Source organism: Mytilus californianus, unplaced genomic scaffold (genome assembly GCF_021869535.1).
Source record: "Mytilus californianus isolate M0D057914Y unplaced genomic scaffold, xbMytCali1.0.p SCAF_10, whole genome shotgun sequence".
NCBI classification, from domain to species: Eukaryota; Metazoa; Mollusca; class Bivalvia; order Mytilida; family Mytilidae; genus Mytilus; species Mytilus californianus.
In genome coordinates, this window is record NW_026262582.1 from 66,644,412 (window position 1) to 66,788,590 (window position 144,179).

At 32.8% G+C, this 144,179-nt stretch overlaps 2 protein-coding genes and 3 long non-coding RNA genes across 5 annotated transcripts; all 5 read right to left on the reverse strand.

The window, feature by feature from the left end:
• Positions 1-29,392: 29,392 nt before the first annotated feature.
• LOC127719026 (uncharacterized) lies at positions 29,393-69,714 on the reverse strand. The gene is made up of 3 exons (XR_007990110.1): positions 69,691-69,714; positions 69,323-69,350; positions 29,393-29,727 (listed from the first exon to the last, which is right to left on the reverse strand). It is a non-coding gene; the product is annotated as an uncharacterized LOC127719026 (long non-coding RNA).
• A 185-nt stretch (positions 69,715-69,899) lies between these two features.
• On the reverse strand, positions 69,900-71,311 carry LOC127719022 (uncharacterized). Its single transcript, XR_007990106.1, has 3 exons — positions 71,178-71,311; positions 70,429-70,459; positions 69,900-69,958 (listed from the first exon to the last, which is right to left on the reverse strand). It is a non-coding gene; the product is annotated as an uncharacterized LOC127719022 (long non-coding RNA).
• A 76-nt stretch (positions 71,312-71,387) lies between these two features.
• Positions 71,388-72,792, reverse strand: LOC127719142 (uncharacterized). Its single transcript, XM_052225165.1, has 2 exons — positions 72,705-72,792; positions 71,388-72,422 (listed from the first exon to the last, which is right to left on the reverse strand). The coding sequence occupies exons 1-2, from the start codon at positions 72,738-72,740 to the stop codon at positions 71,388-71,390; spliced, it is 1,071 nt and encodes a 356-aa protein (XP_052081125.1). The 5' UTR covers positions 72,741-72,792.
• Positions 72,793-79,878: 7,086 nt separating this feature from the next.
• On the reverse strand, positions 79,879-81,320 carry LOC127718986 (uncharacterized). The gene has a single exon (XM_052225066.1). It carries the CDS (start codon positions 81,069-81,071, stop codon positions 79,935-79,937), a length of 1,137 nt encoding a protein of 378 aa, XP_052081026.1. The 5' UTR covers positions 81,072-81,320; the 3' UTR covers positions 79,879-79,934.
• A 2-nt stretch (positions 81,321-81,322) lies between these two features.
• On the reverse strand, positions 81,323-83,236 carry LOC127719023 (uncharacterized). The gene is made up of 3 exons (XR_007990107.1): positions 83,092-83,236; positions 82,697-82,778; positions 81,323-82,055 (listed from the first exon to the last, which is right to left on the reverse strand). It is a non-coding gene; the product is annotated as an uncharacterized LOC127719023 (long non-coding RNA).
• Positions 83,237-144,179: the final 60,943 nt, after the last annotated feature.

Sequence of the window (144,179 nt, forward strand, 5' to 3'; positions counted from 1 at the left end):
AAAAAAATATGAGAAAAACATAACCCGTGTCGTGTCATGCCAACAACTGGTTTTAGAATAAATATGTTTAATTCCGATGCAAAGACCCTATAAGTGAATCAATATTAAAGCCAAAATATGCAATCTTTAATGACCTGACAACAGTATCGTAACTGTATCCCTTCTTAATAAGTCTGTTTAAAGGTTTTGTTAGCTTTTGAGATGAATACTGACATTTTTGTGCTTTGTAAAGAATATTACCGTAAAAGATTGGATGTGAAATACCCGAACGTATAAGATGTCTGCATGTTGAGTTATATTTACAAATGATGTCCTTATACCGATGATAAAATTTAGTAAATGTTTTGACTAGTTTATGATATCGAAAACCCTGGTGTAATAATTTTTCAGTAATACATAAATTTCTTTCGCTAAAATCTAATACGTTGTTACATACACGAGCGAATCGTACAAGTTGAGATATATAAACGCTATAAGATGGTGACAAGGGAACGTCACCATCTAAAAATGGATAATTAACGATAGGAAATAAAAAATCATCTCTTTTATCATAAATTTTTGTATTAAGCTTCCCGTTAATGATATAGATATCAAGAACGAGGAAAGGACAGTGGTCATTGTTAGTATTAGCTTTATTTAAAGTATGTTCAACAGGATACATTTCTTTAGTATGCATACTGATTTCGTCATTATTGAGAGCCAATATATCATCCAAATATCTAAAAGTATTGTTAAATTTTTGTATCAGATGTTGTTTCGATGGGTCTTTGCTGATTTTAGTCATAAATTGTAACTCATAACAATACAAAAACAGGTCCACAATAAGTGGTGCACAGTTAGTCCCCATTGAAATTCCGACAACTTGACGATATACGGAATCTCCAAAGCGAACAAAAATGTTATCAAGTAAAAAATTCAAGGGCAGATATAGTATCAAAGCATGTCCTATTGACATAGCTCTTTTGTTTGTTGCTACTGAAAAATGATCTAAAAGGGTTTGAACATATGTATTCGCATTCCGACTTTTTAAATGCCCATTTAATTAGGTGTGTGAATTTTTTCTTAATAAGAATATGAGGCAAAGTGGTATATAATTTATTATCAGGTTTTTGATTGTACCAAGTGTACTAGTAAGTAGAATAGACAATTTAGTAGTGGAACAATGACTTGAAGACGAAATAAATCTATATTTGTAAGGTGATTCGTGTAGCTTCGGAAGCCAGTATTTCTGAAAATGAAGTCAGTTGGAATGTTGGTGAATTCGTGATTTCCTTTACATAAACTAAATGTTCATGCGTATTGAAATTTTTTGGTTATTTAAAAATACGAAAATTGGTATGAACACTCCACAAAACACCAATGACGTAGAAGTTAGCAACAATACTTCACCGTACGGCCTTCAAGAATGAGCAACACAAATACCGCATAGCAGGCTATAACAGGCCCAGAAATGACAAATGTAATTCAATTCAAACGAGAAAACTAACGCCATGATTTATGCACAAAACAATAAACGAAAAACAATTAGTATGATGTGCAGCATACGACAACCGCCACATGAATTACAGGCATTTTTGGTAAGCACATCTAATATCCAAAACTTTCTCCTATATAGTCTATATTAAATATATGAATATATATAACTGTTTTACCTACTTGATATTATAGACTGCCAGGAGGTACGACACAGGCCAATATTTTTTTTGTTTGCCCTACATGATATAATTTACTGTTAGGAGGTACGACACAGGCCAATATTTTTTGTTTGGCCTACATGATATTAAATACTGGCAGGAGGTACGAAACAGGCCAATATTTTTTTTTGTTTGGCCTATATGATATTATTTACTGACAGGAGGAACGAAACAGACCAATACTTTTGTGCTTGGCCTATATGATATTATATACTGCCAGAGGGTACGAAACAGGCCAATATTTTTTGGTGTGACTACAAGATATCATTTACAGGCAGGAGGTACGAATCAGGCCAATATTATTTTGTTTGGCCTATATGGTATTATATACTGTCAAGAGGTACGAAACAAGCCAATATTTTTTTTGTTTGGCCTATATGATAATTTAATCTTATTTCGGTTGTTCAAAAAGAATATCGTCGTAGATGGTTTGGTCAGAATATTGCGTTGATGGAAGGAATTGTTGCATTGGCAGTCATACTCCATATCCTTATTTTTTATTTAAAAAGTTTTCAGACTTTGAGATGTTAAGGTCATCCGTCCGTATAGCGCGCACATCAAACAGAAAAGACTTATCGTATTGTTATATTCGAACTGTTACAAAACATTTGCGAAATTCTAAAAAGAAGAACAAATATGATATTAGATATGGCTTTTTATTGTAACACAAATGACATTTATGAAATTAGGGAAAGTCTTAAAACAAACCATGAACAGAAGTATTACAAACTGCCCCCCCCCCCCCACCCCCCAACCACCACCACCACCACCACCACCACCACCACCACCACCACCACCACCACCACCAAATATGTAAAACAACAAAAATATCGAACTCCAAGGAAAATTGAAAACGGGAAGTCCCCTATCAAATGGCAAAATCAAAAGCTCAAACATACCAAACGAATGGAAAACAACTGTCATATTCCTGACTTGGTACAGGCGTTACCGTATGTAGAAAATAATGGATTAAATCTGGTTTCATAGCTAGGTGAACCTCTGATTGAATTTATTCCAAGACATAATAAAATAAGAGGATGTGGTATATAAATGATTGTCCGTGAGACAACTCTCCACCAGAGAACAAAATGAAGTAGAGGTTAATAGATCCCAAAACGGCATTCAACAATGAGTAAAACCCATACTGCATGTCAATTTTTTGAAAAGTCTTATATATTTTTATAAATTTCTGATGATGTAACAAATTTGTAACAAACCGTAGCCACAGGCCGAGTAATTGTGGAATGGCCTGTTGACAATTGTAGGGCCTATTGTACTCTCGTCAGGAATATGCTGCATTTTGGGTTTTCTAACTCCGAAGACGAATGGATCCCAGGCAATACACTCATTATCATCCATTGTTGAGTTGTAAAATGCAATTTATAACGAATATAATATTGACTTACATATACAAATATACACAATTGCAGACGCCTTAGTAATCATCATATTCGGGATGTTTTAGGTCCCTCAGTGTGTTGGGGGATAACTGCCGCTACGTTTACTTTTCCTTAAAATATTTCATCTTATTATGGATTTAAGTATATTGACCTGCTTGGCTATTCTTGGTCTGGTAATGATCAAATTGAATAAAATATGGCAAATTTTGTTAAGCTTACTAGTCAGCAGTTAGACTTGAGCTAACTAGTTATCTGCCATTTCATTGAGCAGAGCCTTATACTTTTTGGAGATTCCTGAAATCCAATAAAATTAAGGGATCTAGCCTTGGATCCTTGAGGGCCAATGAGAACCCTGTAAGGACTGACAGGAAAATGTCGGACAAAATAGGAACCTGTCAAGAAAAATGGCACATTTCGAAATAAATATAAAATGGACATTAAAATTCCTGTCAATTAAATATCTTAACTTCTCCTTTATTAAACTTTATAGATAGAAGCTTGAAACTTTATAACTAGACTTGTTCCAAAGTTCTTGCAGTAACTAGTACTAGCAGACGACGGGAGTACTTATATTAAATTCCGGCAGTGAACTGGTTAACAATATAGTTCCTATTGACTATTCTTTTCTAGGTATAAACATTTAAGCTTTAATAAAATTAGTAACACGATGACTTATATCTTACTCTTAAAGACTACTTTAGACATTTAAAATATTTATTTGCAACGACAAAAATATTTCCTACTGAGGTTACATGATCAGTTCACAGAGAAACGAGAAACATGGTTTTGACCAATAGAAAAATCTTAAATATTTCCTTACTTAAACTTCAGGTATAAGAATATTAATGCCAGACACCTTACGGTTTATGAAAAATGTGTTATCAAGTTTGGTAAACATGTAGAAGGGGGCAATTGCTAAACAAAAATAATAGAAAAAGTTAAAAGATACAAATGTTACAATATTTGCAGTTCCAATTAATGTTCATAGAGTCAATAACTTTCTTTCTGCAGTTGAATTGGTAAATTCCAGGTTGTTAGATTAAATAAATGTCAGTTATTCTAAGTATTACAATATTTTGAATGGTAGATTTCGGCATCAGTAAAAATTACACAGAGGACAATCAAAACCAAAACCAAAATTTATTTTAAACCAAAATTTATTCAAAATTATGATTTGTCTTTTAGATACAAATTGTTTAATAATGGTCAATATCCTTAAACGTTAATCTTTGTTTTTAAATATATCAAAATTATCTAGTAAGGGACTTGTTTTCACTTATGGTTAGAAACCGTCTGGGGTTAATTTTTTTATTTATCAAAAGCTTTGTCAAACTTTCATAAAAATTTATGCATCTTGAACGGAAGCTTCGTAATGATCAAGGGATAGCTAGGGTCGGATCCAGGATTTTTGGAAAGGGGGTTGTAATTTCATAAAATTGATTGGATACCGAATAATAATATAAAAAAATGGACAATTTTATGCTAAAACATCATAAATCGTGAAAACCATGACTTAATACTTTTTTTGACGAACAAATGGGAAAAAGGGATTGGATCCGCCCTGTACGTTCCCTGAATTCGCCACTGGTAGTATCTGGAGCAATACTCATTTTATTTTTTCATTATTCTTACTGACGACTATTTTGCAGTTAAAAAATAGATTGAGCCTGGAAAAAAAAAGTTTTTTTTAGACATCAATGAATTGTAGGAACCGGCTTCATGTCATTTCACAAATGGCGGATATGTTCTTATGTATAAAAGCATAGCACAGACCAGGTAAGCACTCAAACTAAATGATAAGCACATGCATAGCAGAAGAAATTAAGTTTTATTTATAATCAAGAAGTACATGTAGCACCAAAAGAAACATATTTTTTTAACATCTTTTTCTGTATTTTACAGACAGACGGAAAGTGAGCATTCGACCTTTACACTTTCACACTAACAGCAGCAGTCGCAGGCCAGACGCAGTGTTTCGCGGAACTAAATTTTTTTTTGTTAAAATAAATTTATGGATTTTTACACAAAAATTGAACCTACTAACACTATAATTATACAGCCTTCAAATTAAATCTCACAAATATGTCGCAACTTATTTTTTTTAATTTATTCAGACTTAGTAGGATGTGCGGTTAAGGATGTAAGATATTTTGTAAATATAGGAAACATCAATAATTAGTTTTACATCCTTGTTTTGTTGGATTAATTATTTCACATCGTTTACAACTCATGTCACAACTGACTCCGCTCAATTAACCTTACAACTACTAGTTAACATCAATACATAGATAGATATCTTCCATTTAATAAAATTAAATATCTAGATAATAAACATGTAACAGATCAATAGTGACGTACTAAGGTAAATAAGATTTATTTTGTTTGGATTTTTCTTTACAATAGATCGAGTGTCGTGTCTAGACATGGCAAGCATTCTCAGACCGTATTTATACAAAGTATGTTCAATATCTGGTCAGCATTTTAGACCGTATGCATACACAGTCTGTTCGAAATCTGGCCAGTATTCTCAGACCGTACGTATACACACAATCTGTTCGAAATCTGCCCAGTATTCTCAGACTGTACTATATACACAGTCTGTTCAAAATTTGGCCAATACTCTCAGACCGTACATATACGCTGTCTGTTAGAAATCTGACCAGTATTCTCAAACCATACTTATACACAGTATGTTCATAGTCTGGCCAGTATTCTCAGACCATACGTATACACAGTCTTTTAGAAAGCTAGCCAGTAGTCTCAGACCATACGTATACACACAGTCTGTTCGAAATCTGGCCAGTATTTTCAGACCGTACGTATACAAAGTATGTTCATAACCTGGCCAGTATTCTCAGACCATACGTATACACAGTCTCTTACAAGTCTAGCCAGTATTTTCAGACCGTACGTATACAAGAAATCTGGCCAGTATTTTTAGACCGTACGTATAAAAGAAATCTGGCCAGTATTTTCCGACCGTATGTTTACACAGTCTGTTCGAAATCTGGCCAGTATTCTCAGACCGTACGTATGTACGTATACACAGTATGTTCGAAATCTGGCCAGTATTCTCAGACCGTACGTATGCACATTCTTTTAGAAATCTAACCAGTATTTTCAGACCGTACGTATACACAGTTTTTTTTTAGAAATCTGGCCTGTATTTTCAGACTGTTTGTTCACACAGTATGTTCATAATCTGGCAGATACTCTTAGACCTTACGTATACGCTGTCTGTTCGAAATCTGGCCATTATTCTCAGACCGTACGTATACACAGTCCTTTAGAAATCTAGCCAGTATTTTCAGACCGTACGTATACACTGTCTTTAGAAATCTAGCCAGTATTTTTAGACCGTACGTATACACAGTCTTTCAGAAATCTAGCCAGTATTTTCAGACCGTACGTATAAACAGTTTTTTTTAGAAATTTGGCTAGTAGTTTCAGACCTTTTGTATACACAGTCTGTTCTAAATCTGGCCAACATTCTCAGACCGTATGTATACACAGTCTGTTCGAAACCTGGCCAGTATTCTCAGACCATACGTATACACACAGTCTGTTCGAAATCTGGCCAGTATTTTCAGACCGTACGTATACAAAGTATGTTCATAACCTGGCCAGTATTCTCAGACCATACGTACACACAGTCTTTTACAAGTCTAGCCAGTATTTTCAGACCGTACGTATACAAGAAATCTGGCCAGTATTTTTAGACCGTACGTATAAAAGAAATCTGGCCAGTATTTTCCGACCGTATGTTTACACAGTCTGTTCGAAATCTGGCCAGTATTCCCAGACCGTACGTATGTACGTATACACAGTATGTTCGAAATCTGGCCAGTATTCTCAGACCGTACGTATGCACATTCTTTTAGAAATCTAACCAGTATTTTCAGACCGTACGTATACACAGTTTTTTTTTAGAAATCTGGCCTGTATTTTCAGACTGTTTGTTCACACAGTATGTTCGAAATCTGGCCAGTATTCTAAGACCGTACTCATACACATTATGTTCATAATCTGGCCGATACTCTTAGACCTTACGTATACGCTGTCTGTTCGAAATCTGGCCATTATTCTCAGACCGTACGTATACACAGTCCTTTAGAAATCTAGCCAGTATTTTCAGACCGTACGTATACACTGTCTTTAGAAATCTAGCCAGTATTTTTAGACCGTACGTATACACAGTCTTTCAGAAATCTAGCCAGTATTTTCAGACCGTACGTATAAACAGTTTTTTTTAGAAATTTGGCTAGTAGTTTCAGACCTTTTGTATACACAGTCTGTTCTAAATCTGGCCAATATTCTCAGACCGTATGTATACACAGTCTGTTCGAAAACTGGTCAGTATTTTCAGACCGTATGTATACACAGTATGCTCGAAATCTGGCCAGTATTCTCAAACCGTGCTTATATACAGTCTGTTCGAAATCGTGCCAGTCAGTTTTCTCAGACCGTGTTTAAAAATATAAGTCGTGAATATTACAAATTGCTGTAATCCTTTCCCCCTTTTTGTCTTTCCCTCCCATACTCTCTCTTTCATTTACATATTTGTATTTAACTGGGTTTTTCTCTCTTTATATAACATTCTGTCAATACACACGGCATGATTTTTGTAGTTTAATATCCTTAGCAGATTTACCAAAGTCTTAAAGACTATTAAATGTTTATTCCGGGTTCACGAACTATGGGCTTGTAACACTTCTCATGGGTTCGTAGATGGACTTTTGCAAGACACATTGTCTGTCCCTTTCCATCATAACAATGTACACTCATTTTTACAGTGACAGTTTTATCATTCGATATTTTCATAAATCTTTAAATGTAAATGTAAAAAAAAATCAAAGGCTTTGTATAAACAAAATCTTATAATTACTTTACATGGTTTCGCACATGTATCTACAAGGATTTTTGTATATGTATTTATTCCTACAAAGAAAAGAAGATATGGTTTGGTTGTCAATGATACAACAAAGACGAAATGACGTAGATTTAAGGAACCATGGATTACCGGATATATATATATATATATATATATATTATATTATAAGTACGTCTGAACCAGTGACAACTTTACGACAGATTTGATCCATCGGATCACCAGTGATTGTGATACAAGGCTGAAAGCACATTCTGTATATAATTCGTCTACATTATATGGTCTAAAGAACAGCCCAACAATGTTAGATCTGTAAATTCCCTTGCCGGGATTCGAACTCATGCTACTGAAATATCGTGGCACCAAATCGCCTTGCCCTATGCCCGGCGCGCTAGACCACTCGACCACCTAGGCCCTACTAAACTAATAAATAATAATAATAAAATTCTTTATTTAACGAAGGTAACACATTTAACAATTACATGTTAATCTTCCATGAGGCCTTCAAAAACTATTAATACAAATAGAAAAGAAAAAGAAAAAAAAAAAAAAATACAAACAAAATAAAATACATAATGCTGTTATACATAGCAGCTTAAATATTGAATAAGTACATATGCATTCAATAGAAGAAGAAAAAATACATTAGAATCAAGCATCTTCATTCTATACAGTTAGAAAATAGTTTGAACATTTGATCTTAAATGTATCTAAATTATTTATTTCTTTAATATTATTTGGTAAATTATTCCAGGTAATAAGACCAGAATATTTAAATGTTCTTTTTAAAAATTCAGAATTAGGTCTTGGTACATGAAGAAGTCTTGATGTTGTCGACCTGAGACAATAATTATAAAGATCAGTACAAGCAGTTAATTTAATAGATAGATAATCAGGTGCTAGACCATTCATACATTTAAACATTAACACAGCTTGAAAATATTGTATTCTTGTAAATATAGTCATCCATGCAAGCTTTTTAAACATTAATGTTGATGGAAAATCAAAAGAAACGGATAAAACTAATCTTGCAGCACGTTTGCTGCAAATCAAGCTTTCAGTGGCCAAGTGTTGCTATTCCTCATCAATTTTTTATCTAGCGTCGTATATATAATATATATATATATCACCTTCAACAATAAGCAAAACCAATTCCTTAATTTGAGTATAATCTATAAAATGCTTTAGCATGACTAAATGTTAAAAAATAAAACGAGAAAACCAATTGATAGAAAAGAGAATGAAAACGGGGGAACGTGTCAAAGAGACAAAAACCCGACCAAGAACAGAACCGCAAAAGTACTTTTGTAAGAATCACAAATATAAAACTGGATTTTAATTCATTGATGCCCTAGATTTATAGCTAGAAATGTATTACATCTCGCATGTTTTATTACATAAACAGATATAGATATCATATTTCATGACATTTTTTTCAATATAAAAAAAAGATTTGAACAATGAACAAGAGGCTCCATAAACTGGATTATGGATGAAAAAAGACAACACGTCTGGCGTTAATGAAATGGGGGTTTGATGGGGATGGGTGGTGGTGGTGGGGGTTACACACCTCATAAGTATAGACCGCTCACACTATTACCATTTAAAGTCTAAAAACCAACAGTCTTCGATTGATTTATTTTTTGTTAAAGATGTTCGTCAATCTTTTGTAAATAAATCATCATGACAGAGTCACGTGACATATGTTGACGTCTTGATCATCTGTTACAGTGACATCAATTAATGTTCCGCCATCATCTGTAGTATTCATGAATAAATACGTGTATAATTCGATTATGAAATGTGAGTAATTTTAAATTTCTTTTTTTCTTTAATTAAGGCACCGACCAACCATCTATCTCTTGGTTTTTTTTTATATTTTGGTCTTGTCCGTTATTGAAAAGTTTTTTTTTTTAATTTAAAGTTGATATCATTTGTTTTGTCCCGAGACAATATCTCATGTTTTCCCCCTCCACACCCCACAACAAATGAATGGTCGATGCATCTTAAGCGTCTGGACGAATGGGGACGTTAAAAAAACGGGTTGACTTCCAGGCTTATTCCGGAAGAGCACTGCCTTTAGTACGAGGGCTCGGATGGGGATGTCTAACTGGTTAAAACACGGAAGTTCTTCGTTGGTTTTTTTCGGTAAGAGCGCTATTTTCAGACCGAGGATTCGGATCTGGTCGGTACTATCCATGTATTTCACAATGAAACGATGCCACATGGAAGGAGAGCTCTCCTCTCTCGGCACGTGAACATATTCCATTGCAACAAATTTTGAAGGTCTTAAGGTCCCTAGCTTTTTTAAGGCAAATTTTCTTCCGTCCCACCCTGCTTCCAACATGCATGAACCTTCATTTTTCAGTGGCAGTCCACATTTCCCAACCTTTATCTCTGTCTCTGTGCAACCTTACTTATGTAATGACTGTTAAGTTATTGTGTTCTTGTCCTATAATGTATGTAATAATGTAATATTTGCTACTTGACGTTAAGCAACAATCAATCTTTTAAACACTCTACCTAAAGTCATATCAACGTATTCAGTTACTATGTCGAACCCCGAACCTCGTGGGTGGGACATTACCATAATATACATGGTGATCATGACGTGCCGCTGGAATAGGTCACATTTCCAGCTTGAAAATAGGTGAATATGTAGATAAAACTATCACAAATATATGACAATATCTGATTAGGTGTGTAACATTATTTGAAAAATATGAAAAGGTTAATAACGTTCCCACTACTTGTTATATGAAAAGTCCTGTATTTTTTTCACAGTCGAACGTATCGCCGTAAGCAAACATTACATAAAGAATCTGAGTCTCAGATCAGAGCTCCTTGCAAAGGTGATATTTCTCGATTATGCCGGAATATGATTCTCGTCCGCTCTTTGAAACCCAACAAAAATATGGTCCGGTATATGAAAAAATATGAAAAAAAAGTGTGGGGTAACAGAACTCCGGCGGCACCCCAATCACTTTTAACAGTATTAAAGTTGTCCCCCGAGCCCCGAACTGACCAGTCTACGTTCTTCCTCTTAAACGTTGTGTGTTTAGCAGAGAAGCAAAATATACTAGTTTTAAAGTATATACGTACATAGCTGCGGGGAATTCTGCAGTCTGCATAGGCATCTATACCACATCTTCTTATTTTTATACTGATATATGTTTAAGTGTTTGAATTTGATTCGTTTCGTTATCTTATTCAGTATAGAAAATAAGAAGATGTAGTATACTTGCTAAAGAGACAACTCTCCACAAGACACAAAATAACACAGAAATTAGAGGGTGTATCGCAAACAAAGCAGAAAACCCAGTAATGAAGCAGGGGCATGATCAAAAACTGTGTTCAACTTAGTCACCATTTTGCAAGCATCGTTTCTGTTCCCCTACTATCAAACTAATTGGAGTTTGGTAATAACACTTGACATGGTTATTTACCAATACTACACATTGTATCACATACACGGAAAACAACATACAATGACGGTAAAGGTCAAAACTCGATTCAACTAAAAAAGAGGGACGAAAGATACCAGAGGGACAGTCAAACTCATAGATCGAAAACAAACTGACAACGCCATGGCCAAAAATAAAAAGAAAAACAGACAAATAATAGTACAGATGACACAACATAGAAAACTAAAGACTAAGCAACACGAACCCCACTAAGTCACTACTGTGTATAAGCAAATAAATCGTTTCAGCTCTCTCACATTCAAACCCCATTGTTTTTATATAAAGTAACTTAGCTTGATTATTCACGACTTCTCAAAAGGTTTATCGTTTTCAGGGAAAATACACATACATTGAAAGTCATGGTCAATTTCAAGTTTAACTTATTACAATAATTAATCCTGTGCATAAATCGTTTCCGCTCCTAACATCCAAACCTCTTGGATTAAGTGGGGCTCGTGTAACTCATTCTTTAATGTCCTATGTAGGGATTAGGCGGGGTTCGTGTTACTCATTCTTTAGTGTCCTATGTAGGGATTAGGTGGGGATTTGTGTAACTGATTCTTTAATGTCCTATGTAGGGATTAGCTGGGGCTCGTGTAACCCATTCTTTAGTGTCCTATATGTAGGGATTAGGTGGGGCTCGTGTAACTCATTCTTTAGTGTCCTATGTAGGGATTAGGTGGGGCTCTTGTAACTCATTCTTTAGTGTCCTATGTAGGGATTAGGTGGGGTTCGTGTAACTCATTCTTTAGTGTCCTATGTAGGGATTAGGTGGGGCTCGTGTAACTCATCCTTTAATGTCCTATGTAGGGATTAGGTGGGGTTCGTGTAACTCATTCTTCAGTGTCCTATGTAGGGATTAGGTTGGGTTCGTGTAACTCATTCTTTAGTTTCCTATGTAGGGATTAGGTGGGGCTCGTGTAACTCATTCTTTAATGTCCTATGTAGGGATTAGGTGGGGTTCGTGTAACTCATTCTTTAGTGTCCTATGTAGGGATTAGGTGGGGCTCGTTTAACTCATTCTTTAATGTCCTATGCAAGGATGAGTTGGGGTCCGTGTAACTCATTCTTTAGTGTCCTATGTAGGGATTAGGTGGGGCTCGTGTAACTCATTATTTAGTGTCCTATATAGGGATTCGGTGGGGTCCGTGTAACTCATTCTTTAGTGTCCTATTGTCCTATGTAGGGATTAGGTGGGATCCGTGTAACTCATTCTTTAGTGTCCTATGTAGGAATTATGTGGGGTTCGTGTAACTCATTTTTTAGTGTCTTATGTAGGGATTAGGTGGGGTTCGTGTAACTCATTCTTTAGTGTCCTATGTAGGGATTAGGTGGGGCTCGTGTAACTCAGTCTTTAGTGTCCTATGTAGGGATTATGGGGGGTTCGTGTAACTCATTCTTTAGTGTCCTATGTAGGGATAAGTTGGGGTTCGTGTAACTCATTTTTTAGTGTCCTATGTAGGGATTAGGTGGGGTCCGTGTAACTCATTATTTAGTGTCCTATGTAGGGATTAGGTGGGGCTCGTGTAACTCATTAATTAGTGTCCTATGTAGGGATTAGGTGGGGCTCGTGTAATTAATTCTTTAGTGTCCTATGTAGGAATTAGGTGGGGCTCGTGTAACTCATTCTTTAGTGTCCTATGTAGGGATTAGGTGGGGCTCATGTAACTCATTCTTTAGTGTCCTATGTAGGGATTAGGTGGGGTTCGTGTAACTCATTCTTTAGTGTCCTATGTAGGGATTAGGTGGGGCTCGTGTAACTCATTCTTTAGTGTCCTATGTAGGGATTAGGTGGGGCTCGTGTAACTCATTCTTTAATGTCCTATGCAGGGATTAGGTGGGGTTCGTGTAACGCATCCTTTAGTGTCCTATGTAGGGATTAGGTGGGGCTCGTGTAACTCATTCTTTAGTGTCCTATGTAGGGATTAGGTGGGGTTCGTGTAACTCATTCTTTAGTGTCCTATGTAGGGATTAGGTGGGCTCGTTTAACTCATTCTGTAATGTCCTATGCAGGGATTAGGTGGGGTCCGTGTAACTCATTCTTTAGTGTCCTATGTAGGGATTAGGTGGGGTTCGTGTAACTCATTCTTCAGTGTCCTATGTAGGTTTTAGGTGGGGTCCGTGTAACTCATTCTTTAGTGTCCTATTGTCCTATGTAGGGATTAGGTGGGATCCGTGTAACTCATTCTTTAGTGTCCTATGTAGGGATTATGTGGGGCTCGTGTAACTCATTCTTTAGTGTCCTATGTAGGGATTAGGTGGGGTTCGTGTAACTCATTCTTTAGTGTCCTATGTAGGGATTAGGTGGGGTTCGTGTAACTGATTCTTTAGTGGCCTATGTAGAGATTAGGTGGGGCTCGTGTAACTCATTCTTTAGTGTCCTATGTAGGAATAAGGTGGGGTTTGTATTACTCATTCTTTAGTGTCCTATGTAGGGATTAGGTGGGGTTCGTGTAAATCATTCTTTAGTGTCCTATGTAGGGATTAGATGGGGTCCGTGTAACTCATTCTTTAGTGTCCTATGTAGGGATTAGGTGGGGCTCGTGTAACTTATTAATTAGTGTCCTATGTAGGGATTAAGTGGGGCTCGTGTAACTAATTCTTTAGTGTCCTATGTAGGGATTAGGTTGGGCTCGTGTAACTCATTCTTTAGTGTCCTATGTAGGGATTAGTTGGGGTTCGTGTAACTCAGTCTTTAGTTTCCTATGTAGGGATTAGGTGGGGTTCGTGTAACTCAGTCTTTAGTTTCCTATGTAGGGATTAGGTGGGGTTCGTGTAACTCATTCTTTAGTTTCCTATGTAGGGATTAGGTGGGGTTCGTGTAGCTCAATCTTTAGTGTCCTATATAGGGATTCGGTGGGGTTCGTGTAACTCATTCTTTAGTGTCCTATGTAGGAATTAGGTGGGGTTCGTGTAACTCATTCTTTAGTGTCCTGTGTAGGGATTATGTGGGGCTCGTGTAACTCATTCTGTAGTGTCCTATGTAGGGATTAGGTGGGGTTCGTGTAACTCATTCTTTAGTGTCCTATGTAGGGATTAGGTGGGGCTCGTTTAACTCATTCCTTAATGTCCTATGCAGGGATTAGGTGGGGTCTGTGTAACTCATTATTTAGTGTCCTATGTAGGGATTAGGTGGGGCTCGTGTAACTCATTCTTTAGTGTCCTATATAGGGATTTGGTGGGGTCCGTGTAACTCATTCTTTAGTGTCCTATTGTCCTATGTAGGGATAAGGTGGGATCCGTGTAACTCATTCTTTAGTGTCCTATGTAGGGATTATGTGGGGTTCGTGTAACTCATTTTTTAGTGTCTTATGTAGGGATTAGGTGGGGTTCGTGTAACTCATTCTTTAGTGTCCTATGTAGGGATTAGGTGGGGTTCGTGTAACTCATTCTTTAGTGTCCTATGTAGGGATTAGGTGGGGCTCCTGTAACTCAGTCTTTAGTGTCCTATGTAGGGATTAGGTGGGGTTCGTGTAACTCATTCTTTAGTGTCCTATGTAGGGATTAGGTGGGGTTCGTGTAACTCATTTTTTAGTGTCTTATGTAGGGATTAGATGGGGTCCGTGTAACTCATTATTTAGTGTCCTATGTAGGGATTAGGTGGGGCTCGTGTAACTCATTAATTAGTGTCCTATGTAGGGATTAGGTGGGGTTCGTGTAATTAATTCTTTAGTGTCCTATATAGGAATTAGGTGGGGCGCGTGTAAGTCATCCTTTAATGTCCTATGTAGGGATTAGGTGGGGTTCGTGTAACTCATTCTTTAGTGTCCTATGTAGGGATTAGGTGGGGCTCGTGTAACTCATTCTTTAGTGTCCTATGTAGGGATTAGGTGGGGTTCGTGTAACTCATTCTTTAGTGTCCTATGTAGGGATTAGGTGGGGCTCGTGTAACTCATTCTTTAGTGTCCTATGTAGGGATTAGTTGGGGTTCGTGTAACTCAGTCTTTAGTTTCGTTTGTAGGGATTAGGTGGGGTTCGTGTAACTCAGTCTTTAGTTTCCTATGTAGGGATTAGATGGGGTTCGTGTAACTCATTCTTTAGTTTCCTATGTAGGGATTAGGTGGGGTTCGTGTAGCTCATTCTTTAGTGTCCTATATAGGGATTCGGTGGGGTTCGTGTAACTCATTCTTTAGTGTCCTATGTAGGAATTAGGTGGGGTTCGTGTAACTCATTCTTTAGTGTCCTGTGTAGTGATTATGTGGGGCTCGTTTTTGTTTTTTTCGCCGTCCGTCGTTTTTTTTTTGCCAAGGCTTTGTTATTTTCTCTTCGGCATATACGTTTTTGCCGATGCATTAAAAGGGGTAGTTTTCCAAATTAATGAATTCATATTGTTTTTAATTATTTTTCAGGATTTTAGAACCGAGATTGAAACAACTTGCAATAGTTGGACTAATTCTTGGGAGTTTATTTGTACAATGGAACGGTACTAAATGTTTGATAGAAGGAGAGGAACTGTTTGGAGACAAATGGATCATAAAAAGTTTACTGGCATCAGCAGTCATTGAACTGGTGTTCATTCTAGTAGCATTCAAAACGGAGGAGTTCCGACTTATTGTTGACAATTCCGAAGCGATAACAATTTTCTTTTTCCTCCATGTTCTATCAAGTGCTTTGTTGAAATATTACAACATTGTTCCTCCTGGAGACAGAGGGACGGACATATATCCATCTCTTATACCAATCATTGTACTGATCTGTCTAGTTATTTGTACAGGATCTCGATTACAACATATCACCATGGTAACCACTGATCTGCTGTCATTAGGCGCATTGTTTGTAATGCTCGGTGTAAATAAAGATTTCACTATGAACAGAATAGATTACTTATCGTTTTCCTCTGTATTTGCAACTGTGTTAAAGCTGATTTGCCTGAAACATTTTAAAGATCAAAATATCAAGGTCACACTACGTTTGAGAACTATTGGTATATTTGTTGCCGGAACTATTGTGATTGTGCCGATTCTAGAATTCACGAATCATTCTAACTTGGGAACTTTTACGCTAGTGTCATCTATGTCTGGTTTAGCTTCTGTGACAGTGTTATTCTTATTATACAATCACGTGATATGTACAAACACAGTTTTAGAGACATCCGGGTATCTCATGATGGGATACCTATTGCATCAAATATTAGAAAGTGAATCTATAAACATTCTTCCAGTTTTATTTGGTACTTGTGTTTTGATTGCGACATATATCTGGCACGTGCAACAGCAACTAGACGATTCAAAAGCACCTTTTAAAGGTAAGAACTGGCACTTGTCCTGCCAAGATACAGAAATCGGAAATTATTTCTATTTAAATCAAAAGTCCATGAAGTCGCTGGCCGACGTCTATAATATAAGAAAATACCAAATTATTGAAGTTACAGAATTTCCAGAAAACAATGCAAATGGTGTATGCTTGTTAGTGTGTTGTTTGTTTGTTTGTTTGTTTGCTTGTTTAGTTTTTTTATCAAAATTTTTTTGTTATTTTCGGTTACACCCAATAAACAAAACAAATCATTATAAAGCATAGTACGCAAAACTTTAAAAAATGTAATTGAGTTTTATCACCGTGGATTAAAGCACATGATCAACGCATTTACTTAACAATTAGGTTTTTAAAAAATTTCAATTCTTATAATTACAGTTATCTTATATCAACGAAATTGTGACTTAAATCAAGCTTTGTGTTTGTGTTTTTCTATGTATTGTTATAATGTTATCATAGAGAGCACATGCAGTCATATTTATCTTGATTTTATTAGCAAATAAAACATAATTTTTGAATAATTCGTGAGTGTTCAGTATTGTTTGGTATTCAAAATATATAATTGACACTTTTTTCACTGTTTTTGTTCCATTTCCAGATATATCGTCCACGAGCCATGATAACACTATAAATTATCCCCAAAATGTATACTAGTATACACTTTGGGTGCATATCATAAATACATTTTGTTATAATTTCAGATACATCGTATCTGTAGAACCTATCCATGAGTAAAACATTGAAAACAACACGTTTAATAATTTCATGCGTCCGAAGCGCTTTTCTGGATTTACCTTCATCAGGAACGCTCAAAGCCAAACATTTGAAATCCGAGGGATGTATAAGTACCGAAACAGTTGAAGAGCTATATGACAAAAATACCTAAAACAAATAGCCAAATTCATCTAAGGTCAACTTTGCCTGGGGGAGTTGAAACCTTAGTTTTTTTTATAATTTCAAAATTTGTAAACGGACAATTTTAGAAAAGTTTGTCATAAATCATGTCAGTTCCGAAGTACTGACTACTGAGCTGATGATACCCTCGGGGACTGCTAGTCCACCAGCAGAGGTATCGACCCAGTGATGTTAAAAATTGAAAACAACACGTTTAATAATTTCATGCGTCCGAAGCGCTTTTCTGGATTTACCTTCATCAGGAACGCTCAAAGCCAAACATTTGAAATCCGAGGGATGTATAAGTACCGAAACAGTTGAAGAGCTATATGACAAAAATACCTAAAACAAATAGCCAAATTCATCTAAGGTCATGCGTCTGAAGCGCTTTTCTGTCTAGAAATTAGGTGGAAGCTGTATCAGTGATTTCTTTAATCTGTAGTTCAGGAGGATATGTTAATCGGACCCAATCAGAAAAGTTTGGATTGTAAATGGAAAAAAAACATCATCAATATACCTGTAACTGAAGTAAAATGATATAAATTCTCTGATCGTCTTGTTTTTAAAAGTGTCTAAAGAAACTCCGAAGACTTATGGAAATAGAAAATAATGACTAGGAGAGGCCCACAGTTGGTTCTCATAGGAATGCCGACAACCTGCAGAAAAAATCAACCTCCAACTTCATCAAATATGTTGTCAATGAGAAACTCAGCGTACTGATCATTTGTTCTTTGATGTAGCATGTTTAATTTGTATGCTCTTTAAAAAAAAACATGCACAATTATATATCCCACAACAATACATTTATAGCGTATGGTACCCTTTTGTATGTAGGAAAGAATTGTGGATCATTTTGTTAAGACGGGTTTTTAACTTTTCATGTGGTATTGTTGTGTAAAGGATGATAAATTCTATTTCAGAAAATGACAGATATTTAAAAAAAAATGTTCAGAAGATCTTTTTGGTTCTTAGGAATCCACATATTGTTAATGCCACTACGCGAGTAAACAGTGTCACAGTAATTCTGTAATCCCTTTTTCACTGCGGACATAATTTTGTGTTAAGGTGTAATACCACCATTGATTTTCCCCTATTAGTCTTTGTTAAACTTGCCAAAAAAAATGTGCTGAATTTATCTTTGTTTCAAATAAAGAAATACTTGGCATCAGTAAAGTTTTATCCTGTCCAGTACTATAGACAAAATTTCACATACCATTTCATTGCATATAAGGAAATAACCATCACTGGAAGTTAACCAATCAAATTTTCACCCCTTTTTTTCCTGTGTACAAGCTTTAGTAACCATAAACGTCAAGTTTCCAAAATATTCTATAGAAACACCAAATAAAAAAGTAAGGGTGCTTTGAGACACCCAATATATATGTTTATGACTCAGATATTTTTTACTGCAATGAAATGTATGATTAATTTTCTACAACTGTCAAATTCAAGGGAATATTTTTTTTACCCTTTTTCGTATGCAAACGGATGTGATGTACTATGATTTGGCGGTTTTACACCTTAATCTAACGGACAATTCCTTGGCGGAACATGTTGATGAGCCGGCAATGTACCGGTGTCTGTACGGAGCTTTGTGAAGTTACCAATATGTAAAACTTACATCGCAAGGTAATTTCTTATTCACAAAACAAGATTGTCCTGGTATTGTGCTTGTGATTGGAAAATGTGCCCTGATTCTTTGCATTTATGTCCCGATTCTGTGCTCTTTGATTCTCTGCAGTAAAGAGGCTAATATTCAAAATCAATGATGCTGAAAATTTGCGTCATTGATAGAAAAGACACCAAGCATTCATTTATTGGATGAAATAGTTCAGATGAGAGAAAAATAACAGCTTGATTTATGTACAATACAATAAACAAATAAATTAATATGATAGACAGCAACCAATGGCAATCACGAAATTAATGGTTTCTAACTTGCAACGGGCAAAAACAGAATACATGTGTTTGGTAATGGGAGTTAACATGTTTGAATGTTAAGAAGCGCTAAACTCTTTCCTTACCTGGAATAGAAATCTAAGAGCCCAACAAAAAAAACTGCAAAAATCGGCTGACAAGGGCTATGCCATGTTTTCATTAATAATAGCAAAGAATCGAAAGGGTCTGATTATCAGAAAAAACTTGAATTCATTTCTTTTTATCTCTGACTTAACCACATCTTATATGTTAATTACGGAAGCGTAGTAGGGCCATCCTTTTTTATTTTTTTTTTCAAATTGTAGACTTTTAATTGGAATTATCAACTTTGATCTTAGAATTATCAACTTTAATCTTGGAATTATCAACATAAATCTTGGAATTATCAACTTTAATCTTGGAATTATTAAACATTAATCTTGGAATTATCATCTTTAATCTTGGAATTATCAACATTACTCTTGGAAGTATCAACTTTAATCTTTAATCAGAACATGTATACTATCTTCCGCACATTCACGGTACTACAATCTGTTGATACATACATTTTTGCCTTGCACAAAGGTCGTGTTTTTCTGTGACTGTTAATGACTTTTTTACACTAAGTTTTACATGTTTCAGGACCTGCGAGTTCTTTCAAATCTATACTTTGTTTCTTTTTTGTTTTTGTGGATGTATACATACCTGCCATGTCCGGTCTATGCTTTTGTTAGATATATTTCTGCTTTGTATCGATCTGATGAGTTAAGCCTTTTTCAACTGATTTTTAAAGTTTGTTCTTATGTTGTACTGTTACACCACTGTCCCAGGTTATGGGGAGGGTTGGTGCCTTCAAACTAACTTAACCCCGCCAAATTCTGTATGTGTCTGTTCCGAGCCTGTAGTTCAGTGGTTGTCGTTCATATTTGTCTGTCACATTTGTTCTTCGTAAAATTGTTTTGTTATAAAAGAGGGGCGAAAGATACCAGAGGGACATTCAAACTAATAAATCGAAAATAAACTGGCAACGCCATGGCTGAAAAAGAAAAAGACAAACAGACAAACAATAGTACACAAAACACAACATAAAAAACTAAAGACTAAGCAACACAAACGTCATGAAAAAATGGGGGTGATCTCAGGTGCTCCGGGAGGGTAAGTAGATCCAGCTCCACTTGAGGCACTCGTCGTGTTGCTCATATTAGTACAAACCCGGTAACAAGTCTAATTCGGTAGGTTACATTAGTGAAAAGTGGACGGGATTGTAGTTACGACATTAGGAACATATCTGCTATCATCTGTGAAACGGATATTCCATAACGGTCAACAAATTCGTGATTCCGTTCGTAAAATTTATGAAGGGATGATTTCAACTTAACCATTTTGAACTCTTGGTTTAATAGTTTTGTTGTGTGCAGCAGGGGAGATATAGACTCCGTATTCAGGCGCTGCTGGAATGTTGCTACATAGAAATGGAAAGTTCACAATTGGGAAGCTGAAATCATCTCTTTTGCCGTAAAGTTTTGTTTTCAACCGACCCTCATTGTCAATTTCTAGATGTAAGTCGAGATATGAGGCAGACTTAACTGTATCTGCAGTATCCTTTATCTCAAGTTCGATGGGATAGATGCGTTCAACATAGTCACCAAATTTTGAATTATTTAGTGTCAGAACATTATCTTTATAGCGAAAAGTTAAGTTAAAGGGTACTGCTAACTTCTTTTCTTTCTTCCTAAGAAGTTTCTGTATGAAGCCAGCCTCATAGAATAAAGGAACAAGTCGGCAAGAAGAGGGGCACAGTTGGTTCCCATGGGAATGCCGATTGTGTGTTGAAAACGTAACAAATATGTTGTCAATCAAGAAATCAAGCATCTTGATAATGTTAGTTTCAGACGATTCTTTGTTAGAATCAGAGTGATTTTTTACAAAGTAGGATTTATCCCTCCATAAGACAAGATACTTGTATCTACGTTGGCCAATCTTTTTTTATGAAACAAAGCAATACCAACTCTTTCAATTTGTCTTTTAGTTTGGAATGGGGAATACTTGTGTAGAGTGTAGAAAAGTCAAATGTTTTAATACTATTGCAAGACGAAAGAGTCTTAGATTGTATTTACTCTAAAAGATCTTTGGAATTTTTTAGTATCAACTTTTGATTCACGCCACCTCTAGAATGGGCAGTTTCACAATAACTTTGAAGCCCGGCTTTGATTGCTGATAAAATTGATGTTAATAATTTAAGAAGAGATTTCGTATAGCAGCAACATATCGTTGTTTGTAAGGACACTTATGTAGTTTAGGTATCCCATACAGTGATGAAAGATCCAGTTCTTCATCTATGGTTGAAATTCCAAAGGAACCTAGAACAGACCTATGATTATCCAGGATTTCCTCTTTAGTAAGTGTCGTGGGGGTATATGTTGAGTTTCCAAGGGAATTTTCAATACCTAATTCATTTATAAAGCAGTTGATGTAATGTGATTTACACACAAAAACGTTGTTGTTTAGGGCTTTATCTGCGGGGACAACAACATATCTGTCATGGAGGTAGGACAAGTGTTTTGCAACATTTGGGTCTTTATTGATGTAGCATGGGTATTTATAGACTCATTCATTTTCTTAATTCTGATTTGTACCAACGACCTCGCAGCCTTGATTCATTCTGAAATAGTGTCTACGTTTTCTTTCTCGCGTTTAATTCATTGCCTGGCATAATCCTCGACTGAATCCATGAGTATTTTGAAGTTGTGTTTCCAATTGATGGATTTAGGCTCACGACATTTCGGACCTTTGGATAACACATTTCGCAGGGAAGTGTTATTGAAAATGTTGAGGTCACCGGTAACAACGTGGCCAGACGGATTATATATGAATGGGGAACTAGCACAGGTGCAATCAGGAGGTTTAGACTTGAAGTCGTCAATATTGAGATCCTGCAACACGTGTTTGTAATTGCAGATTTTAGTTGCAATTGGTTTGGTATTGGTATAACAAATGATTGGTACAGACTGGTCTTTAAAATACGGAGATATTTTCGACTGAACTGATTTATAATGAAGGATATTACCCAAGTTGACGGTACCGCGACCTTTGTTGGCAAAGGAAAGTTTAAGAAAGGATCTTTTCTCTTTTTCATCTTTTCCAATGCGAACTGGTTTGAAAAGTCTGTGATTTGCAATATTCGAAATGATAGCTTTAAGTTGGTATTGGTTTGAATGAGGGTTTGTAACAGTGGTTTCCAAACATCAGTTGTACAGAGAATGAAGTTTTGAAAAGGGTAATGAGTAAAGCCTCGTGTGAATGTGATGAATACCTAACGGCTTTTGTATAAATGGCAGCAGGTCATTAATAGAGACATCATGGAGAGTTGGTGATGTATAATGACGATGACCATGACTGCGTCTACGTCGAGGAGTAGAGTTTAAAATATTCATCACATTCACCGAGCTACAGGAAGGACTAGATATAATACCTATACCATCAATTTTGTCATTGCAACAATATGGTGTCACAGTTCCCAATTGCCGAGTCCAGTAGTCGTCTTTTTGTCTACGGACAGGCGTTGCAAGATGAGGATTGTTACTCCTGTGGTATATATTTTTTGGATGATGCGAACTTGCATAGAAAGGATTGAATGATCAGGCTGCCTGGTTAAAATGCTGGTAAAGAATGTCGCTTGCATTGCGGTTAATGTCTGATCTATGGCCGCACATACGTTTGTTTAGCCTTCCTTTCGTTTCACCGACGTATACCAATCCACAAAGGTAACACTCTAATCCGTAAACGACATTTATAGATTTACAATTTAGATCATGGTAACTTCTGGTAAAATAAGAATGTTTAGTTAAATTGCTAGTGAATTAAGCATCTGTTATTAACATTCTACATGTTCTGCAGCCACTGGCTTCACATTTCGAAATGAGACAGTGTTGTTCAGAGTCATCAAAATCCAAAATGTCTTTTAGAAGAACTGAACTTGGCTGTGTATGTAGACTATTGATATTGTAATGAGTATGATGATCTGAATGTGTCATATTTGAGATAGTTATCATGTCTGGTGATGAGGGGACACCTGCCATATCAGACGACACCGTGTCCATGTTGACGTCTGTTTCGGATCTTTTCACACTGGCCGACGTCCGAGCCAGTATTCTGTTTGATCGTCGTAAATTCATGCAATATTGCTACTGGGCGGATGATGTCCTCGGAGACAAAATTTCCACCAGCAGAGACATCGACCCAGTGGTTATAAAAGAGGGGCGAAAGATACAAGAAGGACATTCAAACTCATACATCGAAAATAAACTGACAACGCCATAGCTAAAAAGAAAAGACAAATAGACAAACAATAGTACACAAAACACAACATAGAAAACTAAAGACTAAGCAATACGAACCCCATCAAATACTGGGGTGATCTTAGGTGCTCCGGAAGGGTAAGCAGATCCTGCTCCACATGAGAAACCCGTCGTGTTGCTCATGTTAGTACAAACCCGGTAACAAGTCTAGTTCGGTAGGTTACATTAGTGAAAAGGGGACGGGATTGTAGTAACGACATTAGAACATATCTGCTATCATTTGTGAAACGGATATTCCATAACGGTCAACCAACTCGTGATGGCGTCCGTAAAATTTACGAAGGGATGATTTCAACTTCACCATTTGGTACTCTTGGTTTAATAGCTTCTTTGTGAGCAGCAACCCTTTATCAAGGAAATCATGATAGGAGATACAAGACCGGGAATATCGTATCAATTGGGAGATATAGACTCCTTATGCAGGCGCTGCTGGAATGTTGCTACATATAAATGGAAAGTTCACAATTGGGAAGCTGAAATCATCTCTTTTGTCGTAAAGTTTTGTTTTCAACCGACCCTCATTGTCAATTTCTAGCTGTAAGTCAAGACATGAGGCAGACTTAACTGTATCTGTTGTATTCTTTATCTCAAGTTCGATGGGATAGATGCGTTTAACATAGTCACCAAATTTTGAATTATTTAGCGAGAGAAAATCATCTACATAGCGGAAAGTAAAGTTAAAGGATACTGCTAACTTCTTTTCTTTCTTCCTAAGAAGTTTCTGTATGAAGTCAGTATCATAAGAATAAAGGAACAAGTCGGCAAGAAGACTTGTGAATTAGGCCGTTAGTTTTCTCACTTGCAATGCATTATATTCTTTTATGTCGGGGACGTTTATAGCCGACTATACGGTATATGTCTTTCTCGTTGTTGAATTCACTTTGCCTATAATTGCTTACACCCACTTTATTTGAACTTTAGTTGATATTCGTTTGTCTCATTGGCAATCATACCACATTACTTTATTTTTATATGGCTCTAGTAAAGTATTTCAAATCCAAGTTGACTTTGGAGCAAAACAAAATTATGCATGACTTGTTTCAAATATTATAGGACAATCAATATTTTTTCTTTATCAGGTTGAACAAGTTTTTCCTTAATTTGCGCAGGTTACCACCAAACAAATAAAAGACGTTATGTGAGAAGTCAGTACATGCTCAGGACCATACAGGAGTAGATGAAACTTTGCAGAAAGTGTGACGCACATTACTGATAGTGGACAGGATTGTGGTGTAATGTTGAATTACTTTAGCAGTAGGGATGTTTATGTGAATCTTAGCGATGAATAAGATACAAGAAGTTTCATCAAGGTTATACGATGTTATATGTCAATAAGAGGGTTCCGAAATAAATGATTTCATACGAAGTTCGCTAATCGAAATTTGAATCTGGTTGCAAGGAACTGCAAGCATCGATGCAAAACTGGAAATAGGTTTGGAAAGAACTATGTCATGTAATGGGAATTCACGTAAACATTTATCTAATCGGTCCGGAAGAGCTAAATGATCACTATTATTTAGTCAATAATGGCATGTTCTGATATATACAAACGGGGTACCAAACATTTTGAATGAGCGGCCAATATGAACCGCAACATGTGATTTAGACGAAGGAACTCACTGAATGATCGCAATTTTGGAAGGTATCTCTTAATGTGTGGAAAAGAGTAAAAATACAAATGTTGATGAAGACTATTGTAAATATTTGTGTGATATCAATAAGCAATGCCAAAAGTCACGGATTAAAACATTTGAAGTAGGTCGATAAAGACCCTAATTCAAATTGTCAATGAAGACTCTTGTGTATATCTTTTGTGTAAATCATACCTAATTGTCCAATGACAATCTTGTTTCAGTATTATGTTCACGAAATTAAAAATACAAACACATATATAGCAAATTACGGTGGGTCAGCTTGTCTTCTATGTTGTTAATTAAAATAATAATTGTTTGAAGGTTGCTGTATGATATGATGTACATCACTACGAGAACATCCAACATACATAAAATCAAGACACATCCAGGTATGAACATAACATCATCAAACATAACTAATTTGATTTACATTGTTCATATTTTACTTTGGACATTGACTTGTGCGTTCTGTTTTTCTTCTTCCTTCTATTTTGGTCAATGCACATTTAATGCAATTACATGAAAAGCAACACAAGAAGAAAATGAATAAAACCATTTTTTATTTTATAAGCTTGTTAATATATGGCATGTATAGTCATAATTAAAGCTATGTTGATTAACACATCCAAAAGCTACAATTCTGTGTATAATAAAAGTTGCAAGAGTTGCTGATATTGCAACAAAATAAGAAAAAGCTATTTCTAAGAATTATAACAATGTGGTATAGTAAAAAGAACCCAAAGATTGTACTTTTGAGGAATAGGATACGACCCCCTTTGATAACCATTTAGCGCAAAGTTCAATTAAAAAAGATTTGAGAGAATACAGAAAATATAACGCAAATAAATTATTTAAAATTAATTCAACGCCATCATGATTTCGTTGAACGTTAAACTTCCCCTTTTTACATATTACTGTAGGTATATTTCACTTGTTCTAACAACGATCCTTTCCCCGTTGCCTTGATTGTTATATTAGGGAAGTTGATATATCCCAGATGTGTATTAGCGTGAGCCACTCGACTGTTGCAACTGACGGAGCAGCAACTGATAACCAGCCAGAAGCACATGACTTAATCCTTGATTTTAAAAATAATGCAACATTGAAAGAAGACAATGTAAATAATACACATAAGTAACATTGAAAGATATAACCAAATGTAAACAATTGCCATTGGGTTTTCATTTGTTCAAGGAAAATAGATACATGTTTTATCTAGTGAAGGCAAAATTAAGGCAAGCAAGCTACGACTATGTACACACATGTTCACGTTATAGGTACTAAAATAATAGCTGTATTCTGAAGGAGACATATGATAATATAAGTCTTTAATCATGAACATTACATTATGCCTACGAAGACCAAATAAAATGGTAAAAACGTTAATTACTGTCAAAACAATTCGTCTTTTGAAAACTTACTCGAAAACCGGAAATTTATATTTGATATCATAGTACGTACGATCAAGCATTTTTTTTAAAAATATATCTGCAGTAGTAAAAACAATATGCCAAAATGTAAAGGGCAGTGTTTATTGTCAGTTCTGCAAAAATAGAACAAAGAAAATTTCCTCCGAAGCAATTTAAAAAATTCAAACGTCTTCAAACATGTTCAAATAGTTGAAACAAAATAATGTATACATTACAAAGCTGTAAAAGGATAGTCACAAACTTGAGAAAACCAATCAGGCGTGCATTTGTCATTCTTCCAAATATTAAAAAAAGCAAGTTAAATACTATTTAACATGAAGTCACATGATCTAATTCAGAACTATTGAACAAACCATTAGAGTCAGAAGCAATATAATACCTTACAGTTATACAGTACTCTCTAAATACAACATACATATTAGAACATTATTTTGAACATAAGGAATAATAATCACCTACAAAAACCACCAATACAGTATGTTAACATGATAAGGTAACAATACTACATGTAACTATTAGTTAGTGTAAACTAATTAGTCCGAAATGAAGTATAGTCGTGTACATTGGTGTATTAAATTTTTCTAAAAAATTAGAGTGTAGAATATCCCGGAATGAACAAGATTTCCCATTTACTGTTTCTTTTTGCATTTCTTTTCGCATGTTTGTAGCTTTTTATATGAAAAAATATAAACCGACAATGCAATCAACAGACGAAATACCAAAGAAATTTGTGATACATCTTAAATTGTGTGGTCTGTTTTTATTAATGATATGTATGGTCACTATGATGTTATTACATATAGTTGTGACAATTTGTTAATATCTTTACTTCTTTTTTAAAACCATCCAGCGTGTAGCTTTTTCTAATATTTTATCATGACCCTGTACTATAATCTATTGGTCCTTGCATTAAAATATACCGATATCTATTCGTTTTTAAAAGTATATGATTTGAGAATTATTACGATTATTTTCCAAGGGCAAAATTGAAATTCGCATATAAGGCTTTCAAAAACATTCGATGTTATGTTTATTTTCCTTTTTAATCAATAAACATATTTTGTTCTGATATTATTAGATAGTTGATGTGACAAATTAATGGGGAACATAATAAATGTAAGTATATCTCTTGTACTAAAAAAACCCAGAACGTACACAAATGTTCTCTTTAAATGGTATCCATAATATCATGGGTGTCTGCTTTCAAATTTACAACTGATTATCCATGCTGTCAACAAGCGTATTCAACCGTATACACTGTTTCCTTTTTCATGGAAAACAATAAACTAGACTGGTATTTTATTCATTCATAGAAAAGAGTTTTTGTACTAATTGATATTCTTTCTGAGAAATATTTTCATAAATATATATTTTCTCCCAAAATTAATTCTGAGCTGACAAAACTATGACAATTCAGCAATCATATCATATTTGGACTGACAAACTATGACAATTCAGCAATCATATCATTCCAACTGACCAAACTATGACAATTGAGCAATCATATCATATTAAGACAGACACATTACCTCATTGTCAGGTTTAACTACTTTAGGAAGCTCACTCTTCCTTTTCAGTGAGTGCATTTGCATTTTAAGAAAAACAAGGCCTCAAACTATTAGGAGTTTAGCATACAAGGTCTCATTTGTTTCCGGGTAAAGTTTTCGTGAGATTCTTGTTAAACAATGTGTTGCAATTTGTTTTCAAAAGCGTATGCATTAAAAGAACGATAATCGACCAATTGTGAAAGTTGTTCATTCGAGACCAAAACAAGTGTAAAACGTAAATGTCTTAATACAGACTGCAAATGTTAATGTCCCTTACTGATACTGAAAATGTAAAAATTATTTGCTAGTTAAACTTGCAGCCAACATTTCCATCAATCAACAAATGTGGTCTATGTAGCATAGAAGAGGAAGTTTTTTATTTGATTTTGTAGGACAGTGTCTTTCCTTGATAGACTTTTAACTATGAAAGTATAGTTTAACATTGCTGATGTACATTTTAGTCTAATATTATATGTGCTATATAACAGGCTTATCGGAACAAAACATTCAGTTATGACAATAAACTGTATAAACCATTTAACGGCCTGGTTTATTTTATTAGTGACTGCAGGACAATAGGTGAATTAGCAAAAATATAGATATACTAAGACTTGAAAACATGGTGTACACTAACACATTTCCCGTTCACGATAATACAAAAACGAAGTAATGATTTTCCAAACAGAAAGACGACTTGATTGATCAGTATACCAAAAACTGTTTGAATATTCACTATGATAACATGTTCAACCTAAATTGCTGTTCTTCCACACAGTAAAAAGTATGTGTATTGATACAATCAAATGTCTTTGAATTGTCGATATGCATTAACAGTTAAAATGAATTATTCTTGCTTTTCATAAATATTCTCTAAAAATTTCTTTTTCATTTTTCACCGGGAGCAAACAGAAGAAAACTGTTCTTGAATAAAAAGAAGTCAGAACAAATCTGATAAAGTTTTCTCAACTATTTGTACATTTCTACCAATGTTAATGAATGCATTTGCGATATTTCTCAAAGTTCGTTTCAAACTGTGCATTTTGCAAAACTGTAATCTCCATTCTTCTAAAATGTCCTTGTTAAGTCTGACCAAATCTCGTTCATTTTGCCTGTGGGCGATCTGTTCCCAGGTCTGAAACTCCATTCCAAGTTCTATCAGGAACGGAAGTGAGTTATTTGCAACCAGTGGAGCCAATCTATCAATGTGCTCCTCTGTGGGTACCATATCCCACTTATCTGCTTCCTTTTCTGTGATGTTTAAAGACAAGTCAGTATTTGATTATAAGTCAAAATTAAAATGAGCATATTTTTTCAATGATATGCAAAATGAAGGATAACTGTTTCAGTCGAGGCAAATAGGAAATACCATAATATTATGAAATTTCATAATTTAATTGAAATATAGGATCAAAGTGGAGTTGTCTCTCTTAGACGCTTCTTGTCAAAAAGGACATGGGAGATAACAACTTTTGTCTTAAACGAAGTTAAAAGGAAGACAACTCATTATCATAATAAGTTCAGATTTAAAATAATAAAAAAATGTATAACAAGCACCCATTTTCCTATGCTGTTTACGTTTCTTCATTTTCTAATTAGCTCATGTATTTTGGAATATATAGATAAATATCTTTACAGTATATTTGAAATAGGCCTTTTCGTCGTCCTGCCAGTGTTATATAATATAATAATTTGATACCAAGATGTATCATGTTTCTGTTTAGTTTTTATCTAGTCTTGAACAATCAAATCCTCACCCTTAATATTTGCCACTGGACATTAAGAAATACTTATCCATCAATCACTGAAACAATTTGTCTCTTAAGATCTAAGTGACTTTATGAAGAATAAATAGAAGCCGAATGTATAAGTTGAACTTTAACATTGAAAATTAAACAGAAAATAGTTGTATAACCGATGTTCAATTTCATGTCGTAAAAATCGTGAAATTTACATTTAGGAATTTATTAATTTGGGTTCTAACTACGAGTATTATTACACACAAGGAGTAGATAACTCAAATTTGACTAAAGATTATTTAAAATCGGGTGTAATGCACAAGAAAGAATCATTTTATGTGTTACGAAATATCATTCTACGACATACCAAATCATGCATGTGGAGGTCAGTTGAGAATTTATGTACAGTTAATATATTCTTTATACAAATTATAGAAAAAATCACAGAACCATGTATCTATTAACACTAAAATCTGTTAGAAAACTAACAACGGGGAATTAACAATCGAGGTCCTTACAAAACTGACAACTATGACAATAATTATTGTCAATAGCCTGTGCACAAATCAGCATGAACATATATATGCGATTGATGCGGATCTCACATTAAAACACTGGCAATCAACACAGTTGAAAATTTATTCTTTGCATCATAGCAAATTACTGATCCCAACATGGTGGACAATGACTATCTGACTAAGAAAACAAATCCACTAAACACTTAAAAACTAAATAAATTTAAGAAATACAAATAATTGAGACTTGCTTCTTTTTTTTTTCATTCACAAATGATTCGGTGACTGTAACGACAATGTCCATAATATTTCATGTAGACGTTAGTATACAGAAAATCAGAGAAAATCAGAAAATCTTAGAAGTTTACAGATGAAATTTGTAGAATTATGGGTGGCAGTCAATTAATTGCAACATAAAATATTTATACATTCCATTCTTTTTAATAGCACACGCTCATGGAGATAGAAACGCATTTTGTAAATAACCTATTGTTATTTGGGAATATCTGTTGTCAGCATAAATTGATCGGAGACAATTTGTTCACTACGTTCCAGTTAAATTGGAAACTATTTGTACATTTAAATGCGTATTATGTGCATATTTCTACATACATTTGTTCTATATTTCTATAAGAAAAAAAATCTTAAAATGATTTTATGCGTTTGCTTAAGTTAACGCAGGATAAACTTATAAGTATTGACTAAAATCAGATACACTAGTTAAAAACAGAGAATAAGGAATGATGTCATATTTTGATTTCATTCATTTTAATTTTAAGTTAGAGAATTAAATAGTTCGCAGTCATTTCAGGTAAAAAAAACAATATGAAAAAAAGTATTCCATCATGAAAAAAAAAACGACGAACAAGTGACCCATATCTTATTCGTTTTTCATATGCATATTGGCGGACGGTTCGGCAACACAATTGAGTATACATTTGTGCAGAAATAGTCACATGATATTAATCAGATTGTAATTTGGAATGTAAATATAGAAAATTTGGAATACGATTTTCTTTGGTTCACATCTGTGTTTGTTGATAATTTTATCGGCAGGAACCTGCTGGGAGAGATGAACGTCCTGATAATTTAACAAAATGTTTACATAACCAGTGACACATGCTAACTGCGGTTTTATAGAATAGTGTAATATACTATATTGGAATAGGAAAGTACTTATAATAAGAGAAATAAGAGTTGCAGATATACATGAACTGCTTAAAATGATTCATGTTTTTTATTTGCAATGTAAATACCGTGCATTTTTCTAAATGACAATTTGTCTACATACAATGGTTATAAGTGTTAATATAGTTTGCAGATTCAGATTCAATACTTTATTAAAGTCTCACCACTTGTGTAACATAAAATATTCAAATACACGTATAAAGCATAGCGAGTGAATAAATATTAAAAATAATTAACCAATGAAAACATATATTTCGAGATAAAATAGTAATGCGACAGCACACAAACAAATCGAACAACACAATACAAAATAAAGTACAAATATAGTTTTAACGCCTTTTCATAAGATGTTTCAATAGGTTTTGAAAGACTAGAAAAATGCTCGTCTTAATATTTCCAGCTGAAGATTAAACATACAATAAAGTTATCACTCCGGCATTATCCCGATCTGAACCTCTGCAAAAAAAATCTTACGTGTCAAAGAAGACGTATCAAACATTGTACCTTAATACCAACTGCATGTATGCACTTAATTTCATTTATAATTTCAGATTTCGATTATAGTTACTAATTTGTCAATGAAGGAAACGTGTTCCCCATTATCTAAATATTTTACAAACTTTACCATCCCTATCATATATAAAAAAGGAGAACGTGTATGATTGCCAATGAGACAACTCTCCACAAGTGACCAAATGACACAGAAGTTAACAACTATAGGTCACCGTACGGCTTTCAACAATGAGCAAAGCCCATACCGCATAGTCAGCTATAAAAAAGGCCCCGAAATGACAAATGTAAAACAATTCAAACGAGAAAACTAACGGCCTAATCTATGTACAAAAATTAAACGAAAAACAAAAATGTAACACATCAACAACCACTGAATAACAGGCTCCTGACTTGGGACAGGCACATACATACAGAATGTGGCGAGATTAAACATGTTAGTGGGATCCCAACCCGTCCCCTAACCTGAGACAGTGGTTTAACAGTACAACAGAAGAACGAACTATAAAAATCAGTTGGAACAGGCTTAACTCATCAGATGTATACAAATAGAAATACATCTAACAAAAACACAGAATGGACGTGGCCTATGTTCTTCTGGAATTTTTGTTAAACCTACTGACAGTAAACAAACAAAGGCCTTATTTCCTTCAAACGTTTCTTAAAAGCTACATTACAATGGGCTCACGAAGTCTGATTTCTTGTAGCAGGTACCTATAGCTACTGCATGTAGGAACTTAGAAAGGCAATTTGACAATGTATTTGTTCCGGACCTTATGAGTATTTGGACCATACGCGTATATGCAAGGGCATGACCATCTGCGTATACTCATATGGTCCGACCAGATGAATATTACACTTGTTTGGTTATTTACGGGCTGGACCATATGAGTATTGAGACCATATAGGTATTTTCGAATAATTCTATCTTCCTTTGCAGGAACACACATCTCATTCTAAGAACTGAAAACAGTTCAAATTATTATTATCTGATTTATTTTACTTTTAACATATTGCATTGTCTGACTATTGGTGTATATGTTATCTTTTATTTGCTTAGAGCTAATTCAAATCGCCTTTAAATTGCTATTTCTGCTTATTTTCTTGAAACTGACGTATTCTTGCTGCTATTAATATGATATTACTGTCATTGTAAGATCGTATATATAGGATCAAGAACAAATGAACAAAGTAACTAAACACATTTAGAAATATATTAATGAAGTTTAATTTATTAAAAACAAATTTGAACACCAAACAACATTAAAAAAAGGAGAAATCTATAGTGTTCAAAAACCAAAGTGCATGTGAGTTGGGCAGTTTTCTTATTATTTTTCAGTTATTTAGATATTTCTTGAATAAACTTTATTTTTTTCTAAATGAATTCTAATTTTCCAAAGTCGACAGATTGCAATTCTTATGGAAAAATTGATAATGAATGGCCACTTATTATTTCACTATAATATTTATTCCAAGTAATATTCATTTTATTAAATTAATCATGTAACAATGGCTACAATATGATTGAATATGTCAAAATTTAATTTTTGAGAAACTCTTAATTTATGTTGTACACCTTTTTAACGTTGATCGTGTTAATTACCCGGACCATACACGTATTGTCAGACCATACGCGTATATACGCAGATTGTCCAAATACTCATATTGTCAGGAACATATTTAACAGGCTTGTTTCAGGTAAGGGTGAAGGTTGATACCTTTTAAAACGTTTAAACCCGCTGCATTTGTTTGCACCTATCCTAAGTCAGGAACCTGATGTTCAGTGGTTTTCGTTTGTTGATGTGGTAAATAGTGGTTTTCGTTTGTTGATGTGGTAAATAAGTGTTTCTCGTTTCCCATTTTTTTTTATAGATTAGACCGTTGGTTTTCCCGTTTGAAAGGCTTTACACTAGTAATTTTCTGGGCCCTTTATAGCTAGCTGTTCGGTGCGAGCCAAGGCTCTGTGTTGAAGACCGTACTTTGACCCATAATGGTTTACTTTTACAAATTGTGACATGGATGGAGAGTTGTCTCATAGGCACTCATACCACATCTTCTGATATCTTTTACTTCTGTCATTATTATTACAGATAAACGTCTAAAATATAAAAAAATAATATGTTAAATCTGATCAGATTGTGAAGGTATAATATCCTATTTTGAAACACTTTGCTAACTATCCCTGCTTTCCCATCAATTAAATTTGTTAATGTGATCAGTTACGAGATGTTCCGAAGTATAATCGTGGTTCAGAATTGATAGTAAACATCAAAAATCCGATACAAAAATATCTGAACACTGCTTTTTGTATTTCCCCAATCGACGTCTGTTCTCTGGCAACAAAAAATGTTCAAATGTCAAAAGGACAAATTTGCTTTTCAACTTTACACCTTTAGGAAATGTATTCAATTTGAAATAGTCATCTATATCTGTCATAATTCAGCACATGTTATAATTCAATAGGAACCCTTCAAAAGAATATACGAATTCAATGCTTTTTACCAGAGATACCGCTATGAATATACAAAGAAGTGAGAACAGAGGGCTATGAAATTAATAAACAATTTTAATGTGCTAATGATAACGTTAGGTACCAACCTCTATTAATTATTTTACTTGATCTGTACGCTGCAGCAATACTAGGATTGATAGTTGATGGTTTTACGTCCAGTGTCAAATATGTCATGCATGTACAGGATACAATATCCTGAATATGTTGATTTTAAAAAGAAAGGGCTTGTCTGTGTGAATGTTAAGAATTGGATTCTGCCACTACTAGGGTATTGATGAGGATAGACATATTATCTAGCAACAGGTCACCAGCATGTCAACCAATCCCTCAGGGGCTCGATCGCATGCAAAGAGCGTGACACCATAGACATAAATCATCCGATTTAACGTTCAAGTTCCTATCGAACGTAGCTGCGTATTTATACATCCCGCACAGTTAAACGAACAATTTAGAGTCTTTGTTTTATCCGGTATTCAGCATTCTTTTCTACATGATCAAATTTATCTTTCAAAAATAAGCATATCGAAAAAAATACACCGTCCGGCGCTTTCAATATTAGAAAATAAAGAAAAATAGTGTCGAATACACTTACGTCCGATACGTTACTTACATAAACCACGATTACACACATTTTTGCGGGAATTGTTTAAGCACAAGATTCAAGATTAATATTTTAATGGCATTATTGAAGTACGTTAATCTAAATTTAACGACAAGATTCACATTTATTTTTATTTTTTTAAAAGTAAACTATCAGCAAATTGTCAACGTGGAACATCCGATTTGCAAAGCAAGGATGCTACAATGTTTTGAAAAATTAATGTGAAATAAATCTAGGAAAAACAGATTTTGTGATCAAGTTTTTTTTATCTTTTTATTTTATGTTAAATGTGAAAAAAGTAATGTGACTCTTGTGATCACAGGCAACAAATGTGAAACTATAACTACAATTGCAAATTCAGTTTAATATGAACGTTATAAAGTTCACACTGTTAAACAAGCATTAAATGGTTAAAAGAAGAAGAAAAACAAACAAGTTATGGGAGCAACCATGTCACGTTAAAAGGTGGAGGGGGTTATATAGTTTTTAGCTCACCTGGCCCGAAGGGTCAAGTGAGCTTTTCTCATCACTTGGCGTCCGTCGTAGTCCGTCGTAGTCGTCGTCGTTAACTTTTTACATTTTGAACTTCTTCTAGAGAACCACTGAATGGAATGAAACCAAACATGGCATGAATGTTCCTTATGAGGTGCTGACCAAGTGTTGTTACTTTGAAGCCGATCCATAATCCAAGATGGCCGCCAGCGGGGGACTTAGTTTAACATAGGACCCTATGGGAAATATTTACAAATGTCTTCTTTTAGAGAACCACTGAATGGAATGAAACCAAACATGGCATGAATGTTCCTTATGAGGTGCTGACCAAGTGTTGTCACTTTGTAGCCGATCCATCATATAAGATGGCCACCAGCTGGGAACAATGTTTAACAAAGGACCCTATGGACAATACATACAAAGGTCTTCTTTTAGAGAACCACTGAATGGATTGAAACCAAACATGGCATGAATGTTCCTTATGAGGTGCTGACTAAGTGTTGTTACTTTGAAGCTGATCCTTAATCCAAGATGGCCGCCAGCGGGGGACTTCATTTAACATAAGACCCTGTGAGAAATACATACAAATGCTTCTTCTAGAGGTGCACTGAATGGAATGAAACCAAACATGGCATAAATGTTTCTTATGAGGTGCTGATGAAGTGTTGTTACTTTGTTGCCGATTTACTGTTCAAGATGGCCACCAGGATTTTTTATTAAATTACAGGGCCAATATTAAACCAAATTTGGCCTCACTCATTATTAGGGTATCTGTTATGATTTTAATCTATTTGTACATGATTTCCAAAACCAAAGTAGAATCAAGTAAGCGACACAGGCTCTTGAGAACCTCTAGTTTGTCTGAGTCAGAATTTGTTTTCTTAGTTTTTCGACGCTATGAATCATTTTTTTTTTAAATGTTAACACTATAAGGTAAAGGGAAAATCTGGATTAAATTTTTTTTGTTTGTAATCTGCTTGATCGCAATATTTTTTTTGTCAAATTGGAAATCAGAATATTTTTTTAGGAAAAAATCATAATCCCCTTTAGGTTAAATGCTCGTTCCCTTACACTCAAAGCAAAAACGAAAAGCTTTGTGTGTTTTGGGCAATTAAACCGTCTCTCTCTCTCTTTCTATATGACTTAATTGTATGTAATAGATAAAAGCAAATATCTAGAAATGGAGGCTAGGAATGTGTCTGTTGAGTAGAGGTACTCTGATGCGCCTCATTGCAAAATCTGCACTTGAACTTTAACTATAGATCAACTAATCATATACATGTAGATCGTTTTGTTCATTTACATACACATTTTAAAACCTAAATGTTTATCAAGAAAATAAATCTACAATTTTGCATCATATATATTGTGGATTTCATAATGACGATTAAACAGTACACATGCTTGGAAGATAGACGAATAGTGGTCACTCAAGATCCAGTGGCTTATATTTCATGAATGTTCAGGACTGTAGACAAAACGCAATTCCCCGCTTAAATAACGGTTCCATTGGAGAGCCTAACTCCTGTGTATGGACACATCACGAGGTGACAATGAATTTTACCCAGGGAGAGGCGATGATTCACAAGTTATTAAACGAGCACCTGCATATGGCATAGTATGAAGGTCATCTTTTCTTCTTCGTTTTATTATTTTGGGCGTTGCAAATATTGTAATTTTGAAAAGTGGGGGAGGGGGGTTGGAGCACTTTTGTTTTAGATTTTAGGGGTATTTTTTTCTTCTGACAATCCTATATTTAGGATATTTTGCACAGTTATCTCCTTCCACCTGGTGCATGGTATAATATTTTAATTTATCGTACATCCCGAAATCCTATATCTCACGAACAATCTAATTTAATAAGTGTCGTTGCATGTAGGGTAATGGTCCTTAATAGGCTAACATTAGGGTGAAATGCCATCGAAGTTCCATGACTATTATTTAAATTTGTCAAAATAAAGGATCCATAAAACGAGTCTTACGTATGATTTGTCAAGCGTACGTACCTTTCGTCAAATTGAAAGAAAGCTCCATTGAAACATTAAATACATCTCGAAAATGTATATGTACATATACGTGCACACATTGACACGTTCTCAAAATAAAATCACTAATATCCTTTCATTGAACAATTACTTCCCGCTAGTTAACAACTCATGAAACCTATTTTCTTGTTTTTATAAAATTTAATGTACATGTAGCATACTGTTTGAAAGCGCCAAACATACATTTGTATATATTTCATCGTACGGTCTCGAACTATGAGCAATAGCAGTACAGTTAAAGTTTACTGTAAAAAGACACTGGTATGACATAATGTGAAATATACTTTTCAAAAGAGCAAACCAACGATCAAATATATGTTAAAAACTTTAAAAAGAATAATAAGTAATTAACGACCACTGCTAGTTTGGAACAGGCATTTTAAAGAATATAAAAGGGTTAATCATATTTCGAACGCTTAATCCTCCCTCAACCAGTGACAGTCGTGTTGTCACAGTACTCTTTTCATGCTTTTAGTTTAAAATAAATCATATTCTATAAGTCACTATACAGTATGGGTTTTCCTCAATGTTGAAGGCCGTGGTGTTGACTATAATTGAATGCATGCACTTCAGTTCAACTTGTCTCATTAGCAATACTACCACATCACCTTATTTTTATATAACTTATATAAACTAGCTTTGTTTCAAGCTCGCTAGTTTTCTTGAATACATGTAATGTTTGATAAATGAGGTTAACCAATCAAGTCACTTACATAAAATTGAGAATGGAAATGGGGAATGTGTCAAAGAGACAACAACCCGACCATAGAGCAGACAACAGCCGAAGGCCACCAATGGGTCTTCAATGCAGCGAGAAACTCCCGCACCCGGAGGCGTCCTTCAGCTGGCCTCTAAACAAATATGTATACTAGTTCAGTGATAATGGACGTCATACTAAACTCCAAATTATACACGGGAAACTAAAATTAAAAATGATACAAGACTAACAAAGGCCAGAGGCTCATGATATGGGACAGGCGCATTTAACGGGGTTAAACATGTTTTTTGAGATCTCAACCCTCCCCCTATACATCTAGCCAATGTAGAAAAAACAAACGTACAATAGTACGCACAGTAAAACTCAGTTTAAGAGAAGTCCGAGTCCGATGTCAGAATAGGAAACAAAAGAAAATAAACAAAATGACAATAATACATAAATAACAACAGACTACTAGCAGTTACTGACATGCCAGCTCCAGACCTCAATTAAACTGATTGAAAGATTATGTCTTCATCATATGTATATCAGGTATGTATACTAGTTCAGTGATAATGGACGTCATACTAAACTCCAAATTATACACAGGAAACTAAAATTAAAAATGATACAAGACTAGCAAAGGCCAGAGGCTCCTGACTTGGGACAGGCACAAAAATGCGGCGGGGTTCATGTTCATTCCGATGACGTGTTCAGTTGGTCAACAGGCTGTACATTGCCAAATCGACCTACTTTTTGTTCACTTACGGACAAAAAACAAAGTTTTAAAGAAAATTAATTGACAGTTATTTTGCGTCCAACTTATGTCGGAAATAGATAAATTAAATTTATTAAAAGTACGCACTTTGTTTCGACGTTACGATTTGCAAATTGTGTGTATTTTTAAAGAGATGCGTAACCATTCAATGTTTCTAGATGTCACTTTGCCTGTTTCAGATGACTTCATCTTGAGATAGTTACAATTGTGTAGCTAGACAATTAAAACAAGTGCTTTAGATGTCATGTGTTTCCTTTATGTTTCTTAGATTTATTCAGTCAATTGGGATTCAGAAATGATTGTGCCCCTTTTTTGTATAATTTGACGAAAAATTTAAGATGCAGGATTAATATAATGATTATTTTTGCAGAAAAAAAAACAGACCCCCCCCCCCCCCCCCCCAAAAAAAAAAGGGAAAGGAGACAACGTCCAGTTCACAAGAGAGACACAGATGTATGTTCCTCAAATTATGAATGATTGTTGGTTGCTTAACGTCCAGTTGCAAATATTTTATGCATATTCAGGACGATTTTTTGTCCTTTTTTAGTAAGAACAAAATTGATAGTACGATTGCTTTTATAATCAAGGAAAAAAGAAAACAAACAATTGTAGTTCCCTACATTTATTAACTGTATAGTTGATCGGCAATCTGCTCCATTGTCATTTTTTTTTGTCATTGAGTTCCCGTCTTGTTAATGCATACGCCATTGTCTGTCCTTGATGACACTTTGTTTTCATAATATTTGCTTAATCTAAAGGGACGACCATTTGATTTTCTGTGGGGTATAGGAGGATTAAGAAAAGGATAAACCTAGCTTGGTATGAGGTGAAATTAAAGAACTTTGCACAAGACGGGCTGAAACTATTTGTTTGGCAGCACAGAATGCTTGAAACCAACGTAAAAAAAAATAATAAAAAAAAAACATTCGTATTAACAGATGAAAATAAATGATCAATCTTACTGCCCATCCCTCACCCACCAAACGAATATCAAATGGTCGTCCCCTCTCTGTAAGTGTCCAAATTAAAAAGTATGATGTAACAAATAGAGGAAAACACAAGAATAATTTAAAGATGACATATGCACAGCAGCTATGATAATAATAAATTGCATGAACGAATTTGTACGAAAGCATTACAAAAATATCTACTTTTCACTAATTAGTTAATATAAACAAATCATTAGTTTGTTCTTCAATTTGTTCTACTGAATAATAATTAAGATCCCGCCATAATTTTTAGATCAAGGATAGGCTTGGCATTTGATATCTTTGTGGTTAGAAAACCCCATTCATGCAGTTACAACAGTTTTGACATGATTAATTTGATGTAATCAAGATAAACTGCTGACTTCTATATTCCCAGACTATAAGTACATGTGTTACAGTTATTCGGTATAGTATTGAAAAAACACAAATTATATATTTTGCAGCCGCATTTGATTTATACAACAAATCCTCCACTTCTACAAACCTTTTATTTCAAACATTAAGATTTAAGAATACATACCGTGTAATTATAAATAGTTTTTACAAAGGGCAGATGCATGACATGTATGTAGATCTGATATTGTAATTTAATTGGATGATCTAGGAAGATGAGAATATCAGATGACTTAGTTTTCCTATCGAAGGTCGGTGGTTCTCTCCGGGCACTCCGACTTCCACCACCAATACAAACTGACCGCCACGAAATAGCACAATAGTGTTGAAAGTGGCGTTAAGCACCAATCAATCAATCAATCAATCAGATGACTTAACTAATTATTGCATGTTTATATTTACATAACAATATCCTATGGACAAGTACCGCATGAAACGGACACATAACGGAATAAAACGGATAAAGAAGAGAAGCTGAAATTTAAAGGTGGCAATTTAATCAATTTGTGTGTACCTCACCTCGGGGATTTGAAAAGGGGGGGGGGGGGGGGGGGGACTTAAATACTTCATTGATAGGGGATGCCGATGAGATTCTTTCATATAATTTGATTTAAAAAAATGTATACCTTTGTCAAAAGAGTGAATTTATGGATAAAAAACAGTCATAACACCAGGAAAGTTACAGGGCTTTTCATATAACAAGTAATGAAAACGTTATTGACCTTATCATATATTTTGTATAGTTTGCCCCACCTATACATGTACATATATTTTGAAGCCGGAAAATGAGACCTATTCAAGCGGCATGTCCTACCACCTTGTATGTAGAAAGTGCCCCCCTTTTCAGGTCAACCAACTGATTAAATGAGAGGGTGTGAACATAAATATACTGCTGGCCTGGTAAGAACTGTAGATAAATAATCTGACACAAGGCGGGATGAGAATATTTTGCAACACAAAATGCAGGAAGGGCATACGATACAGTTTCGATCCCTCGACGAATATTTTACCAAAATTTGCATTCAAGCTTTCACCTAAGCAATTCAAATATGTAATAAAAAGAATACCTTATTATAAAATTAAATTATATGAAAAGAACCTCAGCGGCATCCCCTATCAATTAAGTTTTAAAGTCCCCCCCCCCCAAATTCCCTAGGTAAGGTACACACAAGTCGATTAAAAACTATTGACCGAATATTGTTATGTAAATACAAACATGCAAAAATAAGTAAGGGAACGACAATTTAACTTCAAAAGGGAATGGATTTTTTCTTTAAAAAAACATTCTGGTCAAGCAGATGACGAAAAAAAAAATATTCTAAATCAAGGTTTTCTTCAAACCTTAAAGTGTTCAATTCTGAAGAAAAACAATTTTGATTGATAGCGTCGAAATACTAAATACAAATGTTAGCTTTCTGACACAGAAAAAAAAAATACCCCCCCCCCCCCCTTTTTTTTTCCCTTGAAGTTAAATAGTTTCTCCCTAAGACTTAGTTAATTGCTTAGTTCAAATATTCCTTGTTATTCTTTATAGGAAAAGGGGGGTGTCTTTTATAATTCCATATCATATGCATTGTGCATGTACAGTACAGTGACTGTTATGAATATACGAGTAGGCAAGTAAATACTGCTAAGACGACCATTATATGCTCGCAGAGGAGACAAATTAGGTACACTAGAAGGGTCAAATTTGGACATATAACTAACATATATGCTGACCTTAAACAATTTGGCGACGATACTAATCTTTCCGTGGTTTCGTTACTTTTGGATCATTTTTAGAGCATACGACTAGTACGTACTTCTCCGCAAATTTGCATATCTGAATACGGAAAAGTATAATGATAAATAAAGCAAAAATGTACGTTTTACCTTCGGAAGCTCGTGTAACACTTGTTTCAAAAAGAAACATAACTGCCTTTGGAAGATCATGTAGCACTTGATTTACATAAATGGTGTATTGTTAGCATTGTTGACCCTTCTCATTTTAATGATTATTAACTAGCATGCCCTTTAAAATAACAGCATTTACAACACATGGTCTATAGAGTTTTCGGTCTGTTCTTTATTTATTCTATATATGATAATAAAGCTGTTTACCCTTTAATTAGCTCCAACGAAGTATACAGCTACATTATTTTGAGAAATATACATAGAAGTTAGTATACGTGTTATGGAATGTATTCCATAAGCAACATTTTAACCAAAATTGAATTCTACACGAAATTCTTAAACCTGCTGACATTTTCTGTTTTTATATAAAAAGAGAAACGATAAAATCATATATACGGCATTTTTTTTTTTATTTGCGTTTGTTTCTTTCTGAGGTTTTGTCTATTTTGCAGGCTGACCGGAAGAATAGTAACTACCTATTTTATATTGCCGAGTTGACCGAGTTTTTGATATTAGAGTAAATAACATGTGTTTACTCCCTTTATACAGTTTGCATAAAGAAAATCAGGCGTTTCAGGGGACAAAAAAAAACTTGCAACTTAAAAAGAGTATACATGAAAGTTAAATAAATTTACTGAAAACCTATCAATCAATCACAGAGTGGCAAAAATTGATCTTTGAAATCTAAAATCTGCAGATTTCAGCCATGAATACAAGAAGATTTGCGAAACATGACAAAGCAAGCAACCCAACGACCAAAAGACAACAAAAAAGAACCCAGCAAGAATTAACATACAGTAAATGGTCTACTATCAGAGACCTACATAAGAATAAGTAGATATGGTATGATTGTCAATGAGACAACTATCCACCAAAGTTTAAATGTAGTGGGTGTAATATAGTCTATATTTTTTCGGAGTTTAGTATGACGTCCATTATCACTGAACTAGTACATATTTTTGTTAAGGGGCCAGCTGAAGCACGACTCCGGGTGCGGGATTTTCTCGCTGTATTGAAGACTCATTGGTGGCCTTCGGCTGTGTTCTGCTCTTTTGTCGGATTGTTGTCTCTTTGACACAATCCCTATTTCCATTCTCAATTTTATATCATATGTAAAGGCTATTTAAAATCGGAAAAACCTCTTACAAGACATGTCCTTCGTCAAAACGAGGCGTTTACATAAAACTGTATAAATTCAATTGTAGCCTACAAATATTTTGATATTCATAGAGGCTCTTCCAATATCAATTTTGTTTTCAAAACTAAAAAAATGTCGCTGCTGTACTATTTGACGTTGTTTCATAATCATAACGACCAAAACAAACGTGTGTAAATTATCCCGTTTCCTCTAGAATCATATTTGTCTTTTCTTTTTTTAATCATGTTTACTAGTATATTGACGATTTCTCTGTTTGGTATCCAACTTCACCTTTTTATATACTAGTATTCATTCTAGTCATGTTTCAACAAAACCTCTTTACCTCGTTTTTGTCTGACATATTTATAACTCGAACTCTACTTCGTCTTATAACTAGATTTCTCTCTCAAACTATTACTCTGACTTTTTCTCCAACTCGGAGTATAACGTTAACTTTAAAATCAAACCGAAACTAGAATACGATCTTGAACTCAACTTAAAATCGAACTGAAAATTAATTTGCAACTCGATATAGTTGATCTCACTCTGCTCAAAATTTGAAATAACAACATAAACAGTTGAACCTTCTATAAATGTAAATTATAGCTTAGCTGTGGTCACACCTAACCGGATAGCTCAAACGGACGCCGAACGGTTGAAAATAGTTTTCCGTAAACAAAATGTTATCCGTGGGAGTCCGTTGATGTACAGACCAAATAAAACGGACGCGTAACGAATGCCTTACGGACACACACAGGATATGCAACGTACGATAAACGAAAACGTACTGGACAGATCTGATGTCGAACGTACATCCTATGGACGAGTACCACATAAAACGGACACATAACGGAATAAAACAGATAAAGAAGAGAAGCAGAAATTTAAAGGCGACAATAATAATACATGTAAATCCCATACACGTGACCTTAAAATAATTAAAAAGTTTCGTGTAACTGGTTTTAGTTAATTCTTCAAAATGCCGCCAAAGGTATAGGGTGGAAAAAAAAAAGAAGGAGGAAAAAAATGTCAGAGAAAAATGCCAATAACGCTGTTTGACAATGATTCAGAAGTCAATCCAAAAATATTCATACATATATGTAACAGAAATATGACATACCAATAATTGCTATTTCTGACGCGAAATTTTCAATTTGCATGTATATCCGTTTTACATTCGGTATACGTATCCGTTTTATCCGTTATCCTTCCGTTCATGTCCGTTTCAAATCCATTCCTTGTCCGCTTTATCCGTTATATGTCCGGTAGAATTTGTCTACCGGACCTCCAACGTATGCATAACGAACAAGTAACGGATACAAAATGTCCGTTGAACGTACGTTCAAAGTTTTTAACATGCTCAAAATTTTCAACCGGACTGAACGGATGTCGACAGATAAAACGGACGCAGAACAGACATGAAACGGATATGGACGGACGTCTAACGGATTACAACGGACGTCTTATGGACATGATCGGATTGAAAAAAAGTTATCCGTTCGGCGTCCGTTTGCCTATTCGATAAGGTGTGACCGATGCTTCAGTAATTTCCCTGCATGTACCGATTTGTATTGTCTTTTGTATTGTATATTTTGTTAATCTACTAATCAATCAGGTTACATTTCATATTCCGCTAGAAGTTCTTTTTAATGGATAGACTTTATGGTAAGAAAACCCCATTTACATGGCGTTGTCAGTTTATTTTCAATCTATGAGTTTGACTGTCCCTCTGGTATCTTTCGCCCCTCTTTTACAAAGTTTTGTCATGTCATATGTGTTTCATTGCTAACTTTGATATTTCGGTTTTATTTTCATTGTAAATTATGCAACCGCCTGTGTTTTGTAATTCGTAAACACATATGTTTTGTTTATTGTTAAACATGTAAACAACTAGTGACGATCAATCAATTATATATTCAAGAGACACCAACTGCATTAATTTTCTTTAATTTTTCTCCTACTTTTAGCAGACACTGGTCTTCGAGAAAAAAAAATATTAATATAAAATTTTTAAAATTAACTTCATAAGGGAGCATCAATTTAACTTAAAGGGGGGTTGTGGGTTATGGTTTTTTGTCTGAGTCAGAAAATTTTATTTAGTTTTTCAACGCTATCATCCACGTCCTGTCTGTGTTTTTGTTTGATGTTTTTCTTTGTATCAATCCGATTAGTTAAGTCTTTTTTCAACTGATTTTTATAGTGTGTCCTTATTGTGCTGTTCCACCATGCTCCAAAGTTAGGGGAAGTATAACACTCACAAACATGTTTAACCAAGCCTCATTATGTATGTGGCTGTCCTAAGTCAGGAGCCTGTAGTTCAGTGGGAGTAGTTTGTCGTTGTTTCTCATATTAGTGTTTTGTTTATATTTGACTTGTTTGTCCATTTGGAGTTTTTGTGTCAACGACTTTGCTGAATTTATTTAAACATATCTAAGACTCTAATGGCGATTCATTATGAAGAGCATGGTACATTCTCTATTTTTTCAATTATAAACATTAGCGTAGTGAAGACAATCATTAATCTCGTCATGCATTTTCGTTATTTTGTGTCGTGTAGTTGCTACTTCACAATCGTATACTTGTGTGCCACTTATTGTTGTAAAAATATTTTAAATGTTCAAACTACCAGAGAAATCACATAAAAACTTAAAACGTGACATTTTAGAAATTCAATGAAATAAGATTTTGATATTTAAACATCAATGTTCTATATATTGACAAATTCTTTCTTGAAACTTGTATTTCCATTACATGTATGTATAACTAGATGATTTTCAACAATTTCCGTCTCTTATAACAACGTAAGCGTAATATAATGTCCGTTGTTATAGGGTGAGCCGTTTTTCATATAAATAAATAAATAAATTAGTAAATAATCTTTATTTCAAGAGGATAATCCCATTAGTTAAAACTAATCTTCCCGAGAGTCCTCACCGACCATTTTATTAATAATCTTGTAACAATGCCTCTTTGTAACAATCTCACAAAACCATGTGAATAATAACGCTAATAGCGTTAGTAATAGGTCTTTGGGTCTGGCATAGGCGTATCAAAAGACAGCTATGATGTTTGAATAGTGTTGATTCTGTTACCAGTAAATTAAAACCAAATTAAATATAATTATTGTATTATTATACACATTCACTGTATCTCAGCAATTCACGAATTCATGATTTTCTCTGACTGTTAATGACGTCTATACACTAAATCCATTGGATGCTGGATGTGTATTGATTGCTATTTTAGTCTTAGTATTTGTTTTAGTTGTTATTGGTTTTGAATTAACTGTCAGTAACTGCGAGTCCTCTCAAATCTGCTGTTAATGTCTTTTTTGTTGTTGTGGGGATATATAAATACCATGCAACGTCCGGTCTGAGTCTTGTAAGATGTTTTTTCTTTGTTTTGTAATGATCTAATGATTAAAGTCCTTTTCTACTCAATTTTATATGTAATGATTTAAGCCGTTCAAGTAAATTTTATAGTTTGTTCTTATGTGTACGGTTTCACTACTGTTTCAGGTTAAGGGGAAGGTTTGGCTCCAGAAAACTAGTTTAATCCCGTCTCAATTCATATATGACTGTCCCAAGTCAGGAGCCTGTATCTTAGTGGTTGGCGTTTGTTGCAGTTTATCATATGTGTTTTTCGTTCTTTGTTTTGTACATGAATCGGGCCGTTTTCTATTCGTTTAAATTGTTTTACATTTTTCATCTGGGGGCCTTTTATATCTGACTATGCGGTTTCGGTTTTACTCATTATTGTAGGCCGAACGGTGACCTATAGTTGTTAAAATCTTGGTCATTTGGTCTTGTATATAGGGAGTTCATAATTACCATAGACATTATTCTGACTTTATAAGTGATTGTAATTAAATCAATGTCCAGTGGAAAATATTTGTTATTAATTCAATATATATATAGAAGTCTATAAAAAGGACCAACCAGCAAATTTACTATTTACCGGATCGTCTAGAATTAAAGTTATTTACACCGACGATGGCTATTTGTTAAGCCGAAATATTTGTCAACACGATTTAATAACAACATCTTCGTATAATACCATCTTATATTAGTATCGTTGTGCACATTTTTAGACTTATATATATATATATATATATATATATATATAGAAGTCTATAAAAAGGACCAACCAGAAAATTTACTATGTACCGGATCGTCTAGAATAGACGATACTGTGCAGATAAGGAAAAAAAATATATAAGTCTAGAGATTTGCACAACGATACTAATATAAGATGGTATTATACGAAGATGTTGTTAATTGACACCGAAGAAGGCTATTTGTTAAGCCGAAATATTTGTCAACACGATTTATTAACAACATCTTCGTATAATACCCTCTTATATTAGTATCGTTGTGCAAATCTCTAGACTTATATATATATATATATATATATATATATATATATATACAGTCCCTGTAACGTTAAAGTTAACACTTTTTTCGTTCGGGAATCGTACGTACAGCGTGCGGGAATCGTTCGTATAGAGTTCGGTCATCGTTCGTACATCATTCGTATAGCGTACGTACAACGTTCGGTCAGCGTTCGTGTATCGTATGGTAAATGTCATCGTTTAGGGTTCAGTATATCGTTTGCATCATGGTATCGTAAAGCGTTTGATTTGTCGTATGGTACATGGTATGGTTTAGCGTTTAGCGTTTAGCGTTTAGCGTTCGTTTATCGTATATGGTATATGATATCGTTTAACGTTTCATCTATCGTGTGGCATATCGTTTTGTAAAGCGTATGATATATATATTAGGTTTTTATTTCAGAAAATTATTTCAATTATTTTATTTTTTAATTTATTATAAAAAAAAAATGCGGGATAAAAAAAAAGAATTATTAGATTGGATTGATTTATAGTTGGTTGCGTACTTGTATATCCCGAACAACCAAATGGATGCACCTCTTTACCATGGTTGTTCTTTACTGCCAGCCGGAAGAAGACCTGTAGTGACCATATTTCTATACACCTGTCACCCTTTGGACTATATTAGATTGGAAAGATTGGATTGATAACATTTCACTTGTTAATTAAATAATTAAAGCAAATAAGTTATCTTAATTATTATAATTTTTGTTTTATACTAATTGCGTAATTTTTTATGTCTTTTTGTAATTTTGAATCATTGTGTTAATAACATTTCAAATTCGATCATTATAAAATTTAAAAAAAAAACCTAAACAATACCCTTAGTTCAATGGAACGTGAACTATCTATTCTAAATAAAATTTATTCAGTCGCAAAAAATAGTATTGGTTGTAAACGTTTTATCTTGATTGAGAAGCGTTTAGCAATGCAATAAACTTACTTTAAATGTACTATAACTTAATGAAGATAATTAGTTTTTGAACTGTATACCATTTCTTACCGATAGAAAAAAAACTGTAATTAATATAATTACACTATGGAATACCCTGCTATATAAAACGAAGGGGAAACATGTCCTTCCATCACATTTTGACATGAGTAACACGAGACCAAATACCGCGAAAAATATTAGTCTCTCTCTCTCTCTCTTCTCTTCCTCCTCCTCCAAATATTTCTTTGATCCAAATATTTCCTTGACACAATATTATATATAATGTTCTATAGATGAGGCTTTATATGAGATACACGTTTTATATCTAAATGTATTAAAAAAGACAAGACATCCATGGTAGTATATGTTCCCCTCAATATCAGAGTCTGATATAAACCGAAGGGATTTATAAAAATTCGTGAAAACTTATATGGAACCAGCGTCGCTTGCAATTGCTGCTGTCGGTGTTAAAACTGTCATTTTGACTGTAAAAAGTGCTTGAGTGCATGTATGAGTAAAATACAGAAGAAGAAAAAAATAACTCTTCCTTTTTTTTTTTAGATTTCTTTATTTCAGAGGTAAGCTTCACAAACTTTCATGCATATCATCAAGATCGAATCACCTTAAATAACCAATCAAATGTATTTTAAAAGTTTTTGATTTGTTCTTTGTAAGAACTCATGAAATATTTGTCACTGGACATTATGCATGCAATCAATGATCAAATACAAATCTACAGTATTTATAAGCATACTGCAATTGTATCTATGAAAGAAACTATCAAAGAATATTTTACACATATTTAAAGGATCAAAAGAATCAGTTCTACAAATGGTTGTTATTAATAGACTAATTCAATTTTACAAATAATACATGCCTCTGTAAAATTTCATATCGTCGCACCAGACTATTTTCTTTTATCGTGCATAGCTCATTTTCCGATACACTTCAGGTTTTTGACGATCTTCTTACTTGTTCGTTACTTTCTTAAATTAAAATCCTACACAAATTGCCAAAACTTTTAATCCCATGTTAGACAGCGTAAAAGATAAATACACGTTTGTTAGTGTACAAACGGTGTTTTAAAGGCCGATATCCATTTGCACAGAAAAAGAATCAATTTTTGCCACAACTTAATTACGCCAATTCTTCTTTTGCGTCACTATATTTTGAAAACTGCAGCATTCATTTGCGTCAATAAAACAAGTATACAATTGCGCAAATGTTATAGACTTATATACTTTTACTTTGATATTTACTGAAAAACTGGATTTCCTCCTCCTTTTTACGAGCTAGTTTCTGAGTGCTTAATTCATCTAAAACTATATGATCTTATTCACCATTCAAAATGATTGTGTACGAGTCATCGGTAAATAGCCTTGAAAAGCATGATAAAACAGCGTGCATTATATTTCCATTTATAATTTCTCCATTTTTCCCTATAAAAACCTGGCGGAATTTATAATCTTCACAACCACGACAGCTTTCAGGCCCTATATCAGACTCTTATCTTTTAAAAAAATTAAATCAGTCATCCTTTCAAGTGAGTATTCTAATGTTACATGTGGTACAGGGACACAGTTATCGTCCTTTGGTTTTCATTGTCTACGAATATAGTCCCTAGTGTGAACAGTGTATCAGAGGCGGATTTAGGGGGAGGGCCCCCCTTTTCTGGGAAAAATTTGGTTGATTATATAGGGAATAACTGAAGCATGACCCTCTTAGGCAGTCAGTAGGCCCCCACTTATGAAAATTTGGATCCGCCACTGTGTATAACTTGCATTTTTTATTTAATACACTTTCCCAATTTATTTCTTGATATTTAATGCATGAAATATTAAGTAGGGGGATGAAATTACATGTTTAAAAAAATTTAGGTGCTGAATCTTTATGTTAAGTAGTGATTTGGTCCAGTTAAAAAAAGGTCAAATTTTATTACGTCTGAAGCTGTCAAACTGAACTTAAGACCCCCTTAACACAGAATTGTCAATATTTTGAGTTAGAGCTGGTAGAAGTTTCTATAATTTTGATATTATTTGTCCCACTAGTAGTACACTACACTGTAAAAATCTTTTTGAGATAGAGCGGGTGCGATTTTTTAATTTGAATTTATTGTCTAAAAGAAATGCACTACGAAATAATTGTGTTCTCGGGCCATGTAGGTTAATCGTTTGGAGGTAAATATGACACAATTAAGTTCCATTTATTGGTGCGATTTATACTGTAACACTAGCGGATTTAGGGGGTTTGGGGGGGTTAATTAATTTTGGTATTTACCATTTCTTGTTTTAATGTTATTTATACTATAAATTGAATATCCAGCACTGAATAGGGTGACACGTTGTCGCTACACTCCTTTAAATATACACATGTCATAATTACATTGGCTTGAGGGTAACTTAATAATTAGAGGATCAAAGGATTTAATTAAGACAATCAAAGGCAGCTATCCCTATATTTTATTACTTTGTATTTTTATGATTAAAATGACGTTTTTTGTTAGCTTGATTTAAAGAAAAAAACTTTTTCACCCTATCATATACATAAGATTTTTTTTTAGAAAATGACACCTGCTGAATCTAAGGATATTGCAAACTTTATTTCCACATCAGTACCTAGTGCTCAAATGTATAGCATTCTAAATGAAAACTGGAATCCACCTAGTTCTTTTCCTTTTCATAAACGTGAAATGTACGGATTGAAAAGATGCTTCTAATATGCGTGGCTGCACTATTTCCCATGCATTGTCTATTCAACTTCACAGGACGGAATTTATTGCAAATTTTGCGTTTTGTTCGCTACTGGCGACAATCCCGGACAGTTAAAAAAACACGTTCAGAATTGGGAAAAGCAAATGGTGAATGTTAATCTCACAAACAAACAAAAAAATACTACTAAACAGCCTTATTAAGATCACAAAACTTTATCAACACACATGATAAGACGCGGCTAGTTGAATAGATGCAAGGGGTGATACAGCAATTGCAAAACGGGTAGATACGATCTGTAATTAAATAATTAAACTAATCTAAAGAGTTTATTTAGAGTAACAATATGCCGGATGAACAAAAAGGTTGCCAATTATTGAAAAACATATTGTTTGGTATAACAAGAAAACTTTTCTAGTGTTCAAAAACATTTCTCACAAAATCCTCCACCCCCCCCCCCCCCCCCTGCTTCAAGCTCTGGATCCGCGCCTGTATAAGAAAAGAAGAGATGGACGCGATTTAAACATTTTCAATATGGTAGTTGGAACAAATAACACCTAACCGTTCTGACAAAGCGGTAATTTCTTCGCCCGGGGATATGAATTTGACATTAATCTTCCTTCAGTAACTTTACAATACCCAGCCGTGTCATTTCTGTATATTGTACATGTAGCTGTACGTGTGATACATGTATATGTTACTGGGAATTTGTGAAATCAGGGATTTTGTAAAATCACTGAAATTTCAGGGAATTTGTAAAATCAATGAATTGATTAGTAATTTTATAAAATCCCTGATTTTAACTAGTGATTTTACAAAATCCCTGAAATAATTAAGATTTTTTTTACAGATTCACTGAATTAAATTCAGGGAATTGGTAAAATAAATTCATTCATTTTTATTAAGAATTTCTGTGAAAAAAGCCTACAATAATAACACTCAATAAGTTTGAGGTTAACCTAGCCTTTATTTTAATACTAAGTGAGCCGTTTGCATGCACTATGCATCTGACATACTGTAGAAAAAGGCTCAGGTACATTTGTCTTTAAATCAAGAGCAAAAATACAAACAAAAATTACTTCAAATAATTGAGGTAAAATTAAAGTGCAACATATGGAACCGGGGAAAATATGATGAAATTTTGGAACATGTTGTCAATGAGCCACAGAAAGAAGACAAAACAAGCTCTTATCACTACCTTGTTTGAAAGAAAGTTACTGTTTATTATATTTTTTCTGTAATTACTGTAAAAAATAAAACCAATTATATCAAATTTAAAAAAATCAAATATAAAAACGGATCATTAGGTTGATTGCTGTCATAAAAGAAGAAAAACACATATGTTAGGTATAAGAAATTGAGTGAGTTAGGGTATGTGATCCAGTGGCAACTATTACATGCATTTTCAGAGCAAGAGCATCTTATTGCTGCATGAAAATTGATATATCAAAAGCAAATAAGTGTTGTATCATTAATTTGCTGCCTACAAAATAACATTTATATTCACAAAATAATAATTAAAAAAAGACAACAGAAAATAAAGGTAAGAATACTTTGTTTTGTACTTGCATGTTTATGAATAGGTTCTAACCAAGCAAAAATAAAAAAAGTTTTACTTTGGTTGATTTGATACAGACATGCATCGAAAAGCAGGGCAATTATGTAACAATAGATGTCACCCAAACTTGCCATGCAAAAATAAGTAAATTTACAGTGGTCTAAATATCCGTTTATATGCCTTTTAGTCATTATCATTATACACTAGTTCTAGCTCATAGTGTTTATTAAACAACTATATTTCAAAATCATCAGTGATGATAAATCTATTTTTATATTAAGAAAAACAAATTTCTAATAGCAAGTTATACTTAATTGTAATCAGGGATTTTACAAAATCCCTAGCTCTATTTTTAGTGATTTTGTAAAATCCCAGACAATTTCAGGGATTTTACATAAATATTTATGTAACATATATACACCAGAAATACCAATTCAAGTGAATTTTATCTTTAAGAGGACTCCATATCGGGTAACATTAAATATACATAAACATAAAATTACAAAAAAAATAAAATGATAATGATAAGTTCAAACGTTGATTTATTAAATGCACATAGTACGTATTTGTAAACTTATATTATTACTTTATTTAAAATTTTATTTTTCTCGTTGGGTTGTTGTCCATTTACGTTTACCCAATATTCTTTTTTTCGGTATTTGTATTTTTGTAAAAAGCCGCTCAACAATCAATTTCACTAGAAATTTAACAAGAAAAATACTCATGTCATGAACATTAAAGTATAACTTGCTATCAATTTTTGTCGAAAAATTGTTTTTGTGCACTCATGACTCGTATATGCACACATGACGAATGTAAATATTCGTTGAACGCTTTTTTTTCAGTTGTTATTTTGGAAAATTTTGATATTTAACTTCGAGAGGTATCTAATTTTTTTATAAAATATTAAGGGCACGTGCCACTGATTACACAACTATTAATTCGTGAATTATCCAATCAACAAAATTGATTGGATTATCCTTATTGCTTATGAATATTATATCATTTTTATTAAAACAGTGTTTTGAGTAAAATTAAATTACACACATTATACGTTATTTTTCAGTTGTTGCGGAATTGTTTCATGTTTACTTTATGCGTTGTTTATTTGTACGATTATGAAGAACAAAATACATTTTTCAGTTTCTCGTATAATCTTTGTCTGTTACTTGTATATATTTCTTGCATGTAGATACATAGTTCTCGTATCACACTGCACGAACGGAGTGTGATAAGAAAATTATTCACGAAAAACTTAATTTTACTTATTAGAAAAATACCCAAATATGATAAATGACAGAAACTGAGAGGAAAACGGAGATTATCTAAATTCCTTCCAGGCTTTTAATACTGGGCCCGTATGCATCATAAAATTGAGAATGGAAATGGGGAATGTGTCAAAGAGACAACAACCCGACCAAAGAGCTTCTTCAGTTAAAATTCGTTCATGTCCTACGATAAATGACGATATTATACAAAACAAAATCTTGCTTCTTAAAAATTAAGGAGAAATGTTGATGAGAAATTCAAATCTTATTTCCCTTTTCAAACTCTGGTCGTTCGTGGAATTCATTATTGGACAAGAACGAGTTAATTGTAAATAGGGGAATAAATCTTACTTCATATAATTTGAAATTAAATCGTACTTTTTTTCACAAAAAGGCTATCGTAATAGAGATAATTAAAAAAAAGATATTTCAGAATTTCACTCGTTCAAGAAATGTATTACTAGACAAGAAGTCTTCAACTTACCAGTTTATTGTGTCCCTGTTTAGCACATACCTAAATATCATTTGATCCCAAAATTGTCAACAACATTTGATTTGTCGTAGTAAATTCTATTGAGCACAAAACAAATCCAAACCAGATTTGAATTATATGGATATTCATTTTTTGTCTTAAAGAAATATAAAGAAAAATAATAATTCACTTGTTTGACTTTGAAACACGGAGTTAATGCAATGTACTTTAAATTACATTTTGCACAAAATATCAATTTCATCCTAGAAATGAGAAACTCTTTCTTCATAGAAATGTATGAAATAGTTTACACTGGACATTAAACAACCGATAATCAACCAACTAAAATATATCCAAGGGATTATCATTATGCATGTATATGTATATAAATGCCGGATACCATAAAAATATATTGAACAATCAACAAAATATAAGTGCTGTCAAAAGAAAAATAATTGATTATCATTAGGATATCAAAATAATTCGCGTACAAAGTTTATAAATCGATCTATTTAACACACTATATAGATGTATTTAGAAGTCACAGTAAGCATTAAACTAATGCATGGCGAAAAATAAATATACGAAAATAGGTACAATGTGCAAATTATATTTAAAAAAATACCATTTAATTTTTAAAACTTATGACTTTAATTTAAGTATTTTTGATGGGATGTTGAAGTTTCCAGAACATAGAAAATAGACAAGAAAACCTCTTATTATACTATCAAAATGTGCTTGTGGTACATTTAACTTTATATAATTGTTTAAGAATTTAGTTTATTCTTACTCATTCGGACATCTGTGTCCCTTGGTCTGAACAAGAAATTGCGAGGACGTTATGCTGATCAGTTTACCTATAAATTGATTTTTCAACAGAATTTTATGTTTATAAAATTTTTAAATTTTAGTTTTTTCTTTGTGAAAACAGAATGGCCCTAAAGCTAAATGTCATCGTCAGATGTATAATGGAAGGCGCTAAACATTTTAGAATATATACCACCTGCTGGTTATTTTTTTACCTGGACACAGATCTTATTACGTAACAAGTACGAATGTAAAACTATCGATATGGTTTAGTCAGTAGAATATACACGGTATCACTGGACTGGGGTTTTTAAGATATTTTGATCTGACAATGTATGTAAATTTATTTATGCTTTATGTAAAAAAATTCTTTTAAATTTGTTGACTTGGCGCATATATATATATATTCAAAATCGGAGAACTGATTTCCAATTATAGACCAATCACATTATTATCAGCAGTAGGCAAAGTATTTAAAAAAAAATGTACTTAAAACGTATTTAATCACTTAATTAGTTATAATATTTCAAATAGACAAGAAAGCGTTTTTTTTTTAAAGTTTATATTTGCCTTTTGAGAATACTAATGCAGGAGTGCACAAGGCTCTGTATTAGGTCCCCTACTGTGATAATTCCTTATTCATGTAAATGACATAGCTTGTAATTTGATAAGTCTAACTCGATCTTGTGCTGATGAAACATCCCTTTCTTATTCAAGTAATAGTCCTTACACGATAGAAGATGTCTTAAATAGCGACTTAGAACAAATCTCAGCATGGTCTAAAGATTGGCTTATTGATTTTAATCCTAACAAGACAACTGCTATGCTATTCTCCTGTAGTTCTTGCTCAGATGATATTAAAATAGAACTTCAAATTAGTTATTAATTTATCCTGACTTGTTTTAAATAAATTATCATCCTGCCTTTTCTTTTTGGCAAGTTGCCCATCCTGCCTTTTTTTCTTCAAAACTCCTGTCATGCCTTTTTCAAATTTCACTCTAGCCTCCCCCCCCCCCCCCCCCTAAAAATCAAATCTTAGCTCCCTTATTTTGAATCAGTTTTCCTCCGACAATAAAGTACAAACTAGCAGTAGTGGCAGTTTGACATTCCTTCATAAAATGAGCTGCGTGTCGACTTACTTTTAGATATGCTTATTGTGATGTATAGTTAAAACTTATAAATTTCATTCTTCTGAAAACGTAGTTTCAAACATTAAAATGTTGTGAAGACTAGTACACTGTGTGTGTCCATGTAGCCGTGAGATATGGGACTACGTATTTTCACGTCAGACAAACTTCTTCGTGCATGTGACTTCATATTCGATTAAGTAATTTGAAAAGGGAATTGAATGCCCATCGATTCATAAGTGGGTACAGTAGATAAAAATAAAATTAGTCCATTCGATCATTCTTAAGCTCATGTATAAACGTATATGTTAATTCATTATTGTGCACTGTTCAATATAGTCAACAGGGAATGCAACTTGCTGAAAGTCACAAATGATAGCTGAAATATATCATGAAACAATTACCCTTATGATATTTCATTTGACTTCTCTGGTCTTCATGAAACAAAGAAGTAATTCGTATAAGAAATGTCTAAATTAATAAGCTCTACATTGCATTTAAAAAATCCATCGCAGGAATATTGTATAATTAGAAATCATCGCCCGCTGTTGGAAGTTCAGTTTCGCCATTTTTCGTGCTTGTCATGAGAAGATATTCAGGGGTTTCGATTATTTAACTCATTGAATCAAATAACGAACATATTCCATCTCAACCTGAGAAAGAGTGGTTCATTTACCTCTATCAATGTTTATCGTTTGTAAGATGTTGTACGTTCAATGCTATTTATAAACGCAGAGTAAAATTGTAAATTTTTGGTATACAAATTTTATATTATTCATCTTAAAAAAAATCAGAAGATAATGGGAAATATCAAAGAATCATGATGTAAATTTAAAGAAAAGAAGAAAACCCAACACATTTTTTATTAAAATTGAAAATCCAACTGATTAAAAGTCGTATTGACCTCTACAATTCTATACACATAAAACGAGTACTTATAGTATCTCAAAATGTACAAAAAGAGCCAGTTTTATAAACGCGCACTGGACATAATTGTTATATTTCTATTTAGACTTTCCACATTTCATCAACCGTTTGTGAGCTATTTTTGAAAATTACGAATCCGTGGCTTGATTGCACATTTAACGCAAAATACATTGACTTTTTTGTTGTTGTTTTGTTAAGAAAATAAAATACGCAGTTACTTGTGTGTAAAATAATTTAAATGGAAGCTTTCTGAAGGTATTTGATAGGACGTACGCCAATTCATGAGGGCGTGACAAATTGCCACGAATGTCCAGTCAGCTTTTATGTTGTACAAAGTTTGACGTGCGTTGATGTTTGAACAGTGTAAATGACATTGATGATATCGGACATGTTCCTTATGTCGTAACTACAATCCACTTCCCTTTTCACTACGAATGTGACCTACCAAATTAGACTATTTACCGGGTTTGTAATAACAAGTGCAATACGACGAGTGCCACATGTGGAGCAGGACCTGCTTACCCCTCCAGGGCACCTGAGATCACACCCAGTTTTTGGTGGGGTTCGTGTTGCTTAGTCTTTAGCTTTCTATGTTGTGCCTTTTGTATTATTATTTGTCTGTTTGTCTTTTTATTTATTAGCCCTGGCGTAGTCATTTTATTTTCGAATTAGGAGTTTGACATAGTATAATGACATTGTCTTTTAACATGAAATAAAATTGAGAATGGAAATGGGGAATGTGTCAAAGAGACAACAACCCGACCATAGAGCAAGCAACAGCCGAAGGCCACCAATGGGTCTCCAATGCAGCGAGCAACTCCCGCACCCGGAGGCGTCCTTCAGCTGGCCCCTAAACAAATAAGTATACCAGTTCAGTGATAGTGGACGTCATACTAAACTCCGAATTATACACAAGAAACTAAAATTAAAAATCATACAAGACTAACAAAGGCCATGCAGAGGCTCCTGACTTGGGACAGGCGCAAAATTGAGACGGGGTTAAACATGTTTTTTGAGATCTAAACCCTCCCCTATACCTCTAGCCAATGTAGAAAAAAACAAACGCACAACAATACGCACAGTAAAACTCAGTTTAAGAGAAGTCCGAGTCCGATGTCAGAATAGGAAACAAAAGGAAATAAACAAAATGACAATAATACATAAATAACAACAGACTACTAGCAGTTACTGACATGCCAGCTCCAGACCTCAATTGAACTGATTGAAAGATTATGTCTTCATCATATGAATATCAGGCACAATACCTCCTGTTAGGGGTTTAGGATTATACTATCATGAAATATATGAGAAGAACATAACTCGTGTCATGCCAACAACTGGTTTTAGAATAAATGTGTTTAATTCTGATGCAAAGACCCTATAAGTGAATCAATACTAAAGCTAAAATATGCAATCTTTAATGACCTGACAACAGTATCGTACCTATATCCCTTCTTAATAAGGCTATTTACTGTATACTGTTGTGACTGTTATCCTGATTCAAAACTTAATTGATTTTGAAAAAGTACTTTGCAACCGCTGAGAAGACGTTGGGTGTATTTTATATTTGTCATTTCGGAGCCTTTTATATCTTACTATGCTGTATAGATTTTGCTCATTGTTGAAGGCCGTACAGTGACCTTTAATTGGTCATTCTAAGTTATTCAGTCTCTGGTTAAATTCTTTCATTAGACTTTATCCCATCATAGATGATCATGTGTAATTAAAAAAAGACAACTACATTATCGTTTCTCGTATACATATCTATTAAATATAATAATGAAAACTTTAGTAAGATTGAGTACAACAAAAGCTTTGCCTTATTAAATCCTTGTTGCTATCTCCTTCAGACTGTCAAACACCGTCACCCTAACTGTTAACGTGGTATTATATGTGATAAATTGCTGTTAACAATAGTAAACTGAGTATTTATTCACAGTACGCAATTCAATTTAAGTTGTGGTGATAGAAATCTTAATATCACTGATACACGTTTGAGATATATGTGCAGTTCTTAAAAATTCAGATTTAAACCTTGTTAATATTAAACCCAATCCCGCATGCAGCTATATGGCCATCCTGTTGAGGATGATATTCACTATTATTTTAGTGCCCTTTTCACAACGAAGTAAGAGAAATATTGTTTTTCAAAATTAGAAAGATTTACTATATCCATTTTGCATCTATTGGCTGGTGACGGTGACCTATCATTTCAGCAAAACAAAGAAATTGTTGACTCTGTACAATCATATATCAGAAAATACACAAAGATTTAGAACTTTCAATTAAAATTCGGAATTCCTACTTTCCAACTCTTCACTCTAGTCCAGTTTTATACATTACTCTATATTATATTGTATTTTTTTGGTTTTTGAGACAAGGCCATATTTTGTCAAAAGAGAAGCACAAATACTCCAAAGCGAATTGCGAGAAGTGGTTTCGTATTTCGTTATAGAAAAAAAATAGCAGAAGTTTATGTAAAGTAACGACTCTCGTACGTTGATATCTTTTTAATAAATTGGTGCAATTGGATGCAAAAAATAATGACCATAAAATGTCAGGTTTGCGAGATCAGACAGTAACCCAACTATCAAACAATTGAAAATCTATAGGGATCAATATTTAACATTCGTCAGCAATACGAAATTTTCATAAATAAAACATGATTTATTCGAATACTGTTTAAAAAAAGAAATGAAAATAACTGTTTGGTTGGTTTTTTTTTTGGCAAATTAGTAAAATGACCGTTTGATTTAAAATCGTTTGAAATAGATTAACGAAAACTATTTATTTACATGTGAAAAGACTAGACTTTGTGTCGTATGGATGTGATTTAGTGGATTTGTTTACAATTATTTCCCATTATTTCAATAGTGAAAATCTTCAATTGTTTCATTATGCTGTTTGATTAACACATTATAACAAAATTAAAAATATGACGGATGAATTTATAGTTAGCTGTTTAACGTCCAATGGCAACTATTAGATGTATTATTAGGACATTTAAAATGTTATAAATATGAACAAGGATATCTTTTGTTATGGAAACATGTGTATCACGGCACAAGCGATGACCTATAGACACTGTGTATCATATGTATATTTAGGGTGGGGTTGCTCCGAATAAAGGAGGTATATATATATATATATATATATATATATATATACAGGAAAATAAAGCAATCAAATATAAAATAAGAATAGAATATAACGGGCAAAATAAAGAATAGAGGACAATAGTCTTAGAAAATTAAAGAATAGAGGGAAATGGTCTAGTTTTTTGTTGTTTGAAAATACAAAAATGAAACGCTAAATTATAATTTCACTTATGAATTAGAATTTTTCATTTGCCGGACACGCTCTTTTTTGATGATTGTTTAAAGTGCATTTGTAGTAAAAATAATACACAATCGATTGTACATTGGTAGGGATTTAGGTTTAGGGTTGATATGGCACCAGGGACTTTCTATACTAAAGTTAGTATAGAAAGTCCCTGGAGGCACATAACGGGTAATTGTTTCTATTTGAAATTTCTCGAATAAATTGTTGTTTTCGACTGATTTGATAGATGAATAAAAAACATATCTATAATCTAAAAAAAAATGGTTTAATTACGATATATACTTTTATTCAGTCGATGTTAAAATACATGGGATAGAAGAGAATACATAAAAATAATTGAACCTTTTGAACAATAGGTCAACCTTAAGACCCCGAATCAGGGACTTTCTATACTAAGTATAGAAAGTCTCTGCCCGAATATACTTTTGTAAGAACATTAGATTAATTCCCAATGCCATCTAAAATAAATTGTTCATTTAGGTAAAAAAAAAATGTTAGTACCTAACTCGAATAATTCAGCGCCCTCTATCCACTACTTTTCTCGGAGTGATCGTAGTGATCGTAATATAACGACTGGATAAGTTAATACCTTAGACTATTTTCAAAAACTGTCTGAATACCCTGCAGACTGTAGTTTACGCGCACATTCACCAACTACGTATTTCCACGGCTAACAAAATTCATAATCGTATCTTTTAATTTGTTTCAATTTATTTCAGTGTTTTTTTTTCAAACTTTTTATGTAAATAATTTTGGATCAACATCGAGTCAGATTAAATTATGATTTACTAAATGATTAATTAAAACTGAAATATGCATCCAATCTAAATTTTACGCCTATTATCACCTACCGGTTATATAAAAAGATTTAACAGAACACAATTCATGTTTTATATTTAAAGAAAAACATGTACGCTAAACGAAACTATGCACGTCAAGAAACGATGTACGCTAAACGATACGATATACGCGAAACGAAACGATATACGCTAAACGATACGGTATACGCTAAACGAAACGATGTATGCAAAACCGTACGATGTACGATAAAAGGGCGCTTATGTTATCGTTTATGGTATGGTTTATGGTACATGGTTTCGTTCGTACATCATTCGGTCAGCGTCCGTACAACGTTCGGTCAGCGTTTCGTTTGCATTCGTACACCGTTCGGGAAGCGTACGTACATCGTTCGGGCATCGTCCGTACATGATTCGGGCATCGTTCGTATTGTTAACTTTTACGTTACACGGACTGTATATATAGATTGCCTAACAATGTAATTTTAACACACTATTTAGTATGTAAATATAAGAATGTTTAAAATATTTACAAAATGATGAAAATAAACGCAATATTTCGCTAGACTAACTAGCTTTATCAAGCGTGCATCTATCCAGGTGAAATCGGATGTAGATGATAAGAAACTTTTGCAGCTCAATGTATATGTTGCACTTGAATTTAGCTGCCTTGAAAATAATACATAATTCGGATGAAGTTCAAGATTTTTACAAAATTGGTAGTTGAAGTTAGCAACGTCCATTGGCCAATATTACAGGATAAAAAGGACGATGCTGTGTACTAAATTATTCTTTATCTTTCCTGTATCTTTTCTCATCTTTTTCGTTAAGACCATCAGATTCTAAAGTGTGGAGTTGGTGGATCCAAAAATTTTCTCTTCTCCTTCTCGCCGTGGTGTCCCACTCGGTGTTGACTTCTATGATTTGGAAAGTAACGTTATCATAAGAATGTTTCGTTGAACGTAGATGTCTTGTGAGAGGACAGTTTTTGTTGGTTTTGTACCATGAACGATGGTTATCAGTTTTACAGTTGGAATTTGAGTTGATGGTATAATTTTGTTTTGTGACGGAGCTGATGAAAGAACTGCTTGTATTGGCAGCTTTACAACACAAGCAGTTCCTTGAACACCCCTTGTACTCACTTACCATCCTGATTTTAAAAATGTGTCTTCCATTGTTCAGAAGCATTGGAAAATTATAGAAAATGATTCTAATCTTAAAAAAGTATTTTCCTCACCACCAGTCATGGCCTTCAGAAGACCTAAAAACATCCGTGACAAATTAGTGACATCTGTATTAGTAAAGCAGCCTACTCCATCTCCCGGTTGCTAAAAACAATGTGGTCAAAGGAACTGCTTGTGTTGTAAAGCTGCCAATACAAGCAGTTCTTTCATCAGTTCCGTCACAAAACAAAATTATACCATCTACTCAAATTCCAACTGTAAAACTGCTAACTCAATTTATATATTAACATGTGACACTTGTGGCATTCAGTATGTGGGAGAAACAATGGACAAATTTAATATTCGGCTCAATAACCATCGTTCATGGTACAAAACCAACAAAAACTGTCCTCTCACAAGACATCTTCGTTCAACGAAACATTCTTTTGATAACGTTACTTTCCAAATCATAGAAGTCAACACCGAGTGGGACACCACGGCGAGAACAATTCAAGTGCAACATATACATTGAGCTGCAAAAGTTTCTTATCATCTACATCCGATTTCACTTGGATAGATGCACGCTTGATAAAGCTAGTTAGTCTAGCGAAATATTGCGTTTATTTTCATCATTTTGTAAATATTTTAAACATTCTTATATTTACATACTAAATAGTGTGTTAAAATTACATTGTTAGGCAATCTATAATTTTATTTGTGTAATTGAATTAATCTCTGTACTGATTAATCCACACTCCCATAGATTTGTATGTCATGTGCTGCTATTTATAGGCACTTATATATATATATATATATATATATATATATAAGCTATAGTTAGAGGAGGGGATAAGGTGTCTACTCAATGCTAGGCGGTGTTGTCGTAGAAGTTAGAAATAAAAAATACAGGTTCCAGCCCCGCTCGGGGAGGAAGTTACGAATCAGATCTACTCTAACATCGTTAGGTTTATTTATATATATATAAACAAGTCTGAATTGAAAACAACGTTCAAACCTATGATTGCGTTGGATAAAAACCGCAATTTTTATACGTGTGCATGCAAAACAAATTTCTTGTTAGAGGGGTCTAAATACAGCACAAACAACATTTTCCAAAAGACCAAAAAAGTAATATTAATAAATAAAATAAAATAATGGTCATGATTGTGTGGTACAAAGTATGACGATATACATAAGTACAGAGTCACGTCAAATGTATATCACAAAAAACAGACTCAACAGTAAAAGTAATATTAATAAATAAAACAATTTTGTCGTTCAAGGTATGATTGGATACATAAGCACAGAGTCACGTCAAATGGATATCTAAAAAAACAGACTTAACAGTAAAAGTAATAACTTTGATCTACTAAGCATATCTCCAACACTTTTATGTTTGCTATACGCAATTATTGATGCTGCATTGAATAATTGTGCACAATCTTCGTCAAACTGTAATAAATGTCAGTGTTTCATGATACGTTTCTTTATCTTACGTATATATGGGTTATATTTAGTTTCTTTTGATTTGTTTTGTTGTAATAATTCAGTACGTTCAATTGATAAAGCATCAGTAATACTATCATCTATTTCGACGTTTTCATAACCCCTATCTAATAATGTCACTTTGATTTGTTTATTAATTTGTTATGGTCATTTGTGTTTCTAATTTGCCGTATTGCTTCACCTTCCTCGGAATACATGCTATGAGTGACAGTTATTTCAGTGCAGATATATAAGAATTAGTTTCTTTAAAATGTATTTCAAGGTCAAGAATGCCATGTGTTGTAAATCTTTGGCCTTTAATTACATCAACATCTAAGAACGACATTTGATCGTTTGAGATTTCATAGGTGAACTTTAATAAAGGATTATGATTATTTGCTAGACGAAACAAATCTATAATTTCATCTGATGTTCAATCATATATTATAAATCCATCGTCCCTATATCTGTCATGATTAAATATTTTGTCTTTAGATTGAAATGCAGAAATTATTTGAATCATAATTTCGAACATAAGTATGTCAGATTTCCGGTGAAGGAACTGCACCAATTGCCGTACCTATTATTTGTTAATAAATTTTTCCATCAAATTCAAATACATTGTTTTCTAAAATGAGTCTCAATAGATATATTAATACATTTACAGCGGGGCATTGACTTTGAAGTTTGATTTGTCAAAACTGTCATATAGCTCGATAGCTCGTTCAACATCACTTAACAAAGCTTCTTGAGGAAGATTAGTAAACATCTGTGTTATATCAATCGAAACCAAAAAGCCTTTTTGCCATAGGTTTTATCTTTTTAATTATATTAATGAACGATGTAGTATCTTTTATATATGTAGACTGATTTTGAACTATAGGTATATAAGAAAATAATCAACGTAATGATTAATAAGTTCAGTTACGGAACCACACTGTGATATATTTGGTCTGCCAGGTGGAATTATATTTAATTCATTTAATCCATCACGATGTATTTGTTTGAACGTCTCCGTTTCAAGTCGTTTCAAGACGGTGAATGTTGGGGAGAATATAAACTCTTCCATAATGTGCATCTCTTAATTTTTGACCATTTGTTGAAAAATTAAATGATATGTTGTCGATTATGCCTTGTTCGTATAGTGATTTAACATACTCAATGACCTGGGTTTTCAAGTCAAGTCTGCCATGTTAAAAGAATCTAATTGGCAGTAATGTTGAGAATTTAGTTGTCTTGTGACTTTTGTTATGTAGTCTAGCCTGTCTCATATAACACAATTAGAATTTTTATCTGACTTTTTTATTACTATTTTTTCATCATTTTTCAAATCGCGTAGTGCTATTTTTTCACCCTTAGCCCTTAGTAAGATTGTTTTTTTTACATTTTTTACCATGCATTGGTAGAAAAGATAATTCAAGCTCCGTATAGGTAATAAATATGATCGAACAATATTGGAATGACTATGTACATAACTTTTATCAGAAGATATATGATGTAGGTGAACTTTGTAACATCTGACAAGTCAAATGAAGATAATAAAACATTTAACATGTGGCTATACACTTCGTAAGTAATGTTTTTTGACAAACAGTTGTAATTGGTGTGAATGAAAGTGTAATATCTTATCAGTTCTTGGGTTACGCTTAATTTATAGATAATTGATCGAACAGAACACAGCAGGTTAGTTTATCAATGAACCAAATGCAATTATGATGATAAACAAATGTTTACGAATATCTCTTTATTAAAGTTGAGAAATAAAACCATCAAAGATACTATTTAACATTGTGTAAACGATAAGTCTATAATTTCACTGAAAGTGGTCTTAATTAATACATTATAATTAAATGCACCGATTATTATCAGCAAAAGCAATAGTGCATTGGTAATGTGTTTCTAATTTCTGTCAAAATATATATTAAATTTGGAAAATATTAAACCGAAAGGTTAAAGGGTTGATTAATTATGTCAATTTTAATGTTAAAGTTATGTTACCACCAGAATACGGGGAAAGTAAATGTAAAAACCGAAACGTCAGAGATTCTTTAGTGAGAGGAATAAGTTGATAATTAAGTTGTAAATATCAGCGGCATACTGAGATTTGCAATACAAAAATGAATATTTTTTGATAGTCTGATAAATTAAATAGTCAAATTGGTAATGCATCTGGTATACGTGTCAGTTTATAAAGCAATGAATGATGATTGGTTGCAATGTGTAAGAGGGATGTTCTCCTCTTCCCTTAATATGGCTTCCTATTGAGTAACTGATATCTGATTGGTTTGCGAGTCAATACAGGCTTGATAAAAAATAATAAATGAATTGCGCGCTGCCTTCTGGCGATTTCCTCTGATCTGTAAGCATGACTAAAAGACACTTTAAGAGGGCAAAAAAAAAACAACAAAAAGGCTATCATGAAAGGCCTTCTATCAGAAAAAAATAGAATGATAAAGATATGCTTTCTCAAGAGGAAAAAATCAATTGAAAAGGCGCGTGAATATGTTAAAATATTCAAGAATAAAAAATTAAAGACGATAAGATTTTGTTACTCAGTAAAGGATTAAAGTATAAAAAATTATACCGTCTCCCTCGACGAAATTTGCAAAATCTAGTATTGCATCAGATTTCAATAAATTTGCAAGAAAACTAAGATGTAAATATCATTTTGACAATGGTGATATTTTTAAACGTAATTCCTTTTTAACAAAATCCGGATATGAACCGGAACTTCCAAACAATGCAATTGAGACATATATATTCAAAACTAAGATTGAGATAGATAATTTAACATTGCAAAAAGCACACGATAATCTCACTACGATGGAAAGAAAGGCAATTTCTTCCCTGAAACGAAACAAAAAAAATAATAATTTGAAAAGCAGATAAAAATTACACCACAGTGATCTGGGATAAAACAGAATATATAAATGAAGGACTGAGGCAACTGAGTAGTACTACTCACTTTACAGAAATTGCAAAATTAAATATAATAGAGACCAACCAGAAAATCAATAATATTATCTTTGAAATGCATAGGAAAGGGGTCAAGGATGAATCACATTTAAATATCTTTCTGCTAAGAGAGATCTTAAACCAGGAAGGTTGTATCTTCTGCCTAAATTGCACAAACTTGATCCTGAACTAATAGAAAGGGTTCAACAGAATCCTACGCTGTATAGAAATGTCAGAATTCAACCATACCGTAAGGAATATAAACAAAAACCGGATAAAACAGAATAAAGAAAATGTCTGCATTTACAAAATTGATAACAAATATGCTTTAAGCTGTTAATTTCAATTGTTATTTGTAATTATATTAGTAAAAAATTACATCGTAATATATTATAAAAACATTTTATTTATTATTTTATCAATGTTCTGGTATTATTTTGTTTCAAAATGACAACCAACATAAGGTTAGAATAACCTTAAACAAAGTTTAATTTTTAAGTATATTCATTTCTTAACATCTTTAACTAGATGATTCAAGACCTATAAAACAAGATTAAAGTATACAAATGTAAATCACATGCAAATCAATATAAACAAATTAAAATACACATCATCAACATAATATTAAAATCGAATTATCAAAGAACCATAACCTCTAATTGCCCATTTAGTCGACATGAATTACCTCCCATTGTCAAATTTTAATAAAAAATCAAATACCGTCGTATCGGGGGGATTTATCGTCGATTCGGAGAAAATCTGACAGTTGTCCCACATGCCCTGGTATAAATTCCACTCATAAATAACTTTTGTTTCCTTGAGACTTCTTAAAATTTGTCATGGGGCCAAAAAAACAGCCGAAAAAATTAATTGAAATTCAAAAATTCTTCTTAAATTATGTATTTCCATAATTTTATGAATTACGAAATTCCATAATATAGTAATAAAATTATTCGAATTACTAATATTATTGAATTTCATAATAATGTGTTAAATTAGGATATTTCGTAATGTTATGCAATTTCCTATTTGCCTCGACTGTGTTTATTGAATTTCTAAATTATTAATGTTGTTGCAATGAAAATTGTATGGACATTGTATAGACAATGCACAACTTTATCCACTGATCTTTTATATATGAAAGTGTGTTACCAAGTCAAAAGAGAATAACAACATGCAAAGCTGTCAATGATTTCCCTAGAACAAGTTTCGACAAAAAACATTGATGTAAAACGAGTACATAAGTGGACCTATTAAACATGTTAATGTACACCTTTTAGGGTAAACTTGAATTTAGGGAATCAGCTGGAGATTTGTTGGGGACAATAAACGCAGAGAGAAAACGGGACATAGCAATACTGATATACATATCTATCACCATGTTCATATAGTCTTAAGAAAATACTGGAGTCTAATAACTTACCAAAATCAATAGAATCGCCTTTCACAAGCTGTAATACAAGAGGAAAAAAAGTTACTATTAGATTACTTCGACTGTGACCATATTTATTATGATAAATTAAGGCAGTACTATTTTGAAGAAACAAAACGGAAGTCCAATAAATGTGATCATAGAAATAAATGTTATGGTATTACTTTACGGAAAATTGAATGCAATGTACATGGTGTAATACCATAGCTTTATTTTTTTTTATATTTTATAGTTTATCATTGTCTGGTACATCGACAGGAAAGTGGTAGAACAAAGTAAGAAATCAGAAAACAAATAAACTAAAAGGATTGGGCAAAGAAGTTCTAACTAAATTTTGTGATTCATCAAAATGTGTTTACCTTGCAAAGTATGTGGATACTCTCCTGGCCACTTGCCTGCACTGCTTCTTTGATGTGCTTAAAAGTAACCACAATACTATCTCTGCATCTTCTCAAAACTTCAAAATTCCATTTCCTTGAATCGTCAGTTTCTAGAATGCTGTCTACGTCCTTGGTCGACAATCCTAATTTGATTGTTATTTCCCTGCCTCATTTTTACTGAACAATAGTGACAAACGACGTAGGTGTAGATCTGATGGCGTCACTTTCAAAAAGTCGTCATTTGTAACTGGATTGGAAAGATTGTATATTGTATAAATAACATGATTATTATCATAGAAAGTGATTTATACATAGCGATGTGTATTTTGAGACTCTCGATCAAATGCTTGAAGTGCGGTACTCTGAGAAAAACTGGGCCAGTGCGATACACAAAATGTCTTTTATATATAAATGACAAAACTTATATTATTCGCACTGCATTTTAAGGGTCAAGGTTCTTTCTTTATATATTCATTGAACATTGAGGTTTTAGGATATAGTAACGGGGTATATTATAACCAACATTAAACGGGTAATAATCAGAGAGTTCTGAATTTTATTTGTTTTTCTTATATTTTTTTTTTATTTCCGATAATGTCTCCAAATTCTACGTCATATCAGACAGAAAGAATTGTTATTAGATAACTCTGTGTATAACAAAGGTAAGACGTAAATACAAACTACATAATTCTTTGTTACCGACTTAACATATAATACCTGGGCACCCTGGTTCACATTCTTCTTCATCCTTAGAAAAAAGAAACAATAGGTTAATTTGTGCTTTACATTACATCATATCACTCACATGATGATTTAAAACTTTGAATGTTATCAGTTAAAAAAGATATTCAATCAACTATTTTCCTTAACTGGCAATTGCAAATAGTTGGTCGTATTTGTTTTGTATACCTCATTTTATTTCGAAACACATCATTTTACATAGATTTCGTTTTCTTTTCTTATTAATCTTCGGATTTTAAACAAACCATGAAAACCGCAATAGACGCACGATTAACATGTCACAAAAGGACTCTTATTTTGCTTATGTTTCTAGAATTTTCCTCATTTTGTAATTATAAATACAGGTTGTTCAAATTGTATTAATTGCACATATTTTGCATTCACAAAAGTCTATATTAAAAAAAAATCGAATATAAATGCGTTTTGTTTAACACATTCACGTGAAAGGAGACAATGAAAATATAGTTGATTAATTGAGTTATCGGAAAGAGATCCTTTAAAAACAAATCGTACGAATATGTATATCTTTCTTTTAATCCACAATGCCGTTATAAGCAATTTGTTTGTTACTGGACTAACAAATTGTTATGTGAAATGTCTGAAACGAATACACATGTCATCAAATGCAACTATCAAGTTTTGTGGAACAAATTGTATTTTCGTTTCAAATAAATTTTTTCAAATCAAATTTGACATGAAACACTTTTCAACTCATTTGTATATACCTTTCTTGCAAACCACGATGTGATTGTGTGTATATTGTGTTCAATGCCATGGTCAGGACATGTCCAGATTTTGTTAATGTTTGCTAGTCTTGGTAACGGTAGGATACATGGGTTATCCGGTGAGTTACAGCATATGCTGGTGATCAAGGATTCATCAATGTTATGACTCTGGTCGCTACTTGTTTTGATAAACAACTGACTGATTTTCTCCTAAGCAGATACTAAACATTCGTTTACACTGGACGCCATATCCCTCATTATAAGTGTGTTTGTTTCAGCATGAAAAAGACGGACAACAATCCTCTCATCTTCACAGAGAATGTACATATCTACGGAAGGATCAACATTGAAAACTCCTGACCTATGGAACAGCATGTCCCGTTTGGTCTCTCCATATGTCTGTACCGCCCAAACATACAGACAGTAACTGATGAATCTAAATGATAATGCTTGGGGTATCATCATGGAAGACGTTATAAAGGCTATGGCAATATTTCGTTTAGTGATGTCAGTGGATTGAAGGTATCCAGAATCATCTATAGCTCGTACCATACTTGCGATATAATAAAAGTCAGCAGGTATGCGGTTGTGATCAGAACCATATCTCTTTGGTTCAACCAGTATATCAAGATGGGTCATGACATTTAATAGATAATCTTTGTCTTCGTAAAATTTTACATATTTCTTTCCCTTCCAAACGCCTTCTATTGCTTGTTTTGATACCACCCCTGTCTTTCCCATTGCATCCCATATTTCTTCTCTTTTCTTGTTCCCTTCACAAAATTGCCTATCTGTAACAATTGATTTGAATGTATCGATAAGAAGAGTGGGAGACAAAATGATACGGTCGTTCAATTTATGTTCATTGAAGTACAATAACTTGCCAATAGAATGTTGAAATTTCAGAAATACCTTCAATTCAGCTTCTGACAACGGTCTAATTGGCTGCAATGAGTTTATTTTCTTTAGATGTTCAAGTGTAATTAGAGGGATGTTGCGTCTGATTAACGACGCAAATTCTAACTCTAACGGGATAAAGCACTTTGGAAGTGGTTCTCCCCATGTTGGTTGCCTCTCTAATTCCCTGATGATAGCAACTTTAATCTTCGCCATTTCTGGGTCATATTTGTCTTTAGCGTTTACAAATATTTCATCATCAATCACCAATTGTTGCATCAATGGATTTTTGTGAAACATCTTGTAGATTTCTCCAAATATGTCATGTCGTCTTTGTTCAACTTCATTCTAAAAAAAGCATCAATATAATATGTTACCACCTATATTTATATTAATCAATAATTATAATATATTCAATAAACAATTAATTGAAGATATGTATGTTGCGTATATAACAAATGATTACATTGTTGCAATCAAACCATTGCTTGAGTTTACAAAATTACATTCTGATTCAAATGACATATAAATGAAAACGTGTTGCATCCTCTTTTTATTAGATTATAAGACATTATTCAAATCCAAACAGTCCATTATTTCAATTGTAGAAATGTACTACATCATACTTACAGCTGTTACCTGATCTTTGTGCGTTAAAACAACCATAATTTTAGGAAATCCATGAATACTTCCTTTGCAGTATGTTACAATGGTGTTGATACAGAATAGCTGATAATCTGTTATAATAAACAAAAAAAAAAAAACTGTCAAATACATCAGGGGGAAGGTATTAAAGCCATTTTCTACATAATATACTGTTTACTAAATACATTAATTGAGTGCCTCTTCTTGCAATAATGGATGTTTTAGTTTACAAGCGTATTTTTTTTAACATATTAGGAATATCTTTTTATCTACTTTACTATTGTTTCGTAACACTGTCTATTGAACAGTAATGCCTGTTTATACTTACCTCTTGAGGTTTTATGTCCACTCTTTCCTGGAAGGTACTGTTATTATTATAGGTGCTATATTTTTGTTGTGTAACTTTTTTTTTCCAACTTTTGATGACTTCTCTAAGAATTTTTCCTTTGTGATTGACACTTTGACTTCTTTAACTTGTTTAGTAATGCCAAAAAAATGTTTTAGCTTTCTGATAATTCCAGGTTTAGTAACAGTTTCTATATGCAAATCAGCAGTGAAATCTGACTTCAAAGAAGCATCATGAGAATCGTCCATTGACTTGTATTCATCAAACGAAGCTTCATATATTTTCCTGTCTTTCGCAGCATCCGAATTTTCGTTTTCAGTTGTATAATACTGTGCTACTTGTTCGTTCCTAGTGCTTAAGTCATCTGAACACTTTTCATCAAAATCAAATCTACCTGATTGCCTTTCTGAAGTACGGGGTTTGCTTGTATATCTGAATCATATGTGTCATCGTTGTTTACTATTTTTGATTTCTGTCCTACAACATGACCTGATAGTTTCTTTTCCATACTTAATGCAAAGCTACCAGCACAATCAGGTAAGGTTTGAAAATGAGGCTCGGGCAGTTTTTGGGCTTTCACAGATTCTGTCATGAAGCATTCAGTAGATGACGTGGCATCGAACGATTGTGATTCGTTCGATTTATGTGTCAGCTCTTCTTTGATGGCTGACATTGATGCGACCTCTGTAAAATCTGATATATTTGGACTGGTTGATGTAATATCTGCTAATAGAACATTTTGTTTTTGTTTTGTTTTGTCTTCTCGTAAAAGGGATCTGCAAACTGTGATTTCTTCCAGGGAAAAACCTAAATAAGAGATTATCTAAAACTATTCATACTACATTAGATGTGTTGGCAAATTTAAATATGAATGTACCATTTTTTTAAAATGTAGGAAATGCATATTTGTATAAGTATAAACGTATTTTTTCCAGTGACCATTCTTCCATTTTTCGGCGTTGATTTAAAGCTTCCGTTACTTTAAATTTCAATGACAAACAATTTTGATACTAGTACATGGTGTTTTCATTCGATTTCAAGCATTATAAAGCAATTTTACATCATAAGCCCGGTCTACCGATTTAACAAAGTAAAGTTATATTTGAATCATACCTAATAATGTATAAATATTATATTTATTACCGCCAAGACTACACTCAAATTTGCTGATAATATACTAGAGATGACATTTCTAAAGCTTAAGGGGCCTCGGTGGCCGAGTGATATAAGTAGTTACTACTGTAATCACTGGCCAGTCAACACGGAGGTTGTGAGTTCGAATCCCCTCTCGTACGGGTGCAGTCGCCTCTAATCTTAATTGACTAGGATTGTCAGTTTTCCTATCGATTGTCGATGGTTTTCTCCGGGCACTCCGGCTTCCTCCAGCAATAAAAACTGGCCTCCACGAAATGGCAAAAAGCAGTTAAAATACAGAAAATCAAAATCAAATCTAAAGGTGTAACACCACTAATTCGGGCCCGGCCAGAAAGCACATACCAGAAAGTAGTACATACTTAACACAAAATAGTTCCTACGCATGAGTGTAACTTTCAAATTACGTAGAATATCTAGGTATTTTTGGTATTAAATGAAAGCTGAATGAATGGTGATAATTGTAGAACACTTTTTGACTTATAATTTTGAATATTAAAAAAACTGCACCAAATTTTAAAAAGAGGGTACATTTTGCCTGTTTGTCAGATCTGAAGTACCTTTTTTGGTACATCCGAAGTTTCGGGAACCAGTTCTGTCTTATATGCCATTAAAGGTATGTTGATTTTTTCAGTACAAGACACCATAAAGTGTTGCTTTGACATTTAATGATTGTCACTTTATTTGCACTTAAAACAAAAGAGCTGTGCCTGCTTGAAATTGAGGAATTTAACATAGAAAGCAATGGGGCCATAAATTAGTGGTGTACTTCCTATTACAGAGAATCTTCAGAAATTCAATTTTTAGAAGTTGTTCCTATTGCAATGAAAATTAGTCATATTTGATGTCATTAATCATGTTTAATCATCTTTTTTTATGAACAATTCTGTTTATGGGAAATTTCAGCTCTTAAACTGACATAATAAGGTATTTTAGCCTTTTATGGTCATACAACATGCATGCAGCTAAGACTTGACTCCAAGTTCTTATTTTTGCATTATTTGGGATTGAAATCAATAAACCATGTATATTATGACTTGTTTATGGTTAAAAAATAGCTCTTGGTCTAATAATACTATGATTTTTCAAGTTTTATTGGTTTTCTTATGGTAGCCTTTTACAATCTAGACAAGTGGTATATACTCATATAAGAATTCCTAAATTTCACTGTAGATGTAATTTTGAACCAGTTGAGCAAGTTATTCAGCTGAGGGATATATAAATTGCTCTTAATAATCTATGTTGTACCACAGAAGTATAGTTTATACCAAAAATGTCCCTTTTCCAATTTGAAGAAAAAAGGGGGGACAATATTCTCAATTATGTCTTAGCAAACAGACTAATATATTTTTTTTAAATGAACAATCTTTGGTAAAAATATGACAATTGGTAAGCACATTGCTTTCCTAATAGAAATTAATAAATAGAACAATGATATTGAGAATAAAAAAAGAATATTGGCCAATGGTTATATCCATATGCAGTTTTCTTTGAATAACCCATATGTTACTACCAGTCCAATTTGAGCTTAAAATTAGTCGAGTAGTATTTGGACTAAAGCTTTGTATGTTTTTTATTGCTTGAAATAGATCATATAATGAAATAAAGTAATGCTGAAGTCAATATAGCAAGTTTGGTTCTGTTATAGGTGTAACACCACTAAGTCGGGCCCGGCCAGAAAGCACATACCAGAAAGTAGTACATACTTAACACAAAATAGTTCCTACGCATGAGTGTAACTTTCAAAATATGTAGAATATCAAGGTATTTTTGGTATCAAATGAAAGCTGAATGAATGGTGATAATTGTAGAACACTTTTTGACTTATAATTTTGAATATTAAAAAAACTGAACTAAATTTTAAAAAGAGGGTACATTTTGCCTGTTTGTCAGATCTGAAGTACCTTTTTTGGTACATCCGAAGTTCCGGAAACCAGTTATGTCTTATATGCCATTAAAGGTATGTTGATTTTTTCAGTACAAGACACCATAAAGTGTTGCTTTGACATGTAATGATTGTTACTGTATTTGCACTGAAAACAAAAGAGCTGTTCCTGCTTGAAATTGAGAAATTTAACATAGAAAGCAATGGGGCCATGAATTAGTGGTGTACTTCCCAAAGCGTTAATATGCATTTAGACATTTTTAACAAGTTGAAACGCATATTAAAAGCCAGTACCAAGCTTTACAATTACTATGCAAATTAAGTAATCACCACTATTGCTCAAATTTATATGAAGTGTAATGCACTTCTCAAAACTTTCCATTGTTATATTTTATGAATGAATATTTCCAATGTATTCGTCAAGTGTACCTTACACTAAAAAAATCAGTTTACAATGGTATATGGACACCACGCACACCTGAGTGGCCAAGACTGATTATTTCAAATACATGAACATATTTTACTGTTAATAAAAAAAATATGAAAATAGATGTAAATCTATGTCAAAACTTCTCTATTACTCTTACACCTATATTATAATTTAGATGTAATGATGCATAGTAGTCAACGCCGATGATATAAAGAATGCAAATATCGAAATACACAGTTATGCATGTATGTATAACTATCTTCTGTGTTAAATAGTATTCGATATTTTGTGCTGAACTAAATCACAGTCTTATTTCAGAACATTTCAGAACTCGCCTTGACAGAACTTCTCCCGCATAGGATTTATAACTGAAACAAACATTTACACTCGCTTTGGATGTACAAGTCGTAGTGCTAATTTAAGTATACACCAAGATCAAATACGTACAGATACACACAAACTTCACAAGGGGTGACAGTACGTACTTGATTTTTGAGTAGATCCTTGTTTTCTTCTGGAATCCTTCTTGTTGTTCGTGGCAAGCAAAATTATCGATTACAGTCGGTTCCGGTCACAATGTGGACATTAAATCCGATACCTCGTGTAAGGAGAATGCCCTTATCTCATGCACATTAAAAACCCTTGCACCAATTGTATGTATGGCCAGGAGGCAGACTGTTGCAAGTTCAAAACGTCTCTCTATCCGATATACTCTCATTTGAAAACTACCTTCATTTCGAAATGGATAAGGGAGAAGAAAGAGTGTCATCACAAAATCTTGAAAATATTTATATTTAATTCCCGAGTCCCGATAAGGTTAATCCTATTTTCCCGCAAACAATAACGTCCCAAATCCCGACGTGCCGAAAAATTCCTTCAACCCCTCATTATATAATCTACCTGTTGTATTAATTGTAAATATGATCTCGTCCTTTTCTTATCCTAAACACAATTCCAACCTTGTGAACGATGGTATATGTTTTTTTGTTTATATGTTTTCACCTTTTTCAATATCTTTATGTGTAAACTGAGTTTTTTTTATACACTCCACATTGTAACGATCATCACAGATACTCCCTAAACTATAAACGTTCTATTGAACCGAATTCAGAAAAAACGGTACTTATGTAAATCAATCTTTGCTTGTGGTGAATGATTTCATCATATATTCCATGCTTAAACCTTTGTGCGCCATACGTGTGTTACGTCTACAAAAGACTAAAAAGACTCACTCGCTCGAATAAAAAAAGTTAAAGAGGCAAAATAAGGAAAGAAGTTAAAGAACATTGACGACTTAACATTTCGTGAGGTTTTGAAAAATACAGCAACGGTAATCTTGTCCTGGGGTGCAAATCCTTAGCATTTAATTTATAATTATGACAATGTAAATAATAAGTATATTCTGTAGAAGAACTTCACGGTCTTCACAATCAAACCACTACTTGACAAGATCACGAGATACTTTCACTAGTTGACAACTCAGACAGTGCTGATTACTAAGCTGATGATACTCTACGGAGGAAACTTTCACCAGCAGAGACCAAATATTCGTTAATAAACTGATTTTAGAAAAAAAAAAATGACAACAGACGCGCGTTACGTCAACACAGGATTCATTATTGACGCTCGATTCCAAAATTTTAAAAATGTCCCCGAAACAAATGTCTCATTATGCATTGGAAAAAAAACCAACAGTTAAAAGTTAATATATCAATAAAATCATCGTAGATGCCAGGATTGGTATTTTGCATTTGCGTCAGACGCGCGTTTCGTCGTCTACAAAAGACTTATAAGTTACACTTGAATAAACAAAGGAGTAGGGGCAATAAGGGCCAAAATCGGCCCCATCTTAGAACAAATTCATTTTTTCTGAAAATCATGCCTAAACAATCCACTTCATAGAACAGAAAAGATTTTGTTCATATCTCAAGCCGTTTTCGCGTAAGAAACTTTCAAAACTAATGACAGATAAATAAAAAAATCCTCTTTTTTCATGGAATATTTTTATTTGTAGCCGTTTTGAAATATCAATGTAGCACATACTGTTTTAACATTCAGTTGATTAGGGAAATGTTATTTTTCAACTCATACAGTGTACAAATGCTATTTCATAATATTTGTTTACAATTCATTTTACTTATAATAACACAGTTACCGTTGCTATGGCAACAGAAACCTACATAAAAAAATAATCAATCATAGATAAGCGCTTTCAGATAGCTTGGGTGTTTAAATGTTGGACGATATATTTTTCTTAAACTTCTTTAAAGACCTCTGGATCAATAAATTTTCGATTTTCAATATAAACATAAGTAAACCTTGGTGTCATAACCTTGTTTTTTTCCTCGAAAACGTTGAAATTAACAAAACCACCAGTTATTTCATAAGGTTAAATAGGAGAAATCTCATTTTTCCTTATTTAGGAAAAAAAAAAAGAATTAACAATAGGCATATGCATACAGTATTTTTTATCAAAGAATATTTATTAATTCTGCATTATGTGACAAATTATTCTATATTTTCTGCAATCCGCAATATTCCGTGAGCAAGCCTGAAGGAATGGATATACTCTGACTACTCAAGTCACAAGCTATAAAGTAAAAAAAAACTGTCATTATGCTTTATCATGAACATATGTTTTGATGAGTTATGTACTTATTTGTTAAATCTTACAATTACTTGCAAATAGTCATATGAAAAACATGTATATGAAGAAATATGTTGAACTGGTAACTCAACATACAAGAAAACATGAAGACATTGTCTGAGAGATTCGAGAGAAAAAACCACACAAACTACAACTTGATAGGGTTGGTCGCTGACAACATATGATGACATTCTGACATGTGTATTAGTTTTGAGAAAAGAAATATTTGGAAAATATTTGTTTGACAAACGCACGGTCATACGAATGGATAAGGTGATTAAAATAGTAGAAATGTGATGTATTATGCATAAAATACACATTGGGTCACATATCTAATAACCCATATAAAAAAATGAGCTACTACGTACAGCGACTATCTAATTATTTCCTACGGTTTGAAATATAAAAGAAATGGATTCAGTTATTTTAACCCGTGCATTGAACTATCTTTCTGTAAGTTTTAAAGAACACGGATTGTTTTTTTTTCATATACACTAATACATAAAACCGGAAAGTACACTTTTACATAAGACATTTACTGATGACAGACATAATTTTGTAGAAGTACGATTTTAGATAAAAAGGAACCAAGCAAATTAACAACTAATCTTTCAATTCTGTACAATGTCGGAGGAAGCAGTTGGTAAAAACATTTCCAGACATATCAAATGATATACACTGTATGGTTCAACAAGGAATTAAACGTTTTGTCATTTCTTTCAAATTAAAAAACAAATAATGAATTTTCACGTCATTCACTCTTCATCATTTGCTTCCTCGTTGTCACTTTCGTCAACAGTAACTGGATCTGGCAGGTTACGAGCATCAAGAAGATATTTGCTCCAATCACGACAGTTTTCAAAAATTCTATCCGTGTACTTTCCAATACCAAGATACCAAATTAAGGCCGTAACATGAGAGCAGGTTCCTACAACACGACTTCCGGCTTTGCACTGGCAATACCAACCCACGACACTAATGTCATCATATTTAACCCATACACGATAGCATTTTGATGATATATGTCTTGATTGAATTTTAGCACACAAAAGATTCTCTTCATGGTCACATGTAAAAACTTCATAATTACCATCGTCATCTAGGTGTTCTCTTGTATAACTTGGAGCAAGTTTTAGTTGGTAGACTCCAACAGTAATATTTCTTATATCTTCTTCTGATAAACGGGGAAAAGTAGGGGCGGATGAAGCATCAATCTTTTGCCATTTACAAGAACGTTTGTCAAGGCCTTCCTCTATTATTTTCTCATGGAGTAAGTTCTTTTGCTTTGAAAGATAAAGCATTTTAGACGCCAATTGTTCATCTTGTTCTGAGTCCCCTGTATTTAGTTCTTGCCAATATTTATTCATGATTGCACAGGCAATATTGACATAATCAGATACAAATGGAATCTGGCTATTTGGTAGAACTCTATCTAGATATTTCCATGACTTAATGCGGCCATTCACGGACTCTACCACCCAACGGATTTTTGTAACTAGTCTTGTTACGTTGCTGTCTTCAACTGGAAGTTGAGACTCCCCTTTTTTATTAAAAGCTGGCATTTTTGTTTGGATACCCATTTCTTGCAGTAAGTCAAGTGCATCTCGGAAACCCCGGTCGACAATCATAATGTCATCCTCAGTCACCCATTCTTTAAATTCCTCAATGTCATGTTGAATGATGTGCTTCATTATTTGTGCATCGTTGTTTTTGCCGTCGCTAAAGTACGGTCCAATTACACTTATAATGTAACCAGAAGTTGTTACAAAGACCATTGGTTTAACCAATGGTCGATGTTTGTGCATACTATAGCATTTACGTTGGAACTTGAATTGTGAACTTTTCTGGATATAAATATAAGTGCCATCTGCGACTATAATTGCTGGATACATTCCTTTTCCAAACAGTGATTGTGCTAGAGGTCGAGTATGCGATGTTATAACCTCTTCCCTACTTATATGATTAAATCCTAGATTAGAGGGAACAAAATTGTCAGACAAGAATTTTCTAGCTGATGCAATAGCACGTCTAACAGAATCTTTACCAAGATTAAAAAGTGTTGATAAAAGTTTATTGGATAAACCAGACTTCAATTTGGTCAGAAATATTCCAATACATGTCCGAACACTTCGAGTCTGAGAATCCCGTAAATTACCCTTTTGGACAATTGAACATAGGTCATTAAAGTTTTCCTTAGAAAGGCCTGTCAGATTTAAAATGTCTGAGCTTGTAAGTGCATTTTCTGTATCAAAATCAATTCGCCGCTTGCTTCCTCTCAATGCCATATCTCGGATTTGCGTAATAAGGTCCATTAAGTCAGTACGGTTGAAAATGGACGAAGACTGCGAATATGAAATTCTGTCAAGTGCATCAGGTAAAAATATTTCATTGCACAAGTGACCTGGACAACATCTGGCACCAACTGTGAGAACAATGAGTTTATCCAAAAATAAATTAAATCTAGCGTTTGTTGGGACGACTACTAGCTTTGGGCCTCGGCGTTTACACACAACACACTGCGAATGGCCACCTCCAGCTGATGGTATAGGCAGTGCGATACTTGGCGGAGATTTACATGGATGACATCTAGCATATTTTGTTGGAGGGACGTACTCCGTGTCATCATTATTTAATTCAGATATTGTAGTTTGTATGGGGCATCTTACATTTGTGTCAATTTCTCGAGAGCATCGTATTCTGCATTTATTACATATAACACTGTTAGTGTGATTAATTTTGTCCTGTTCAATGAAAAACTTTTGTTGTAAACATTTACGCAGTGATTTATTGTTGGGTCCTATGAGTTTCCGCCTGTCTCTGGTTTTTGGTCTCTTTGAACACAAAATGCAAGTATAGTTTCTGGGCGTTGACATTCTCTGAAAATTAGAAATGGAAATATTTCAACAGATAGCATGAGGTAAATCAGAATAACATACAGAATATCCGAAGTGTGATTTAAAATTATAAAATACAATATCGTAAAATGTTTTAGTCTGAGAATATCATGGTGCGTATGTTTCTTAGTTTAGTTGTGTGTATTTGTCTGCGCACGTGTGTGTGTGTATGTTTACGTTTTTGTTAATTTACATGCAAATTCCATCACGAAATATCAGTTTTGAAATATGCTATATTCAACCCTGATTGTTTATATACTTAATTATCGTTTAACGTTTAAACGGACAAAAGTGTTTAAGTCAGTATCAAAATTACGGATAGTTAATAATAATTAATAAATCTTAAAGTCTTCCTATATTAGAAAATTACAACCTAAAACATGAATACAAAGATGTAACGGATAAACATTAATGGGACAGCAAACCACCACCCCTATAACAACACACACACACAAAAGACAAACAGAGGGAAACATATAATATTCAACAAAATAATGTCTACTCAATATGTAAAACTCTAAGTCTTCTCGAAATGTAGATAATGCATGCTCTCATCAAGATACGTTTATCATAATTACTAGAAGTTAAAACACGCAGTCAATTTATTTTAACCCTAGACTCACCTTAAGGTCATGAGTTCCTATCAGGAACCGACATATTCCTTTGACCCAGCATACACTTGCATTGTTTAAGCCAGCTTAAAATCTGTTGAAAAAAATGAAGATTATCAAAATAATGTATACTTATTTTGAACTAAATATGACAGGGTATTAAGTAAACATTTTATGTGAGAAAGTTTATAAAAATTACTATAAAAATATTAATAACCATTTCTCAATTTAAAGATAAAAGATTATTACTTCTATAGCCGCACACTATAAACTGTCAAAAAGTAGTCTTTTTGTTTCTGTGCCTGATAATACAATGTTATCAATTAATCATCATTCAAACATAGGTTTAAACTGTTTATTCGAGCACAAATGCTTTAAGACATGAATCAGTTAAAAATAAGGAATACCTTATTAAGGGACCATTAAGTATGTAAGTGACAACTGCTAGTACATACTGGTGAAGTACAATGTCGCTATTCAAAATACCATGTATACTGCTCTTCAGTAAATATCTATAAAAAAAACTTCATCATTCAAAATCATTCTTCAACACGTTATGACAATATTAAAAAAGTATTTATGCATTAATGCAAAAAAAAAAAAATTACAAAAAAAAATTTGAGATTCGAACTTGGCATCTCCGTACTGCCATCATGACTACCTTATCCCCACGACTATCCCGTCAACTGTTTATAATTCGTTAATTTACAGGTACTTAAATTCAACAGTACGTTAGAAAAGTTTCTTCAGCATACGACACCTAAGAAACTATAATACTGTTTTAACATAAACTTCAAATTGTAGGATAAATTGTGATCTTTTCACTGTTTATTTTTATGTATATATTCATAATATATCGTTATAGAAAAGAAACACACAAAAGTTTCCTAGTACAAGTAGTTTTCATACCCCGTAAATTTCTTTTCTTTTTCATCGCCCGGCAATATTGATATTCAACTGTAAAATAAGGACATTTCTGGTAAAGATACCAATTCATTTTTGGTATAATTTAGTTTTCAAACGGATTGATGCAAGCTTTTTAAGTTGAAATGATCGTGCAAATACTACCGTGAGAAGATTAATATTTTAAATATGAAAAACTGTACGGAACCCCGCATATTTCTGTTGAGATAAATTGATAAGTAAAATAATCAACATACCCTTTTGAATTACAACCGAAATTAATAATCCTTTGACAGCTATTCTCTAAAGTTGAGCTAAGTAGATCGGGTCTAAAGTACTGCTGGTAACTATAAGACGCTTTCCTTTTGTGGTTGTCCTAAAAGATGTCTTCAAGAATCTGAACCGGTTTTTTTCAAATTTCCGAAACTACTTTTTTATGATCATGTTATATATATAAAGTGATCAGACAAACTAAATATTTTACATGTCGCAAATCAATTAATTTAATGTAAAATTAAGTTCTATACTGATTTTTTTATAATTTTATTTCTGTTTTTTTTCTTTCTATTTTTTATCGGTCATCGTTTGACAACATGCCCTGGCCCCAAGTTTTTGTCTCTATTCGATCCACAGTCATATCAATAATAAACCATGGAAAAGACTAAGAAGACTAAAAAAGGTTTAAAAACAATCCTCTTTGAGATGCATAATATTAATTTGCATCACATGGAAGTTATAAGTTGTATTTGCGAGTAAACTGGTTATCTGAAAGGGTATAACGTCAGGTGTTCAATGCCTCCCGAGAAGAAACGATTCTGCTTTTGACAAAACATTCATACCCTCCGCAGGCATGTGCCAAAAAAATATTTTGCTACTATTTTGTTTGTTTATAGTTCCGTTTATCGTTTAAAGGACATTTTGGCACATGCCTGCGGAGGGTACGAATTCTCGTAAAATGTACTGAAAATCTTTGTATTCTAAGCAATAATTACAAATCATGGCGTTTTCGATGTTCTATTGTGACGTCACGGAACGTGATTTTTGCCGAAAATAACATGTTTTCTGAAAACACACTTTACAATGATTATTTTAGTTGTTAATATGTAACTGTGAAGGAACTTCGTTTTTTTGTGAAAATTGGGGCCGATTTTGGCCCTTATTGCCCCTACTCCTTTAAAAAAATACATAATAAAGTACGAAGTTGAAGAGCATTGAGGACCAAAAACTCTTAAAAGTTTTGATAAATTTTTCATTGTGCAAACAAATACAAATAATGAATAAAAAGTTGTTCCTTATTCGAAACAAATTAGTCAATAATAACTATAGGTAAAACATACTAACCAGGCAGGCGTGCTTCATAATCCTGCAAAAGAAAATAATGTCTATGTGTGCGTCTTATATCTAAAGCATTGCATTTTCCTATATGTTTACATACATATATTTTCAGAACATACATTGATTCTTTAACAGACATTACCTAGTATCAATATTTAAAAAAAATATAATTGAAAATACTAATTACAAGTATATATAATTCATACATTACCTTAAACAACTGTCTTATTTTCAATTTATGAGCTAGCTCGATTGGCTTCTTTCCCTGTATCACACAAAATAGTTGTATTTGTATAAACAAAGATGAAACAGACTTAATTGGTTATCAAAGGTACCAGGCTTATAATGTAATAAGCCAGACGCGCGTTTCGTCTATATAAGACTTATCAGTGACGCTCAGATCAAAAAAGTTATAAAGCCAAACATGTACAAAGTTCAAGAGTATTGAGGACCCAAAATTCCAAAAAGTTTTGCCAAATACGGCGAAGGTAATCTATGTCACTCATTTTTCATATATTTGTTGTGGTCAATTATAATGTCGACTAAAGACGACAAACACATCGGTATCCATTCGTTTAAAGCGACAACTAGCGAGTGATTAAGATGTCTCCATACCTGTTTATTCAGAATTTGTAAGTTTTGTCAAATAATGTTTATAAACGATTAATAACATTTGATGATATGTCTTCTTTTGTGTTTTTATTGGTTAAGTATATCTTATGGATTAAAGACGCATTCTTCTGACCGATCATTTTGACATAATCAAAATATTTAGAAATGGTTATTAGCTAGCAACTCGAAAATTATTTGATATAGGCTCCAAGTTGTTTTTGTATTATGCTTAATCTTAAACCGTATACTCATTTTTGTTTTTAATTTGATAGTTTAGGAATAACATTGCTTTTGTTGTAAAGACATACAAATATAACTAAATATGTCTTCCTTTGCATTTATGAACACTTATGTTCAAACGTCCCGTCTTTGTTTATATTTTTGCATTGCGAACTATCATGTGTTTTACAATTTATGACCTCTTTACACTAAATCTTTTGGATATGTACTGGATTATAATTTAGTTTGGGAAACATGATGTATTTGTTAGTTGTAAATAAGTTTTGAACTAGCTACGAGTACTCTTAGATCGGTATTTAGTTTCTTTTGTCTATTTGTCAGTTTTTGTTTGTGCTTCTTGTCAGTCAATTACATTCAATTGATTTTTGTTTGTGTTATATTTTATTTGTAGCTGTAACAACACTGTCCTAGATTAGGGTGAACATTGAGCACTAGAAAACATGTCAAAGCCCTTCATATCATGTATTACCCAACTGTCTCATGATAAAGATATGGTTAAGCGCCTGCTAAAAATCAACCAAAAACAATGTGTTATATGTTTACATAATATTTATAGTTGTTTACAAAATTATGGTATAATTGTGCAGTTTAGATATCACTGGAACAATCATATATACTGATGGAATGATTAGAACTTTCTATTTGACTTACTTAATAATTCTGGAATGATCATAATCTACGATGTGTAATTTAAACTTCTACAATATTATATAATTTCCGTTCTATAGTTTTATAGGAGTTTCCTTCTACAGTGTTCTAGAGATTTTCGTGACAACTATATATATACAGACACTAAAGTTAGACTTTCAGATTAGACATTAACATTCTTGTGTTCTCACATTTTGGATTGACATTTTTATTTACGTTAACTACATCATACTAGATTGTGACTTATTGGACATAATATTCTGTTTGGATTCCCGCACCAGTGAAGAGAAGAATTCCGGATAAAGAAAAGACAAAAGACCGGACATATATTTCGACAGTTAAGTTGACATTTCTTTTTGTGTAATACTTCTTGTAAAATTGTGTATAATAAATCTTGTGAAACTTTATTATTAATTTGTGTCTTTTGTTGGCAACAATTTAAAGGTGATTTCTGGCCGTAACAGATAAGGGACTTTCCGTTTTGAATTTTCCTTGGAGTTAGATATTATTGTTATTTTACTTTTTTCGTTATTGGATGTTTATTGTTTTTGTTTTTGTGATTGTTTTGTACAAAACCCAACCCGTAGGTTTTTTCGTTTGAATTGTTTACATGTTTTCATGTCGGTGCCTTCCGTAGCTGACTTCATTGTAATGAGTTTTGCTCATCGTTGATGGCAGTACGGTGACATATACTAGAAGTGACCTCCATCCAGGTTATTTGTCTTTACCGTAAATTTTTGTCATTGACAATCATACCACTTCGATAGTATCGGGAAAATAAAACATTTTATAATACCCTGATTAAAACATGAGCGAAGAATCAATTGTCTTGATATATTGCTGCTCCCCTCCTGTTTTGCAATTGTGGCCATATGTTTATGCACAGCAAGCTATACAGTGCATTTTGTTACAGTCGTTGTTTTTTGTTTTTTTCTGTCATTCTGTGAAAATCTTCAATTGTGTTTTTTTAAGGAAATGATTAAAACGAAAACGCACAACTAAATTCTTAGTTCAAAGAAAAAGAGACACCTCAATGCCAAAAGAAAATACCGATAGGAACACTTAAAAAAGGCTACTGAAATTTGATCATTGTGATCTTAATCATATCCATATTTCTAGAACAAATCTAACTCAAAAAGGTCCTCAGAGAAAGAGTTCTTCTATAAGTTCTTATTTACACAAACACGTGCTTCCAATTTTACCATTTTTTTTTCTAAATGGACAATGGTCTGATTACCATGGTGACTGATAAAAGTTTCATACCCCGTCATCGCATTTCTAAACTATACCAGCAGGAAGTCTGACAAAAAGTTGTAATATGTTGAATTAATTATTTAAATAAATAAATAGTACAATTTGATATCTCTTCAATGTAAGAACGATATTTGGGTTTTTTGTTATTGTTAGGCAGATCCATGGCCTAAAAAGAAAGTGTACAGATCCCAAAATATATCAACACCATACCTGAATGCACCGATTAATTCAAGCTGAAGTAACACTGCATGTTTTACTTAATATATCTTATTATCAATTACAGCAATTAATGATTTGGAAATCACAAAAGTACACTTTTGCTGGTGCTTACTTCATTATTTCGTTTGTTTGGATCACAGTCTCTGTTTAGTAAAAGAGTTACTATCGCCTCGTTACTGTTATTACGTTTACAAGCTACATGTAACGCAGTATTTCCATCCTTGATAAAAAGAAAACATCAACATATGAAAGTGAATAACTATGTTTTAGTAAAAATCATTTGCAAATGTAATTTTGAAACAGATATATTCTATATGTAAGTAGCTAAATTATTGTGGTATGTTCACACATTGATGATGATTGTTTTTATATTACTATTAAGTTAAGACAAATCTAGACTCTGGATAAGAACTTATCTGTGTTGCTTCAATTTGAATATTTCATTCTAAGCTTTCGTACAGGGCAACTGTAACAAGAAGCCCTTTGATCACACTGTATTTAACACATATAGAGTTTCTTTTACAGTCAGATGACCCTCTTTTCCTTACCTGCAAATGCGAGAATACCCCTGAACGAGTTGGTTCCGGGACCAAACTTTTGCATTTACTGAATATGATTTGAGATTGAATATATTGGTCAACACGAATAAGAAAAAGAACAACAATGATATACTTTGTAGTAGTACATTTGAGAAGACATTTTTCTCTTTGGAAGCTTTCATGGTTCATGTGTTGTGTTGTGTTGAACTGACAGATGGCTTTTGAAGAAGGCTCCCTTAGAATTTATTTTACAGGTGAAGCCATCAGTGAAGTTCAGATTATTATTTTGAAAAGGTATGACTGGTATGCTGGTTATTTCCTGAATTATTAAAAGATTAGCAAACTGCTACCGTTCGGTACATTCAATTATGTAACCATTTCTAAATTTTGTTACCTTTTTTACATTTTCAGCACTTCCTTTTATTAATTTGTATATAATAGAGAGATGGTATTTGCTGGTGGTTTTGCAACATTTGTGATTCGTGATTTCCACCAGGATATACTTCAAGCCCATTTGTAATTTACACAAATGTCTGTGCGTAATTGTCAAATATCTATTGTGCACACAAAGACAAGGATGCATGTTTAATCATAACTAAGACAAAATAACTCTGAAATATGATAATGTATTAAGGCTCTCTACACAAAAAAAAAATATGTGTATAACGGGTGTTGTTGACAACCAAAAAACAAACGTACAACGGGTATTCTGGATTAAATACGAACCAACGTAAAGTAGGTGTTGTAGATCACACAAACATACGTATATCGTAGATTCGGAGTTATACATTATCACTGCACACATGTGTTACGTCAATAAACGTTTTACATAATTTAATATTTAATTTGCTTTTAAATGTGAATCATATTTTATTGATAATTTTGATATTTGTTAGTTGGATACACAAAAAATATCGTTACCTTATCCCGGCCTCGTTAACCATAAGAAGTACATAATATATAACAATCTAGTTAGTATTTATTAGTTAACATATTTCTGAAATATATACAGTTCCAAATTATAATATATTCAAATGATACATATATCAATATAGAATGATCCGTATATTTGAAAAGGAAGAGAAAAAATAAAGAAATAAAAATCACAGAAATTTAAAATATTTGCAACAGCAAAACAAAAAATAGACAACAAAAGTATGTCTTACTTGCAGCATTCATTACAGCTCACACGGGTTTTGTTTTTTTAGGATTACGTTTGGTCAAGCAAATATGAGGAGCATAACGTAAATGCAGGTATAATCATAGACAAAACAACAAACATACACATAAACCATCATATAACAATATAAAATCATTACATAGATTGTGATGTGGATAAGGTAAAGAAATGTAAAGAATTATTCCTTTTTTTTAATTGTTTGGTTATTAATCTAATCTCTGAGTTTAATACATAAATCTGATATTTTATAACATTTCCAAAATATGTGCTCAGTATCTTCACTAGCCTTATAACAGAAAGGTTATTTATCTTAATTTTGAATGAAAAATCATTTGTGCCTATGATTCTGTGTATTATTCTATATTGGAACCAATGAAGTTTTGAGCTTTTTATGGTGTAAAAAAAAGCATTGTACACTTTTTTCCAATCCAAATTTTTATTTTAATCTTAGCCATGTGAAATGGTTTACTTTAAAAAAAAACAACATTTTTTTCTAGTGTTAGAGATTCTTTGAGGTAATTTTTTAGTCCTGTAAAATTTACCTGATTTTCACAGAGTTGTGTTTTATATATAGAATTTTGTCAGGAGTATTATTGAGTTTCTTATCTTTTTATTTCCTGTGTTTTTTAAATTTCCAAATAAAAAAAATATCCATATAAAATGGAATTATTACTTTCTTTTTTAAAATTGTTTGGTTATTAATCCAATCTCTGAGTTTAATACAAAAATCTGATATTTTGTAGCATGTCCAAAATGTGTGCTCAGTATCTTCAATAGCCTCATTACAGAAAGTACATTTATCTGTTTGTTTAATCTTAATTTTGAATAAAAATTCATATGTGCCTATGAGTCTGTGTATTATTCTATATTGGAACGAATGAAGTTTTGAGCTTTTAACGGTGTAAAAAGACAAATTGTGCACCTTTTCAAATCCAATTTTTTATATAATATTAGAGACCACTTAGCTTCACAGTTAAGCCTTGCACTTTTTTATCCTAATAACGCAGTATACATATCTTTTGAGCTTTGATTAAAAAATAGGTTTTTATTTTTTCGAAGAATTGGCCCATGCAATGACTGAAAAAAGACAGCCTAGAGAGAAACAAATTTATTATGTTAGAGAGATTTTTCATATGATTTTATTGCTGATAAAACCCCATTATAATAAAGAAAGTTAGATTTAATTTCAGAAATATTTTGGCATTGCACAAAAGACATTGATGTACCCTCATTATCTAGCAGATCATTTATCAACAAGATACCTTTATCAGCCCAATCTGTATAAAAAAAACAGATGTATTTTCTATTCTTAATTTAATTATTCCAAAGTGAGTCTGTTACAAATTCTTCTTCATTTTTTGGTATAAGTTTATTTTGCATTTCTGTCCATGCTTTAAAACCTCTTTCCTAAAGGGGTTTTACATCTGTTTGATACCCCTAAAAATACCAGATTTTCAATATTAATACTGTCTATACTTTCCACAAGTTTTTTGAGTTTTGTATTGTTTTTTAACAACCGTTGGACCCGTGCTAGTTTAAGCCCTTTAAAACATTTTTTTTTCAAGATCTAGCATTTTCAGCCCTCTAAGTTTATGATCCAGACATAATATTTCTCTTTTAATCTTGTCAGACTTGTTTTCCAAACTAAATGAATATATTGTGCTAATAAGTTGTTTAAGAGTAGTATGGTATGGTGCTTGTAATGTTAGAAACAGATGATTTAATTTTGAAATAATAAGTGTCTTGTTATTCTTTTGCACTAGAGTTAGTGTTTGTTAAGACCAAATTTTAATTCTATTTTCAACTTCTTTCATATTTGGAAATTAAATAAAAAATTCCATTTCTTGCATGTTGACCGAAAAGTAAATACCTAGTAGTGTAAACCTACTGGAACCCCATTCCAATCCCTACGTTACTAACATTGTGTCTTGACTATATGTTGTCTTACCTATCAACATCACCTTTATGGTGACCAGAAATTTCAATACATTTATGTAATAAGCGGAGAGATGCATTCAGAGATTCTGGAGTACCGTCAATAATAATTGAATTGTCATCTGCATGTTGAGAGATCAAATATTCAATATCATCTATTTTAATTCCCTTCATTTGTTTTTTTTTCTAATTAATATTCCAAGTATTTCTGTAAATAAAAGAAAGGTATAAAGTGATAAAGGATCCCATTGTCTACAACCTCTATGAATTTCAAAGAATTCAAATAAAAAAAACAATTTTTGAAACTTCAAAACTTATGTTAGATAAAAAGGTCCATATCAAGTGTTTTATAGAGGGGCCAAAATTGAAAAAATTCTAGAACGTTTTCAATGAATTCCATGATACAGAGTCAAAAGCTTTTTCGAAATCTATGAGAAGGAACAGTCCTGATAAATCATTAAAAGTTCTGTATGAAATAAAAAATCATTTCTAAGACGAGTAGTTTCGCCTATAAACCAATCAGGAATGAAAACTGTTTGATCACTGTTTGTAACTTAAGGTATAACTAATTTTACACGCTCTGCTATTCAGCTCTATGCCAATTTATATGTGGTATTTAGTAAGCTTATCGGTCGTAAGTTTTTCATGAACTGTCTTGGTTTATCACCCGTTTTATACATGTTATTATACCTTGTTTTTGAGTGATAGACAATTCCTCTTTTTTGTAACCATTAATTATAGAGCAAAATACAAAAATTCCTATACATTGTATCTATCCAGATAAACTTTAAAGATTCATTTGTAAAACCATCTGCCTCAGGGCTTTTTTTCATTTTCACTTTCGCTTTGATCATTCACTATACGTAATTTCACCCTCGAAATATTCTTTTATGGTATTACTGTATTTAGTTTTTTAATATCAATATCAGGAATTTCACAATTAAGGTAAACATTATTCAGGCGTTCTGTTTTGGTATAAAACATTTTGTAATAATTGTTTGCCCCCTTTAATATGTTATCCTGCTCACTGATAGCGTCCCCTTTTTTATTGACTAATTTTGGAATAGTTTTATTTATAAAATGTTTAGTTTCTAAATTCAGAAAAAAGTTTGAAGGTTTGTTTTCCCTCTTCTTCTATGCGTTGCATTTCAGATCTGATGTAGGACACCCTATTTTTTATCTTGCCTTAATACTTTTAAATGTTTTTTTTTTCAATTACAGTAAGGATTTCTTCTGTCAAGATTTGTTCTTCTAATTTTTTAATATCCTCTGATAGTATTCTTTCTTTTTTTATCTTTTTGTTTCTTCCTAAAGGAAGCATATGAAATTGATTTTCCTCTAATTTCTGTTAATAAAGTTTCTAAAAAGAGTTAATGATTTATAGTTAATTGAATTTCTAAGTCATTTATATGTTCTAAAGTTTTCTGTTATATTCTATTGATGCCCATTGTTCTTTTACTTTATTTATAGTCTCTTTAACAGAAATTGAATATTCAATGTCATGTTGAAGTAAATTGTTAAATTTCCATAGACCTTTACCAATTGTGAAATCATTCATCTTTAAATGTAATATCATTGGGGAGTGATCAGATCTATAACTGTTTAGAATTTGTACATCATGTAAAATGTTGATTAAGGCCTTGTGATATTAAAAAGAAATCCAATCTTGCTTGTTTCATAGGATGAATTTTACTCCAGGCATTCTTTTTAAATTCCTCTAGATTGACCAGTTGATCATTTCATGTACATGTGCATAACTTACTTTTTGTGAAAATGTTAAAAACAATGAAATATTGTTTTATGTACTAAATGATTTAAATCAATATTGAAAATAGCAAATACAATGTGTAATTCAACTTCTGAGATCATTCATAGATAATGTTTATCCAGGTGGGCGGAGTTTTGACCATATCAGTAGGAACTGACTAACAGCAAAGTCAATAATGATATAACTTCACCCGCCGTATCTGAATGTTGTTGCATAGGGTGTGCATTTTCTTTATATATTTATAATTGCTGAAATTAAATGCTTTCTTACTGGTCAAAAACTAATTGATTTGTGATTAAAGGCCAATCATGAAGTATCCCCATGGAACATGTGTGAATTATATTGAAGTTTTTGAGGTTCAAATAGAAAAAACATTATTCATTCAAATTTGACATATACATTTTTTTTTTAAAATGTAGTTTAAAATGAAGTTAGCTCCTAGATGGGTGCCCCTATAGGCCTGATTTTTGCACATGCTGTTTTTTAACACCATGTGTGACACGGGAAATATCTTTTCACGCAAGAAATACATAACAGGCCACAACCATAAGAGGAATCAATTTATCATGATGTCCTTGCTAGAAGATTGCTGCTCACAAGTAAGCTGTTGCATCAAAGTGGTATAAGTGAAGTCATCAATTCGAAAGTTGTACGGACGCCATCATGGTTTTGTCATATTAGACTACGGATATATTTACTTATCGCGTAACAGAAATCCAGTCCTCACCTTTTTTGATTATGAAAATTTCAAAAGCGACCAGTTATCGGACTTTACTTACATGAGCAAAATGATTGGTGTAACATGTGGAGCCATAAATGGTTATCTATACGGATAATCTTCTTGTGAGTGTTTCGTTTTATTTAATGACAATTGTATTTCTGTTTTATTTGGATTTTGAGTTTTGATATCCCATTGGTATCGTTTCTCTCTTTTTTTATCCTGTATGATTTTGTTCGACAGTCCTGAAGGAATTTGTACAATTAGGTGTTCAAATATCCTATCGAATAATATGTGTATACATGCAGGTGAGTCATTAACAAAATGTTTTGTCGTGTATTACCTCTACCATGGCCGACATTTTTAACCATTTGGTTGCCCAACCAAAACCAAACTTACATTAGCAAAAACACAATCTAACTTATATTGCTGCATGGATCTTAAAATTAAGTTATGTATAAAAGGACAAATTAACCCTATTCTACCTAATGTAACGTGCATAACCTATTTTACATACATATGCCATCATTATCCTTTCTATTTTGTGTGTGTGGAGGAAACGTACTAAGAACAGTACGTATAAACAGACTTAGGATATACATATATATGTCAAATTCCTGATGGGAAATTCGTCGTTACATCAACATTTGATTTACATTTCGAAATGTATTATAATATTGGTAACACGTCGATGCTATTTGTGGTTTCTTTAAATAAAAAAAAATAAAAAGAAGTAGCATGAACTATCAGACTACAATTTGTCATGCTACTGTGTATTATAACATATGTGAATCAAGCAAACGCTGGGTTTGCATTGACCTGCACTCTACAATGTTTGCCACGGAAATGTTCATATTATGATTTTAATTCAGTTTTGGTATGTTATATTTCATATGTTCATCTTACCTTGTTCTTAAAGTTGATCTCAATTCCATTATCAATAAGCAAATGGACAATTTCCGTATATCCTCTACTTGCAGCACTATGTAGTGCAGTCGAACCATCCTTGATAGAAAAACAGTTACGTGTTCAAAAACGGGCATCAGTGGAAGTGATGTATATAAGTGTTCTGCAAAGTCACGCATTGCATGAAAAGTGTTATGGTAGTGTGCAATAGTATGTTTTTATTGGTATGTAATGTTAAGCGTTTGTCAAACAAGTGAGAGGTTTAGCTAGCTATAAAACCAGGTTTAATCAACCATTTTCTACATAAGGAAATGCCTGTACCAATCAGGAATATTCGTAAGATTATTAAGCTTTTGATTTTGCCTTTTTAAAAAGGACTTTCCGTTTTGAATTTCTTTTGGAGATTTTGTTATTTGACTTTTTGCGGAACAGTCCAGTATCTCCCAGTTGTATCCCTATCTCATGATTTTCTTGATAAAGGGTAACTGCTCGCAAAGAAGCGATCACATCGAAGTTGTTCAACTGACGTCATCAATTTAAAAGTTTTACGGATGTAATTATGTGTTGGTCGAACGTTATGGAATATCTATGTCGCACAGGTATGTTCTGCTTGTCATAATAACAATATTTTCTATCGGTTTTGACTTTACCAAAAGAGATTTCGTACCAGATTTCATATATGAAAAAAATATAAGTAACAGGCTATCTGTCAAGTGCAGAAACTGGTACATATGTTAGCGCCAAAAAAGGGGACACACGCACTTAAAGGGCAATTTCACCTCTACGAATCACGAACTTACACCAGAGACTGAAAAAAGAAAAAAAAAGATACCATCAAAAAGAAAGAAAAAAAAACGTATAAAAAGCGAATGAGTAACAGGGTATCAGTCGAGCACAAACACAGGAACATACGCTCTTAAAGGTTTATTTCACCTTAACCATCCACGAACTTACTCAAAAGACTAGAAACGTATACAAATCAAAAAAGTAACATGGTACCAGTCCAGCTCGGAAACGGGAACACACGCGTTTAAATGGTAATTTCGCCTCTACGAACCACGAACTTACACCAGAGACAAAAAAAAAAAAAATATTAAAAAGATGCAACATATAAAAAGCGAATCAGGAACGATTAAGTAACAGAATATCAGTAGAGAACAAAATACATACGCGCTAATATGGTTATTTAATCTGTACCATCCAAGAACTAACACAAGACACAAGAAAAGAAAAGAAAAGAAATTATTAAAAAGGTGCAACGATACAAATCGAATAAGGAACAAATATGTAGCGAATAAAAAACAGGGTATCGGTCCAGGTACAGGCACATACACGCTTGTAGTGTAGTTTCATTTTTACCAATCAAGAATTAAAAGCAGAGACTAGAAAATAAAACATTAAAAAGGTGGAACGTATAAAAATCGAATAAGATACAAGTAAGTTGCGAATAAGTAACAGGTTATATGTCCAGCGCAGAAAATTGTACATATGTGTTAACGGGGTTAATGTAACTCCAATTAACTAGAACTAACACCAGCGACAAGAAAAAAAAACCTTAAAAAGTTTCAACGTATAAAAAGCGATTAATGAACGAATAAGTAACAAATAAGAAACAGGGTTACAGTCAAGCGCAAACAAGACAACATACGCGCGTTAAAGGTAATTTCACTAATACGAACCACGAACTAACATCAGAGACAAACAACATATGTGAAAAGAAAGCATTAAAAAGATGCAACGTATAAAAAGCGAATAAGGAACGAATAAGTAACAGGGTATCAGTTGAGCGCGGAAACGGGTATATACGCGCCAATAGAGAAATTTCACCACTAAGAAACAAAAATATTCACCAGATACAAGAAAGTAAAAGAGAATAATGTTTTAAAAATTTCAACGTATTCAAATCGAATAAGGAACGAATACATAGCGAATAAGTAATAGGGTATTAGTCGAGCGCAGAAACTGGTACATACACGTTACTAGGGTAATTTTACCACAACAAACCAAGAACTAACACCAGATAAAAGAAAGTAAAAGAGAAGAAATCATGTGAAGAGAAGCGAAAGATACCAAAAGGACATTCAAAGTCGAAAATAAATTTACAACGCCATGGCTAAAATAGGAAAGACCAACAAACAAACAAAAGTACACAGAACACAACACAGAAAAGAGACTGAGCAACACGAACCCCACTAAAAACTGCTCATGTGAGTACAAACCCGGTAATCAGTCTTATTCGGTATGTCACATTTAGGAATAGGGGACGGGATTGTAGTTACGACATTAAGAACATATCCGTTATCATCTGTGAAACGGATATTTCATAAAGGTGAACCGTAAAATTTCGTTTAAAATGTCAACGTATATAATTCGAATGAGGACCGAATAAGTAGCGAATAAGTAATAGGATATTAGTCAAGCACAAAAAGGGTAAAGACGTGCTAGTAGGGTACTTTAACCTCTACTAACCAAGAACTAGCACAAGAGACACGAAAAGGAAAGATAGGAACTCATTAAAAAGGTGCAATGTATAAACTCGAATAAGGAACATATAAGTAACGAATAAGTAACAGGATATCAGTCCACCGCTGAAACGGATAGACACGCGCTCAAAAGTTGATTTCACCTCTACAAACCAAGAGCTATTACTAGAAATCATAAAATAAAGCGTTAAGGATGTATTCTTCTGACGTTTCAGTCTCGTTCAAAATCTTGTTCTGGAATTATTTGCAAAACATGTGATTCAAGTAGTAAATATCAATGAATTTAAAAAATATTATAAACAAACTTAAATCTGTGAAAAAATTGTGTATTTATAAGTAGTTTTTGAGTAATAAAATTTTCAAATTTTATAACCAATCAAGTCAGTCTCATTAGCCAAAATGTCGAGAAAATGGGTGAGGGGTACAAGAAATGAGTTTACCAGAAACATGTACATCTCATATCAATTTTTTTCTTTTCAAATTTCTTAGATATGTATTTTTTTGAATCAGTCATAACAAATAAGTTGAAATAATATGCTTTTTGTTCTAAAAAAAGAGAAAAATCCCAAATTTACAAAATTGACAGCATGGTAAATTTGACACGAAAAAGCAACAAAATTTTATAAAATTTTCGTAGAGGTGTACATCCTTAAAAGGGGAACACATATTATAATCGAATAGAGAACGAACAAGTAACGAATAAGGAATAAGAAATAAATAACAAATAGGTAACGAGAAAGGAATAAAAAAACGAATAAGGAATAAATAACGAATTAGTAACGAATAAGGAATAAGAATTAAGTAAAATCCTTAAAAGGGGAACACATATTATAATCGAATAAAGAACGAACAAGTAACGAATAAGGAATAAGAAATAAGTAAGGAATAAGGAATAAGGAATTAGTAACCAACATGACCATCCTATCTCATTGAATAGTTGTATTGTAACAATATAAGTATTAAGTTAGACATCACTTTTTTAATATGTATTATAAATTAAAGATCACAAACCATAATTGATTTTTTAATTCGTTAACTGAGTAATTTTGTTGTATTCCGAAATTGTAATAGAAATACATGGATTTTTCTTTGAGCTAAAATATACATGTTTTACATTTAAGTTTAAATCTTAATTCTGGTTGACACGGATTGGTGTGTATACTTCAAACAAGACATTATTTGACGCGAACTGCACACTGAAGAATGCGTGTACGGCGTGCATTGTTCATCTGTTAAAACAAATCGTTGATAACACCAATGCGTATATTGTCATGATAATATCTGTTTGTGAATGTTTTGACTTACTTTTATATTAACAGGCCCCAATGCAGACTCATTTTTTGAAAAGTATCACACCTAGGTTTTCGTTATCACAAACTTGTCGAAACATTTACTAAATTTTATCATCGGTACAAGGACACCATTCGTATATATATAAATCAATGTGCAGACCTTATACGTGTAGGTATTTCACATCCCAGGTTGTGTGGTAATATTCTATACAAAGCACAACAATGTCGGTATTCACCTCAAAAGCTAACCAAACCTTTAAACAGACTTATTTCGAAGAGATATAGTTACGATAATGTCGTCAGGTCATTTAAGGTGGAAAACAAATATGCAAAGTGGCAATCAAAACCAAAATTAAGATGAAGCACGGACGGACAACACTGTCATATGTAAATATAGATTTCGTGATTTCCGACAGGATATTCGTCAAGCCCATAAGTAATTCGAATAACTGTCTATGATGAATTATAAAATTTCTATTGTGCACATGAAGACAATATGTAATATTTTTTGCATAATCAGGAAATATAACACTCCGAAATATTATAATATGTTACGGCTCGTTTGAAAGAAATAATGCAGATGTATAACGGATGTGGTGCCAAACTGAAAACAAACGAATAACGGTTGTTCTGAATTTATAAACTGTTAACACAGAAATATGTCTCGCCTTTCTGTAATGTTGATAGTATATTGCAAATGTTGAATCTAAATGACAGAATTAAAACATGAAAATGATGTGAAAGTTTCAAAGACAATGAACCACGCTGGGAGGACGGGAACCATAACATCATTGAAAAAAGACTTTGAAATTCTAATACAACTGCATACTTACTATCATTGACTTAACATTAGCGGTTCCTCTTAAAACCATCTAATCACAAACTTAACATGTATACTATGCAAAACATTAAAAGTCAATAGACCAAGACTGAGGGGGCGGAGCCAAATAATTTCTATGGATATGTGCGAATGCTAATACAATTGCATATCAAATATCATTGACCTACCATTAGTGGTTCCCAATAAACTGACCTAATCGCAAACTATTACATTGTTGACGCCACCGCCACCAACGCTGTCGGAAACATCATACATAAGTCTCACCTTTTTGACGCTGTCTACGTGGGACAAAAACGAACTAATGTTTAGCGGTTGTTGTGAAGCACACACACATACCTAAACGCAAGATCTGCTAGGTAAATCGTAAAATTGCATGTATACATTATTATTGAACTCACGTGCTACGTATTCTTACGTACATAATTTATTTGTATCATACATGCTTTTTATATGCGTGGTCATGAAGAGACATCCGTTGAGCGTTTGGTTTATAAAATACACGCCTGTTTACCACATTAACAATTGGTATGCAAATCTCGTTGTGTACATATAAAATATGTTATATGTGTGTGTGTGTGTGTGTGTGTGTGTGTGTGTGTGTAAGGGTGTGTATATATGTGTGTAATTTTGTGTGTAAATATATGTATATAGATATATTTGATACTGATGAGGGTTGTATATAATGCTACTTAAGTTAAGTATTTTCGTTGAAAAAAAAGATGCATGTATGACAAATTATGTGATTGCTTAATTAGTTATCAAATACTACTGGTATTAGTATTCACTGTATTGTACTGCATGTATCATTTGTATCATAGCACAGAACGACCATGGCAAGGATTGAGTACTCAAAGTCAATTATTTCAGGCTACCTATTCCTTTTTTATGATACTGGTTTAGACTTTGACTAATATTAATGCTATTTAGCATAAGTAAATAAGTCTTTATTGTCATATAAGTATAGTACACTGAAAATCGACCATATACATTTGTGACGAATACAATAGGCTTGTGTATGCTTGTATTTTATTCTAATATATTCTAGTAGTAATATTGTTCATCAGTACTGGAAAGTAATTATGATTTGCGAAAAAGGCAGTTTCGTTATGTGGGAAGCATCATAAAAGTGTTGTTTTTTTCTAAATTCTATATATTAACGTGGACATCGATTCGTAGATAAACTCGGATTGAAAACATTTCAATATTGTGTATCCAATTGAAACTTGAACGCGGACTTCAATGAGAATACCTGGATTGAAAGTTTTCAAACGTTCCGACCAATGAAATTTATTTGATTATGTACCCACGCGGACTTCAACGAGAGCACCGAGATGAAATATTTTATTTAAATCAGTGAATCATTTTTTTTTCAAGTTACCCCCAAAATATAGTTAATAAAAAAAGATTACAGCAGCAATGCGGAAATGTTTAATTTCTATTCTTGTTTTATAATATTTATGCTAACTTTTGTCTGTATAATTGTATTAAATTCCACAAACTTAAGGTAAAACACATTATTTAAAAGCCCCCTTTGGGTGTAAGCCAGGGCCGACCGTGCGAGGTCTTTATAGCCAGTCAAGGTCGTTTAACCAAGTCATCATTATTTCAGATTTAAATTTATCTTATATTTTCACAGAATAAGCCAAAAACTCTTTTACGTGCAGGCAGCAATCACGTAATACAATCGTAACCACGCTTCAATTTTTCGTTTGACATTTGCTTCTTTTCGACAATGAACGCACGTTTTGTACCAGTGATCAGATATATAATTTTACACAGTTTGAATTGTTCATTGAGCTGTTAATCTATAATTTACAATTTTGCACACTACTAAACTATTTACACAATTCAACTAGTGTCAACATTATCTATATCAATTTTATTATTTAACACAAAATTGTTTACAAACTATTTTAAATGTCGGTAAAATTATAGTTTTTGTTACCGAAAATGTAAGATGCATCGATTTTTTCTATGTAAACAATAAATAATTACTGTTCTTAGACACATATGTCTCTATTTAAATAACGAGTACAAAAAAAGAGAAAAGGTAAATATACAGGAATACAGCAATTCAATGCATATAATAATGACAAATTTAAACAGAAATTTAAGTGATAATTTTTCATCACAAATTTGTTTAAATTTATTTATATTCTATTGAATTGTTTTTAAAACATATTTCACTTCTAGGCTCGAGCCTATGAGTGCAATGAGGACCTTCTCATTCGCATTCTCTTTCCATTTAAAAGAAAAATCCCCAAGTATTTGTAAGAGACCAAACGTTACTTACACGTTAATTGTGAATATTTGTTGGAGGTATTTTCGGACTAAAATAGATAACGTTTGTAACAAATTAACGATAGATAACGGGAATGCTGTTCTGCTTGAGTGAGTTACCTTACAAAAAGGCGGTCACTTTAAAGATTAACGGGGGCGTGGCTAATTAGTTTGACACAGCTTAACCACATCTGAAACTAACTTGAATGACCGCAAGGGAATCTATTTGACTGGTATTAAAATATTTTGATATGGATTGAAATGAATTAAAAACAATTTTAAATTTTTGTCAATCGTTATCTAATGATAATCAATCTTTTTTAAATGTCGTTAATACCTTTTTGACCGTTCAAGCCAAATTCGGGTTACTAGTGCCTGCGTCTTGTGTATTTCATTATTATCCATGCATCTTTCATGAAAATTTACAACACTCAGGCAAATGCTCTGCTGGTAGAGGTGTTTGAATTGGCGATATACTGTAAACCAACAAATGTTTGGGAGCAATTTATTTTCACGACTTTCGCGAGTAGAAAAATAACGCGAATTTAAATCGTCGCGAATAGTTATAAACATACCTTTCCTTATTAACCTACAGTAAGTAAATAAGAAAATCGCGAAATTAAAAGGTCGCGAAATGGACTAGAAAGGGCTAAACGCGAAATAAAGTATCCGCAAATATAAGTTGGTTTACAATATTATCCATACAGGCGACGCTACAATGTTCAATTTTGAAGTGGAAAGTTCACAATTGCCCACACATTGTTGTCAATATAATGGATGCTACGGAACTGTCGGATAAAAGAGAGGCTTAGCTAGCTATCAAACCAGGTTTATTCCATAATGTCCTAGATTAGGAAATGTCTGTACCAAGTCAAGAATATGACAGTTGTTTTTCATTGGTTTATGTGTTTGGGCTTTTGATTTTGTCTTTTGGTAAGGGATTTTTAATTTTGAGTTGTCCTTAGAATAGTCTTAGAGTTCGGTATTTTTGTTATTGTCCTTCTTTGGGGAAGCTAAAATCATCTTTTTGTTGTAAAAGATATAGCTATAAAATTGCATAAAACACAAGTTATCTTCATCTCTTAACATGACCTATTTCAGGTTTCATGTACTAGTATCAAAATTGTTTGTCATTGAAATTTAAGTAACGGAAGCTATACATCAATGCCGAAAAATGGAAGAATGAACACATCTAATGTAGTATGAATAATTGTTGATAATCTCTTATTTAGATTTTTCCCTGGAAGAAATCACAGTTTGCAGATCCCTTTTACGAGAAGACAAAACAAAACAAAAACAAAATGTTCTATTAACAGATACTACATCAACCAGTCCAAATATATCAGATGTTACAGAGGTCGCATCAATGTCAGCCAGCAAAGAAGAGCTGACATATAAATCGAACGAATCACAATTGTTCGATGCCACATCATCTACTCAATGCTTCATGGAAGAATCTGTGAAAGCCCAAAAACTGCCCAAGCCTCATTTTCAAACCTTACCTGATTGTGCTGGTAGCTTTGCATTAGGTATGGAAAAGAAACTATCAGGTCATGTTGTAGGACAGAAATCAAAAATAGTAAACAACGATGACACATATGATTTAGATATACAAGCAAACCCCGTACTTCAGAAAGGCAATCAGGTAGATTTGATTTTGATGAAAAGTGTTCAGATGACTTAAGCACTAGGAACGAACAAGTAGCACAATATTATACAACTGAAAACGAAAATTCGGATGCTGCGAAAGACAGGAAAATATATGAAGCTTCGTTTGATGAATACAAGTCAATGGACGATTCTCATGATGCTTCTTTGAAGTCAGATTTCACTGCTGATTTGCATATAGAAACTGTTACTAAACCTGGAATTATCAGAAAGCTAAAACATTTTTTTGGCATTACTAAACAAGTTAAAGAAGTCAAAGTGTCAATCACAAAGGAAAAATTCTTAGAGAAGTCATCAAAAGTTGGAAAAAAGAAGTTACACAACAAAAATATAGCACCTATAATAATCTGGGATTTTGGAGGGCAGGATGTGTTCTATTCTGCTCATCAGACATTTTTAACATACAGAGCTATTTACATAATTGTATTGGATGGTAGTAGAAACCTCGAAGATCCCTGTCCGTATGAACAGTACCTTCCAGGAAAGAGTGGACATAAAACATCAAGAGGTATGTAAAAACATACATACATTTGAAATACACACTGTTGTGAAACAAAAGTAAACAAGATAAACATCATTTCCAAATATTTAAAAAAAATACGCTTGTTAACTTAAACACCTTCAAATGTTAGTCCAGTATTGCAAGACTTAGCACTTAATTACTTTATTTAGTAGACAGTAGATTTCATAGAGAACGTATACATTTAAATGACTATAGTACCTTTCCCCTTATGTACACTCATTCTTTATTTTGTTTATTATAACAGATTATCTGCTATTCTGGAACAACACCATTGTAACATACTGTAAAGGAAGTATTCAGGGATTTCCTAAAATTATGGTTGTTTTAACGCACAAAGATCAGGTAAATGCTGTAAGTATTTTTGGAACACGTTCTACATTTGAAATGATGGACTGTTTGGATTTTGAGTAATATGCAGTAAAAAAAAAATAATGTCTAAAGATCGAATATATAATGGAGATTATTTATTGTTTGATTACATAATCGTTATTGTACTAATTTGATATATAGATAATTGTTTGTTTAGTGCGTTAAACGCAGATCAAATAAAAAGACGTTTTAGTTCACAATCAATCAACTAGTCTATCTATGAATTTGCCTACCTAACATTGTATATGTCTACATGACATGAGCCCTACGAAATAGCCAATTAAAATGCTTAATAAAGTCCTCATTTATGTTGTATTTAATATTTAAAGAAACTAGTTTTTTTATATTTCGTTTCTTTATAATAAGATGCACACTGTATTCTTACATATACCCATTAAAAGGTGCCTGGGATTTACCTAAATACGCCAGACTCGTGTTTCGTAGTTAGGGCAAGTGTCTAGAGAACGGTTACAAACATACTGGTTTATATTTTGTAAAGACTGTTTAAGATACACAGCATCGTTACTTTTGCATTTACTGCTTGTACTGTGTAGTTGTTTTTGTTGTCTGAACTCCAGAAACATGTTTTTTGCATATTAATTTGGGTATTGTCTGATATAAGGTTGGATTGCTGCCTGGTAATTATGATTTTCCGAATTTTATTTTTTTATTCATTTTTTTTTTTAAATTTGATTTCCTAATTTGGGTATCTATTCTGTATCTTTTGTTTTTGCTACTATAACATGATATCAGTGTTATAATTTTGAAATCCCGATTTTACTTGTTTTGTATATGCAAGTAATGGTGTGATTTCGATAATTTAATTGGTGAAATTTAGTAAATAGCCAGCACGTAGATCTTACAATTAAATATCTTCATTGAAATATAAGTGATTGTTTAATATAAATATTTGGGTAAACATATCATATTGGTATTATTTTCAGAGTGAGGTTGAAACAAGACGACATGACTTATTTGGAGAAATCTACAAGATGTTTCACAAAACGCCACTGATGCAACAGTTGGTGATTGATGATAAAATATTTGTAAACTCTAAAGACAAATATGACCAAGAAATGGCGGCGATAAAGGCTGCTATTATCAGAGAATCAGAGAGGCAACCAACATTGGGCGAACCACTTCCAAAGTGCTTTATCCCGTTGATTTAGAATTTGCATCGCTGATCAGACGCAACATTCCTCTAATTACCCTAGAGCATCTGAAGAAAATAAACTCATTGCAGCCTGTTAGACCATTGTCAGAAGTTGAGAGTTAAATGTATTTCTTAAATTTCAGCATTCCATTGGCAAGCTTTTGTACTTTGATGAACATAAATTGGACGACAGAATAATTCTAACTCCCACTCTTCTCATTGATGCATTTAAATCTATCGTTACTGATAGAAGGTTCTGCCAAGGAGACAGAGAAAGGGAAGAGTTGTGGGATGTAATGGGCAAGAAAGGGGTAGTCTCAAAGAAAGTTATCAAAACCGTTTGGAAGAAAAAGAAATATCGGAAATTCTTCAAAGATAAAGACTACTTACTGGATGTCATGACCCACCTGGATATATTGGTAGAACCAAAAAGATACGATTCAGATCACAACCGTATCTCTGCTGAGTTTTACTATGTTGCAAGTATGATACGAGCGGACGATAATTCTGGATACCTCCAATCAGCTGGTTTCACACACAGGAGTATTGCCATAGCCTTTCAATCGTCATCATTGATGATACCTCCTGCATTATCCTTTAGATTTATAAGCTACTGTCTATATATTTGGGCGGTGAAGACATACGGAGAGCCCAACAAGGACATGCTGTTCCATAGGTCAGGGGTGTTCACCATTGATTCGTCTTTAGATATGTACATTGCCTGCGAAGATAAGATTATCATTGCCCGTCTTGTTAATGCCACACCAAACTCACTTATAATGAGGGATGTAGCTTCCAGTATCTATGATTGTCTAACAGCAGCCTAAGAGAAAATAAGTCAGCTGTATATAAGAACATGTAGCGACCAGGCTCAAACCAGTGATGCATCCTTTATGACCCGGATATGTTGTAACTCACAAGATAACCCATGTTTCATCCAAGTCAATGATCTAGCTAACACAGAAGAAGTGTGGATATGTCCTTCATATGGCATCGAACACAGGATACACACAATGACATCATGGATTACAGAAAAGGTAGTAATATATGTGATGGAATGTTTGTTTTTGTGGAAATGGCAGGCAAAATACTGAAATAAATACACACCTATATCGATTCGACATTCCAATCTTACATCGATAAACTTGCTTATCGTTTAGAATTATATCAAATTGACCGTTAAGATCCGAGAAAAAAATGTACTGCCTGATACAATGATTTTTTTTTCTGTTAACCAAAAGATAATAACAACTTAACGGTAAGTATGATGATCAAACTTAACACCTTTTTTTGTGAAATGCTCGAAATTGTATTCTTACCGTTTTACTTTTTCTGTCATGCCTTTTAAATAGATACACATATGGAAATGAAAAGTTACGATGCATATATACTCTGAGAACCAATTATAATTTACGAATAGGGAAAATGCCAAGCCTGATGTATGCTAATACAAAGATAGTTTGTAGATTTTACGATCGTTTTTCAATTTCTATCCCATCAATTTGGCGGTAAACCTTCTAATTATGTATACCGAATTGATGTATAAAATCAAATAATTGCCTTTCAATAAGTTTATGATTTACTTTTTTTCCTCAGGATGAAGAAAAGTGCTAACCTGGGTGCACAGGTATTGTTGAATAACGAATAACGTCATTTATAGTTTTATATTTTTGTCCTTTTTTGGAGGACTACTAGCTTAAGAATATTAATTACCTCTCAACTTTTTACATTTTGATAGTTGTAGTTTCGTATCGTTTCGTGTGGTAGCATGAGCACTGTTCAACAAATAATGTTCGTATGTTAACAACTTTTTTTTTGAAGAAAAGATAAAGGACACATTCAATGTCGACGAGTCTCACTGTTCATGTCTCTGTAAGTTTCGGTACTAACGTAATGTAATACAAACCTTTCAAATTTCGAAGTTGATACCCTGAGCATGTTTTGATAAAATATGCTTTTAACTCCATCAAGCAAATTTTACCGTATATAGATATGGCTAAATCCTAGGGTAATTGTATGGTCACATAGCATGTGTACGGATACCAAGGTACCGTTGGTAGGCAAACAATTGGAATTGAATGTTCATAATGAAGGTAAATTAAGGGACGCTTGTTGGACGCAGTAGATATATCAAGTGTTTCCTTGAATGTGGTTATACAGGAGTTTGTGTCATGACTTATTAAAACAAAATGTGCTATACCGTGTGCATATGATAATCAAATGATTTTGACAATATTAAGATATCTTGTCAGTTTTCATTGCGTTATTGTCGAATCATGTGGTAAATTTTTTCAAGTATTAGTCTATGTTTACTTTTTCTCTCTCGCACTGCTATTTTTATCTTAAATCTTTTTATTACTCAGTTTGATGTTAAACCGTGGCATATATAAAAGTGAATTGTCAGTATGTTTTAAACATATATCATTGCTAACGGCAAACGGCTGATATAAAAAGGAAAGCATTACATGATCAACCTTTTGAATCGTTACCAGGAAAGCATTACATAATATTCTTTTTGAATCATAAACATATGACCCGTTACCAGAATAGTGTATAACATTATATATATCGTAGACATATATTTCTGCATACCATTCTTACCATCTGATAGGACTTGATTTCTCACAAGCCGGAATGAATTTTAGGAAGATATTAAAGTTATCCGGCGCACATTTTAAAACCTGATTTGAAGATAATATATATCTTTTAGTTTTAGTTTGCAATACTGTTGTTTGTATCAGTTTTCCTTGTGATATAATGTTTGTATAAAATAAGCGTTTGTCTGTTACTTAATGATGTTATTTATATCATAGTAATATGTATCTGTGATATTATGTTTCGGTGTTTTTGTAAGATTTATCTCTTCAAACTGTCTAATGACTTTCTTAAATCTTTTTTTAAATAACAATCATGTTGGTATATGATACATATGCTGTATTTTTGACACAGTTACTAAGGAAGAGTTTCTGAGAGCGACACCATCAGACCTACACTTACGTCGTCTGTCGTTATTGTACAGTTCTTTTGAAGCTAAAGAGATGGCAATACATCTGGGATTGTCAAACAGGAAAGTTGAAACAATATTTGAAACTGAAGATCCTAAGACTGCATGTTTTGAAATTTTGAGACAATGTCGAGATAGCAGGATGGTGACATTTAAAGACTTCAAAGAGGCATTACAGATAAATGGAAAAGAAAGTATCCACATACTTTGCAAGGTACATTTTTTTTAATGAATCACAACATTTAGTAACATTGTTTGTCTAATCAGTGCAGTTTGTTGTATGTGATATGTTTTATAACAATATTAGCCTGAATATATTAACCTATGACAAACAAATCCACAAAAATCCGAATATCTTCTATATTACGCATATTGAGCATGTTGAGGGTAAACAAGTAAATATGATGACTATGAATGACATGTAAGGTGAAAACACAATTCAAAACCAACAACATGAAAAACAAACAAAAATTTGTCGGACAAACATGTTGATTAAATGTGTCTTCATAACACTTAGAAAGACATGAATATTTATTTATTGGAATGAAATACCTTCAACATTTGAAAAATGGGACAAGCGACTGTAATAGTTTGCATCCTATAAAAAAAAAACATATTGAGGCTTTTAAATCAGACAAAAGTAAAAACTACAATATGATCAGAACAGCTCTCACACTTGTTTGATGAACATTGATAATCATCATGAATGCATTGAGGATACTAATGGTTTTCTATTGCAACACGTTACAGACAAAACAAGTAGAAACATCAATAATCTTATGTTAAAAATTTTCAATCATTCCACCTGAGAATAGAAAAAAAAAACAAATGTCACCTGTTTGACACACATACAATTTGATAGGTAAATTGGCAGAACTAATGTATGAATTGAAACACATCTTGATAATAGACAGCATTAAATGTATGTATGTATACACCTAGAGGTTGCACTTTGTAAATACAGCTGTTTCTCAAACCACGCCTCTTTTGGGGAGATATTTAATATTCATAGGTATGTTAATTTGTTAACGTACTGGTTCCCATTGATGATCTCTGTGTTTCATCTCATAGAGACATCACTTTGGAATGTAACCAGTATAGAAAAACATGGTAGCGGCTAAATTTTAATTCTTAGGAGGTCCAAAAATGGAGGTAAGGGTAGTATAGAATTTTAGTATAAGTTTAAACTCTTAGAAGTTCAGGGCATATAAATGTTGAAAATATGCCGCACAGCCCTATATTTTGACCTTTGAATAAAATAGTAGTGCATATAAACTTTCCGTTCTGGGATATTATTTTTCACGAAACTTCATAGTAAAAGTGTCACAGTTTTAGCCGCAAAGGGAGTTCCTATGGGAAATTGCATTGTCTGTATTTACAGAATTGCAACCTATATAGGGTTAAAAAATAGAACATACAGAATTTCACAAAATCTGGTTTATCTCAGAGATTTTAAAGGATTTAACTCAAATATGAAGTTTTATAATTATTTCATGAAGATTGAGAAAATCCTGGGCCTTAACTATGATGACTCAGCATAAATTCACAGTTTACAGTATGCATGGTTTACTTAAAGCCCTGAATTCAAAATAAGTTCATAATATATGCCTATTTGTAACTTAAATTGTTTAGAAGTGCTTATATTTACTCTTCGCAGTAATTGCAACTCATTGATCCTTCCTAAATATTTCTGGTGGGGTGTTTTTGTCCTGTCGATAACCCAAAAGTAAGCCGTAACGCCTAAATGTGCTTTTTTGTGACTGCGGCATAAAAAAGTACAAGCTAGAATTACAAAAAGACCTCAGTAAAACTTACAATAGTGTGTTCTATCCTAAATATGTAGTAAATATTCCACATTGCTAGAAACAGGGGAAAAAATTAGGAAATGTGAGGCCCCAGGGGCAAAAAACAGAGAAAAATGCCTACCCCTGAGTCATAAAACAGATAATTTAACTTGTAAATGCTATGATTTTTTTATTTTAAAGGTCTTTTATAAAGTAAACAATAACTGTGCTAGGAAGTTATGCAAAAATCAGATGTAAGCAGTCATTTCAATCAAACTTTTAGTGAATTTATGCACCAGACTGATATCTTCATAAATACAACTTTTGCAAATATGGCTTTGTTTAAACACTTCTAGGACATATATTAACTTACTTATGTTAGATATATGGTTAGGGATGATACTGTTGTGACAAGAATTCTAAACTGACCATTTGAGGCAGAAATTGTGAACTTTCATTGACAAATAGGCATACAGTAAGATGTGGACTGGAGACACAGGCAGGATTGGATACTTTGTATAATCTTGAATGTTGGAATGCTTAACTAATAAACAATACATTTATAGTATTCTAAAATGCTTTCAATTTGTTATCAGAATAGTTTCAAACAGGTTTTAGACAGTTCATGTCAGAAAACATGCACATAGGGTAAGCTGGCAATAATAAGAGTCTTGTTTTCAAAATCTTTAAAAAATTGAAACAGGGGTAGGGGTATAAAATGTACTGTAAAAGGAGACTTAGAGTATATGCAGTGATTTCTTTAAGGCTATAATTCTGATAAATAAGTATTGTTGTGAGAAAAAGTGTTTTTAGAGAGTTTTCTATTTGAATAAATGTTTGTATAGGTTGCACTTTGTAAATACAGCTGTTTCTCAAACCACGCCTCTTTTGGGGAGATATTTAATATTCATAGGTATGTTAATTTGTTAACGTACTGGTTCCCATTGATGATCTCTGTGTTTCATCTCATAGAGACATCACTTTGGAATGTAACCAGTATAGAAAAACATGGTAGCGGCTAAATTTTAATTCTTAGGAGGTCCAAAAATGGAGGTAAGGGTAGTATAGAATTTTAGTATAAGTTTAAACTCTTAGAAGTTCAGGGCATATAAATGTTGAAAATATGCCGCACAGCCCTATATTTTGACCTTTGAATAAAATAGTAGTGCATATAAACTTTCCGTTCTGGGATATTATTTTTCACGAAACTTCATAGTAAAAGTGTCACAGTTTTAGCCGCAAAGGGAGTTCCTATGGGAAATTGCATTGTCTGTATTTACAGAATTGCAACCTAGAAGTAATTAGAAATATGAATAAAAAAGATGTGTTTATCTCTAATCTGACAATTATTTTATGTTTTTGTAATTGGTATGAAGTATGCTCATATAACATATAGTTTGACTGTAGTGTACTTCACAAATGTTTTCGATCTAATGAAAGTTGTGTAAATAATATTTTTTGATTATTTCAGCTTGTAAAAGGCCAACCTATTTATTTTGGTAAGAAATATGAATCCAGTATTTTCCAAGAGATGTAGTAATATGATTGTGGATATAGATTGTCCGTAATATTAAGAAGCAATTTTAAGATATGTATGTATTTTATTGCAGAGTCTTTACATGAACAACGATGTATCACAGGCATTAACTAGGTTCTAAAAGACCTGGTTGATAAGGGGAATCTATATACATTCTACCAGAGTAAACGTTAAGCAAGAAGTACCGAAAATCTATGCAATGTTTTGATAAATGCGAAAAATGCATTGAGATTTTTGTAAGGAATGTTCCGTCACAGATTTGCCAGCAATTAGTGGTTTTCAATGATACATGCACGCATTTATGTCTGAACTTACATTATCTACATTTGACAAGCTATACGATTGAAACAAAATACCCTAACACTACACAATATTATCCTATATGCATCATTAATGGCTGTGTTTAGCAGTTCTTTGAGTAACCAATGGCCATGGTATGTTTGTCGGCATTTAAACGGTTGGTCTTGTGTGGACGAGATGCACGTCTGGCGTATTGAATTTTAAGCCTAGTACCTTCTGCTAGCTATTATTCGTGTGTTTCTCTGTCCTATATGTTCTCCCATTTATTTGTATTGTGGTCCCGTCATGTGATGTTGTCGTTTTGGTGTTGTGTTTGACGTTGCCATAAAAGCGGGAGGTTTGGCATGCCACAAAACCAGGTTCAACCCACCATTTTTTTCTTAAAATGTCCTGTACCAAGTCAGGAAAATGGCTATTGTTATATTATAGTTCGTTTCTGTGTGTGTTACATTTTAATGTTGTGTTTTTGTTGTGTCGTTGTTCTCCTCTTATATTTGATGCGTTTCCCTCAGTTTTAGTTTGTAACCCGGATTTGTTTTTATCTCTATCGATTTATGAGTTTCGAACAGCGGTATACTACTGTTGCCTTTATTTATATAATTCACATTTTTTAAGTCTTCTATATGTAATGCATGTGTGTCCCTTGCATCCATAAGAGTTTTAAAATACATGCATCTCTTTCAGATTGTGTTTTAAACATCAATCATACCTTATCTTTGTGTTTACATAAATAGTTTTCCATTTTTCAAAATTTTCGAAATATTCTAATACAAATTTTAATCATGTAGCAAATATGTTTTTTTTTTTTCTATCTTTGAACAACACAGACATTGAACCTGAGAAGTGGGATCTGGTACCTACAGCAGAACACATTGACAGATTGGCTCCATTGGTAGGCAAAAACTCCCTCCCGTTCCTAATCGAGCTTGGAATGGATTTTCATACCTGGGAACAGATCAGCCATAGGCAAAATGAAAGAGATTTGGTAAGATTGAACCGGGAGATCTTAGAAGGATGGAGATTCAAGTTTTGCAGAATGCACATTCTGAAACCAACTTTACGAAAAATCGCGCATGCGTTCAGTAACATTGGCAAAAATATAAAAATCGTTGACAACACATTATCAGATTTCTTTTAACTTTTTAATATTTCTAGTAAGAATGATTTTCTCTTGTAAGCATCTAACATGTAATGTACAAGTAGGTAACTATGATTTGAGAAAGAATTATAACTAACAGTTTTTGTTTTGAATTTGGTAGATATTTGGGTAATATTTTGAGCGTTCTTTTTATTCTTACATGTACACAGTAACCTAATATTTTCACAACAAGCTTGCAAACATAAATACATATTTTTTTTTTAATTTTAATGATATGTTCTTTTTTGAGAAGTATCACAATTATGGCATACTTTCCTTGCAACCTTATTTTAACAATTAATGTAATCTTCCGCATTATATATGAATCATTATGTGTCATAAATGTGAACTTTAAAACATGCATGAGTACTCTTCAATCCATGTGATAAATAATAGAAAACAACAATCCAGCAATGTAAATGTATATACATATTGAGATGTTTTTATTGCAAATGAGTTGATAATGTTGTGCCCAAATCATTGTGTTATATTATGCTGTGTATTTTGTTAGTCAATTACTTTTTCTCATGTAGTATTTTTGTTTTCATTCGTTCGTATTTGATCCGTATACTTATTGTTTGATCTTCTTAACTTTAAGCTCTAAGTTTGTTACGGAAATGCATATTTTACCAACAAACAATCCATATTTCATTGTTTTTGGGTTTATATGTATATAAAATTATTTTTTTGTTGATTATCTTAGACTTGCGAAAGTCCTAAATGAATGATTGATTGCTGGTCTCAAGCTTGTGACATGCATAAGCTAATGTTCAAATGAAATATCATAAATCGTGTAAGATAACAAATCAAGGTCACAAAACCAATCAAAGAAACCTGTTTGAGCACGTTTACATACCCAACGGCCAAACATGCTCAACAGGCAAACAAACCTCACCAGATTCCTAAGTTCAAAGACTCATAACTTCTAGAAGAGTCAACTGATACAACACTTGTTGTGGATATACACATCTACAAACTACTGCATGCACGTCCTTATTATCTTCATAAAATTCTGTGTGGTTTCAGATGAGTTGCAATGAAAAAATGTGGCAGTAGTATGTTAGGGCCAACATTATATGAGCATAACTCATAAATGAAAATAATGAAACATAATTGTTCGTCGATTTGCACATCTAAGTAGTATTTCATAACTAACAACAAGGCTGAATGAAATTCTGTGTTAAGGTTTCAGATGAGTTTTGTGACAAAAACAGCACTGACAGACTGGTCAAAAACCATGATAACGGATATTTGAAATTGAAAAACAAATAATTTCTTAACATCATATCATGATACAGCATTGCTGTTTTTCGTAGCTCGACGGCGTTTTTATGAACATAAATTCTATTGATTATTAAATGATTGTTAATCAATTAAATGAGTGTTCCTTGTATTAATATTTTGTAACAGACCACATGATAAGGTTTTATTTGATTTATTGAGACAGTTTTTGTTTTTTATTTGTCGAAATATGAAAATATATAAATAACTAAAGGTACAATTATATTGTTTGAATGATTACATTAATATAGCTTTTATTGGTATCATATTTACCCATTTGCTTTATGATAAACATTTTGAAATAAATGTTGGTGCTTATTTAATTTCTAGCTTGTGGGTATTCATGATTTGTTAAAAAAAAGGCGAACTGCCTAACAGTGGTTAAATAAACATATGCTAATGTACAATTACAAAACAAAATGAACAGCGAATGTACAATTGGTTATCGTTTAGGATGTTATTACTGCATCGGAATCTCTTTCGCATGTTGTGTTGTTTTAGGGTTGTTCTCATATTGACGTATATTCATTGTAACATTAGAACGATGCTTGGCTGACACAGGTTGTCTTGAATTGTAAACAAATCATTCCATTTAGGTAAAAGGACCACCTTTCAATGAGTATTTATGTTTTGTTATATCTCTTGAACAACGGGATTATCTACGAACAATAATGTATAGCCAAAAACAAAAGCTTTAAACAAAAATAACTGAGAAAGTAAAATACAGAAAAAAAAAATTCATATGCGGAATACAAACAACTTGAACCTACATTTAGAATGCATGCTCCATTTTTACTCATAGATCAAGAGATAGGATATAATTAGTTACTCTCTAAACCGCTGTTTATTAAAGATCGATAATACATGTATTAACCATGTTTTACGTTCAATAAAACTGAAAAAGATACTTAGTAAAAGGGGTTTTGCATCTAATTACATCTCTATTTAAAAAAAATCAGTTGTTAGGAATACATCTGTAGGGATATATGAGAAGGATTCGTTCACAGAGCATGCTTACTATCATCATGATCATTTACATAATCATGAAAGAAGTACAGAATTACAGATGAAAGTAACTCCAATAATTATCAGCAAACAATGTTCTTTACATAAAAAAATGGTTACATTAATAAAAAAAAAAAGACACTTACCAAAAAATATCAAAATATTGAGTGGAAAGAAACTTATTATTCTATTCCAATTTCATAGTGTTTCGATGTATAATGTTCAGGAATGATTGCAATTTCAACACTTTTATCTTGTTTGGATAAATTGTGTTGTGTGTCGATTAAACTTAGTATGCACAATAGCTGTAGAAATAAGATCTATTCACATGTGCATGTATAAGGTCAATTGTGAAGAAACCAAAATAACATTTAAAGGAGTATCATGAAACTTCGAAATCTGGTATAAACAAACTTTTAAACAAGTTCAAGTTTCTTTTATAATGTATTCATTTTAATGTACACCTACCTCTGTACAACTATATTTCTGTTTAGATATATTATTGCTTTTCAAGAGGAAAGACAAATTCATTGAGTTGTAAATAAACTCATCATAGACACCAGGATAACAATTTTATATTTCCGCCAGACGTCTACAAAAGACTCATCAGTGACGCTCGAATAAAAAAATGTTAAAGTCCAAATAAAGTACGAAGTTGAAGAGCATTGAGGACCAACAATTCCTAAAAGTTTTGCCAAATACAGCTAAGGTAATCTATTCCTGAGGTAGAAAAGCCTTAGTATTTCAAACATGCAAAGAACAGTTAATATATAATTATGACCATATCAATGATAATTCATGTCAATGCATACATTCTTAAAAGTACAGCAAATAATATTAAACAACATCTGATACAAAAATTTAATAACACTTTTAGATATTTAAATGATATATTGACTCTCAACTATGGCGACTTCAGTGTGTACACTAAAGAGATGTATCCTGCTGAACTTACTTTAAATAAAGCTTAAATACTAACAATCAACACTGCCCTTTCCTGGATCTTGATATTTATATCTTAAACGGGAAGCTTTATACTAAAATGTATGATAAAAGAGATCATTATTCATTTTCAGATGGTGACGTGCCCTTGTCACCATCTTATGGTGTTTTTATATCTCAACGTGTTCGATTCGCTCGGGTATGTAACAACGTATTTGATTTTAACGAATGAAATCTCTGTTTTACTGAAAAATTATTACACCAGGGTTTTCGACATCACAAACTAGTCAAAACATTTACTAAATTTTATCATCGGTACAAGAACACCATTCTTAAATATAAATCAACATGAAGACACCTTATACGTTCGAGTACTTCACATCCATTTTTTTAAGGTCATATTCTAAACAAAGCACAAACATGTCGACATTCACCTCAAAAGCTAACCAAACATTTAAACAGACTTATTCAGAAGGGTCATAGTTATGATACTGTTGTCAGATCATTAAAGATGGCATATGTTGGTATTAATATTGTTTCTCTCATAGGGTCTTTGCATCGGAAATAAACACATTTATTCTAAAACTAGTTGTTGGCATGATACGGGTTATGTTCTTCTCATATATTTTATGATGGTATGATACTAAACCCCTAACCTAACGGGAGGGATTGTGCTTGATTTTCATACGATGAAGACATAGTCTTTCAATCAGTTTAATCGAGGTCTGGAGCTGGCATGTCAGTAACTGCTAATAGTCCCTTGCTAATTTTTGTACCATAGTCATTTTGCTTAGTTTTTTCAGCTACCTATTCTGACATCGGACTCGGACGTCGTTTAAACTGAGTTTTACTGTGTGTATGACTGTGTGTTTGTTTATTCTTCATTGGCTAGAGGTATAGGGTGAAGTTTGAGATCTCACAAAACATGTTTCACCCCGCCGCATTTTGCGCCTGTCCCAAGTCAGGAGCCTCTGACCTTTATTAATCTTGTATATTTTTTTATTTTAGTTCATTTATATAATTTCGAGTTTAGTGTGACGTCCATTCTCATTGAACTAGTACACATTGTTTTTTAGCGGCCAGCTGAAGTCATCCAAAAAAAAACAGAAATACAAAGAGGACAGACAACACTTAACAGAACATGGTTCAGATTGATTTAATACAAACTATGGTCAACACACCCCTTTTTTGACTTTCTACATGTCGTAAAACCTAAACAAAGAACTACTTCCAATTAATTGACCACTATCTATACAATGAAATTTAAAAAAAGTGTACCACCGTAGAATGATTCCTTTGAAAGCTACAGGTGCTGTTCTGATAATGCGGTTTACATAAAGGGGAAAAATGAAAATTTAAAACTGTAAAAAAGAAAAAGAAATAATAACTAAAGAGCAATCAACATGATATTACTCATTACACTAAAGTCTTAACAACACAAGACCAACCAACTTTTTGGGGTTGTCGCTCGTGCTCTTGATCTGGTCAATAGATCCTGCTCTATAATTGACATCCGCCGTGTTACTCTTTGTTAAAATACAGATACGAGTCATATAAGATGATTATGCAACATGCAATGCAGCTGATGAATTTATATTATCTAACACTTAATCATCACACATTACTTAACAAACGACAAACACAAATTATCTTACACTGAACTTTAATTTTGAAATGAAAACAAGGGCTTCAGGGCAATATATAGACAAAAGTGATACCGGACATATACATTACATACAAAATAAGACATAACGCAACACGAACAACTAAAACAAGAGCACTATTACTCCTTAACACACAAAACATTGGGTGTTATATAGTGTTCCGGAAGGGTAGACAAACCTGCTAGACCAGTGTCACCAATTGTCTGTGAAAAGTGAAACTTCGATGGTAAGTTTCATTTGGTGATGTTATATTCAGTGATCAGTGGACAAGAGAGTGGCAACAACATTTGAAATGCATCTCTGAACATCTTGGAAAACTGTTTAAGGATACCAGTCACGTGATGGTGTTTGCCCTTAGTTTTCGTCGAAGTTGATACTGCCTATCGATACTCATATTTTTAACGGTCCATGACGTTAAAATACTAAATCCTTGGGATGTGTTTTAGTTTATTTTAGTCTGTGATGCATTTTTTTTCTATTATTGATTGATTTTGGCTTTTAACTAGCTTTCAGTAAATTGTGAGTACAAATCCTACTCTCGTGTTTATTTGACCTGTTGATGCAATTTGTAATGCGTTTTTGTTTTTCATTGTTAACTTATTTTGTGTTAAGTCTCGTCTCTCTATTTTTAGTATATACCACCTTTGATAAATATTTAGTATGACGATAAATTTTCACTTCTGTTCCCGTACTATAAACAACCAATTTATTTATTTTGTCAAAAAAAATATTTCCGTACTCCATGTACTCCTTACAACAACAATTATTATATTTACCTGTGTACGTGTAAAGACAAAGTTTAAAGGTATAGTGAACAGCCGTGATGGCATCTTTATAATTTCTAAAGGAATAAACACATAATGTTAACATGACATTTTGCTGAATTTTATTATTTTTACAGTTATTAGTTTCTTTAGATGTCGCAGATTTTGAAACCTTGGTAAATTATACTAGACTCTCGTGTTTAGATAATGATATATGTATATCATTGTTATTTAACATGTTGTGTTCTAACTGACTTATAATTATTCTTCTTGTCCTTACAGTTATGCATAATATTTCATTGACGAACTTAAGAAAGGGAATATTGAATTTTTTTGATAAACTGATCAATTTGGTTGACACAAAGTAGAAGGCAATCAGGCCTGTTGATGTACTTACTGTTGATTAATGCTACCACCGTTAGCCTTGTTATATTTATTCGAAGCCATTTTTAAACAACAATGTAATGGCACGAGATGGTAACATTGAAACTAAAGTATACGATTACAAGAATCATATTGATTGATTTCCTGTGTAGGACGACGATGTACATCTTGCGACGAATCCTATGGCACATACATTTTGTAATTTTTACAATGTGCATGCGCATGTTCTACTGATATTGAACCTTACCTTGCCTTTTCTATGTTATGTTTTGTGTAATGTTGTTAGTCTGTGTCTTTTTTCTTTTTTTTATTCATGGCGTTGTCAATTTATTTTCGACTGATGAGTTTTGATGCCCCGTTGGTATCGTTCGCCTCTTTTTTACCTTATATAACCATACTAGCGATTTGTATGCAGTTAAAGATACCAAACACCTTTGAATACTTACAAAAAATACAATCAGTACTAGTATCTATTTCAAATCAGTGTTAAAAGAAACCTAATCAGTCTAATCACACTCATGCTACATTTATTTTCAAAACCTAAATTGTGTTAGTCCTCTTCAACTTCGACGACAACTAAGGGCAAACACAATCACGTGACTGGTATCCTTAAAAAGTTTTCCAAGATTTCCAGAGATGCATTTCAAATGTTGTTGCCACTCTCTTGTCCACTAATCACTGAATATAACATCACCAAATGAAACTTATCATCGAAGTTTCACTTTCCACAGACAATTGGTGACACTGGTCTAGCAGGTTTGTCTACCCTTCCGGAGCACTATATAACTCCCAATGTTTTGTGTGTTAAGGAGTAATAGTGCTCTTGTTTTAGTTGTTCGTGTTGCGTTATGTCTTATTTTGTATGTAATGTATATGTCCGGTATCACTTTTGTCTATATATTGCCCTGAAGCCATTGTTTTCATTTCAAAATTAAAGTTCAGTGTAAGATAATTTGTGTTTGTCGTTTGTTAAGTAATGTGTGATGATTAAGTGTTAGATACTATAAATTCATCAGCTGCATTGCATGTTGCATAATCATCTTATGTGACTCGTATCTGTATTTTATCAAAGAGTAACACGGCGGATGTCAATTATAGAGCAGGATCTATTGACAGATCCAGAGCACGCGAAAACTCCCAACATGTTGGTTGGTCTTGTGTTGTTAAGACTTTAGTGTAATGAGTAATATCATGTTGATTGCTCTTTAGTTATTAATTCTTTTTCTTTTTTACAGTTTTCTATTTTCATTTTTCCCCTTTATGTAAACCGCATTATCAAAACATCACCTGTAGCTTTAAACGGAATCATTCTACGGTGGTACACTTTTTATAATTTCATTTGTATAGATAGTGGTCAGTTATTTGGTAGTAGTTCTTTGTTTAGGTTTTACGACATATAGAAAGTCAAAAAAGGGGTGTGTTAACCATATTTGGTATTAAATCAATCTGAACCATGTTCTGTTAAGTGTTGTCTGTCCTCTTTGTATTTCTGTTTTTTTGGATGACTTCAGCTGGCCGCTAAAAAACAATGTGTACTTAATTAATGAGAATGGACGTCACACTAAACTCGAAATTATATAAAGGAACTAAAATAAAAAAAAATATACAAGATTAATAAAGGTCAGAGGCTCCTGACTTGGGACAGGCGCAAAATGCGGCGGGGTGAAACATGTTTTGTGAGATCTCAAACCTCACCCTATACCTCTAGCCAATGAAGAATAAACAAACACACACTCATGCACACAGTAAAACTCAGTTTAAAAGACGTCCAAGTCCGATGTCAGAATAGGTAACTGAAGAAACTAAGCAAAATGACTATGGTACAAACATTAGCAAGGGACTATTAGCAGTTACTGACATGCCAGCTCCAGACCTCGATTAAACTGATTGAAAGACTATGTCTTCATCGTATGAAAATCAAGCACAATCCCTCCCGTTAGGTTAGGGGTTCATCATCATACCATCATAAAATATATGAGAAGAACATAACCCGTATCATGCCAACTAGTTTTTAGAACAAATGTGCTTATTTCCGATGCAAAGACCCTATGAGAGAATCAATATTAATACCAACATATGCCATCTTTAATGATCTGACAACAATATCATAACTATGACCCTTCTGAATAAGTCTGTTTAAATGTTTGGTTAGCTTTCGAGGTGAATGTCGACATGTGTGTGCTTTGTTTAGAATATCACCTTAAAAAATTGGATGTGAAGTACTCGAACGTATTAGGTGCCTTCATGTTGATTTATATTTAAGAATGGTGTCCTTTTACCGATGATAAAATTTAGTAAATGTTTTGACTAGTTTGTGATGTCGAAAACCCTGGTGTAATAATTTTTCAGTAACACAGAGATTTCATTCGTTAAAATCAAATACGTTGTTACATACCCGAGCGAATCGAACACGTTGAGATATAAAAACACCATAAGATGGTGACAAGGGCACGTCACCATCTGAAAATGAAAAATGATCTCTTTTATCATACATTTTAGTATAAAGCTTCCCGTTTAAGATATAAATATCAAGATCCAAGAAATGGCAGAGTTGATTGTTAGTATTTAAGCTTTATTTAATGTAAGTTCAGCAGGATATATCTCTTTAGTGTACACACTGAAGTCGCCATCGTTGAGAGCCAATATATCATCCAAATATCTAAAAGTGTTATTAAATTTTTGTATCAGATGTTGTTTAATATTATTTGCTGTACTTTTGGGGATGTATGCATTGACATGAATTATCATTGATATGGTCATAATTATATATTAACTGTTCTTTGCATGTTTGAACTACTAAGGCTTTTCTACCTCAGGAATAGATTACCTTAGCTGTATTTGGCAAAACTTTTAGGAATTGTTGGTCCTCAATGCTCTTCAACTTCGTACTTTATTTGGACTTTAACATTTTTTTATTCGAGCGTCACTGATGAGTCTTTTGTAGACGTCTGGCGGAAATATAAAATTGTTATCCTGGTGTCTTTGATGAGTTTATTTACAACTCAATGAATTTGCCTTTCCTCTTGAAAAGCAATAACATATCTAAACAGAAATATAAATGTACAGAGGTAGGTGTACATTAAAATGAATAAATTATAAAAGAAACTTGAACTTGTTTAAAAGATTGTTTATACCAGATTTCGAAATTTCATGATACTCCTTTAAATGTTATTTTGGTTTTTTCACAATTGACCTTATACATGCACATGTCAATAGATCTTATATCTACAGCTACTGTGCATACTAAGTTTAATCGACACACAACACAATTTATCCAAACAAGATAAAAGTGTTGAAATTGCAATCATTCCTGAACATTATACATTGAAACACTATGTCATGAAATTGGAATAGGATAATTAGTTTCTTTCCACTCAATATTTTGATATTTTTTGGTAAGTGTCTTTTTTTTTTATTAATGTAACCATTTTTTTATGTAAAGAACATTGTTTGCTGATAATTATTGGAGTTACTTTCATCTGTAATTCTGTAATTCTTTCTTGATCATGTAAATGATCATGATGATAGTAAGCATGCTCTGTGAACGAATCCTTCTCATATATCCCTACAGATGTATTCCTAACAACTGATTTTTTTTAAATAGAGATGTAATTAGATGCAAAACCCCGTTTACTAAGTATCTTTTTCAGTTTTATTGAACGTAAAACATGGTTAATACATGTATTATCGATCTTTAATAAACAGCGGTTTAGAGAGTAACCAATTATATCTTATCTCTTGATCTATGAGTACAAATAGAGTATGCATTCTAAATGTAGGTTCAAGTTGTTTGTATTCCGCATATGTATTTTTTTTCTGTATTTTACTTTCTCAGTTATTTTTGTTTAAAGCTTTTGTTTTTGGCTATACATTATTGTTCGTAGATAATCCCGTTGTTCAAGAGATAAAACAAAACATAAATACTCATTGAAAGGTGGTCCTTTTACCTAAATGGAATGATTTGTTTACAATTCAAGACAACATGTGTCTGCCAAGCATCGTTCTAATGTTACAATGAAAATACGTCAATATGAGAACAACCCTCAAACAACACAACAAGCGAAAGAGATTCCGATGTAGAAATAACATCCTAAACGATAACCAATTGTACCTTCACTGTCCATTTTGTTTTGTAATTTTACATTAGCATATGTTTATTTAACCACTGTTAGGCAGTTCGCCTCTATTTAACAAATCATGAATACCCACAAGCTAGAAATTAAATAAGCACGAACATTTATTTCTAAATGTTTATTATAAAGCAAATGGGTATATATGATACTAATAAAAGCTATACTAATATAATCATTCAAACAATATAATTATACCTGCAATTATTTATATTTCTTTATGTTTCGACAGAATCAAAAACAAAAACTGTCTCAATAAATCGAATAAAACCGTATCATATGGTCTGTTACAAAACATTAATACAAGGAACACTCAATTAATTGATAAACAATCATTTAATAATCAATAGAATTTATGTTCATATAAACGCCATCGAGCTACGAATAACAGCAATGCTGCATCATGATATGATGTTAAGAAATTATTTTTTTTCAATTTCAAATATCAAAATGATATAGTAATGGCATCTTACAAGGTTGACTGCGATGAATAGTTATGCAGCAGATGCGTTTGAATATTTTATTCACGTGTCGTGTATTCGCAATCTTGTTTCTCTTTTCTCTCTATATCATCACGTAGGGACGCTTATCATCACACGTGTAATAACAAGAGCACAAGGGCATTTTTTACTAACACTAGTAAACAGGAGTCATTTGTTCTTAATTACTCTGAACAGTTGTTTGTTTTTTTATTTTTGTCATAATGTTGTCTCTTTTTAACTTATGGTTACGATTGGCCTTTCTTGTTATTTAGGATAATTATTTATATAGACGAATTTGTTTACAATGAAAGCAATTAAAGCAATAGGTTTTACATGTTTACACGTCAAAGCTATGAAAGGAGAATTAACAGGATCATTTCCCTCATTTAAATCATACCCCCACGGGACTTTGTTCCGTTATCATGGTTTTTGACCAGTCTGTCAGTCCTGTTCTTGTCACAAAACTCATCTGAAACCTTAACACAGATTTTCAAGCAGCCTTGTTGTTAATTATGAAATACTACTTAGATGTGCAAATCGACGAACAATTATGTTTCATTATTTTCATTTATGATTTATGCCCATATAATGTTGGCCCTAACATACTACTGCAACAGTTTTTCATTGCAACTCATCTGAAACCACACAACAGAGTTTTATGAAGATAATAAGGACGTGCATGAAGTATTTTGTAGATGTGCGTATCCACAATAAGTGTTGAATAAGTTGACTATTCTTGGAGTTATGAGTCTTTGCACTTAGGAATCTGGTGAGATTTTGTTTGCCAGGTGAAAATGTTTGGCCAACGTGCTCACAAAGGTTTCTTTTATAGGTTTTGTGACTTTGATTTGTTATCTTAAACTATTTATGAGACTTCATTTGGACATTAGCATGTCAATGTCACAATTTTAGGACCAGCAATCAATCATTCGTTTATGACTTTCGCAAAGGACAAGGTACGATAAGCCACCGTTTTGGCCTCCCTATTTTCTCATTTTTCAAATTTTGTTTTGGAAAGCTACTTATTATGTTGAAATATTCCCTTAGGTTTGGAGTTTGTTTGGATGAACTTCAAAACCATTAATTTCAGCAACTAGGTGAGATGAAGGGGCTGAAAGGGCATCAAAAACGCCAAAAGTAGGAAATATTACGATTTTTGGCCTGTGTTTCTTGAAATTTAATAGCGTGCGCCTACGTGACCTGGAGAAAATTATGGCGATCTAGACAGCAAAAACAGTAATAATGACATTGCAATAAAAAAAATTCCTGGGTCACGTTGGCGCAAGCACTTAAAAACTAAACAATCGTTGTACGGAACACCTCTAAAGTGAATAATAATTAAAATATCTGAATAATAACGGAATGTTTACTCCTCTCACCCCACCCAGTTGCTGAAATTAATGGTTTTAAAGTTCACTCAAACAAACTTCAAACCTCAGGGAATATTTTAACATGATAAGTAGCTTCCTAAAACAAAATTTGAAAAATAAGAAAATAGGGGGACTAAAACGGGGGCTTATCGTACCTTGTCCTTTATTCCAGAAAAAAAATAATGTACATATAAACCCAAAAACAACGATACGTGGTTAAAATATACATTTCCGTAACAAAATTAGAGCTTAAAGCTAAGAATATCAAACAATACATATACAGACCAATCACGAAAGAATGAAAAAAAGTATAGTACTTGAGAAAAAATGATTAACTAACAAAATACACAGCAAAATATGAAAACTAAATTGGGCACAAAATAATTAACTCCTTTGCAATAAAAAAATCCCAATATGTATATACATTTACATTTACATTTCTAAATAGTTGTTTTCTATTATTCATCACATGGAGTGTACAGTACTTTAGAGTTCACATTTCTAACAAACACTAAAACAAAAACTATGAAATAACCATCTGCCATAAACCAAATGCTTGAGTGTGAGTTCATATAAAGATGATTCATATATATAGCAGAAAGTTACATTATTTGTAGAAATAAGGTTGCAAGAAAAGTAAGCCATAATTATGATAATTAGCAAGGAAAGCAACATACATGTTTCATTAAAATATGAAAAAAAAATTGTATTTATGTTGGAAAGCTTGTTGTTGATATGTAACGTTACTGTGTACATGTAAGAATAAAAAGAACACTCAAAACTATAACCCAAAACAAATTGGTAGTTATATTTCCTTCTCAAATCATAGTTACCTGCTTGTACATTACATGTAATTTGTGTAAAATAAAAACAAGTTTAATTGGAAGTTTAATTCTGCTTTAAAAACAATCACACTATGTATATACATTTATATCGTTGAGGTGTTGCTTTGAATTATTTATCACATGGACCACATATACTTTGCTTAAGGTTACATCATTTTCAAAATAAGGTTGCAAGACAAGTATGCCATAATTATGATAATAAGCAAAAAATCAACAGATCATTAAAGAAAAATACGGATGACTTGTATTAATGTTTCAAAGCTTATTGTGGATATATAGAGTTACTTTGTACATGTAAGGATGAAAAGAACACGAAAACTATAGCCCAAATACCTTGGAAATTTAAACAAAAGTGGTGGTTATAATTCCGTCTCAAATCGTAGGTACATGTCTACACATTACAGTTAATTTTTGTAAACTAGAGTCACGTTTACCTCAACGTGTACTTCTGTGTTAAGATCAACAATGTGCATTTTTCTTTTGTGCTTAAGGTAAAGACATGTTTAGTATAAGTACTAAACGCATGCCAGTTCACTGTGTCATGGTATCTAGGATACATTGATTCACCAAATCACATGACCAGTGATATAAAAATGACCACAATTCATTTTGATTTAGTCATTAAGATTGAATGATATAATATATCCATGATAATTAGTAATATAGTATTCTAAAAGCAATAAAAAAAGTATTGTTTTGAAAAATAAAATGGTATTTAGTTTTATAAACCATATTTTGATGTGAAACATATGATCTTGAATAGAATGTGTTAACGTTAAACTAAGACATGACATAGCTACAGTGTGTAAACTAGATGAAAACAATAAAAAAAAAGTTAAGAAGAAAAAAAATGCAATACAAGGCTTATTCAAAAAGGAGAAGTCTATAAAATTATTTATGAAAAAAAAACCTTTTATGTGAATAAAAAGAAATCTGTGAGATAGAGTTTTAAAATAAAATATGAGAAGAAAGGTTTTATAATATACGTTAAGAAATTTAAAAGAAAAAATGGTGTCACCGAACTTGTTATCTTGCTATCAGTAAAAAAATAAACTGTTCGTGTTTTCTTCCCTTAAATGGGTATGTTGAAAAATTGATTCGAACAAACAGAAATATTTGGTATTTGTTAAAACAGTCTATATAATGCAATACATCACTAAATTTGCTTACATTAATTGCAAATCTGTCTCAAAATTTAGAGATTTAAACAAAGAACTAGACCGATTGCGTACTGCTTTTATTTTAAATCCAAGATGGCGGTAAACAGATTCCCTCGTTCAGAAGTTAGATTGGTATTTGTATTTATACATTTATAATTCAAGGAATTGTCTACACTTTCTGTCTATACGTATTATTTTATCCTTTCTGAGATGATTTCTATACAATCTTTTGATTGGTTTTCTCTAGATGCATACAGCAGAAAATCATTCATGAATAAAAATATTAAAAAGTTAAAATAAATCTGATAATGTGTTGTCAACAATTTTTATATGTTTGCCAATGTTACTGAACGCATGCGCGATTTCTCGTAAAGTTGGTTTCAGATTGTGCATCTTGCAAAACTTGAATCTCCATTCTTCTAAGATATCCAGGTTCAGTCTTACCAAATCTCTTTCATTTTGCCTGTAGCTGATCTGCTCCCAGGTATGAAAATCCATTCCAAGCTCGATTAGGAACGGGAGGGAGTTTTTTCCTACCAACGGAGCCAATTTGTCAATGTGTTCTGCTGTAGGTACCAGATCCCACTTCTCGGGTTCCATGTCTGTGATGTTTAAAATATTTGCCAAATGATTCAAATTTCAATCAAACATGTCTAAAAAATATGCAATTAGATGGATAACTATTTACAGAAAGACAATCTATTGGTCTTATTGTGGAAATTGCAATAATTATATCAAGTATTAATGATGTTTCTTCTATATATCCGAAACCAATCTAAACGAAGTCTGAGATGCATTTATTTTCAATTCTTATCAGAGCAAAGGACACATTAATGCATTACATTCTATTTTATAAAAGACGTAAACCGTGTTATTTGTATAACCGTACAAATACCAACAGACATACCATTGCCATTAGGTAATCAAATCAATACTACAAATTGTTGCCTAAGTGATAATAGTGTGAAGTGTTCAGGTAACCTCATCAATCGCATAACTTGTCGAATGTAGATAATGTAAATTCACAGATTAATGCGTGCATTTATTATTGGTAATCACTGATAACTGGCAAACATTTGAGATCTCATTTATGCGATTGCAGAAATTATGCGACGGAACATCATTTCTGAAAATATTAATGCATTTGTCGCCTTTATCAACACATTGCATTAATTTCTGAATTGACGGTACTTCTTGCTATAAGTTTACTGTGGTAGAATGTAAAGTTTCACATTGTCAACCAAGTTATATAGCACCTATGTCAAATCCCTGTTTAACATTTTCATACATGTAAACACTATGAAATGAAATACATGTATATCTTAATATTACGGACAATCTGTATCCACAACTCTATAACTGCATGTCTTGGAAAATCCTTGATAAACACTACTTACCAAAATAAATAGGTTGACCTTTCCGCGCTGTAATATTTAAAAAGATATTATTTATATAACGTCATCATATGATTGAAGCTTGGTTTCATGAACAATACATTCATACTGTATTTAATATCAGCATACACAAAAAACAATTAAAAAGAAACAAACGAATATAAAAGTTATGCAGTCTATTATCAAGACGTGTTTCACTTCATACATTGTGTTTTGTAAATTTACCTATCAAATAGTATTGGTGTGTCAAACATTGGTATTTTTTCATTCTTAAGGAGATTTTCAGCATAACGTTTTCGATTGAACTGCTAGTTATAGTCTGTAATGTGTTTCTTTTAAAATCATTAGTATCCTCAATGCATTTATGTAGATCTATCGACGTTCAGTATTAGAGCTGGTCTGATCATTTTGTAATGTTAATCTTTGCTTGACTCGAAAGACTCACTATGATTTTAATAGGATGAACACCAGTTAAACCGCCTGTTCCATTCCTTGAATGTCTTGAAAAACGTTATAGGGATTTTTTTGTATAAATTAATAAGTAGGTCTTGGTGTAATGAAGACACACGCTAATTGAAATGAAACATTTGATTGCCTAACACCATCGAAATTCAACTGCAAATGACCCTAAGGATATTTGTTGGTATCCATTCTTTTGATGTGTTTCAGCTTTTGATTTTGCCATTTGATTAGGGACTTTCCGTTTTGAATTTTCCTCGGAGTTCTGTATTTTTGTTATTTAACTTTTATATTTGTTTTTTGTTTTTGTCTTTCATGTTGTTGCACTTGGGTTGTGTTTTCACCTTACCTATGTGACCTACCGAATTATACTTATCACCAAGTTTGTACAAACATGAGTAACTCGACGGGTGCCGCTTGTGGAGCAGGATTTGATTAACCTTCCTGAGCACCTGAGGTCACCCCCAGTTTTTGGTGGTGTTCGTGTTGCTTAGTCTTTTTTTTTTATATTGTGTTGTGTGTACTGTTTTTTGCCTGTTTGTCTTTTTTTTTTCTTTTTCTTGAGTTTGACTGTCCCTTTGGTATTCTTCGCCTGTCTTTTACATCCACATTCATCATATTTACATGTGTACCCTCGATATACGCAATATAGGTGATAACAGGTGTTTGTTAATAGTTAATATGTTGAGGTAAACGGTGTAATAAAACATATAACATAAAACACATTACAGTGATTAGACAAACACGGTTACTAGATGTTGTGATTCGTTCAAATATGTTTACCTTACAAAGTATGTGGATACTTTCTTTTCCAATTTTTTCTAATGCCTCTTTGATGTCTTTAAATGTCACCACCCTGCTATCTCGACATTGTCTTAAAATTTCAAAGCTTGAGGTCTTTGGATCTTCAGTTTCCAATATGGTTTCAACTTCTCTGTTTGACCATCCCAAATGTATTGTCAGCTCTTTAGCTTCAAATGGACTGTACAATAACGACAGACGACGTAAGTGTAGGTCTGATGGTGTCGCTCTCAGAAATTCTTCTTTAGTAACTGTATCGAAAATACTGCATATGTATCAAATACCAACATGATTTTTATTTAAAAAAAGATTGAAGATAGTCATTAGACAGTTTGAAGAGACAAATCTTACAAAAACACCGAAACATAATATCACAGATACATATTACTGTGATATAAACAACATCATTGAGAAACAGACAAACGCATATGTTGTCCAAACAGCTTATAATAAGGAAAACTGATACAAACAACAGTATTGCAAACTAAAACTAAAAGATATATATTATCTTCAAATCAGGTTTTAAAATGTGCGCCGGATAACTTTAATATCTTCCTAAAATTCATTCCGGCTTGTGAGAAATCAAGTCCTATCAGATGGTAAGAATGGTATGCAGAAATATATGTCTACGATATATATAATGTTATACACTATTCTGGTAACGGGTCATATGTTTATGATTCAAAAAGAATATTATGTAATGCTTTCCTGGTAACGATTCAAAAGGTTGATCATGTAATGCTTTCCTTTTTATATCAGCCGTTTGCCGTTAGCAATGATATATGTTTAAAACATACTGACAATTCACTTTTATATATGCCACGGTTTAACATCGAACTGAGTAATAAATAGATTTAAGATAAAAATAGCAGTGCGAGAGAGAAAAGTAAACAAAGACTAATACTTGAAAAGATTTACCACATGATTCGACGATAATGCAATGAAAATTGACAAGATATCTAAATATTGTCAAAATCATTTGATAATCATATGCACACGGTATAGCGCATTTTGTTTTAATAAATCATGACAAAAACCCCTGTATAACTACATTCAAGGAAACACTTGATATATCTACTGCGTCCCAATTGTTCGCTTACCAACGATACCTTGGTGTCCGTACACATGCTATGTGACCATAAAAGTTACGCTAAGAATAGCCATACGGTAAAATTTGCTTGATGGAGTTAAAAGCATATTTTATCAAAACATGCTCAGGGTATCAACTTCGAATTTTGAAAGGTTTGTATTACATTACGTTAGTACCGAAACTTACAGAGACATGAACAGTGAGACTCGTCGACATTAAATGTGTCCTTTATCTTTTCTTCAGAAAAAAGTTGTTAACATACGAACATTATTTGTTGAACAGTACAAATGCTATCACACGAAACGATACGAAAATACAACTATCAAAATGTAAAAAGTTGAGATGTAATTAGTATTCTAAAGCTAGTAGTCCTCCAAAAAATTACAAAAATATGAAACTATAAATGACGTTATTCGTTATTCAACAATACCTGTGCACCAAGGTTTGCACTTTTCTTCATCCTGAGGAAAAGAAAGTAAATCATAAACTTATTGAAAGACAATTATTTGATTTTATACATCAATTCGGTATACATAATTAGAAGGTTTACCTCCAAATTGATGGGATAGAAATTGAAAAACGATCGTAAAATCTACAAACTATCTTTGTATTAGCACACATCAGGCTTGACATAAAGAATTTTCCCTATTCGTACATTATAATTGGTTCTCAGAGTATATATGCATCGTAACTTTTCATTTCCATATGTGTATCTATTTAAAAGGCATGACAAATAAAGTAAAACGGGAAGAAAACAATTTCGAGCATTTCACCAAAAACAGGTGTTAAGTTTGATCATCATAATTAACGTTAAGTTGCTATAATCTTTTGGTTAACAGAAAAAAAAAATATCATTTTATCAGGCAGTACATTTTTTTCTCGGATCTTAACGGTCAATTTGATATAACTCTAAACGATAAGCAAGTTTATTGATGTAAAATTGAAATGTCGAATCGATATAGGTGTGTATTCATTTCAGTATTTTGCCTGCCATTTCCACAAAAACAAACATTCCATCACATATATGACTACCTTTTCTGTAATCCATGATGTCATTGTGTGTATCCTGTGTTCAATGCCATGTGAAGGACATATCCACACTTCACTTCTTCTGTGTTAGCTAGATCGTTGACTTGGAGGAAACATGGGTTATCTGGTGAGTTACAACATATCAGGGTCATAAAGGATGCTTCACTGGTTTGAGTCTGGTCGCTACTTGTTCTTATATACAGCTGACTTATTTTCTCTAAGGCTGATGTTAGACATTCATAGATACTGGAAGCTACATCCCTCATTATAAGTGAGTTTGATGTGGCATGAACAAGACGAGCAATGATAATCTTATCTTCGCAGGCAATGTACATATCTAAAGACGGATCAATGGTGAACACCCCTGACCTATGGAACAGCATGTCATTGTTGGGCTCTCCGTATGTCTTCACCGCCCAAACATATAGACAGTAGCTTATAAATCTAAAGGATAATGCAGGAGGTATCATCAATGATGACGATTGAAAGGCTATGGCAATACTCCTGTGTGTGAAACCAGCTGATTGGAGGTATCCAGAATCATCTTCCGCTCGTATCATACTAGCAACATAGTAAAACTCAGCAGGGATACGGTTGCGGTCTGAATCGTATCTTTTTGGTTCTACCAATATATCCAGGTGGGTCTTGACATCCAGTAAATAATCTTTATCTTTGTAGAATTTCCGATATTTCTTTTTCTTCCAAACGGTTTTGATAACTTTCTTTGAGACTACCCCTTTCTTGCCCATTACATCCCACAACTCTTCCCTTTCTGTGTCTCCTTGGCAGAACCTTCTATCAGTAACAATAGATTTAAATGCATCAATGAGAAGAGTGGGAGTTAGAATTATGCTGTCGTCCAATTTATGTCCATCAAAGTACAAAAGCTTGCCAATGGAATGCTGAAATTTAAGAAATACATTTAACTCAACTTCTGACAATGGTCTAACAGGCTGCAATGCATTTACTTTCTTCAGATGCTCTAGGGTAATCAGGGGAATGTTGCGCCTGATCAGCGATGCAAATTCTAATTCTAACGGGATAAAGCACTTTGGAAGTGGTTCGCCCCATGTTGGTTGCCTCTCTGATTCTCTGATGATAGCAGCCTTTATCGCCGCCATTTCTGGGTCATATTTGTCTTTAGCGTTTACAAATATTTTATCATCAATCACCAAGTGTTGCATTAATGGTGTTTTGTGAAACATTTTGTAGATTTCTCCAAATATGTAATGTCATCTTGTTTCAACCTCACTCTGAAAATAATACCAATATGATATGTTTACCCACATATTTATATTAAACAATCACTTATATTTCAATGAAGATATTTAATTGTAAGATCTACGTGTTGCTTATTTACTAAATTTACCAATGAAATTATCGAAATCGCACCATTACTTGCATTTACAAAACGAGTAAAAATCAAAATTATAACACTGGTATCATTTTATAGGAGCAAAATCAAAAGATACGGAATAGATACCCAAATTAAGAAAAAAAAAAAAAAAAAATTGAATAAATAAATAATATTCGAAAAATCACAATTACCAGGCAGCAATCCAACCTTAGACAGACAATACCCAAATTGATATGCAAACAACTTGTTTCTGGAGTTCAGACAACAAAAACAACTACACAGTACAAGCAGTAAATGCATAAGTAACGATGATGTGTATCTTATATAACAGTCTTTACAAAATATAAACCAGTATGTGTGTAACCGTTTTCTAGACACTTGCCCTATCTACGAAACACGAGTCTGGCGTATTTAAGTAAAACCCAGGCACCTTTTAATGGGTATATGTAAGAATACAGTGTGTATCTTATTATAAAGAAACGAAATATAAAAAAACTAGTTTCTTAAAATATTAAACACAACATAAATGAGGACTTTATTTAGCATTTTAATTGGCTGTTTCGTAGGGCTCATGTCATGTAGACATTTACAATGTTAGGTAGGCAAATTCATAGATCGACTAGTTGATTGATTGTGAACTAAAACGTTTTTTTATTTGATCTGCGTTTAACGCTCTAAACAAACAATTATTTATATATCAAATTAGTACAATAACGATTATGTAATCAAACAATAAATAATCTCCATTATATATTCGATCATTAGACATTATTTTGTTTTTACTGCATATTACTCAAAATCCAAACAGTCCATCATTTCAAATGCAGAACGTGTTCCAAAAAATACTTACAGCTTTTACCTGATCTTTGTGCGTTAAAACAACCATAATCTTAGGAAATCCCTGAATACTTCCTTTACAGTATGTTACAATGGTGTTGATCCAGAATAGCAGATAATCTGTTATAATAAACAAACTAAAGAATGATTGTACATAAGGGGAAAGGTATCACAGTCATTTAAATGTATACGTTCTCTACGAAATTTACTGTCTACTAAATAAAGTAATTGAGTGCTAAGTCTTGCAATACTGGACTAACATTTGAAGGTGTTTAAGTTAACAAGCGTATTTTTTTTTAACATATTTGGAAATGATGTTTATCTTGTTTACTTTTGTTTCACAACAGTGTGTATTTCAAATGTATGTTTGTTTTTACATACCTCTTGACGTTTTATGTCCACTCTTTCCTGGAAGGTACTGTTCATACGGACAGGGATCATCGAGGTTTCTACTACCATCCAATACAATTATGTAAATAGCTCTGTATGTTAAAAATGTCTGATGAGTAGAATAGAACACATCCTGCCCTCCAAAATCCCAGATTATTATAGGTGCTATTTTTTTGTTGTGTAACTTCTTTTTTCCAACTGTTGATGACTTCTTTAAGAATTTTTCCTTTGTGATTGACACTTTGACTTTTTAACTTGTTTAGTAATTGCAAAAAAATGTTTTAGCTTTCTGATAATTCCAGGTTTAGTAACAGTTTCTATATGCAAATCAGCAGTGAAATCTGACTTCAAAGAAGCATCATGAGAATCGTCCATTGACTTGTATTCATCAAACGAAGCTTCAAATATTTTCCTGTCTGTCGCAGCATCTGAATTTTCGTTTTCAGTTGTATAATATTGTGCTACTTGTTCGTTCCTAGTGCTTAAGTCATCTGGACACTTTTCATCAAAATCAAATCTACCTGATTGCCTTTCTGAAGTACGGGGTTTGCCTTGTACATTTGACTCATATGTGTCATCGTTGTCTACTATTTTTGATTTCTATCCTGCAACATGACCTGATAGTTTCTTTTCCATACTTAATGCAAAACTACCAGCACAATCAGGTAAGGTTTGAAAATGAGGCTCGGGCAGTTTTTTGGCTTTCACAGATTCTGTCATGAAGCATTCAGTAGATGACGTGGCATCGAACGATTGTGATTCGTTCGAGTTATGTGTCAGCTCTTCTTTGCTGGCTGACATTGATGCGACCTCTGTAACATCTGATAGATTTGGACTGGCTGATGTAGTATCTGCTAATAGAACATTTTGTTTTTGTTTTGTTTTGTCTTCTCGTAAAAGGGATCTGCAAACTGTGATTTCTTCCAGGGAAAAATCTAAATAAGAGATTATCTAAAACTATTCATACTACATTAGATGTGTTGGCAAATTTTAATATAAATGTACCATTTTTTTTTTAAATGTAGGAGATGCATATTTTTAAGTATATATCTGAAATAGATCATGTTAAGAGATGAAGATAACTTGTGTTTTATGCTTTTATAGCTATATCTTTTACGACAAAAAGATGATTTCAGCTTCCCCAAAGAAGTAAAATAACAAAAATACCGAACTCTAAGACTATTCTAAGGACAATTCAAAATTGAAAATCCCTTACCAAAAGACAAAATCAAAAGCAAAAACACATAAACCAATGAAAAACAACTGTCATATTCTTGACTTGGTACAGACATTTCCTTATCTAGGACATTATGGAATAAACCTGGTTTGATAGCTAGCTAAGCCTCTTTTTTATACGACAGTTCCGTAGCATCCATTATATTGACAACAAAGTGTGGGCAATTGTGAACTTTCTACTTCAAAATTGAACATTCTAGCGTCGCCTGTATGGATAATACTGTAAACCAACTTACATTTGCGGATACTTTATTTCGCGTTTAGCCCTTTCTAGTCCATTTCGCGACCTTTTAATTTCGCGATTTTCTAATTTACTTACTGTAGGTTAATAAGGAAAGGTATGTTGATACCTATTCGCGACGATTTAAATTCGCGTTATTTTTCTACTCGCGAAAGTCGTGAAAATAAATCGCTCGCGAAAATTTGTTGGTTTACAGTATATTGGCAATTAAAACACCTCTACCAACAGAGCATTTGCCTTATTGTTGTAAATTTTCATAAAAGATGCAAGGATATTAATGAAATACACAAGACGCAGGTCTCGTCTATAGAAACTCATCAGTGGCTCTCAAAATTGAAAACCCGCATGGCCAACCTCATGCAAAATTGAAAAGCATTAACAGCCAACATAAGAAAACAATGAAATCATGTAGGACCATATCGTCTGCTTAAATTGTAAAAAAAATATTTAATTCAATTTGTTATTCATCAGATAGATTTGAATAGCGTTCAAAAAGAAATCAAGGACAGAACCATAAGTATTGATATATTATGGGTGAATATAATTATTGCAACTGATTAACCAGATTTCTTTTGTCATGAAAACAGAACTGCTTTACACAAATTGATATAATTAATTTACATCTTTTTAACACGTTGAAATAAAATCAAAATAAAAATAATAAATTAAACTTCGGTGTTTTCATTCGATTTCAAGCATTATAAAGCAATTTTACATCTTAAGCATGACCTACCGATTTAACAAATAAAGTTATATTTGAATCATACCTAATAATGTATAAATATTATATTGATTACCGCCAAGACTACACTCAAATTTGCTGATAATATACTAGAGATGACATTTCTAAAGCTTAAGGGGCCTCGGTGGCCGAGTGGTATAAGTAGTTACTACTGTAATCACTCGCCAGTCAACACTGAGGTTGTGCGTTCGAACCCCCTCTCGTGCGGGTGCACTCGACTCTAATCTTAATTGACTATGATTGTCAGTTTTCCTATCGATGGTCGATGGTTTTCTCTTGGCACTCCAGCTTCCTCCAACAATAAAACTTGCATCCACGAAACAGCCCAAAAGCGGTGCGTAAAAGCTGCGTTAAAATACAGAAAATTAAAATCAAATCTAAAGCTTTGATATGCATTTAGACATATGAAATATACAGTTATGCATGTATGGATAACCATCTACTGTGTTCAATAGTATTGGAGATTGTGTGCTGAACTAAATCACTGTCTTATTTCAGAACATTTTATAACTCGCCTTGACAGAACTTTTTCCCGCATAAGATTTATAACTGAAACAAACATTTCCACCAGACTTGCTTTGGTCGTTGTAATATCATTAGTGGTACTTTCTGAACCAGATGCGCATTTTGACAACACATGTCTCGCAATTTAAGCTCGGAGATAAAACTTTTGAAAATCCAAAAATCCAATCTGCATTAAACATTTAAGGGCTTATAAAACCAGCAAAGCACAAAATATGACCATAGCTGTGCAATACATCAACGCTCCAAAGCTTTTTAACAACAAATTTTGATAATACTGAAGTACTTTTTTAGGCTGTTGATACTCGGTGACTTACAGTACACATGCAGTGGTATCGACCAAGTAGAAGTAATACCATTAACAATACCAAATTTACCTCTACATAATAAGCTTTTTGACAATGAATGTCTCTCGTTATGGTCGGGGCCGAAATATTTCAAAATATAAATTAAAAAAAAAGTAAAGCTGGTTAAGCCAAAAAAAGGACAAACAATATAGCTAAAGCTCGGAATGGAATCAAATATTTCTATGAGGGGCATGCATTCCTTAAATTCAAGTAGTTTTAATATTGTTTTAACCGTAATTTTTAACAATACAATGTCGGTATTGCATACCAAGCACCACAGTTATGGCTTTTGGGCTATGTAGGTCTTACCTTGCTGTCCTCCAAGCCATTCCTTCGTTTCACGGTCAAAGTAGGAAAGCCCGTTGTATAATTCTATTCCATCAGTTGACTTTCTGAATCTAGTTTGAGATTTACCGATAAGATGTCGGGCAATAGTTGTCTTCCCTGTACCCTGCTCTCCTGCTAACATTACTCTTGACTCAAAATGAAGATAACTGAAGATTTCAATAAACTGGAAAAAACTTGCGCTGACTTTTTATCCAATTTTTTAACTTCAATTGGAAGACCTGAAAATTCGAATAATCACTGTAATATTCAAATTCTACAGAGTAGTGTTGTAGTACGGTTTATCGTTTATCATATAGTTAATCATTATATTCAGTGCGTTGTACCTGATTATATTTTTTTACGTTTGCTCTTCTTTTCCTGCGTTATATATATATTTGAAACGTGTCACTATAAAGTCACTACATATCAAAACATGTCTAGGTGCTAAAGAGCTTCAAATCGTTTTTTTTTATAAGAACGCCCATTCGGGTCCACTATAAAATAAACACCCAACTTTGAACGTGTCTAGTCTCCCAATCGTGTCAGATTTCCCAAAATGTTGCAAAACATAAAGACATACAAATCAAAATGCTCAAGCTGAAGGTCAATTCGTTATCTGTAATACATTTCATATACGGATACTATCAATTTAAAACTAAGACGACAAACCGCGTCCACCATTTTTAAAACGCGATTCGAAATTACATAATGTTGATTAATATAAACATTTGTTATTGCTCTTTCATTGAGATATACTTCTTTTACTATTGTTTTTACTATTTTAGCTGTTGTTCAACCTTTCAGGTTGACTTGAAATTAGAAATATTGTTAATAAGGCCTTTTTCGACAGGCTTTAAAATCCTTGCCCATTTAGGGCTTCCGATTAGCTGTGCAGGATGTATAAGTCGTAGTGCTAATTTAAGTATACACCAAGACCAAATACGTACAGATACACACGAACTTCACTAGGGGTGACAGTACGTACTTGATGTTTGAGTAGATCCTGATTTACTTCTGGAATCCTTCTTGTTGTACATGGCAAGCAAACTTATCGATTAAAGTCGGTTCCGGTCACAATGTGGACATTAAATCCGATACCTCGTGTAAGGAGAGTGCCCTTATTTCATGCACATTAAAAACCCTTGCACCAATTGTATGCAAGGCCAGGAGGCAGATTGTTACAAGTCAAAACGTCTCTATATCTAATAAACCCTCATTCGAAAACTACCTTCATTTCGAAATGGATAAGGTAGTAGAAAGAGTGTCATCACAATATCTTGAAAATATTTATATTCAATTCCCGAGTCCCGATAAGGTAAATCCTATTTTCCCACAAACAATAAAGTCCCAATCCGACGTGCCGAAAAATTCCTTCAACCCCTCATTATATAACCTACCTGTTGTATTTATTGTAAATATGATCTCGTCCTTTTCTTATCCTAAACACAATTCCAACCATGTGAACGATGGTACATGTTTTTTGTTTATATGTTGTTCACCTTTTTTAAGACCTTTATGTGTAAACTGAGTTTTTTTCATACACTCCACATTGTAACGATCATCATCCCTAAACTATAAACGTTCTATTGAACCGAATTCAGAAAAACGGTAATTATTTAAATCAGTCTTTGCTTGTGGTGAATGATTTAATCATATATTCCATGCTAAAACCTTCATGCGCCATACGTGTGTTACGTCTACAAAAGACAAAAAGACTGACTCGCTCGAATAAAAAAAGTTAAAAAGGCAAAATAAGGTAAGAAGTTAAAGAACATTGAGGGCTTTACATTAGGAAAGGTCTTGCAAAATACAGCGACGGTAGTCTTGTTCTGGGGTACAATTCATTAGCAATTAGTTTATAATTATGACAATGTACATAAAAAGTACCTTCTGCAGACGACCTTCAAGGTCTTCACAATTAAACTACTACTTGACAAGATGACGAGATCCTTTCACTAGCTGACACCACAGACAGTGCTGATTACTGAGCTAGTGATACTCTCCGGAGGGAATTGCTGTCAACAGAAATATTGACCGATTGGTCGTAAATAAACTGATTATAGAAAAAAAATTGACGCCAGACGCGCAATACGTCTGCAAAAGACTCATTATTGACGCTCGATTCCAAAATTTTTTTAATATCCCTGACACAAATGTATCATTATGCATTGAAAAAAAACTAACAGTAAAAAAGTTAATATATCAATAAAATCATCACAGATACCGGGATTAAAATTTTGTATTTGAGCCAGACACGCGTTTCGTTTACAAAAGACTTATCAGTTACACTCGAATAAAAAAAGTAAAAAATAAAGTACGAAGTTGAAGAGCATTGAGGACCAAAAACTCTTAAAAGTTTTGATAAATTTTTCTTTGTGCAAACAAATACAAATAATGAATAAAAAGTTGTGTTTTATTCAAAACAAATTAGCCAATAAAAATTATAGGTAAAACATACTAACCAGGCAGACGTGCTTCATAATTCTGCAAAAGAAAATATTGTCTATGTGTGCGTCTTATATCTAAAGCTTTGCATTTTCCTATATGTTAACATACTTAACAAATAGATTTTCAGAACATACATTGATTCTTTAACAGACATTAACTTGTATCAATATTTAAAAAAAATATAATTGAAAATACTAATTACAAGTATATATAATTCATACATTACCTTAAACAACTGTCTTATTTCCAATGTATAGGCTAGCTCGCTTGGCGTCTTTCCCTGTATCACACAAAATAGTTGTATTTGTATAAAAAAAAGATGAAACAGACTAAATTGGTTATCAAAGGTACCAGGCTTATACTGTTATAAGCCAGACGCGCGTTTCGTCTGCATAAGACTTATGAGTGACGCTCAGATCAAAAAAGTTATAAAGCAAAACATGTACAAAGATCAAGAGTATTGAGGACCCAAAATTCCAAAATGTTGTGCCATATACGGCGAAGGTAATCTATGTCACACATTTTTCATATATTTGTTGTGGTCAATTATAATGATGACTGAAGACGACAAACACATCGGTATCCATTCGTTTAAAGCGACAACTAGCGAGTGATTAAGATGTCTTCAGACCTGTTTATTCAGAATTTGTAAGTTTTGTCAAATAATGTTTATAAACGATTAATAACATTTGATGATATGTCTTCTTTTGTGTTTTTAGTAGTTAAGTATATCTTATGGATTAAAGACGCATTCTTCTGACAAATAATTTTGACATAACAAAATATTTAGAAATTGTTATTAGCTAGCAACTCGAAAATTATTTGATATAGGCTCCATTTTGTTTTTGTAATATGTCTTAATCTTAAACCGTATACTCATTTTTGTTTTTAATTTGGTAGTTTAGGAGTAACATTGCTTTTGTTGTAAAGACATACAAATATAACTAAATATGTCTTCCTTTACATTTATGCACACACTAATGTTTCAACGTCCCGTCTTTGTTTATATTTTTGCATTACGAACGATGATGTGTTTGACAATTTATGACCTCTTTACATTGAATCCTTTATCGTTGAAGCTTTTAATTTTGCTATTTGATAAGAGAATTTTTGTTTGAATTTTCCTTGAAGTACAGTTTTCTTGTTATTTTACCTTTTTCATTGTTGAATGTTCATTGTTTTTCTTTTTGTGATTGTTTTCTACACAGCCCAAGCCGTTGGTTTTTTCGTTTGAATTGTTTTCTTGTTTTTCTTGTCGGTGCCTTCCGTAGCTGACTTTACTGTAATAATTTTTTCTCGTCGTTGATGGCTGTACGGTGACATATACTAGTCCTTGTTATTTTTCTTTAACGTCAACGTTTGTGATTGGCTATCATACCACCTCGATAGTATTTGGAAAATAAAAAAAAAAAATCTAATACCAAAATTAACACACGGGCAAAGAATCAATTGTCTTGACATTGATGCTCCCCTCCTGTTTTGCCATTTTTACTCTAATGTATTGACTGTTTTAATGGAGGTGATTAAAAACGAAAACTCACAATTAAAACACGTAATTCAAAGAAGACATCTATGTGCAAAAAAAAAATCGACAGGAAAACACTTCAAAAAGGCTACTGAAGTTTACTCATTGTGATATAAATTTAAATCAATATTTCTAGAAAAATTTCACTCAAAACATGTCCTCAGAGAAAGTGTTCTACAAATTCTTATTTACACCAAAACGTCCTTCGAATTTTACCATTTTTTTTCTAAATTGACAATTGTCTGATAACCATGATGACTAATAAAAGTTCCATATCACGTCATCGCATTTCTAAACTCTTTCAGCAGGCAGTCTGACAAAAAGTTGTCATATGTTGCATTAATTATTTAAACCAATAAATTGTGCAATTTGATATCTTCTCTTAAATGTTAGAACAAAATTTGGGGTTTGTTCTGTTATTGTTAGTTAGGTCTATTGCCTTAAATGACAGACTATAGGTCACAAAATATATCAACACCGTACCTGAATACACCGATTAATTTACGCGAAAGTAACATTACCTGTTCTACTTAATATATCTTATAATCAATTACAGCAATTTATGTTTTAAAAATGACAAAAGTACACCTTTGCTGGAACTTACTTCATTATTTCGCTTGTTTGGATCACATTCTCTGTCTAATAAAAGAGTTACCATCGCCTCTTTATTGATATATGTGTCAGCAACTACATGTAATGCAGTATTTCCATCCTTGAAAAAAGGAAAACATCAAATATTAAAGTCAATAACTATGTTTTAGTAAAAATCATAATCATAAGTAATTTTGAAACAGATATATTCTCCATGTAAGAAATTAAATAATTGTGGTATTTTTCACACATTGATGATGATTGTTTGTATATTACTATTAATTTAAGACAAATCAAGTCTCTGGATAAGAATTTATCTATGTTGCTTTAATTTGAATATTTCATTCTAAGCTTTCGTACAGGGTAACTGTAAGAAGAAGCCCTGTGATCACACTGTTTTAAACACATACAGAGTTTCTTTTACAGTTAGATGATCCTCTTTTCCTTACCTGCAAAAGCGAGATTTACTCCTGCACGAGTTGGTTCCGGGACCAAACTTTTGCATTTACTGCATCTGACTTGAGATTGAATGTATTGGTCAACACGAATAAGAAAAAAAAAAACAACAACGATATACTTTGTATAAGTATATTTGAGAAGACATTTCTCTCTTTGGAATATTTCATGGTTCATTTGTTGTGTTGTGTTGAACTGACAGATGGCTTTTGAAGAAGGCTCCCTTAGAATTTATTTTACAGGTGAAGCCATCAGTGAAGTTAGGATTATTATTTTGAAAAGCTATGACTAGTATGCTGGTTATTTTCTGAATTATTAAAAGATTAGCAAACTGCTACAGTTTGGTATATTCAATTTTGTAACTATTTCTAAATTTGTTTACCTGTTTTACATTTTCAGCACTTCCTTTTATTAATTTGTATATCATAGAGAGATGGTATTTGCTGGTGGTTTTGCAACATTTGTGATTCGTGATTTCCAACAGGATATACTTCAAGCCCGTTTGTAATGTACATAAATGTCTATGCGTAATGGTCAAATATCTATTGTGCACACAAAGACAAGGATACATGTTTAATCATAACCAAGACAAAATAACACTCCCAAATATGATAATGTATTAAGGCTCTCTACACAAAAACAACATATGCATAACGGGTGTTGTTGACAAAGAAAAAACAAACGTACAACGGGTATTCTGGATTAAATACGAACCAACGTAAAGTGGATTTGATTGATTGTTGGTGTTTTAACGCCACTTTTAAGCACCACTTTTGGGCTATTTTGTGGCGGCCAGTTTCTATTGGCGGAGGAAGCCGGAGTGCCCGGAGAAAACCACCGACCTTCGATAGGAAAACTGACAATCCTAGTCAATTATGATTGAAGTCCAGTTCACCCGCACGAGCAGGGTTCGAACTCACAACCTCAGTGTTGACTGGCTAGTGAACTACTTAGACCACTTGGCCAACGAGGCCCCACGTAAAGTGGATGTTGTAGATCACACAAACATACGTATATCGTAGATTGGTAGTTATACATTGCACACAT

Excerpts from the sequence above, each read along its gene's own strand:
- LOC127719142 (XM_052225165.1), bottom strand. The coding sequence starts at position 72,740 with ATGGTTGTTTTAACGCACAAAGATCAGGTAACAGCT. Across the intron at positions 72,423-72,704 it reads ACAAAGATCAGGTAACAGCT|AATGAAGTTGAACAAAGACG; the intron begins GTAAGTATGATG and ends TGCTTTTTTTAG.
- LOC127718986 (XM_052225066.1), bottom strand. The coding sequence starts at position 81,071 with ATGTATCCAGCAATTATAGTCGCAGATGGCACTTATATTTATATCCAG.